Below are 144,179 nucleotides of genomic sequence, written 5' to 3'. Positions count from 1 at the left end.
AGAAAAAGGTGTCCATGAACTCGATGAGCTTGGAGAAATAGTACCACCACAGGACATTTATGATCTGAGAAGGGACACAGCAAAACAAAAAAAAAGGTTAAAGATAGAAATAAAAATAATTAATAAATATCCCTGAAGAGAAGCTTGTTGTTTACTGCATCACATATCAGGGTGAAAATCCAAAAAACACATTGTAAAAGTTCTTCTAAATTTCCCACACATACTATCTTTCACACAAGGTTATGAGCAGACATCCTCCCCAATGGCCCTTAAAAGTTCAGGATGACTCATAAAACAATTTAACTGTCACTAGCAGTGACACATTGATAAAACTTTTTGTTTAATCACCGCAGAACTGCAAAGCATTGCACATTTCACTGTGAGCCTTGTTTTCACCTCCACTGCAGAGCTCAGTTAGGACACTGAGAGTCATCATGATGACATGAGTCGGATTAAATTGACTCCCTGTCTCTGCAGCTTATCTGCTGGGATTTACAGGTACTGGCTCATAGAAATCAGAGCAGTAGATTTGACACACATTTTGCTTAATATTATATTCTGGTGTCCTACAGTAACTGGTGTTTGTATCGTTACTGTCCTGTTTATAATATGAAGAAACAGAATGTTAAATCATGTGCTTTGTAATGAAATGACATCTGATCTGATTACAGGAAGAAAAAAAATCCCTTGCAATAAAGATAAGTGTGAGTCTGACTGACTCACCTTATTATCCACTTCCTGTGCACTGTGAGTGTCCTGGCAGTAGAAGTTGTAACCACCATGCAACACAGCCGTAACAAGCTGCAGAAAAAGCCAATTAGAAGAATGATGAATGGGTTTTTCATGCAATCACTACATACACACAAACACTGCAATGCACAAATACAAAATAAAAGTGAAACTTGAAGGATACAATGTTCTAAAATGCGACTTTTGTCTCTGTACAAGTAATACACACATGCACAGATGGCAAGTCAGATAACCTGATTTTGGTATCATATCTGTTTGGTGCCAGGTTGTGGTGACCGATCTTTATCTGCTGACATCGGTGATAAAGATTTAATCTAATTAAAAGTAATAATACCATGAGCTCATCCTAATATTAACATCCATGATATGGTGCTCAGGTCATATAAAGCTTAATCTGATGATTTTTGAGCATTTGTAAGCACATGGATGACAATAACAGAGCCAAGAATAAGATTAAGAAAAGTGTGAATACAGGAAACTACAGATTACTACATGAAATACTCGGTATTTCAGTAACCATATATCTGCATACCTGGATAATGACTATGTAAACTCACCAAGCACTTTATAAGGAACATGTGACATTTTGTCCACCCTATTAACATACATGAGTGGGCAAAATATTAGGAATACTTTTCAATATAATGTACTCCAGTACACCACCACCACCTACTATAACCTCAGTAATAAACATAAAGTAGAATTATCACCTTTCTGACAATGTCAACAAAAACTGAAAATGTATAAGCTTCATAAAAGTAGAATTTAGGGCAGAGCTGTTGTATTGGATTTCATTAGATTGCACAGGTGTTCCTAATAAAGGCTCAGTGAGTGTGTGTCCCCTATACTTTTGAATACTACAGTAGTACTTCAGTGATTCAACATTGCACTAACATAAAGTTATGAGAGACTACTTTTAAAAAGAATGGTCAAATTGATGCAGCAGATATTCTGACTTTTAGTCCCTACTATCAGTCTAACTCTAAAAATACTGAATCCCACACTTCACATAGAGCAACTAAATTATTTATTCCCTTTATTTGTAAGTGGCCATGTACAATATTAAACATAAATGTTACCATCCGATGTATTGTACCAGATTTAGCTTAAAGCTAAACAATCAGGACAGAATGCATAATATAAAAATAACACAAAAGCACAGAAGTGTATGTTAGAAAAGTTAAACCTGCAGTGCAGAACTTTTATATAAATGAACCAAACAAGTTCACACAATGTTGATTAAGCGTGTCACCACCAGATAAATGTCTCTGTTTCACAGTATACCGGGTAACTCCTGGTTAGCTCTCTGCTAACTTGAATGGAAATAAAACAATTTAATCATGCAGCTCTTCTAGACTTTCCAAATGATATCAGACTGAATGGATCAAATTTTGATAGTCAAATGAGTCATTTCATGGGGGTTGTGTGATGCTCAGAACAATTTATCCACCGTTTTACAGCCGCAACACTAGCAACAGAGTATGCTACAGCGCGGCCAATGACGTAAGCAAGTCAACAGTGTTTTTGTAATTACTCTCACTGCCAGAAGGGGGAGACAAAAGTCCTACACTCCAGCTTTAAAAGTAAGGATATTAATTAAGGTTTATGTTTTAAATTTAATGTCTTTATACCCAAGCTGACATCATCAGGATTATTTTCTCAGACTTGACAAGAGCCAGAAAGACTTATTTTCATAGGCTGAGTAGTATTTCCCATGACAAGTAAATGATTTCCATGTGTTAAATCAATAGAGTGCCTCTTTAAAGAACAAATATTCAAATGCAAGTAGACACTGTAGCATAGCTTAATGCTGACTCACCAAATCAGTATAGATTCACTGTCTTTGATCTGCTGCTGTAAAAGGCTTCACTAACGAATTTGAGAGCCAAGAAACTGCCATCAGCTAAGAACCACCAGCAGAATGAAGGTAAGTCTGGTTTCTAAACATCAAGTATTTTATTATGTTTGCGTACAATCCTTGATACTTGATGCCTCCTAGAATTCAATCTATAAATACGTAAAATTATCTGCTATCTGTTTTAATCACAATCATAATGTGATTTGCCACTGCGCCCTGGAAAGTTGACAAGAACAAAACTGTCATGTACTTTGATTCATCTCATCAGGTGGCATTGATTTCGGGCTGCCAAAAGTTCACCCCGTGGCTGGGGCATTGTCACAGTACAGGGTTTAATGAATGACACAGCCAACCTCTGAGGCCTTACGCAATGCAGACGGAGAGACAAGAAGCCAGCTCTGCCAGTCTGATGGGGAGGAAGGTACAGACTCTTTAGACTGATACGTGCACAAAAACACTACGCCTGGTTCATGACATCCTGGTTTCACATGTACATAAAGCAACAGATACCATCTATGATACTACACTATGATAACTGAGATTTTAAACAGTTAATTCAGCACAGACACAGAATGTAATTCCATGTTTATTTACATCAGTGCATCTATCAATTTCAGTTATTTAGTCGGCTGTTTATAAAAAAGCACTTTTCCAGCAAACAATAGGGTGCTGTGCTGACGTCTGCAAGGGCGTATGAGGGATTTGATGGCTGAAACAATGAGCCTGTCAGCATCCAGCTGTGTCCCTCTCACTCCCTGATAGCATTGTCTCATGGTAGTTCCCAGTGAGGGAGGCCAGCAGCCACAGCCCTACGTCTAATCAGAGTCAAATGTTGTTAAAGGATAGTTTGACATTTGGGAAATATGCTTATTTGCTTTCCTGCCAAGAGTAATAAAACAGGGTCAGTACCACTTCCATGTCTGCCTGTTAATTGTGAAGCTACAGTCTCCTGGCTTTAGCTTCATATTTAAAGGAACAGATGGACATATTGGGAAATACGCTTATTCACGTTAGATTAACTGAAGATTAATACCACTCTCATATCTGTCGGGTAAATGTGTGGCTGGAGCCGCTAGTTAGCTTAGCTTAGTATACTGACTGGAAACAAGTAGAGACAGCTACCTCTAAAGCTCTAATTAACAGGTTGAATGTTTGTTTAGGTACAAGATCTTAAGTGTAGAAACACAGTTTTGTGAGGGGTTATATGTCAGACTATTTCTTAGAGGACTTCCTGGAGTCTTTGCTGGTTGCCTGGCAACTGGTTCCTGGCCAAGTTATAGTTTGACACATAACCCCTCTGTAAAACCACAGCTTGTTGTTTTTACACCTGTTTGGTTTTTGTACAGATTAAACAAATGACGTATACCTCACACACTAGAGGTTTAGTGAGTATGCGGCTTTGGTTCAGGTTGATTTCATCTTCCTTTATAATCTCTCTGCAGTGTGGCGCTGCAGCGATTGCTCTGTCCCACTTTACCACATCTTGCAGCGCCTCGCAGCCTGTTTACCTCATAGAACATGTAGAAGGACAAGAGTGTGAGGCCCAGATTGTAGAGCACCAGGAGGCCTCTGCAGGAGTACGGCTGCCTGTGTTTCATGTACTTGGGCCCCATCCACACGATCAGAAGGTACATGACTGTGAGTGCAAATGTTGGTGGGTAGTTGTCCAGCAGCAGCCATCCCCGCACCCGCTGATCTGAAATATGGAGAAAAAGACGCCAGTTTTTACCCTCTAGATCTAGAGGAGGCCGATAAGGTGGCCTTACCGGTAGCAGCAGATGAACTTGCAAAATGAAAGGCACACTGAGGAATGTTTGCTCAACACAGTAGCAGCAAGAAGGTGAAAAAGCTGAGCAGAGTTCTTGTGTACAGTATGTAAGAAACAACTTAGGTCAAAGGTTTCTAGTAATGTTTACCTTCACTATTCTGTTAACTGTTGTATTCTGCGGAGATTTTTCAGTGCAGTATTTGCAACATTTTGATAGACAAACAATAGACAAACACATTCAATACAAGAGAAATGCATTTTATAAACATATATGCATGACTTACCTCTGGGACCCATCCATGTTTCTAAGTAAGTGTTCAGTTTATAATTGAAAGTCTCCATTTGTCACCTGAAAACAGAATACACAAATAACTCACATCCGTTGGATGCTTTACATCCATTTTAAGCCTTGACAAAGCAGAAGTAATCCTTTTTTTTTTTTGGCAGAACTCCACAACAAAGTGAAAACAAAATATTGTCACCTTTTAAAGTTGATATGGTGAACATGTTAGCAAACAGTTATACATCCAGCAGACAGGAAGCAACATTAATTTGTGTTGTGTGTCTGGTGACACGGTGAATGTAAAGCCCTTTCACACTGGACAAAAAACCCCCACTAACACCCACTAACATCTGGCTTTTGTCTTCAGTGGGAAAGGGTACAATCGGCATTGATTCCCACGTCAAATGACTCCGCAGTAGTCATCCGGTATTTATTGGCTCCAGCTCTGATTGGCTGTTATGTAAACATGACACTTGGGAGGACATGCTAATTTTCACCCCTTTTCCGGCACGATGCTATGACGTGTGTTGAAGTTTTGGAAATAGCTAGGAACATTATTTATTGTTTTTTTACAGTCTTTGCAACAACATACAACGGTGACTTTGTTCTTCATATCATGCAAGATGCAACACTGGCAAGACAGCCAGGTGAGAGAGCTTCTCTTAATTCGAGGGGAAGAGGAAATGAGGAGACAGGTTTCTGGCACTGTGACAGACACTGTGATATACAACAACATATAGAAAATGCTGAGTGAAAGAGGCATTGCTCACAGCCCAAGGCAAGTAATAAACAAATTAAAGGCGCTGAAGAAAAAATATCTTGCCATTAACGACCAGAAGAACAGAAGTGGAGTGGACTGTGTGGACTGGCCGTTCTACGAGCTTTGCCAAAATATATTTGGCAACTCGGCACTAAGACTAACATCCACTCTCCTTTTAGCTCTGTTTTTGGTCTCCACCAAATCCTGATGGAAATATCTGGCTCTTAAGGAGCTAAATGCTCCACTATAGTTGCTAAGTTTGTCTGATATTCTGAGTTTAAGCAGAGCTTTTTTAGACAAATTGCAGGATGTAAAACAAAAAAAACGACTATGAGCAATGCCTTTCACATTACACATAATTATTTGACCTTTTTGTTCATATAAATATGATAAACTTAATTAGTCTGCCTGAATTAGGGCTTGATTAGTGATCATAATGACAGGCTTGAGGAAATTATGATTAAATCTAAGTGGTGTTTTGATAACGGCAATAAAGTATTGTAATTGTTGATACATGATTATCATAACCACACCAGAAACCATCTCAAATTATAATTCTTCTTCTCTGCCAACATCAGACCACTAAAACCTGTTAGTCATTTGTCTGTCTAGCATTACTGCCTCTACAAATCTGTACTTGTTTACCACTTCTGCTGCCTTGTTTCTATGTATTTGTGCACCAGCTGGTTGATCTCCTCTTTCTAAAACTTTTCGCCCTGTATCCTAATAACTGTAACTGATCCTTCACATTCCTGTGGTTTCAAACAACAGATCAAATGTGGATCTGGGTTGCAAAGTAAGAAGACAGTGGGCAGGTCTGTACAGAAAATAACCACATATTCATTGAGCTACGACTTTACAGTGATTCTCTGGCTTTCAGATTGTTAATGAGGATGTCAAAATGTGTAGATTTATTAACCCTCATGTCTCCAGGTTTAAATAATCACAGACTTCAGTCTGGCTCGTGCAGCGCTGCAACATTTACTTTGACAAAAAAACCTTTGTGCATGTTCTTTAGCCAAAGCTGTCAAATTATGGTGGTGATTCATTACTGTTTTCATCTCTTGATCACTCTGTTCTTTGTGAGTGTTTCAAACACAGGTTTGGTATGTGCAGTGCTGATTTAAACAGCTGTGTAACTGTCAAAAAGAAAGGCTTTTCTCCTTTGTTTTACCCCAGGGGTCAATTCAAGTTCCAGTGCTTTTTCCATAAACAGTATGTAATTTACAATATAATATTAGATTCCACTGCTATGCTTGTGACAGTCAGCACAACCTTGTGATATAAAGCAGAAAGCCATTCACACCACTGTATGAAAGTCTGGATGTTCACAGCGTGACTTTTTTCTTATACAAATAGGTTTTAAGTTATTATCTCAATTTTGTTTGACTTCCTACTAATTTATCTTCAGGAATATATTTGAGTGAAATCTCAACCTGGACAAACATCACAATCACGTTTTTTTAACAACGAACTTCCAAATTTCCACCTCTTCTATGGAACAACCACCACACAACATCAGTTGTTTTCCTTTAAAACTGTTCCACAGAAAGGAAAAGCAATCTGGCTTTATTCTTATAGTTGTGACAAGATTATTCACACTGCCGAGCAAAAGTTAGTACAAATCCCTGCAGCTTATTCTCCGACTGATAACCTGATAACACACTTTCTATTCATTATCACCCAGGAGGTATTTGCACAATCCTGTAGCTGTGTCACTTCAGGCTTTGTGCACAAAATGCGACCTTGCAGCCACAGTTCTTTATTTCCACTGGCGTGTTTCTGAGCTATACATTCAACTTAATCCAGTTATGTCATGAACTCCTGCACTCCTGGACAGTCTCTACACCTGCACCTACAGCTGGAAACATAACATGAAACAAAATACGGACTCAGTGTACATCCTTCTTCCTTAGTGCCTCCTTCAGACTGTGAGATATTGCAGCTCTGATACTGTATGTTAAAAAGAGTGAGGTGAACCTAAGAGGCCTGTTTCTCAAACGACATTTTTCGTACTGACAGAATATAGTAGATATATCAGATTTCTTATTTTGACTGCAGACAGCTTACAGTCTGATTTGTGCAGGTCTGAGGTCAAAGTGAAATAATGCTTTACGGGTTAACAGAATAACCTTGTACTTAACAGACAGAAATGTGAGTAGATCTATCAAATTTAGCCAAAGCATGCAGCTCCTATATAAAGTCATACGATATTGAAATATGACTGATAGAACTAAGAGGGCACACCAGTGACTTTGTTTACATCTCCTTTAAATCTGTGTAAAGAAACTCTCACTTAAATCCATTAAATACTAAAAATGTAATAATCAGAGTTGCACAATAGCACATGAGGAACAAATATGAGTAATTTCTCAAAAACGCCCTTGTAAACGTTGCGCAATATGTTCCCTAGCTTACCAAATAGGCTGTGTTATGGTAAACTGCTGCCTTTGCAGCACATGGCATATGACTTATAGTTGCATTTGTCCACAATCACTCGTCCACAGGAACAAAATATGGCTTATACTGATCAACCGCAGTACAGTAATATCCATGCTCTGATTATCAGAGATGCATTAGCTTGTACCAAAACATGATAATCTGCAAGGCCTTAATCAGAGCATGGTGAGCCACAACAGCAGCAGCCAGTGTCAGTGTGTCTTTGCTAAGTACTGTAAATGCAAACTGTGTCATTAACCACTGAAGGGCGAGGTTTTGTCTTCCCAAAACACAGATGCACTCAACCTGGACAAAAATACTGTGTGGTTTCATTACTGCAGCTGATAACTATTTATTCATAAACTGTATCATATTGTAACAGTTACAGGGTTGGAGGAAGATTGGAGATCTGGGTGTGTTAGGCCATAATGGGTGATGCTGCAAATCAATGGGCAGGACTGTTTATTGTCATATTGAATTATTATGTGATTTTTGCATCAATGTGATGGAGTACCTTCAACTGTCAGGTATTTTAAATCACTGGATTAGCTAAAAACAGCCATTCACATATGGATATTTTACCCATCAACAGTTTCTCAATAGATTCTCAATAAACTTATCAAAATATCATCATATATATCTAGATATATAACAATATTGTGATATAGAATTACATATACTGTGATTTTATACCTATAACCCACATCTGGTAAGAGTATAAAAGATTATTGGATAGATAGATAGACTCAAAGAGGAGGATAAAACAAAGCTACTACCACACTCGACCTTTAAAAATCCTTGTAATACTCTGTACATGGTTAGTGCAGATTAGTTTATACTGTATACTGTCTTGCACTAGTATTGCAAGGTGCTTCAGTGGAATTGCACATAAGAGTATTAGGAATAACTATTAAATCTACAGTATCTATACATACAGGTGTATATACAAGTATGTAATATACGGGTAAGCATACTACAGAGATCAATAATAAGATATTGGAAATAATGAAGAATAATAGTATAGTAAGGGCTCTGCACAAGTTTCCTAAAACAACTAGAGCTGCGACGATTATTGATTAATCAATTGATTAATTGGTCGATCATCAGAAAATTAATCAACAGCAATATTTAAAATTGAATAGTCATTTAAGCTATTTTTAAAAGCAAAAATGCTAAAAAATTAAATGGTTCCAGCTCCCTAAATTTGATTATTTTCTGGTTTTCATAGTCTTCTATGAAAAAAAAACAATTATGTTTGTTATTTTGGACTGTTAGCTGGACAAAACAAGACATTTTGAAAAGTAACCATGAGCTCTGGAAACTTGTGATCTGTAGATTAATCGATAGTGAAAATAAACATTCGCTGCAGCCCTAAAAGCAACATTATCACCATTCAGAAGACATGCAAAATCACAGCCAGTCCAAAGAGAGCAATAAAAGCAACATTCAAAACTTGGGGCCCCAGGCAGTAGTCAACTGCCTGGGGCCCCAAACATCTATAGATTTATTATGATTAATATAAAAATATTGAATTATATTACTATTCCAACTCATTGTACTCTGAAATAACTTACAAAAGCACCTAAAAAGTATGCATTTGTATACTACTTACTGACTATGCACTTATACTTCACAGGAAAACATTAAACCACTACATTTACCTGACTGAATGTTGCTGGTTGCAGATTATGATGTAACTCACAAAATATAACAAATAACCTATGACACATTATTATTGATTAAACTATCCAGCATTATATAAAGAATTAAGATTTAGTGACATCTAGCAGTGAGTTTGCAGATTGTAACCAGCTGAATATCCCTCCCCTCTTCCTCCCTTTCCAAGCATGTAGGAGAACCTACGGTGGCCGCGAAACTCATGAAAAACGCTAAAGGCCCTCTCTAGAGCCAATGTTTGGTTTGTCCATTCTGTGCTACTGTAGAAACATGGCGGCGCAACATGACAGCTTCCGTGGAAGAGGACCCGCTCCCTATACAGATATTAAGGGCTCATTCTAGGGTAATGAAAACACAACAATTCTTATTTTCAGGTGATTATACACTTATTAAAACATGCTTATAAATATTATATTCCATTTCTGCCAAGTCCGTTGCGCTAGATGCCAATAAATTCTACACACTTCACTCTTCAAGTAAAAATTTGAATACTTTTACTGCGCGGTATTAATGGTTTTACTGAAGAAAAAAGTTTTGAGTCCTTCTACCACTGCCAATATCAGAATTCTCAGTTAGACAAAGGGTGAAAATAAAGAAACACAGAGTTTGCTTGAGGCCCCCCAAACCACTAAATCCGCCCCTGGCTACAGTTACGCAGCAGCAGCATTGTGTCTTTATATGTCACTGTAAATATGATGGTCATGCAGTGTGACAGATGCATGTAAATAACGCGCTATATCTGCGTCCTCGCGTTCACGTACATCACAACACAATAGTAATTTTCCATCAGCGTGCGTCACACACGTGTGTAATCTAAACTGCACTTTACGCGCTGAGCTGCAGCCCGGTCTTCCTGACAAACTACAAGATGTGATGAAGGCGGTCGTCCCATTACATCATCCTCTCATTTCAGAACCGAAACTTCCAGAGAAGGACTATTAAATAAAGAAAAAAACAAACAAACAAACAAACATATCGCATCCTGTCGATCGCATCCAGGCTGCAGTAACAGTAGAGGTCACCGCTCCAGCATCATCACCCTAACTCATCGCCTGCAGACGCCATGCGCGCTGCTGCATTTTTTAACTAAATCTCTCGGCGAGCCTCACCATAAAGTCCCCCCCAGCCGTCCAGACGGGGTTTAGATAGAGAGAGAAATGTTGAGTGTGGACAAAGACATGCAGCTGTGTATCGTGGACTGCTTACCTTTTGAGACGGGCGGAGAACGCGGCTGTGTAACCTTGGCTGGCTGGCCGGTCTGAGCACAATGTGCAGCCTTGTCGCTCAGTGGAAAATAGTGGGAGGAACACGCAGACTGGCCCACTGCCCTGCAGGAGGGTTACTGCCAGGAGGTGACCCGGTGTGTTGCAACGACACACACACACCCACACACACACAGAATCAAAAGGATGACATCAAGGCTATCTGTCCTCCTGTAATTGCAGTTAAATAGGCTGTAGTGTCTGTAAAATGTTAACCTTAAGCATGTGAGGACTGTATAAGGAGGGGAGCAGAGGGTCTGTTGTAACTTTTTTTTAATATATATATATATATATATATATATATATATATATATATATTTAGCCTACACGATTAAAAAATCATATGGAGAAAGTGTAGTCAGACCCTTTACTGAAGTAAAAGTAGCAGCATCACACTGTAATACTTCATTACAAGTTATAATCCTGTAAGTATTACAAGCAAAATGTTCTATAAAAGTGAAAGTACTCAATTAAAAAAAAGCCAGTGTCATGTTGAAGTAATATTTTACTATGCAGTTAGGTAGGTTAATCTGCAAGGCACCATAATTGCATTTAATAAGACAAGAAACCCATCATACAGTATTTAATAAGACCATCATATATTTTGTTTACAAAATCTCAATCTGCAAAATACCTTGTAACTAAACCTGTCAAAACGTTGTAGTGGAGTAAAAAGTACAATATTTTCCTGCGAAATGTAGAAGGATTGAAGTATAAAATGAAATACTCAAGTAATGTTCTTCAAATATGTACTAAACTACAGTGCACACTAGATTAGTTTTTGGTGAAATAAGTATTTTAACCATTGTTTCTGGTCTTTTTCCTTCAAGTCAAGACATTTTTACCACTTACGCAAAATCTCTTCTATATGTGTCATGGAGGATACATGGGTCTTACCATGTAAGACTGGTAAATTGCAATGAGCATTACTCACTATTTTCTGACGTTTAGATTAAACTAATTATTCAAAAAAAGACAAGAGATTGAGAGATTAATTGGTAGTGAATATCAAAATTGTGTCAACATGCTTTAATGTGCTGCACTCAGGGCCGCTCCTGACGGCCTGATGGCCCTCAGCAGAAATTTTATGTTGGGCTCTCTGCTTTTCTTTCTGAGCTCATCAGAAAGTGGTAAGTGATGACCCCTGCTGTGTCATCTTATGTTGCTGTGTGATTCGCCTGTTTCTCTGCTCACTCTGCAGGTGGATCATTAGTGTGACCTGGAACACCTGAGTGTGTTTGCAGGTTATTTAAGGCCGGCTGCAGCAGACAGCTCACTCTCTCTGTCTCTCTGTGGCACTCTGTGGCAGCTCTCTTTGACCTCTTCCTGTTTGGTTTTACTATGTTGCTTTAGTTTTGTTACGTTTTACACCTTACTCACACACATCTTACACCCATGCACACCATACACCACTGATGCTACTGATATCCACACCCCATGCTTTAAATATTTAGTTAACTCTTTAATTTGGTTTAATTTAGTTTAATAAACTCATCTTTTGTTGAAACTTTAACATGGTGCGTCTCCCTTTTGTTGTGGCCACTTGAGCCAGGTCATAACACTACCTAGATTAGCTGCAAAAGTAATCTAAATAATATTATTACCATTATTTATCAATGTAAAAAGCAACCTAAGGACTGAAAAACCAACTGTCAACAACATCTTTGTAATCTTGATGCAATAATTAGTGCGAATGAGGCCAACAGGGCTCCATTTAGACTCTCACTCTCCTCTCCTCAAAGGCAAGAGGAATGAAAAAGAAAGTTTGAGAGAGAAGTTCACACCCTTCCTAAGCCTCTGCAGACCTCCTTATATCTGGATAATTGCTGGGTGAGATGGATGTGTTTCAGAAAGTTCCAAAAATGGTCAGATGTAGCCCCTACAACTCCGACACTGGAAAGTGTTTCAGACGCTGTTCAGCACCTTGTTTTAAGCATACTGAAGCTTTTAAAGTACTCAAAAGTGAGTGTTAAAAGTGTCTGATTACTGGACATACTACTTCTAGTTAAGATGCATATCTTTGTGGTGACAGATTTTCCTCTAAATTTACTCATACTCTTTGTGCTTAGAGGAATGATTAAAGGGCTCAGAACAAAAACCATTTAAGGTGGTACCACATGCCAGTTTTTAAGTGACCAATAGCAGCGGAAAAACTCGCCCACAAATTACTCACCGACAAATTCAGCACAGTCACAGATATAATCTAAGAAAAGCACATTGTTTGCTGCAATAACTGGTCACATTCAGGCAAAACCAGTTAGTTCAAATAAACCTGTAAGCTTAGCAGTCATTGACTGAGAACACAGAGTTCACAGTCACTATGGGTGCAAGGACTATTATATAATAGATATAATAATTAAACACAAAAAGTTTGCCAAACATCTGGTTGATCTATGACACTATGTGCCGTGTTAGAGAGGGCAGAGGCCATTAATAGTACAAACAGACCTACATAATAATCTTCAGTATTTAAAAAAAGAAAACAGTTTTGAGATCATCAGTAACAATAATCATCAATGCACTTTAAGAAAGTGCTATGGAGAGCTGATGCCACTATGGTGAACCAAGTGTTAACTCTAAAACATAACAAGGTAAAACTCTTAAACTCTTTGTTTTATCCCATCTTTTGATTTGTTTTTTAAATTCAGCCAAACTGTGTGGCTTTTAAAGGACTTGGATCATCTTATCTACAGTAGACCATAGTCCAGGTAAGTTTTGCTAAGAGAAATATTCTCTTCTTCAGGAGGGCTCTGATCATATTTACACAGCTGCACACTTCCACATTTACATGTTTATCCAATACAATCACAGTCTGAACTCAGAGGTGGTGATGCAAGAGGGATACTTTCCTCACTCTGGTTCATCCTGCTGCTCCGGGATTTGACCAGAAATGTTCTTGTCACAAGCCTGCTTCTTTAAGTCATCCACTGAGTCACATCTCACACCAGCCAACTCCAAATCACCCCTAGTCCAAGAATGCTGTAATACCACTGATGACCACTAATTTTGTACTGTCTCCAAAACGTCTGTCTCCAATGGAAACATCATTTAAAAATCATCAAATTCTCTCTTGAAATACAGCCAGTAGTGTTTTTCAGTAGAGTTCTATGATGATTTTGAAAAGTATTGTTCCTTTAATAAGATATTAACGTTTTTAGAAGGCATGTGTCATTGACTGGTCCCTCCCTGCTGTGCTCTCCACAGGGTGGGTCTGCACCCGCCATAATCATTAGCTGTCCAAGAGGTCAAATCGAGGCAATGCTCTTATCTGCCAGAGCAGCTAAGTATTATGTAAAGCTGTGGTTCAATGCCACCATCTTGTGGATGAAAACTGTTCAGGGTTTGGCTGATGGACATTTCAGGTATTACAGACACTCTGAAGAAGTGTGTTGAAACTAAAGACTGTATATAAAGATGGATGTAGCAAGTAATTAGGGCCTGAGCCCAAAGGGCCGAAGACCCTATTGTACTTTGTGTGTTTGTTTCTTTCCTCTTCTTCTTCTTCTTCCTCTCTTCTTCTTTCTTTATTATTACGCAACTTAAACCCTTAATTTGACCCCCTAAACATGCTCAAAAACTCACCAAATTTGGCACACACATCAGGTCTGGTGAAAAATTTGATAAAATGTAAAAATTATCCCCCAAAGTGCCAAAATGTGCTCTATAGTGCCACCTATGTATCTAATATGGCTGCCATGGCCCGTAGGAATGTCGTAGAGAGATTGAACCAAAACTCAATTATTCGTCTCATCAAGACCTACAAATCATATGCTGACACCCCTGACCTAAATCCAATAGAAAGTCCGCAATATGCCCATCAAAGTACGACTTTGTGCCAATTTTGGACCCCCAAGAAACGCTATGTCCTCCTAGGGCATTCATGGTATTGGCTTCAAACTTGAATACATGACTTATGACACTGTGCTGAACAAAAGTTGTTAAAAACTTTGTAATAACTCGAATGGTTTAGATATTGTAAGCCCTGAAAGTTGTAGTGCCACATCACACCTTACATTGTAAACCAATGGGGAGGCAATCTCTAGGCATGGACTTTGTGTCAAACAAATGGTTCTGATGTCTAAACTATAAGTCTGACCACTTTGAAACCTGTATCAACGGATTCGCAACGAAATTTCCTACAAAAAAATGTAATTTTTAATGTAGGATTTGGCCAAAGTCATGGGATTTATAAGGATATTTCACAAGAAGAGTGACGTTCTCCTCTCCAACTGAACGGGAGAGAGAATAGGAGGGGGGGGATGGGTGTGGGGGTTGAATGGAGCTCATTGAGTGAGAGTGACAGTAAAGTGATAAAGTGCTGCAGAAAAATAAAATCGAAACTAAAATTTGTAGCTCTGTACTGCAGTTTTTCCTTTATTAGGGCCCAAGCACCTAGCGGTTTGCTCACACTCTCCATTCAAATATATGAGTATTTTTCTGTGTCCAGCTGCAGTTACTTATTGTCTCTACACACCTGACAGCAGTGTTCGATGCTTACTTTTTTGTCGAGGAGTATATGTGTTCCTAAATGAAAAAAATTAGGAGAACACAGAAATTTAGGAGCACAATGAAAAATGTTCAAGTAACTGTTTATTAAAGACAACAATTTATCACATACATATTTAAATGCTTTGTGTGTGTGTGTGTGTGTATATAAATCAAATTTTATGTTCTTTTTAGGGGTGCTTGATTATGGCAAAAAGCATAATCAATTATTTTTGCTCAATATTGACATCATGGTTATTTAACACGATTACTTTTTGACTATCATTTTTGGCGATTGCCAATATATGCACATATTTTTTCCCACTTGGCTGAGGAAACTATTACACATGCAAGCATAGATTGTACTAAGTATGATCAGAAAAGACAATATATGATGGAAGAACTCAGGAAGACTAGAGTTCCAGAGCTCAGCATTAAAACTTTAATGAACCTGCCAAGTGGGTGGAGTAGCAGTTTTGGGTTTTTTTTTGAGTTTATTAGACAGACAGGATTGATGTGTAGGATTTAATGTTTGGTCTACAGTCCGAAGTGGAGGGTGGTGGTAATGTGCCTAATATGCTATAATTTAGCTATCGTTGAAGCGTGTGGCTGTGGCGTGGTGTTGAGTTTTGATGTTTCGCCATGACAGAGGAAATTGCTATAACTTAAGTGCAAATGCTCCAGTCTGCCCCAAACTTTGCATGTTTGATAAGAGTCCCGGCCTGAACACGTCCTCATGACAATATTCAGTCAATGATGCAAACTGGCTGAATAGCGCCCCCTACAAAATTGCAGTAAAGCAGCCCCAGCAGTGGGCAAAATAGTGGACAAAGGAAGTGATGTTTATCTCCTTCTTGCACTGTCTGAAAACAGCCCGGGTCTGAAGACATCTACATGCCCGTGATAGAAGCCCTTCGACTGCGCCGCGGCCTGACATGTGCAAGGGCGCGAAGGCCCGTTCAACGCTGCTTGCAGCTTTAATTATTAGGTCTGGTGAAAAATTTGATAAAATGTGAAAATTATCTCCCAAAGTGCCAAAATGTGCTCTATAGCGCCACCTATGTATCTAAAATGGCCGCCACGGCCCATAGGAATGTTGTAGAGAGATTGAACCAAAACTCAATTATTCGTCTCATCAAGACCTACAAATCATATGCTGACACCCCTGACCTAAATCCAACAGGAAGTGCGCAATATGCGCATCAAAGTACGACTTAGCGCCAATTTTGGACCCCCAAGAAACGCTATCTTCTCCTAGGGCGTTAATGGTATCAGCTTCAAACTTGAATACATGACTTATGACACTGTGCTGAACAAAAGTTGTTAAAAACTTTGTAATAACTCGAATGGTTTAGATATTATAAGACCTGAAAGTTGTAGTGCCACATCACTCCTTACAATGTAAACCAATGGGGGGGCAATCTCTAGGCATGGACTTTGTGTCAAACAAATGGTTCTGATGTCTAAACTATAAGTCTGACCACTTTGAAACCTGTATCAATGGATTCGCAACGAAATTTCCTACAAAAAATGTGATTTTTAATGTAGGATTAGGCCAAAGTCATGGGATTTCTGAGGATATTTCACAAGAAGAGTGACATTCTCCTCTCCAACTGAGAGGGAGAGAGAGAGAATAGGAGGGGGGGGGTGGGTGTGGGGGTTGAATGGAGCTCATTGAGTAAGAGTGACAGTTTAGTGATAAAGTGCTGCAGAAAAAGAAAATCAAAACTAAAATTTGTAGCTCTGTACTGCGGTTTTTCCTTTATTAGGGCCCAAGCACCTAGCGGTTCACTCACTCTCTCCATTCAAATATATGAGTATTTTTCTGTGTCCAGCTACGGTTACTTATTGTCTCTACACATCTGACAGTACACATTTCAATCAAACTCTGATCAAGTCATGTGCGTTAAAAGTCTTCCCTTTTCTAAAAATGGACTTGATGAAAATTAGGAAGTGAATTTCTTTTACACACAAACTCATCAAAAGTTTTCAAATTATTAATTGAATGCTCTAGTCTGCACCAAACTTCACGTTTGTAAAGTCAGACCTGTCAGCCCAGGTCTGGAGACATCTACATGCCCGTGACAGAAGCCCTTGGACTGCACCATGCCCCGACATGCGCAAGGGTGCGAAGGCCCATTCAACGCTGCTTGCAGCTTTAATTATATTTAAACCTGTTAATAGAATCAAATGGCACTTTTTTAACACCACAACTTATCAATTTATTATTTTTTTCCTTCTTTAAAATGACTTTTCTTCCCCCCTCTACAAGCACACGTGGATGTATGGGGACACCAGGTGCTCCTGTTTTCAGTTTTCACCAGAAGGCCAGATAATTGATGATGGTGATGATGATCTATTTTCGATGATGGCGGGGTGATCAGACTCTGGTGGAGTCCATCTCAACCAGTTTCTGCTGAGCTGCTCCCTGACCCTGACAGTGTTGAGACCGGTTACTCCCATACTCTTAAATGATGCATATATGCTGACTGCAGGCATCAATTGAAACACTGCTAATTTAGCTAATTGGAAAGATTTCAGGATTTGTTTATGGAGGCAAATCAATCAAGCTTGAGACGGCTAACACAAGGTAGGATTTAAACCCGGATTAATTTACTGTTGTACAGATTTATTTGAAGCAGCGTCACATTGTAAACAATGGTTAACCATCTCCACTTGAATGCAACACTACCCTCAAGGTCCCACTACAATGTCAGCAGAGCAAAGCAAACATTTCTCTTAAATTGAAAAAAAAAAAAAAAAGAAATCTCTACCAAAAGCAAAGAAAGCTCATATTCAGCGACAAAGGAAAAAAAATACCCATGATGTTAATGTTTCAAAGAGCAGAGGTACAGTATTTACAGAACACGGGATTAAAAGCGGACTACTGTACAACTCTTTGCTACATTTACATTCTCACACAGATAGGCTTAATTTCCAGAGAAAAATAAATACACATCTGATTTCTATTACACAACCTTTTGCATGTCTTAACCCTATTAAAATAATTTTGTAATCATAAAAATCTGATACACTATATATACATACATTTGATGCAGGTATGTTTCTTACAACACACACATGCTGTTTTGCATTCTTTTAAAATTGGACCACTTTCATTCTGAGCCATATTTGGTCTCTCTTTACATGCGTGTATGTATGATGACAAAGCATTTCTAACATTAGTGTTTCTCATTTGAATCTGTTGACGGGGTTTCCGATTAGCTCTGGGCACTGCTCTTCGCCTTTTGCAATCATGTCACACTTCAGGAACAGGTCGTAGTTGATCTTGTCGGTTATGACGCTGTCCTGCTTGTACTGCGGGTGATTTGCAACAAATTCCCTCATCCACTTGGCCATGGTCATAAGGTCACCTGTTCCAGCAAAACAGAGTTATGTTCAGAGTCAAAGCTGCATAAAGACTGATTATACTTATTGTTTATTCGGAAATTTAGTGCTAATTTACCTGAGGCCCGTTTCTTGATGAGTTTCAGATAATTCAAAATGGTGCACCTGGTGTCCACATCTACTTCCATGTTCTCCAGGTAGCAGTTAAGGATCGGGATAAGTCCTTGAAAAACTCCCTCCTGGTGATAAAAAAAAAAAAACGGAAGAGAAAACAATAATTATTAGATGACTTTAAAAAAGCCACAGGAACCAAACTAGGAACTGAAAGTCCCTTTTGTGTAACTGTGTTTGTGTTTTCATAGAATCTAAAGACCCATAAAGATTAGAAAACTGAGGAAAGAAAAAAAGAAACACAGCAGCATTTTAAAAAGCAAATTTCACAGGCGAGGAAACGACAACACAGTCATCATGTTGTTCTCATTTATTGCGTATTTGCAGTGGCGTGAGTCGGATGTAATCAGTGAATGAAAAGGAGAAATGCGGAGGAGGAAAAGCAGACTAATAACTCCAGAGCATCTGTCTACACAGTAGACCGAGCGTTTGATGGTTATTTCCGTTTTAGAAAGTAACCACCATGAAACACCGCTTTCTTCTCTCATTCATTGTCTAGCCCCCTTGACCGCCTCTCTCGTTTGCTCGTTTTCTTTCTCTCTATATCACGCTTTTTTTAAAATTGTATTTTTTTTTCTTTTTTTTAAATGTCAATAAACATCACAAGAAGTGTAGGTCTTTTGTCCTAAAATTGATATCAGAGTCACCCAGTACTTCCCTACTTTGTGATTGAAGCGATCCACAAGTTGAAGCAGTTTCAGGGACAAAAGACATTTAACCCTGCAAACTCTGACAGTCCCTAAATCTTTGGACAAGTACAACCCCAGAGCAGGGACGTTTCTACACCTGGAACTAACCTACAGGAATTAAATTTAGCCCCTAGTTCCTCCAGTCAAAATGCAGGTTTATCCTGAGTTCTTCAAAAATTTCTGTCAGTGTGACACAATAATTACTTTTCCATTGATGATGGTGTCAATGCTCATCAGTGTGTACTCCTCATTAGCTCCATCACTCTCCAGGCCATTCTGAGCAGAAGCAGCACCATCGAGGACCGGGTTGCAGCCTGTTTGTGGACAAACAAAATGTATCAGCTGCTCCACAAACAAGACCAGAAACATCAAAAGAGGAGTTGCACTTTCTGTTTTAATCACCTTTGAAGATGTCCTTTCGGAAGTAAAACATGCCCTCCTGGACAGCGTTTCTCTTCTGTGCCACCTTCATGTTTTCATCAACCTAATGAAAGACAACTGGACTTAAGTACATGATTGTTAGGACCCAAATGTCCTAATTTATTAATTAAATTCATTTTTAACACTGTATAAAATACCAGGAATGTGTGGCTGTTTTCACCTTTGACAAGGGGATTAGGAAATCCAGTTTGTAGGACAGGATCACTCTGGTGAGCAGGACGACAAACACCACATATGCAGCATTTTCAAAATCGGTTAGCTGCACCTAAAATTTGATATGACATGACACTGATTTTAAGCACAGATTCAAGCTAAAAGTCTAATTAAGTGAAGGTGCAGTTGATAATTACCTCCATGGGGCGGAACTCAACTCTCCAGCCGATATCAGAGTTTGGAGGTGGCGGTTTAAACCTCATCGTCTGCCAGTTGGTCGACTGAAGGTTCTGCAAACATAAACATAGACACATTTAAATTACACTGAAGTCAGGCCTGTGTTGTGTTTATTTTCCACTCGTGATGGGCTTTCCTCTTAAGAACAAGGCTGAGGGAAAACAGAAATCCTCACCTCAAAGTGATCAGACTCATTTTCGTCATCCAAGTGTATTTTCTCCTCAAAGACGGAGAGTGGATCTCGGATGAAGAGGTGTGCTATGTGTTGGGCCAGCAGCTTGTCAATCCCTATAAACAGAAAGCTGATTATTAGTGCATGTTAACCAAGTCGTGTACGTTTCATTTAATTCATACATTCCTGTTTCAAAATCCAGTAGAGGTTAAATGATTCTTTACTTGACGACAGCATGACTAATAGTAAATCTAAATTTTTTGACAGATAAGTTTCTCAGTTTCATTTGGGAAATTATTCTCCGAATGACTTCACCTGCACTGAGCAGCTGCTTTTTGATCTCCTCGTCTATCGTCAAATCGATGTCGTTGTACTTCTCACCGCAGCTGGACAGGTAGCTGTCGATTGAATCATATCTTGACTTGAAGATTCTGTATTTGTTGTTTTTCAAAGGCTGCAAAAGAAAAAAAGACATTTTCATACTTAAAATGATCATTTTATTATGATATGTAGGTGGTGCTTTCACAGAGGCCACTTCACACCTCTTGAGTTTGTTGGAGAAACAATTTTGGTCCATTACTGACACTTGGTGGTGGGACAGATGAGTGTTGAAAAATCAGACTCGATCAAATGACCTTGAGTACTAGATAGAAAAATGTTGAGCGACAAGAAATGCTCAAAAACCATCTCTGTCATTTGACTAAAACATATTTTTGTATTCTAAGTATCTACTGACACAGCTTTTGTTTCAGGCCGGTTTTTCAGCTCCGCCTGCTCACCTTCAGCCCGCGTTCTTCCGGTGTCCTGTCATCCACCGAGGCAGAAATAACTCCCCAGCGACAATCAATATCTGACACATAGCCTCTGTAGAAGGGTGAGGCTGCACTCAAAGCCATCTGGAAACAGCAAAAACAGTCAAATAATGGGTACAAAAAAAAATTGTGATTTTAGGAACAAAGTTATAAAATCTTTTAACTCTGATGCAATATTTATTCTGATTATTATTATTTGTTTTAGTCACTCCAGATTTGTTTTACATTAACCTTTTTATACATAAAAATCTATCTAAGTTCATAGATAATAAGTTATATATTAGTCCTACTAAAAAAAGAGGTCAGATAGATATATGGCAGCGAGCACATGCTTCATTTATCTACTCACCACTATAGGGCAGAATGTTGCTAGTTGGTCATAAAGGTACCTTGCTTCATCAATGCTGCAAGCTTGGAATGTCACCTGCAAAAATGTGATAAAACCAAGTCTGAAGTACATTTATAGATCACTTATTGAGATTGTTAAGTTGCCGATACACAAAACTCAATAAAGTTAGGATTATCGTGTATTTTACATCTCTGAAAACAAAAAAGATTGTCGGAGGCGACAGAGTTTGTCAGAGTTAGTCTTTCAGTACCTGCAGACAGCAGTTGCCCATGCCGAAGCCCATAGCGTCCATATAGATATGGTCAGGCAGAGCCGCTCTCGCTGCTTCGCCATCGTCCTCAGGAAACTCCTCCACAAATGGAGACGGAGTGCACTTGTCTTTGAAGACTGAAATAAAAAAAAAAGATATTTATTATTCATATTGATTAATTTTAACCTGTAACTACATTTACTACTGCAGTAGTCTGCACATTACTCAGCTCATCAGGGCTACAGGTATGGTTCAACAATAAGACCTGCCCGAATGCCCGGGGCAAGTAAAAGGCCACATCGGGCTACTAAATCTAGCAAAAGTAAAAAAATAATAAAATAAAAATGTTTCAATATTTTTTCGATCATCCTCATATCATAAATTATGTTCTTGTTCTTTAGCCCCCTCGCCTTTACTTAATTAAAGATTAAACATGACAATTAACTTTAGTCTTTGTTATTATTTGATAACCGCTAATAAAACAATTTGTATTGATAACCGCTAATAAAACAATGTGTATGGGGGCAAGTAAAAGTTGACAATGGGCAAGTAGATTTCTGACCCACTTGCCGAGTGAAAAAAACAAAAAAAAACCAAACAAACAAACAAACAAACAAAACAAAAAAAAATCAAAAGAACATTAATGTTGAACCCTGTAGTACAGGAGCAAATTAGTTGTCTATGTCAACAAAATCATCAACAAAAATTTTATTTTATTATTATTATATAAATCACATTTTAAGAAAATGCCATGAAATTACTTCTTTATAATACAGTTGATACCTTTTACATCATTTAAACTTACTTGGCACATTAATCACAACTTTCTCTCCTCTTCTGTGACGTATGTTTCTGGTAAGGGTGCTGAAAAAGCAAAAACACACACACACACACACACACACACACACACACACACACACACACACACACACACACACACACACACACACACACACACACACACACACACACACACACACAGAATAAATGATAGCAGAATATCCAAAGTGTAAGCTATAAAAAGAAACATGCATGTATGGTAAAAACAAGCAAAAAGTAAAATATTTGAATATTTCGTCTTTCACAGCTGCAAACCACAAACAACTGATGATATGTTTGTATTTTATACCACCGAGCTGTGGTAGATAAACTGATAGAATATATGTGAAATAACCCAAGACTAATTATGAATGAGCACATATAAAAATGTATATTTTTGGGAGGCTGTTTCTCATATTTTATATATCCTGTCATTCACAGTATGATCTATATCTAAATCACTGACATGTTAAATATGTATAGCTGCTAAATCATTTATTTATTTTTTTTTTGACAAAAGGTACTTGTGACCCCTCATCAAATTGACCAAAGAAGTCAACCATGGTAAACTTATCAATGATGCAACTACACGTGTGCTTTCATGAAGTTATAAACATGAAGTCTACCTGAATCTTGGGTGTCTGTTGATGGCTTCATCTGGGAAAAACAGCGACTTTGACACTCCCTTCTCAACAGGCGTTGGCCGGTATTCTGGTTTGGTGAAACCTGGGCAACCTAACCTGAGCAAAGGATCAAAAAATACATAAATATTATGATTATAATGTTAACACTGTAAATGTTTTAGCTGCTGATGCTGTCAAGTGCAATCGAACAAAGTTAAATTCAAATTAAATTAAATATAACATATTGCATAAAATTGCAAGACTTTAAATTAATTGAGAATGAATAAAGAAAATTTGAAATAACAGATCAATATTAATCTTGCGTACCTTGGGAATGCAGTGATGGTGCAGAGTGTTTCGTTCTGGTTCAGGACTGACGAGGCCTCTCGTCTTCTCTTCCCCATGTTTCCCTCCACAGTGTTGAACTCTGACATCGTGCCGCCATACGGCTGCCCCGGAGTTCCTTCAATCATGTAGCTGCCATACTCTGGTCTCCAGAGCGTGGGGTGACTGCAAAAATATTAAAAAAAAATATTCTACTTTATAGGTCAGCAAGGAAAAAAAGGCTGCAGTCTCGGCATCACGATGACCTTTCTGATTAAATACACCGAGCGCTCTGCCTTTATCGTATGTCAGCCATAATCTTGGCAGGGCAAGCGAACGCAACGTATTTGTGCTTCAGAGCGTGCTCTTTGGTGTGTGCGACAGAGGGGCAGTAATGAGGAATGCATCGGCTCTACTATTCCCACTGCCACTGGTATTTCCCCTGGGTGAAGTTGGCTCCACAGATTTAGACCGACGTCATGGACAGCAGGGCAAGCATAACACTCAGGAGCTTGTACAAACACATTTACACAGCCTGCAGAGAATTCCTCATTTTAAATGAAATGTTACTACAGTTTAGGCGTGCACACAGCACTCCCAGGATGACTTTTGATTGTTATCACTGACAGATGTCCTTAGGCAAAATATCTTTACAACGCCTTTACATTTAGGGAGTTTTGATCGTTTTAAAAAAAAGGTTCAACTTCAGCAAAATGTCTCCACAAAGATAGACTTGATTTATTACTCTAAATGAACTGAAAAGGGCAATTTTAAGGACTTTTATAAAAGTTCAAGTAATATCTAAACACAGTAATACCTTATTTTCATGTGTTTATACCCTTCAAACTGAACTGACACGTTCCTGAGCTCAGAGGACTGTTGTCAGAGAGAAAACCAAATACTCAAAGACCAGAGATCCTCTGCAGAGACGGTAGAAGCTGCCAGAGAGAGAAACACGTCTGCAGCCACGCCTGATAAAAAAGACAAATAACAGCCCGCCTCAAATCTGAACAATAGCACTTCATGGTTCACTCTGAGAATCAAGAAAAGGACTCTCTGGTCTTGTCCAAGAAAAACAAAAAAAAAAGGTAGTTTCGTCTGACAACGGTTGAAAATCACTGCTCAACATGTATTTACTTATCACTACAGCGAGGTGTGGTGGCAACGTTATGTAATGTCCCCTTGTATTTAAAATGATTCCATCCAAAGCTCAACTAAAACTGAAGTAGCTTAAAACACAAAGTAGCTCATAGAAATCTAAATAAGTCAGTTTCCACCACTAAACATTTGAGTAGTTTTTTGTATTCACACACTTTCACACTGTCAGGAAAAGCTCTGCTCTGATTTACAGTTACCAGGTTACTACAGTGCATGTAAACGTGCTGACTGAAAGGAGGAAATGCAGGTGTGCAAAGCTGGTAGAGACGTACTCAAGACGACTGCTTTAAATGGAGCAAAGTGATGAATAGAGGGCCTTCATGTGCTCATAAATGTGTGGGTAAAAGTGTCTCTTTATTTTTGATACATTTGCAATTACATTTTGGAAAATGCACTTAACTTTTAAAGATTTTTGTGAAAAATGTACAAAGAGAAAGTGTCTGGAAAGCTAAGCTAAAAAAGCTAAAAACATGTAACCTTGTACAAACACCAGGTATGTGAGAAGTCGTTGGCGTAACGGCTCCTCAGTGAAAGAGGCTTTATTACTGACTCACTGCCTTTGCTGGATAGAAATCCTTGACATAAGGAGAGGAATTAAAAGATTTCTGGTGATGATGCTGAATTGTACGATTTGGCAGACAGATGTTTAAATAAAAACTTGTCTCAGCGCCGTGTTTAAACGTGGTGATGGTGCGGCGTGCTCGGTTCGTGTGAGCAGACGCGTACAGGGCGTGTACGTCAGTCATCGCGTGTATACTCTGAATGATGAATGAACGGTGACTTTGAATTTCAAATTAACAGACAGCAGTGCGGGCCTGCAGGCAAATTCTGTGTATGAAAACACAGTGAGACGGAGTTTGCCTGCAGGGCAAAGCCGCCTGTCTCTGCTGTACTTTACACCCGCAGCTGCAAATGTTTTTGACATGTGACTCCTTAAAATGAATCAATATCGACTTGTGACCGCTCGTCACAGACTATGATCTCAGTGTCGGCATGAACTGTGGGAAGTTCAACCACAGACTTGACTTTTCCTCCTAATATTTTTTAATTTGGGGGATTTTTAGAGGCCTGAAGTCAGAAAAGTTTCCAATATTTTATAAGAAAAAGCAATATTAGAGAAAAGCCAGAAAAAAAACATAGTTATATAACAGAACATTTTTCTTTCTCATCCCTTTAATCATCAGTTGACCCCTCAGATTTATCCTGGTACCCCTTGGGGGGGGTCCCAACTAATTGATTGCAAACTGCCTTTCACTATAGCACATATATTGCCTTTGGTTATCGGCCTTACACACCCTTAGAGGAGCTGATATGAGGTCTTTTCAGGATTAAATTGGGAGGATTTGTGCTTTTACATGCCGATCAGTCTCCATGTAGGTGACTCATAGTGGGAGTTAGTGGCTAAAATAAAGTGCTGAAAGTAGCCCAAATGGCGGATCAAGTGATCCACAACAACTAGAAAAATCAGCAGCAAAATAAAGTCATTTTTGCTTTGTTTGTTTTACAACAACCCTTCACTGAGCAGCTACAGGACGTGTGGTGTCACCACATATCAGATTCACGTATTGACGTTTATTCAGGGAACTGTTTTGGTCCTCAGCTGTCACTGTTCATGTTTATATCTTTGAATCAGGGAGACATCAATCAAACCAGATCAATCCACTCCAGAGAAGAGGTCTCATCAGCTCAGATAACACACCTGTGCGGGTCTGGAGTGGCTTTAGTAATAACACCTGTGGAAGTCTATGTGTGATGCACACCGATTCAGCTTTTATACAAAGTTCAGCCTTGTCTCTACTCTTAGAAATAATTAAAAACCGGTCACTACAGTTTGCATTTGAGGTGTGGCTTTGACTTTGTTTAATGTCATTCAGATTAAGAATTTAATGGTTGGTCTTCCAGCGATCCAACCGAGTCAAACGATACACTGTGTTGGTGAATATGATTGATTTCCTTTTAACCGGGTGTGTTTTCGGAAAAGAAGATTTGAATCTGGAAGGAGGAAGCAAAACCAAACCCCAAGAGTAAAGTGAGGCCTTCTTCCTTAAAGATTACTCAGTACATCTTTAAATATCTGCTATATTCAGCTGAACTTTCAGTCATGTGCTGTGCAGAGTTCACTTACTTGGGATTTTTATTTTCTCCTTGGTCTTGAAGAGTTTCCAGAACATCTCCTCCATTCAGGACAATTCGAACCTTTTCATCCTTGTCATCCAGTTCCACTAACATGTACTCAACCTAAAAAGTAAACAATTAAAAGCAAACAAGACACATCGTTAAACCACAGTTGTCACTGCGTTACAGCTGCTGCTTTAGTCTTTTTAAAGTACGCTTTTAAATACTTATCAAATCTGGTTTTGAATCTGTGCACAAACTGCAGCACAAAGCCGGCGTTTTCAAGATCAGACTGGGACGCCATCACATCAATTCCAATTCATCAGTTATGTTTCCTTGACTTTGACTCTGCTACGCTGTAATCCCCTGTCTGAAAGGGGGATTAATCTATAACAACAGCATTCCACATTGTTCGAAATCAAAAAGCTGTGGCACACTGAAGTTTTGTGGACTAGCGGCAGGCAAAAAAACTAGAAATGCAAACTGGTATGAAATTCTGAATAGAAGAACAGCCAAATCCACATTTCTGAACATATGTCGGGCTTTGTGTTTGTTTACTCAACAGGGAGTGTCTGCCTGAATTAGTTGTAGTATTAAGTAACTATTTATTGTGTTTTAAGTATCTGTAAGTATATTTATTCATTCTTAAAAACAAACATTTGGCTTTTTAGACTCCTTGTAAAATAAATCTTTAGACATTGTACTAAAAACACAAAGTGATACTGTAAATACAAGAGCAAGGGCTGCAACTAATGGTTATTTTCACCATCAATTAATCTGACGATTATCTTCTCGATTAATTGATTAGTCGTTTGGCCTATAAAATGCTAGAAAATGGTGAAAAATGTTTCCAAGAGCTCAAGATGACGTCTTGAATGTCTTGTTTTGTCCACAACAGTCCAAAGATATTCAGTTTACTGTCACAAACAACTAAAGACACCAGAAGATATTCACATCTGAGAAGCTGGAATCAGAGAATTTGGACATGTTCTTCTTTAAAAAATGACTCAAAACGATTAATTGATTATCAGAATAGATGGGGATTAATTTAAGAGCAGGAAAATAACCGATTAATTGTTGCAGCTCTACTCAAAAGGTCTAATTTCACAGAGCTGTCCCTTACAACCAACTATTGTACACTAACAAAACAAATATCACTGACAGCAACGTGTGTACAATGCAAATACTAATATAATAATAACACACCAAGCTGAGCACATGCAGTTTCTCCTGCAGATCAAATTTAGTCTTCTTCATCAATAAAGGCCTGCTATTGCATCATGCACAGTGAAGAAGAGACCTCAGCATTTGCACCAACTATATTTATACAAAGTGATGTCATTTCTTTGACCATTTAATATTTATGTCATCACTCCTTGCACTCTTCACTTCTTGGCACTATTTTGTATCCTGTTTATAGTCCACAGACACGGTTTCACCTGTGATAAGTGCTCTGAAAGCCACTAAACCAGAGTCAAACTGCTTGTATGTGTACACATACTTGGCCAATAAAGAGAAGTCAGATTCACCACGTGTTTAGGTTTAGGACAGAGAGAGAAAAGACATTTTCTTACCTCATCACCCCATTTCAACACGTCTTTCTGGCGATCCTTCACCTTGTTGTAGATGTTAAGGAACTGGATGATGCCATGTTTCCTGATGTGGTCAGCATACTTCTTGGTTTCTTCCCAGTTCAGTGGAGACCCCTGTGACAGTAAACCCATCGCACACAGACACACAAAGACAAACACAGACAGACAAACACACACACACACGCACACACACAGACAGACAGACACACAATCAGACAGACAGACACACACACACAGAGAGACAGACAGACACACACACAGACACACAGGCAGTGGACAGTAGCTGTCTTGCTGGCTGCCTATGTGAACTTGCACGCTCGGTGTCGGTTAGCTGGCTGGACTAAGGAGCTGGCATGAAGTCTCGGGTCCAAACGGAGCCCTGGATCCTTCGGGTGCCGTCAGAGAGTTCACAGGCGGTGCTCAGACTGTGTAACCTTAGCTGGGCATCCAGAGGAAGAAGAAGTAGAAGAAGAAGAAGAAGAAGAAGAAGGCCCCGGTTAGCTTGGTGAAGCCCACCCCAGTGTGCTGATAACGTCGCTCCCCCCTCCCCGACAAAAAAATAAAACACCCGGGGAGTTAATCAGTGCCTGCTAGCCTCGACTCGGTGAACGACCGCGGACTGAGCCCGTCAAAGTGCAGGTCTGTGGTGGACTGACAGCGGGGTGAGCCGGTAGGGAAGGTCGTAGTTGAGTTGCAGCTCTGTTGTACATAAGAACCCCCTCCTGGTCTGAACATGTGACCAGAGAACCGACGTGACTCAGCATATCCGCTCGCTCCTCCCATCTCCTCCAATCAGTCCACGGTGCGTTCAAAAACTGTCGGGAACATACAAATCCACTTCACTGAAAACTACGGAAGCCGAGAAGGGCCGTGATTGCAATTATTTTTAGAATGCCATTATCTAGATATGAGTTAATGAGTTGATTATTCCGAGAAACTTAGCTTGTTTTGTTGAAATAACGAGATAATAATCGAAATCAATGTGTCATTTCCTCTTATCAGGCAACTCATAGAGTTTATCAGAGATCAGGAGCGTCATGATAGCATGCATAAATGAATTCTTGAAAACTGTAGCAACTGATTGTTGATTGATGTTTCCTGGATGAGAAGTACCAAACAATACCTTTCAAGCATTTTCATTTTATTAGACTTAATGAGAGAAAGGAAAGTGGGGTGGAGAGAGGGAATAAGAACCAACATATGACAGATTTGAATCCATGTCCTTAAGAGCCACCTGAAGGTTTCGTGTGCTTCATCTAAATAGTTGAGAAATCCATGTGAGGGAGACAGAGAGAAGACAGGAATTAATAAATGATAATGAGCCCCTCCTGTGATAAATGGATAAAATGGAAAAAGGGCAAATATAAAAAGGGTAGTACAAAAAATAAAATAAAAAACAAACAAACATCTAAACTTTCAATTCTAGCATTTACATGAGAGCACCTCTCTTTTCCATTTCAGGAGTTTATTCACGCTCCATTGTCTAATTGCCATTTTACAATATCCATTTGTAATTTCTGTATCCAATTTTCTTTTGTCCCAATTGTTCTGACTAATAAATTAGGATTATTATTTTCTCTTTTAATTTTAATTGTCAGTATCCACATCCCAGAGTATAAGAAATAGCCTATTTTGTGCAACCAACAGTCCAACCCCCAGTAATTCAGTTCAGGCTACCTTAATATACGACACTTGCATTTGAGAAACTGGAACCAATGAATGTTTGACATTTTTGCTCAATAAATTACTTGAACTATTTCTCAGTTATCAGATTTTTTGTACATCATTTTTTTGTTAATCGACTTATCTTTTGATCGACCATTTGTTTCAGCACTAGCTATAACTGTCCACTCTTGAGATGACATGTAAGACTAGACTGAATCTTCAATGACAAAGTAATGACACTATTGAAAATTGGACACATTTATGACATTTTTGATACCATATGTAGTCTCTCTGGAAGACAAAAACATGTAAAATAAGATGAATAAGAAGTGCTGTTGAATTTCTACAATCACCAGCACAAAGCCACAGGATTTAGTCACAGGATCATTTCCAGCCTACAGCATTAAAATGAATGAGTTGTCTTTATAACAGTGTGTGGAAATACCAGTTTATTGTGAGAACATGAATGCAGCATCATGCTAAGAAAGATGTGAATGACATGATGACATCAAATAGTTAAATGACTTCACTTATCTGAGGAGCTGTATGTACTGCACATGTGCGTAAAACAGGTTATAGGCCAATGAGCTGCACTGACATTCGCCCCAAATAAGAATGTAGTTTAAGGCCCAACACTCTGACATACACGTTATTTATTTATTTTTAGCTTTTCTGGTTTGCATTAGCCTGATTAATGACACCCAGTCTACTAGTAATCGTTCTGCTTTTGTCAAGTTCACTATCCTCCCTCTATGTTAACAAAAACCTGACCTAGTGCTATTTAAGTAATGAGGACTGAGTGTCTTGCTGGCTGCCTCTGTGAACTTGTATGCTCAGTGTCGGTTAGGTGGCTTGATTAAGGAGCTGGCATGAAGTCGTGGGTCCAAAAGGAGCCCTGGATCCTTCAGGTGCTGTCAGAGAGTTCACAGACGGAACTGAAAACAGATTTGTGTATCAGAACTTAGTTTTTTCTTCTTTCTTCCCTCATTAATCATCTCACGACCCTTCAGATTTATCTTGTGACCCTTTGAAGGGGCCAGACTCCTAGGTTGGGAACCACTGGACTAAACTAGCTAACTAAAGTAGTTCAAACTAGCTCCACCTCCAGCAGTTACAACAGTGACATGCTGCTCTAACACTGATGCTTCAGTATTAATAATCTAATGATGTCATATATGTATCAGTCACAGGGACAAAATTAATACTTTTATTTTAATACTCACATTTCATTTTGCTGATAAAACTTATGTACTTAAGGAGCAGTCTTCATGCAGAACTTTTACTTGTAATGGAATATTTTGAACATTGAACTATTTGAACATTGAACTATTTCTCAATTATCAGATTTTTTGTACATCATTTTTTTGTTGGTTGACTTAACTTTTAATCAGCTAATTGTTTCAGCACTAGCTATAACTGTCCAGACTTAAGATGACATGTAAAACTAGACTGAATCTCCAATGACAAACTGATGACACTGTTGAAAATTGGAGACATTTATGACATTTTTTATACCATGTGTACTCTCTCTGGAACACAAAAATATGTAAAATAAGATAAATAAGAAGTGCTATTGAATGGCTACAATCATCACCACAAAGCTACAGTATTTGGTTACAGGATCATTTCCAGCCTACAGCATTAAAATGAACGGGTCATTTTTATAACAGTGTTTGGAAATACCAGTTTATTGCAAGGAATGGAATGCAGCACCATACTAAGAAAGATGTGATTGTCATGATGACACAGCGAACAGTTAAATTACTTCACTTATCTGATGTAGTACTGCACATGTGTGCAAAACAGGTTATAAGCTGCACTGACATCCGCCCCAAACAATAATGTAGTTTAATGCCCAACACTCTGACATACTCTTTTTCTTTTTTTGGTTTCCATTAGCCTGATTAATGACCCCCAGTCTACTAGTAATCGTCCTGCTTTTTTCAAGTTCACTATCCTCCCTATATGTTAACAAAAACTTGACCTGGTGTTTAAGTAATGAGTAATAAAAGACGTAGCTGAGTGTGGGGTGACCTGTTGATTTTACCTTGTAAAAAAAAAAGTATGGCTGGTCCAAAACACAGCAATCAGGGGTTTGTTAATATGAGAAGTCACTACAGCCATAAACAGGGGGGCTGCAGCAGAGTAAAAACCATCATATTATATTGCTAAGGCTGTAATGGAACCACTGCCTTTGTGGCAATTTCTTACATTTCACCAACATAATCTATTTTACATTTTACATTTTACATTACATTTCAAATCTGTTTTATTGTATTTTAATTTACCAACCCCCCTGGTTATAATAGTTCTTTTATGTCTGAATTTTTTATAATCTATCATTAGGTTGGACAGAGTTATTATGATTGGTGATTTTAATATTCACGTAGATGACATTCCTTGTTACCTCCTGATGTGCCTGTTTTTCCAAATAAAGATTGTGGCAACTTTCTTTCTTTCTTTGTGGATAAGATTAGAGATGTCAGGGCTAGCAACATCTGCTCTTCTACCCCTTTTTATGCCTATCCAACTCGGCTGTCCATTTTGGGCAGCTTCTGTCCTATTTCCCTGCAAGACCTCACTGATCTGGTAGGCAGTATGAAACCTTCCTCCAGCCCTGGAGGTATTTTAACAACATCCATGATTAAAAATGTACTTGAGTCTATTGGTTCATGCCTGGTCTCTATTATAAATAGCTCCCTGCAATCTGGTTGTGTCCCAGCCTATTTTAAACATGCAGTTGTTCATCCCCTTCCTTGGCCCATCCCTGCCCAAAACCTACAGGCCTGTATCTAAGCTGCCTTTTATTTCAAAAGTCTTAGAGAAAGTTGTTGCCAAACAGCTCAATGCTGTCTTGACTGCACACAACAATTTAGATAAACTCCAACCTGGTTTTCGTCAGAAGGATTTCACTGAAACAGCTCTTCTCAGAGTCTCCAATGATATAATGATGTCTTCTGATGTGGCTGAATGCTCTGTTTTGGTGCTGCTAGATCTTAGTGCAGCTTTTGATACTGTAGATCACAGCATCCTGATTGAAAGGCAGTGGGTGGCTGTCTCTACATAATGTCTGAAACTGCTGCTCTCTCCTGTGGTGTGCCTCAGGGTTCTGTCTTAGGTCCTATACCATTTGCTCTGTATATGCTTCCCTTAAGTCATATTGTTAGCAAATTTTAAGGTATTTCTAATCACTGTTATGCTGATGACATTAATTAGTTTGTCAATTTTATTTCAAACATGTAAAAATAAAAAACAGATAAGAACAAAACAAAACAAGAACAATAAAATGACATAAACGATAAACCTATACAATAATCAGTTACCTTCAGCTGTATGTCTCTTTTAAGACTACTGAGACTGATAAAATATCTGTTTTGCACAGTTGTCCAACTGTCATAACGGCAGTCAGACTGCCGAGAAGGCTAACAACTTTTTATAACTAAACGCAGATAAGACTGAGTTCCTTATTATTGCTTCAGAGCGGAGTTTCCAAGGTTGCTCGGTGTATTGGGTCCCTTTCTTCTGCTGTATAGTCTATAAATATAACACTGAGAAATCTCAGTGTTATATTTGATCAGGCAATACACTTCGATAAACATATCGAATCATTGACCCGTTCATGTTTCTTCCATTTATGAAACATTGCCAAACTAAGGTCTGTCATATCATAACCTGAGCTAGAGATGATTATTCATGCTTTTATATCATCCCGGCTAGACTACTCAATTCCCTTTTCACCTGCCTCAGCAAGTCGTCCCTGGACTGTCTACAAATGGTCCAGAATGCTGCTGCAAGGCTGTTGAGCAGGACGACTCTCATCACACCCATCTTATCTTCTTTACATTGGCTTCCATTCATGTTTAGGATTGATTTTAAGGTTTTTGTTTTCACATATAGAGCCCTGCATGATCCGGCACTTTGTGTGTTTTTAAGGTATGTTGTTGCTCATATTTATTGTTTCTTTTATTGTATCTTATATTGCACTATTTTTATGGTCTTATTTCTTTAACAATTTTACCCTTTGTGACCTGCTCTGTGAAAGGTGCTATATTAAATAAACTTTACTTACTTACTTACCTACCTGTTTTTCCTCTTGGTGCACATTGCTGATTTTACTGGTTCGGTGGTGGAGGAAGTATACAGAGCCTTTACTTAAGTAAAAGTAGCAACACCACACTGTAAAATTACTCCATTACAAGTAAAGCCATGCATTGAAAATGTTAATTATATAAAAGTATACTCAGTGTAGAAAAATGGCTAATGTCAGCTTGTGTATTAGTGTGTAAGTAGCTGTTGTATAGTTAGTCGAGGGTGAGCCAGTTTTAACAATTTTATATGCTGTTGGGTAGTTAATTTATAAGAATGCATTATATTTTATAGGCCCTTTATTTTGTTTGAAAAATCTAAATTTAAATTAAAAGTATAAAAAGTATTTCCCTCAAAACTGTAGAGGAGTAGAAGTATAAAGAAGCATGAAATGGAAATAGCCTATAGTCAAGTAAAATACCTTAAAATTGTATAAGTATAGTTCTTGAGTAAATTCAAACACTGTGCTGTTTTAAATACATCAGTTAAAGGAGAGTGTGTTGATCCTTCATTATGTCAGCAGAAGACAGAACATATTCTGTCATCAGAAAGTACTTCTATATTTTATTTCAGTATGAGCCAATGGCTAGTTGAAAACAAACAAACAAACAAAAAAATATATATTCAGTATGAACCCTGGCCAATTATGTAATTTATGAGATAGCACATGAAACTCTTTGCACATTAAAGACAGAAGAACACCAAAATTACATATTGTGCATAATGTGATTTTTATGTATTAATTTGGCTCATGTTTCATGCCTGTAGGTGTGTTTTCTAGTGAACTCATTACATATTATGAATAATGACAATAGTTACTTAATAGTTACAAGTGGCTGCAGGGTTACCCACTCGATACCAATGATCTGCAGGGGATTTATAATTTCAGTTGATGCCTGCGTTTAAAGACTTAATCTCCTATCTCCTTGTATTTCTGTATGTAATAGAAATATATTTGTGTAAAGACATGTAAAAATATACAAATTTATGAGTCTCTGGGCTGGACATTCACAGTTTCTACCCTTTGACACCACTGATAGAGGATAGAAAGTCAAAAGCGCATACCTCGTGATTCAAATGTGGAAATGAATCCCTCACTTGTTCCTCCTGGTCCACTGCAGTGAATGCTGGGAAAATCTGTTGAAACAAAATCCTCACATTGCTGTTTTCACAGCATGGTGACACTTTTCAGGCACATTTAGTTATAGTATGTGCCAATATTTACTGCACCACACCTTTTTCAATACTCAATACTAAACAAAATGACTAAAATAGGTGAATAGATATTACCTTTGTGAAAATGGCAAAAATAATCATGTCAATCACAAAATTAGCAAAGGAATTTAAAATCTTATGATAATGACCACGTATGTTTTGAATAAATGACCACGGCTCAGGCTGACTTACACTTCATCTCTTTAATTTAAAAACAAACAAAAAGGACATGAGCAGTCAGAGAATTCATAAGTACCGACTTCCAAGAAAGCTCAGGCTGACAACGTCATTTCCAAGTTATGTTTTTCTTTTTTTTTTACAAAATAGTTTTATTACTGTCACATTTAAACCCATTCAAGCCTCATCATTCCAACATTTTCCCAGCAGAATCTGTTTTCCTTGCACCGATAGTGTTTATGACAATCACAGTATAGGACACAAGACTACTGAATACTGTACATGAAACACATGTAGAGAAACTGCAGCCTCACTGTGAAGTGTGTTAAAACACTAATGAAAACACAAATAAAACCTACACCTGGTAGGTGATGCCAACATTTATTCCAGCTCCAGCTTTTGCTGCTTCTCATTCTGTTCAAGTATCTCAGAATCACAGTAGCTAAAGTCACCTTAATTAGGACATCCCTCAATATCAATATATGTGATGTGAACAAACAACACAGTATTATTAGTTTCATGGCACTGTGTAAAAAAAGATTAATTTCAATAACAGTATTCATTCTCATTTTAATTCCTTTTATTTGAGCTTTAAAGTACATTTTATATGTTATAGAAAAAGGGCTAATGAAATTATCCCATCTGAATTGGCCCCAAGGAGAAATTTCTGTCTAAAAATTATAAAATTGTTGTGAAACACATTCATATGCTCAGTTTGTCTCTACCATAAAACATTATCCATCATTAATGATACCAAATACACTAATTAAATATACTAATTATTAAACTATACTGAATATAGATGTCCAGTAAGTTTCAAATTTCTCCTTTAACATGCCAGCTCTGGCTTCAATTTGCTTAATTTGCTTTTAATGTAATCTTTGCATTTTACTCATTTTTGCTTATCTGAGAAAGTTGATGACCATTTAAACTGATCCTCTTAGCCCTCAGAAGAGGACCATTGGTAGAGTTTAGATGTATGCAACAGACAAGCTGGAGACCTTTAGACATGTAAACTACATCATCCTTATGATCTAAACCCTTATATACTGACTGGTGCAGAGGAAACTGAACTGGCTCTAGACTCTCGTGTTTTCCTTGTGGGTATGGTGACGACACAGCATGAAATGCCGACTGTAGCTTCTGGCAATTCGTCATCCTCAGTCCATTCATTGAGGTCAGGGTTGTAAACCTGAATGCATTTCTTGTACTTCTTCTCACCCTCATTCCAGCCTCCGAGGAGATACACCTTGTTGTTCAAAATGGAAACACCGGCCGTGCTCACTCCTGTGTGAAGAGGCGCACAGTAGCTCCACTGCCCGTTCTGAGGGTTGTAAGATTCAACGGCCAGGACATCTACCCTCTCCCCACGACCTCCCAACTGACTGCCACCGATGACGTAGGCGCGGTCTCCAACCGTGGCAGCACAGTGCCAACCTCGAGGTGTGCTCAGGCTGGTCTTGTCCTGCCAGGTATCAGTGGACGGGTCATAAGAGCACACGGCTCTAGAGTAGGCATTGTTGATGTAACCTCCGGATACAAGGATCTTGCCCTCAATGACAGAGCTGGCATGACAGCAGCGGGGCACCTCCATCGGTGCCTTCATCTGCCACTGGTTGGAGGATGGCACATAGCACTCCACAGATGCCTGAACACCGTCAGCATTTCGCCCTCCGACAGCAAACAAGAGGCCATTGAAGGTGTTGATGCTGAAGTGGGTGCGCCTTTGGATCATGTTGCTCAGATGAATCCAAGTGTTGAACCGGGGGTCATACCTTAAGTATTTGAGAGGGATTTACAGTTATTTTCTAACTCCACACAAACTAATATGACAAATGATGAATTACAGATTTAAAGTGACAATTAGTTCTTACCTGCAAAAGTTGCTGACAGCGTGTTTCGCCTGGTTCCTAGCATCATTCTGGTCCTCACCACCTGCCACATACAGGAAGCCATCCAAGACTGCCACACACTGATTAAAGCTCTTAGCTGGCATTTCTGTCAACTTATTCCACACATTATCGACGTCCCTGTAGAGAACGTCTTTGCTGAGAGATTTCTCTGTCAAGGCTGGGCGTCCACCAACTGTGAGTATCACCTTGAGGCCACCGCGTACCTTTGTTCTGCGTGACTGAAGGATATTCTGTTGGTATGGCAGCAGATGGTAATTCATGGCGTCAACAAGGAGACGGTGGCACTCAGAGTCTTGCATCATTCTAGGCACACTCTGGACATGATTTACCAGGTCTTGGGCAGAGATAGTGCCAAAGCGGATGTGAGTAAGGAGATCTGCCGCATACTTCAGCCTCTTCTCATCAAAGTCCAACCATTTCATGGCAATCTGGAAGGCTGTGACCTCAGAGGGGAGCTGCAGGGAATCATCTGAGAGGAAATCACAGATCTGCTCATAGGTGAGCTTCAGGAACTGCTCCATCTCAGAGAACTCGATGAAGTTCTCCCGCATGAACTTCTGCGCTGCCACCTTGGTTTCTTTGAGGTTGTAGGCATCAGCAATATTGGCCACATACATGCAATTCTCAACGCTGAGCTCCTGCATGAGGAAATCGCTGCACATCTTCACTAAGGTGCTGATCTGCAGCAGCATGGCTGCGGCAATAGTGCTGCCGATGCTGTACAGCGACAAGGTGAGCTTTCCAGAGTATGCATATGTGATTGCTGTGGCGAGGCCGACAGGCGAGAGGTCATTCAGGTCAATCTTCTGCAGGGCTGAATCCTTCTTCAAGATGTTTCGAATGTACTCGCTGCAGGAGGCCATGACAACCTTGTGGACGTCAAATGACTTTGACTTGGTGGCAACTGTTAGATCACAGAGGAAGCTGTCTTGCCTCATGTGGCTCAAACCTTCCAGGAGATTTGGGGCATACACTGAATCTGTCACTTCAGTTGAAATGCAGTTGAAGCCGTTTCCTCCTTCTAACAGTGTGTTCAGCCCGTTGATCTTGTTGATGGGGCTGTCCTCAACCATGATGGTCATTTCATTTATGTCTCCTTTATTCTTTTTGGTCGTCTTGCTCTTTTTGGGTGCCATGGCTGTTGCAGCAGAACACAGCCCAGACCTTCTGAAAATATAAATAAAAAATGTCAGATTTTGAGGAAAATGCACTACAGTTCAATGATAATGCACAAAATGCACCATTCATCCAGATAAAGTCATGTGTCAGTGATAAAATTGTGTAAAAAATGCAAATTGTGGCAGGTAGAGTATGAATTATACTGTAAAAGAATAGGCCTAGATTTAACCTGGTTTCATCAAATGTTATCATATTGGAATAAAGAGGAGTGAAAAAAAACAAAGTCACATTCACACGACTGAACTACATTAATATATTATTAAAACTGAGATTCTGCATTAACTTCATTAATTTTGAAGTGTTGATGTCCTTGTACCATGCCCGTGTACTGTTTTCTTTTCCCTCATGTAAGCAATAATGACAAATCCCTGTAAAGGAGGAGGGTTGCCTTACTTTTTGGAGTGAGTAAAATGTATCTAGGCACTACTAGACACTGATACCTTTGAAAACATGTGTGGTACCAGGTGATGCTGGAGGGAGTGAGTGCGTCAACATGCCCCTCTTTGCATCTGTCACAATTTATCAGCAGTATGTCCAGGAATAGCAACGCTGGACAGCCCAACCATGACGTTCCTTTTATAGACTTTGAGACATGAGCAGCAGGCCTCATGTCCTCTGGCAGTATAAGTTCAAATTAGGGCAAATATTTATTTATTTATTTCTATTTTCTTTCTTTTATTTAATAATTGTACGCTTGTCCTGAGTCACTCTGCAATCAACACATTCTACAAGATAAAATATTTGAATAAGAAGCCACTTTTCACACTATTTACTTACCACACTTAAGTACAAAAAGTGTATTGTCATCCGGATTATGTGTTTAAACCCTTTTTACTAAAAGGGAAACAGCTTCAGGCAATTTATTCACCCTTTGGAGCCCAAATAAGTGAGAAAATTGCAGATTTTCCATTTTACAAAGACTGACAAACAGCATGCATTAACTGCCAACGCTGCCTTTTCATGGCTAAATTGCAAAGATTCAAGCAATGGATAGCACAACTTACCTGAGAAATGAAGTGAGGCTGGTGAAGAAGGAACTTGTGCCTCCAGTTACTGGAGAAGGAGAGAGAGACCAACAGTTACCCCTGCTGAAAGAGACATGCAGCAAACTCCTCCTCTAGGGGAGTGAGTGCCAATCAAGTATTGTGCAAGGCATGTGGCTGAGGGCAGGGACCATACACCCCCAACCCCAACATACAGTGTCCCACAATAGCCTCCAATCAGTTGATGTCAACATACTGCATGCATGAGCACGATGTATGTCCTCAACTGGACATCATATGAAGAGTGTCATGTGGCCATCCATTGTTGGGGAAATTATCATGAACCCTCACTGGTGCAAAGAGCAACTTCCCTTAGAATACAATTTTCTGGTATCTCATTTGTGAAAAGGTACAAGAACAAATTATGTTAAAATTTAAAATGATTAAAACGGCTACGTTGTTGGCTGTGCTCTAATAGAAGACATAAATAGAGGATGGCAAAGTTTAATTGACAAGCACCGATTTATCACACACATATTTAATAATCTCCTAAAATGCAGATTCCTACAGCTCACTGTGAAGAGGATATACAAACGTCTGAGAAGAGAGAAAAAGCATAAGAATGACACAAATACATGTCCAAGTAAGATTATAGGAATGGTTTCTCGGCTGATGGGTTGGTTGTTGAAAGCTGAAATATGTAAAGAGTGAAGGTGTAATTGTGACTCCCTGTATATCAACAAGTTTGTAAAATAAATGTATTTTCCCAAAATATATTTGATCAACACTGCTTTAAGAGTCATGATCATTTAAGGCATCTCATTGGGCAAGCTCCCTCTACGTTATAGACGAAAGAAAAACGCATCATGCCATTCATAATGATTTTCAAAACTGTTTCTGATAAAAGGGAGACATCTGTCTGTGAATATGTCCCTTCAAAGGACCAATTGCTCCCAGAGAGGCCCCTGTAGATAAAGGTTTGGGGGAAGTGTACTTTCTTTATTCAGATTATGTTCTCTACAGCAGCAATATGTTCACACATAATGATGGATACGTCATTTATTCACAATCACACGTCACATCAGTTATCTCGTATGTTTTCAGTCATTGCTTCCGCCCTTTATAATGGTGTCATCAGTGGGCACGCGCTGCCCGGTGTGTGTAGACGGCTGCACGTGAGTCACCGTGATGGCCCGCAGCTCCGATGTGCTGAAGAAAGTCCTGCGGTTCAAACTTCAGCTCACAGACACAGCAGAGTCTGCTACGGTAGCTACAATGTTTTATTCCTGCACAGGCCACAGCTGAAGGACATGACATGACGCCACACTTATGTGCGCAGCTTTGATTCATCTCTCTGATTTATATTGCTTACCATGACACAGCCAATGATTGATGATTTTTCCCTTTGAGTTTCCTCCCTTCTGCTTTAATTGGCTAAACTCCACCGCTTTTCATTAATGGTTTTGTCTCGACACCATTTGTGTTGTCGCAGTGTTATTTTTAGAGACAAATAAAATGCTACCGGTGGACAAGTTTAAGGCTAAATTGCTCCCATGTACGACCAAATTTCACATCTGCTATGCTTACCAAGACGGATAGCAAAGATCCATTCATTTACTATCTGGTTAATATTGTAAATATTAGTCTACTACCACCTGCTGTCATATTGGACGCTATAAAAACGTGAACTGAAGAATAGAAACAGGGCAGTCTGTCAGAAATCTTTAGGGTATGATATTTTCCCCTCTTATACTCATTAGCTATCATTGACTGTGTGTGGAGAGGGGCTGATTGAGTGCTGTTTCAGTCAATGACATGTGTGCTTCTGCCTCGCAGCACTTTAGTAGGGGTCAGGCTGTATAAATGGGAGGTGCTTTGCTGCTAAAATTGGCAACTCCTGCAGTTGTTCAACTTATGGCTGCTGTCCATCAGCAAGTGAAGGTTGTGACGCTCTGCATACTTCTGTAAGTCAGTTCTACTTGTAGGTGTACTAATAAATTGGCCAATGTTAATATATTTAAATCAACTTCCAAATGCTCAGCTTTAAATCACTCTGTTCAGTTATATAGAGAGGGTCTATATATCAGGCGACAGTAGCGTTATCCATTTATAGTTCACAGTAAAAGGAGCAGCCCTAAGTGGGCGTGTGAGGTTCCCATACATAGCTTCTGCTCTGAATGCACAGTCAGCCACTGTGGCGATCCAAAACCAGGACTGCCATATTTGGTGTGTCAGGTTTTGTTCAATTTACCAGCAACTTTTGAAACCACGTTCAAGCACACGAGACATTTGCCCAAATACGTTTGTTATAAAATACACAAAAGCGTGGTAACGTAATCAGACATGTCTTTATTCATCTCCTTTCAGGTTCTAAAAACCTTACAGAAACTCAAGGATCTGGATATCACATTAGACATTCTTGCTGTAAGTCTCTGTTTCAAAGAATAGATAGTGTGGTGATATGTTGGCATGTGAATTTTGGATCTTCATTACTGCACTGACTGGTGTCTACGTGTAAATTAGGAAACTGGGATTGGCAAAACTGTTAACTCCCTACGCAGACATGAAGAAGCTGGAGAATTTGCCAAGTCGCTGGTTAGAGGATGGAAAAAACTGGTCCCTAAGAAGCCTGTCAGGTGAAGTGAATTTAACTGCTTACTTTTACTAACAATATACGGTATAATACAATTGATTGATTGTTGTGTATTTGTTTGACGTCTTTATCTTGAATTTCTCCTCAATTCAGCCTCACAGAAGATGGGGACGTGTCAGACAGCATGTCTGTTAAAGACAAACTGGATGACCAAAATTGTCCAAATGATGGAGGTTTGACAACAGAGGATTTAAACAATAATTGCTTAACATCACATTGCAAAAGTCAGGAAACTTCAAATGAACCTTTATTTAAAATGGGCAAAAGAAAAGCTGATGCGGAGAAACAGTGTGAAGAGCAGAAAAGAAAAAAAAGCCAGAATGAAAACCAGAATATCTTGGAAAATGATGAAATCTTGAGCAAAAAAATTGAAATCCATGATCATTCCAAGGAGAAGAAAAATGATGACGATGACCGTGATAGTGTGCTTGGAAACAAAAACTCAGGGGACACTCATCAGACATTCAGGCCTGACTCCAAGGAAAAACTGGAAAGCGGTTCTGATTGTGGAGGTTTTGCGTCAGAAAAAGAGTCAAATAAGAAATCAAAGCCATCAAAAGAATCGCCAAATGATGGCAAAGAATATTTTTCATATGAGTCCACTGTCAAATACAAAAAAAAGTTGTTCAAACTGACCAACGTTGAAGAGGACAGATCTTCAGGAATATCAAGTAGCTCAGAGGCCCAAAACAGAAAAAGGAAGAAAACAGAAAAAGAGAAGCATGTTGGTCTTAAAGAGTCTGAATATAAAGCACATTCAAAACCCCAAAACAAAAAAGCCAGAAGAAAGCACAAAGACAAGGAAAGTGACATCAAGGAGCCCTCTATGTCTTTTGAATCTTACTTGAACTATGACGAGAATGTTTCCAAGAGGAGGGAACGATCAGGAGCAAAGACACCTGCCAAAAAAATCAAGACTGTAGTAAAAGAGGATCCTGGCCTGAAACCTGTCAAGTCACCAGTGACGTCTGTAAATGTTCTCTCTCCAAAAAAGGTATTCACTGATCTAAAAGTAAAGCTTTTAGAGAGCAGATCATGATTGATTAATATTGACTAATAATCCCTCATATTTTAGAAGTTTAAGGAGTCCGTAATGGACTTGGTCAACATCCCTTTACCTGCAGTTCTGCCTGAATGTGAAAACCCATCCACTGTTGAGTACTTTGAGAGGAAAGGTACATTATGAATAACACACAGCTGTATATTCACAACGATTACTCGGTTCTTGACACTTCTCCATTTGTCTTAAAGTCGAGAAGGAGTCTGATTTCTGTAACGTCTCTGAGGAGTCCGCAGTCTTCACCGGTCAGCGTCTTAACAGGAAGATGCAAGTCTACTCCGGCGCCAAGACCATCTTCCTCCCAGCCATGATGAGCTTGTACCAACAGTGTATCCGCACACTGCAGAACAATATTAACTGTAAGTACAAAGCACAAAGGAACCTTGTGATGCGTTTAATGTCTGTCAGGTTGTTGGATTCATATTTAGGTCCAGGGATCTTTTCTCAGTGCTTCATGAAACTGGTGGAGTCCCTTTTGAAATCCTTGAGCCGGTGCTGGAGAGGTGTACCCCAGAGCAGCTGCTGCGCGTTGAAGAATGCAACCCAGTAAGAATGTGAAGTATAAATACATTTAGTGCAGACGTACACTTAGTGGCCACTTTATTAGATACACCTGCATAGCAGTAGGGAAGCCCCGCTAATGCCTGAAATTTACACTCAACAGAATGCTGAAATAATGATTTTGAGGTTTTGAGTTAATGTTGACTTGAAAGCTTCATGCAAGTAAGATTTAACAAGTTGTCTTTCTGCACATCACTGTTGTACTGAGCTGTTAATTGCCTACTTATGGCCATGATGCAACCATATCTGGCAAGAAAAATCCTACCACATTTATAATATGTATTGCATAGAATACTACTTGACATCCTGACCTCATAATAATAATAATAATAATAATAATAATAATAATAAGCTTTAACAATTAAGCAGTAAAATCAGACAATTACAATAAAATAAAACAGAAAAATCTACCCCATTATAAGATTTAAAATAATAATAAATAAAAACAATAAAACAACAGTAGTAATAAAACAGATAAGACGTTGGATATAAAACAGTGTGGTAACAATTAGATAAAGGCCTTTTTAAAAAGATAAGTTTTGAGAAGTTATTTAAAAGAAGTGTCCTGCTTTATATGCTAAAATGATTTGAAGGAGCAGGTTTACCTACAGCAGCCACTGAGCATATGTCAGTTTATTCTGAATTTACATTTCCAGGTTTTGTAAACTTTGTGGACTTTGGGTTGAGCTGAGAACATGGTAGACATATAGCAAAAGTTGTGAATAGAAAGAGAGACTTAGTTCAAGTGTACAGGTATTTTTTAGTTGTTTGCATTGTATTTATTTGTTTGTTTCCACAGATCTACATCGGAGTGACAGACCACTTGTGGGGGAAACACTGCCAGAGGGACTTCAAGGACTCCAAACTTCAGGAGTATGAGTCGTGGAAAGAGATGTACATCAGACTGTCTGAGGAGAGGGAGAGGAAACTCCAAAGGCTGACAAAAAGCATCGTCTCAGCTCATTCTAATAAACCCAAAGGTGTGTACTGAACTCGACTGTAAAACTTGTTACAAATGACTGTATCAGAAGGTTGGCAGGTGATCCAAAACACAGTCATAATCAAACATTTTGTCAAACAATCCTAAATACATCCACTCTGATATAAAATTAAAATATTAAAATGTGAAAAGGCACTTTACAGGCACCGTATACTGTAGAAAAACATTACTTAGTCCTTATGACGTTCTGTGCACTGTGACACTTTTTTTTTCAGGTCGGCAGGTGAAGATGGCATTTATTCACACTGTTGCCAAGCCACCGAGAGATGTGCGAATTCAGCAAGAAATTCATGGAACTGCTGTTCAGCAGCCTCATCAGCTCAGGTGCAGGTGGGTCTCAGCATCCTAAATACAGAGAAATTTCTACTCTGTTTTTATTAGCTTGTGATTTGTTTCTTGCCTTTATTTTTTTTTCATTTATTCATTTAATCTAGGTTGTTTTCCTAATTGTAATGTTAATAAACAAATCAAAATCTGTATGGGAGAATTGTTGTAGATTTATCTTTGGTCAAATGTGAACACCTGGTTAAGCCTTGTGCTTAAACTGCTCCTCTTCCACATAAAAGCCCCTCAACTACAGAATGATCACTCAACAACAGCAGCTTAGGAGGGTCATAACCTGTCGGAGACTCATGTGATAACAGTGGGTGAAAAGCTTTTGCCGTGAGCTTAGCCAAACACAGGAATTGGAGCAATGTGCTGGATAAACTGGTTTTATGCTGGTTAGAGACGGCCTTGTGGCCTTTGTTGTCAACTGTTGCTACATAGGATGTTATGCTCACTAGTTGTAGTGTAACACTGACATACCTAATGTTGTAGTAAATTTAAAAAAAACCCTAAAGCTGGAGCAAGTATTTTAAAATAAGTAGTTAGAGTAATTTTTGTGCATCATGTTTGTTTTTGCAAACTTCTTTTGACAAAATCATGTGTTGTGCTATTTATTATTTCCTCAATTTACAGCGTCAAGGTTCAGGACAACAGATCAAAGCTAATTACTGAGCCCACCAGGTCCAGCAGCACCAGTTCAGGACCAAACAGTACACAAGACCCTCGCAAAAAAACCCGTGAGCCAACAAGAATATTGTAGATGCAATGTTGTTGTTCTGATGCAACTTCCCAAACCTGTCAAACAGGCCTGTTTAGATATTTATGTCAGTCTTTTGTTTTGTTTTTTTTCATCCTGTCATTGGATTCAAAAGTCAGGCTAAAAGCTATACAAATAGATTCAACCCATGTAATCATTATAATTGACATTTTATTTGACCTTACTCATGTTAATCGAGATTTTTTTTCATTGTTGTTCCCACAGGAGTTGCTCCAATGATGGCAAAGTCCTTAAAGGCATTTAAGAAACAGCTGGGACGCAGATAAATGCTCTTCTATAATCTGGCTGTTTACAGTTTGTGGATGTGGGAAAAGTGCACTCTATCATTCATTAACTCTGGACAATAGTCAGCCTTTGTTCACCTTAAATTACTCTCTGTTTGCCAAACTATATAGGCAGTCACCATGTTTTTTTTCTCTCAAAATTTGAATAAGCTTCACTATTAAATAGACGACCAAAAATGCAAAATCATGTGATTTGATATTTTGTTTTTCAGCCTGTTTGAGCTAAACAAGGTCAAGCTTGTTGGTTATTAAAAGGGGTGTGGCTCCCTCTAGAGGATGTATAGAGAAGTGGTGTACTTTCTGTATTTCTCATTTCATCACATACAATTTGAGATGATCTCAATAAATGACACTATTTTGATATGAATGCATTTTTGATATTTCTCTCACCTCTTCTAACACTAAACCAGTCAAAGGGAACTTCAGAGTGGTGTTACAAATGTTACAACTGATTATGACAATAATACAATAATACAATACAGTAATTTCATATCTTGTATATTTGAACAGGATTTTAATGTTTATGGTCAAAGGGTTTGTATAAATAGATGAACTGTACTTTCACTTCACGCTGTTTGTGTGTTTAGAAAACTGGAATCTATAAAAAAAAACACATGGACAGATATCGAAGGCGCATCTGTTGATCCATGTTCTTGTTTTGTCAGGTCCAAATTTGTTCTCACTCACCTGGTTTTCAGTCAGACAATTTTGAAAAACCAAATACTTCTACAAAATGTAAAGAAAGTTCCATGTCAGCCAATTATAATCCTTTTGTTGTCATCTTTTATGGGAAAGGCATCTGCTGGCTGCCACTTCTCAAGGACCTTTCCTGTCTGTTTTTGTTTTTCTGGATATGTTTGAACAACTGTTTTGAGATATTAGGAGGAAGGCCCTGAAACTGCTGCAGCCTTCAGCACCACCTGTGGCAGCCTGCTGAGACTGCATCGTTAATCCTTGCTCATGTTTAATTTATAGGTTTGAAAAAAATGCCAAACTTCTAAAATGTAGATTCCCTTTGAGGCCTCTCGAAGCACAAGGCAGAAGGTAAGGATTTGAAGATTGTGAAAAAGCAACCTGTTTATAATCGTACATAAAGGTGAACATATTGCAACCTAATAGTGACCTTTTGGTAATTGCTAAAAATCAGAATGTCCAGTAGAAATAAAGAGCTACTGGCTTACATCAGAGCAGGAGCCTAACTAACCTTGAAGAGGGTGTAACATGACCTGAGGTGAATGAGGCTGTCGTCCCACAAGGGGACCCTGGCACAAAAGGCTGGAGCTGAGCCTGACCTCTGACCTGGAAGTAAGCAACATAAAAAGAAAGAAAAGGGATCAATAAAGGATGACATGAGGATGGTTTAAATTAGAAATTGAAATCAGTGCAACAGGTCTGTACAACTCCATCATGGGGGCTCTGTGCAGGACATGACAAATTATTGGACAATTAGTGGACACATTCCCAGTTGACGTGGTAACTCTTGAACACTACTGAAGCTACTGTTTTAAAAAGTAAACGGGCATCGCTGAGAAAAGATATGGAGACACATTAGCAGGCCTGCTAACATTAAACGCAAACAACAGCCAGATGCCCCAAAAGCTTTTTAGCTTTTAATCTGCGGTTGGTGTATGGTACTGTGTATATAATTAATTGTAACTTTGTTAGGGAATAAAGTAAAGCTCTGTATTAACTGGCATGATAACAGCAGTAATGTGAAGCTGCTTTAGTATCTTATCTTGTGGTTCTGTCTTCAAGAGGGTCCCTGCATGTGCTGAAATCTAGTTTTGAGACCTACATTATTTCAGCTGCTTGTCCTTACATGGTGCATATTCTGGTGTTTAATCATATTACCCCAACAGCAAACTTGACACATGTCAGTGTAGTTTACTATACAAAATATACATAGTATATGAGGAATGGTTTGTTAATGAGAGCTGAGCAGCTCACTTTTGTATTTAGGTTACCCTAACAGGTTAATCTGGCTTTGTTTTTTTGTTTTTTCATGGCATACTATTTCATAATGTACCAACTGACTGATTACAATTACCCGCTGAACAGGTCTATAATAATTCAAACACATTCAGGTTTCCAGTGGTGAAAGAAATAGTGAGATCTTTCATGTAAAAGAAATAGCACAATGTAGAAATAAGTATTATTAGTAAAATGTACTTAAAGTATGGAAAGTAAAAGTACTCATTATATAGTGGAATGACCCCTGTCAGTATTATATTGCTAGCTAATTGTTAATACTGATGCATTAGTCGACTGTGTAAGCAGCATTTTGATGTTGTTTGACATTGCAGCAACTGAGGTGGAGCTAATATCATGATCACTGCTGGACTGCACTGTATTTTATGAAGCATGTATGTCATGGTGGACTATTGCTACCCATTGCTTCTCTTTCTTTCTTAGTGTGTATGTTTCTTTCTTTCTTCCTTTTTCATGTATGTTTTTTTTTTATTGCGTATGTAAATTTTTATGCAAACACTGCAACCCAGTTTCCCACTGGGATTATAATTACTTTAGGCTGTATACTGGGTAGGTGGGTAGTTTAATAAATAACAAAACACCATAAAATACGTAACATTGGTTTTGAATAATGATATACAAAAAATTATAAAATGATATTAATTTTTGAATGTAAAATCTTTATAGCTGTCAGATTTTATAGCTGTAAACTCAACATAATGTAAATAAAGTATCATTACCCCTGAAATGTGGTGGTAGAAATATATAGTAGAATACAATAGAATATTAAAGAAGGCTATAGCAGTGTTTCTCAATTTTTTTCACATCAAGGACCCCTAAGTGACACAAATAACACCACAGACCCCCATCTAATAAGATTTTTGCTTTTAGATGTTTTATTACAGAAAGTGTATGAAAACAATGACCCAAATAGTCACACATTCTGTCACTGTGTTACTTATTGATGGAATAATAGTGCAAATAAATTATTCCTTTTTGCAGGGGACCTCCTGAAACCCCCTCAGGGCCCCCTGGGGGTCCCCGGACCCCACTTTGAGAACCACTGGGCTACAGTACTGTAGGGTAACTTATGCTCCATGATTGGGTACATCTATTAGTCCACATTATGTGCTTTAGCTCGCTTTTTCTAGTCATATTTTTAATATACTTTACTACAATTAAATATTTTTAAATTCGCGCTCCAGGTCCAGAGTTTTATGCTCGGTGTCCTCCGTCAACCAGGGGTCCCCGGGCAGCTGTCAGTCCTCTCTGCCCGGTCATGGCGGACCTGCACGGGACGGGGGACGGGACCATCCAGAGGAGGGACCGGAGACCGGAGGGAGGAGCAGCCTGGGATGATGACGTAGGATCGGAATGAGGGAGTGAATGTTCCGGGTCAGAAACTGGACGGGAGAGGAAATAAACTCCGGGACGACACGAAAAAAACCGACAATGCTACCCTCCTCTTTACACTGAGATGTAGTCTGTCTTTTTTACGATAAAAAAGAGGGATTTTAAAACCGGCGGGGGGCGAGTGGAGAGAAAAAAAAATTAAACAGGTGCCTACAAACTAACCAAAGTGAGACAACGACGGAGAGTAATTCCCATGTTCGTCGCGACCTAACTGACGTTAGCTCGGTAACGTTATTTACGGTTTGAGTTGACGGCGCTTTGCTTGCCTGTTTTGAGTTTACGCTTTGCTTGTGTTTGACGGTGAATTTATTTCCAGAGCTGTCCCGCCGTAGCAATCTGTTGCATCCCCTCCTCCTCCTTCTCCCTGCTGTTTGTTTATCGCCCGGGTACGAGATTTATCGCCAGCTCCTCCGTGATGTTCCACTGTATACCCCTGTGGCGGTGCAACCGTCATGTTGAGATGATCGATAAACGTCACTGCTCCCTGCTGTATGTGCCCGATGAGATTTATCGCTACGGACGGAGTTTGGAGGAGCTGTTGCTGGATGCCAACCAACTCCGAGACTTGCCCAAGGTAAGAAAACACCCCCTCAAAAAAAAAAAAAAAAGAAAGAATCAGCTTCCGCTCACTAGCTAATGTTAATGGCTGGTTCAGACACGGGGCACCTTTTTAGCTTGTTTGGTCACATGAAGTAGTTAAAGCGGTTCTGACACAGAGCTGCTAACTGAGCTGATCAGCATCCCGTGAGAATCTGGTGGGACCTGGGGACAATAATTACGCAAGATCAGCAAGGCAGGCACCCTGTGTAGGTGGAAAATTTCCCCTCAACTACACCTCCCACAACAGGTTAACCAAATGCATGTGCAACAGTCTGGGTTTTGCTCATAAAACATTATGTTGTTGTTGTTGCAGTCACAGGTGTCTCAAGCTGGCCCGGATTAACACTGTGTGGTGCCTTAGGGTGACCACTCTTTACACGTAAAGCAGTGAAATTTACTACGAGTATAAAGATTGCTAAAGTACAGGCTCAACATATACAACAGAAAAATGTATGACACAATCAAAACACCTTATACCATAGATAGCCATGGGCCTACAAATGCAACACGTCATGCTACATATCCGTATTTACATCAGCCTGTCTGAGGCCTACATGCAAAACCATTACAGAGTATGTGTCACACACCAAATAAGGCAAGCCCACAACGAATGTTGCAAGAAACCATTTCAACAGCTGAGTGATCAGAGAGCGCCAGGTGTGGTGATGTGAAGGTATAAGGAGCAGCGCATTTAGAAAATGTTTTGCATTGCATAGGCTATTAGAAATTATGGTTGTTTTGTTGATCTGTTGTTTTCAGAGATAGATATTAAAGGAATGAAAACAGAGTAATGATTTGAGTTTCATTTCAAAATCCACAAATGAAAAGGTATTTTTCATTTTCTTGGTGAGACACAACAGATATGACATTTATAAAGGACTTGATTTTCCTTCTCGCCTTTCAAAAATAGAAAATAAAATAGTTAACTCATGTATGAACCGCAGCACTCAGGAATACAAAGGTGCAGCCTACTTGTTCCACACAGAAAGTGGATTAGTAAAATTGTCTTTGAACATATTTCTTTTAGCAATGAAGTGTAGGCCTACTACTATTATTACTGAAATAAACAGCGTCTCTCTCCACGCCTCCATGGTGCTGAAAGATGCACGGCAGGGGCTACTTTTCAACTGTTTTCTTATTCTTATCATTCTTATTAATACGAATAATGATGAATAAAAGCTAAATCAAGTGCTCTGCTGTTTCTGACCACGAAAACTTTTAACGTTTTTCATTTTTTTTTCACGCCCCAGCAGGGCACATTAGCTGGTGGCCCTGGGCACTTGCCCAATGCCATATATGGATAATCCAGCCCAGGTCCCAAGCATTCATCGCACCCCTAAAACCCAGGGTTGGGATCATATCGAGGCTTTGAGTTACAGATCGGCAGCAAAAAAGAAAATAAAAGGAAGACAACTTTGCTTTCCATTTATTCTATGAAACATTTAAAGCAAGGAACTTTTGCCCATGTTCTTAAATGAAAACAACATTCAAGACGTCCATTGTTTAAATAAAATCTAAAATATATAAAATATTCAATACTCAATTGTTAAAGTTAAGTGCAATATGAGGCATGATACTTTCTTCCTTTAAACGTGGTAGTGAAGGAAACGACAGCTTGTGTCCATGTCATGAAAACTTGATGAAAACTTACAAACATGTACACGTCTTGTCCTGCAGCTTGTTGAATGAGCCACCATACAAACATTCACCAGGGATCGCTAATGTCAGTTAGCAGCTAGGTAGCTAAACAGCACATAAACATATCTGCAGATGTCACTTCAGACCTGTTTGATTCTGATTTGGTTCTTATTGTTTAAAATCCCTGTAAGCGACATGCTGTCTGTCCAACAGCAGTTTGTTTACTTTGTCTCCAATAAGACATTAAATTTTGCAATTAATCTGCGGTTCACATGTGTGCCAAACCAATGGGAGGCAAGCCATATGAATCACGGATCAACTATGTTCTGTTACACTAGTACTGCAAAGTCCTGACTTTGTGTTTGATACTGTTTGTCCAACCTGTTGGGGCAGGTGATCCCATGCTGACGTCAGATACACTCATGACCTTTTGTCCCTAAACACTGATGCTTTCTGGATGACAGAGAGCATTAAATACTTACATTTTCAGAGAGAAAAGAGTTGGACAATATTACTAAAACCAGATATAGGGCTGCAACTAACGATTATTTTCATGAAAAATAATCTGCAGGCTTTTTTCTTGATTTATTGATTAATTGTTTGGTCTATAAAATGTCAGAAAAGAGCCCAAATTGATGTCAACAGTCTAATACTTAAAGATATTAATTTACCATCAGAGCAGACCAAGAAAACCAGCAAATATTTATATTTGAGAACTTGGAACCAACACATTTTTTTGGCATTTTTGCTTTAAAAAAAATGACATAATTGGTTAATCAATTGTAAAAATTGTTAGTGAGTAATTTCTGTCGCTCCACTAATTGATTAATCAACCAGTGATTTCAGCTTTAATCAAATGTCACAATATTTTTTGACTCAGTGGCTTCATATGGTCAAAAGGGCTTGACTAATTGTGCCTTAGAGCAATATTTATTCAGAGTTAAGATGATATCAAATAAGAGAAACATCATGTGGATTCGACTGCCAAGCAGGTAGAGGCGTTCACTGTTCCAAATAAGTGAAGATATTTGTTTTTCTGGTGTATAATGTAAAGCTTCAAGGTGCATTATTGACCTTGGACATGGTTGCAAGAAAAAAAGCAAAAAAACACTCCATCCTCTGATGAAGGCCATGAGATGTGGTGGAAAGCTCCTGAAAATTTCCAATACCTATAATGTAGCTTGTGATATGACCAGGAAAATACACCATATAAATGAAAAATCTCTATTTTGATATGATCTCTAGTCGCATGTCACAAAATTGAGATGTATGTTTGCAACTAATAATTAATCTGTCAAATATATTTCTAATCAATTGTTTGGTCAACTAAATGTCAGAAAAGAGTGAAAAATGGACTTTAAACTTTCCCTGAGTCTAAGATTAGATCTAATCAACAGTCTAAAACACAAAGATATCCACCTAATTGCCATATAAAACAGAGAAAAGTAGCAAAAAAATAAAGTGGATTGGTACATTTGATTCATGAGATGATCGAATACCACAGTCATCATCACAGTGTCTCTATTTTTGTTTAACAGCAAACGCGTAGGGGGACTGGTGTGAATTACGGACCGGTTCGGTGAGGTGGGGATACTCAAGCTCAGCCTTCTTACTTGTGACCTTAGTGCTCTGGATTAAGTGGGATACTAAGGATTTGCATGTTATTTCCCATGGGCTGGGGTGGTTCATTCAGCATTTCTCTCTGTCAGGGCTTGAAACTGAGGATCCCAGAGTCCTGACCTGTGCTGTCTTTCTGACATGTACCCTAGAGCTGCTGAAGTCAGTTAAAGGATGACTGACTTTGTGGTTTCGCAGCATATTCCCTTTAACCTCAGCAGCCAAACCGGTTTTGTCGTAGAAGGCGCTCCGAGTTAAGCCGGAGAAAATTAGGTATTCTCACTGTAATCTTCAAAAGCAAGGAGGACATTTGGTAATGTATTTGGTTTACAGCTGTGCCTGACAATTGGATGGAGTACGGTATAAAGCTTAGACCAAATGAGAAGCTCCCCTGACCTCATATAACTGAAGGCACAGAGGGTCACATGTAAAGCTGATTGTCTTGAAGGACTATTTTGTGCCTTTGCTGACATTTCTTTCTTTTGCTCACAAATGTGTAATTTTACGAAAGCAATCCCTCAACCATGAATACAACTAACTTTGGTATTTGTCTCAGTAGAATTTACAGTATACAGTTTATAGAAGTTCATGGATGGGGAAAAAAAATAATATTTTTGGGCTCAGCATGTCCATAGAAATTTGATGGAAAAGAGATTATGTGAGCAACCTCCCATGGCTGTCTGTGTGACACTGCTTACTTTGTCCGTTGCAGAAAAGCTCAGGAACAGGTATTCTGACTGAAAACAAAGACAGCATTATGCGTGTTGTTGTCGGCTCACTCATGCCATTGTATGTGCTAGTGTATTCTAATGAAGTCATAATGAATCGTTGACCTGAATTCGGGAAATACAGACCTCATAAAACAGTAAACCGACAGACATAGCAGGCATTACACCTGATAAACTAGCTCTTTTTTTTCCATAGTCTGTGCCTGTGAGGATGTGTGTAGCAGCAGGTGTATTCTCATTGTGACAACACTCTGAGGAACAACTGAGTGACGATGTTATAATCTCTGCGCTCAGTTCAGAAATATTCTAAGTATGTTTAGAAGATAGAAGAGGAACTGTGTATTATGCTCTTTGGCTTGTCACCAATGTCATCAATGCTTGCTGAGTGAACCCAAGAAACGTCCAACTGGATCAAACTTTGTATCAGTCCAGCTCACTGTGTGGCTTTACCACATTTACCTCAGAGGTGGCTAACTGGATAAACACTGACCACTTATTTTATTATTGTATTGACAGTGATGCAACAATGATGAGACACAGTAACATATCTTAAGTCAATCATTTCAACCAGCAGACATATAAAAACACGCACAAGGCAGTCTTAACTGCGAGATGAAACGGCAAAGGTGTGTTTTTACTGTAACAAGATGAGGCAGGTTGAACTGGAGCAGATAGTTTCATGTGTTTTACAGAGAAAAATCTGCTGACCAAGTCGAGCAGATATGAAGCTTGCACTAGTTTGTTTAATGGCTATGATTTATGTCTCTTTTGTTTGTGAGACTGTTTTATTTCTTATTTGTGCTGAGGCAGAAGAGTGAATTAACAAACGGTAGCTTGTATCTCTTCTGTTTATTCAAAGTTTCCCTTAAGCATGTGGCCCTCACGGTATGTACCATCAGACTGATTTGTAAATAGGAGTTGTTAGCTCACTAAACAGCAGTCAAAGTGACGAACCATCTCAAGCAGCAGGCTGTTGAAATGCTCGTGCCTGTTTGCCCAGTTTAAAAATTAATGCATTTTCTACCGAACTCAGCTCTACTGAGACTGTAAGACAGAGAGATGTTGCTGCTTGTGGCAAAGAGCCTTGAATGATTGGGTTTTCATCTGTGTTAAGCTGTTGAAGTGAAAACAACTCTTACATTTTCAATATAGCAGACGTATGCACTTCTGTATAATAAAATAATTTGATATTTTGTAATCGATGAATCAATTTCCTTGCATTTAATGTAGTTAGAATATTTTTAATTGTTCAGCATGCAGTTTATAAATGGTGGCAAGGCTAAAGCTGAAATGATAAGTCAGTTAATCAATTAAAGGAAAGTAGTCTAATTGGTAGCAATTGTTTAATCATATAAGTCCTTTTTTTAAATAAAAATGCCAAACATTCCAGCCACTCAAATGTACATACTGTATTTGCTGGTTTTCTTAAACATCTCTGATATTATACTGAATATCTCTGGGTTTTCGGCTGTTGGTTGGACAAAACAAGCTATTTAAATATGTCATCTTGGGGTCTTTTTTTTAAAACGTACACGCACAGTGAGAGCAGCAATGGAAGAGAAGAAGCAATATCCTGTCTGAGACAGGAAGCTGCAGGGTTTATAAAGTGTGTGAAGTGGTAAAGAAAGTGGCCGTATGAATCCCAGAGCAGGAAACTGGTTGAACTGACTCACTAACTCTCAAGTGATCTGCAAGAAGAAGTTCTTGCAAAAAAGACCCGTCATAAAAGTAGTGCAGTGGTTGTGTTTAAGACCATTTTATCTCCGGCCTACACTGTGATATAAAGTATAATCCAGTTTGAACATGTAACATATACATAACCTTATTGTGAACCTTTTAATTTGACTCCACTAAGCAGTCAACACTGATGTCTTTTATTTTGGCTCTTTATGGCTGTCATCAACATAAGATTTTGTTGATCATGTATGTTTGTGGGTTTTTATTTACCAGAAATATAAAAGCACAACAGCCTAGAAGTTATTGGCACGGCCATGTAATCATTTTGGTTTCTAAACCACAAGCTCACATCTTCTTTATATTGTGTGATAAATACATCTATTCAGCTGGGCTTTTGTGAATGATTTTATTTTGTAACCCTCTTTTCACAAACCACCACCGGTCTCCTGCTTGTTCTCCGACAACCAGTGCTGAAGGTGAAACTGAAGATTCAAACATTTACTCGGGAGTTAAGAGATTGGTTAATGTATTCTTCACTCAGCCTGTTTTGAGCTTTGTGTGTTACACGGCTGATTGTTTGGGGTGTGGCGATGACACTAACAGGAGGAACAGGTTCTCTGTCAGTATGCTGATAAAAGACTCAGAAATTTGTGAGAAGACTGATAATACATAAGAATCAGATGTGTTGCTCTTTGATCTTTTGATTGTCTTCACCGTTATAAAGAGGATTAGAATGGGACAAAAGCATGTGGATGAAACTTCCTTTGTTTTCTTGAGTTTTGAGTCTGTGATACTGAAGGTTTCATAGTACCTGTGTTTGCTTCCTGCTGTGTCATAAGGGAGTGGCAATGTTTGTAGAAGTAGGAAGTCTGAGAGCAGCACCATGTTAGTATAATCAACCCTAAAACTGATCTTATGTTATTTCCTAGTCTGTTACACTTCAGGCTACATTTCTGGAAATGAACAAGTCTGTACAAGCCAAGACTTCCTTGATGATATCATCAAAAGACAGATCTTTTAGCTCTGCACTTGTGATTGGGACTTGGGACACTGACATAGCAGATCGAGTCTGCACCTGAGAGATGTTTTTCTAAGTGAACTGTGAAAGTGAAATTAGTGTGACTAGGATGCTCAGAAAAACATTCATAACTGAGTGCAGGTTTGTTTCCTTGATGAGATGATGGATTAAACGTTGTTTGAACTGTCTTAACATGTACATTGTGTTTTAGGGTGGAGTTTGACTTTTGGACTCTCAGGCTTTATTGTGCACACATTATTGAAATGTCTTGCATATCTGGATTAGTTCTGCAGATATGATCAGCCATTATAAGTCTGTATTATGTGCTCCATATGATTATAGCTTTTTTCCCTCCCAGCCTGCATTATACACCAGGGTTTCTAGTTTAAAGGCAGTATAGTAAAATATTATTGGTAGTGGCACAAGTTCATCATAGTCTTGCTGAGATCCAACAGCCTCCAGACAAAACATTAGGGCACTACCCAAATTAGTCGAGTGTATTTTAATTTGTCATGTTCTTGTGGTTCCTGCTTTTTCTTTTCTATAAATACTCAACATTATTACTGATGTTTTTGACAACCAACATTTCAAGTCTGACATTTGACCTGTAACAGTCCTGTTGTAATGCCTTTGTTCATCAGCTTCACACAGTCAAACAAACAAAGTGTACGTCCTCGTCATAGTTCACTAACAATATTCTAGTTTCATGCATGGCAGTTAAAAGCAGTGTCAGCTGAAGAGTCAGTTACACTGGACTGCAGTTTTCACTTTAGCAGACATTTTAGCTTGTCTTAGCTTGGAAATGATACTATTAACAATGGCTCAGATCCATCATGCACTATACTTAAACAGAATGGGATTCAAATGTAATTAATGTTATTAATTACTTAATTAATTCCTTTACTTTGCAACGTGTCAAAACATCTGCTGTGGAAAAAAAAGTCTGTACATGAGGTTTTGTCAGCATCTGGTTCAAAAGTAGTTTAGCAGTCTTCAGTCTTCATCACCCTTCTCTATTTCCATCACAGATAGTTTTGTAGTTTGTTAAAAAAAAAAGACTGTAAAAGTTTGTAGCCTGCTATGCTGTTTTCTTGCATTGCAACTGATTGGCGTTTAAGGGGAACTCATCAACAAATCACTGTGCACTTACCTGAGCATACAGCTGTAGGACAGTAAGGTAGTACAAAGGGGAACTAAAGGGTAAAACTGGTTCAGTTTCATCCTAAAAGTTAAGACACGTTTTCTCGCAACCTGAAAAGTTTGACCTTTGAATGAAGTGTTACTTTACAAGTTTTGAAAACCATACACCACCCAAAACCCTCTGAGTATGAAACAGGTGGCTGTAAAAAGCTGTTGCAGCTTGAATTCATGTCATTTACAAGTGTTTCTGATAGCGACAAAAGAAATGTAGGAAAGTCTGCTTGGAATACGCAGCCAGTGTTTGGTTCCTCGGCTTGTGCTTGTGAATAGTTGTGTATTTAGCCATATTTAGACAAAAATATGTGTTTGCAACATACTGCATGAGCACACAGATGTAGAAAGCACTCAGCATGACAGCAAATATTTGAAAAACAACTTAAGCGACTGATGGATTGAATAGTAAATGTAAGGTTTTAGTATGGTAATAGCAGTGAAAATACAAAGGTCAGAGGAGAAATGGTTTCACTGTTCATGCCAAAACATTAAGGGAACCTGAGGCGGTATTGTTCACTACCTGCTTCACCACCAAACAGGCAAGGTTCTGCCCGCTCTTGTTATGGGTGTCAAGTATGTGCATGTGATAATTGGTTTTTTTTAAAGCGTGCCAGCTGGATCTTTCATTCTCAGAAATTGACAACAACGACGGATCTCTGTAGCTATCTGTGATCATGTCCACTCCACATGAATGTATAAGTTACTTATATATATTATATCTGCTGATCTGAGGGCTGATATTCAATCTCATAGCGTCAGAAAAGCACAGTAGAGGAGAGACAGACACAACTAGGAGTGTGTTGGGAGAATTGTTGAATATCTTTAAATAAAAGTCAAAATATCTCACATTAAGGACGTTTGTTGTTTTAATTGCAGCTTATTTATAGTAGAGGGCTGAGGGTGGATGTGCAAACATTCATTATTTTGTCTGCAAATTCAATTGGTCAACTTACATTTTTTTGTTATGATTTAAGGGTGCAGAAATGGAGCAAAGACTTAAAAGTAAATGGGAGAGAAAACATTGTTTTAATGTAACTTAAGACGAAAAACAATTTGAAGTCATTAATCTATAATATATAACCAAAGGATCCACAAGAGTTACACAGTCAAAGATAACAAAAAGATTTCCAACTTAGGCAGTCCTGTCCACAACTTGTCAGAAAGAAATAAAAAAACTAAAAAAACTAGTAGCTGGCTAACAATAATAAAAGAAAGCATGTTGAGGCCACACACTGGCCTTCATCATTGGATTCATGTTCTCATGCTAAACCCTTTTGACAAGAAGAATGCCTTAAACTGCTGTCATTTTCTTGCTTTTTTTTGTTCCAGAAATCCTCTTAAGTCATCTACAGTCATTTTGTCAAGTTCTTTCTTGCTGTCCAAATACATTACAAGTTAAAGTTGCCACATCACAACTGATAATAAGTCTACTCAGCTGTAAAGAGCAGCCATGCAGTTATCATGATGTAACTGGTGTAATGTTATACAAGACAAACAGAGAGACTAAAGAAAGAAGTACTGATTGTTTCTATTGAGGATATATGAGAATAATAACCATTAAAGGTCTCTGCATAGTCGTGGTTCACCTTCACGTATTTGACTGATTAAACCTTTTATCTTTTTTACTAAATATGTTTCTTTTCACTTTTCAGCCATTTTTCCAGCTGGTGAAACTAAGAAAACTTGGGCTGAGTGACAATGAGATCCAGAGAATTCCACCAGAAATCGCCAACTTCATGCAGCTGGTAGAACTGGATGTCTCTCGAAATGGTAAGACAGGAAAACACCGATACACCACAGCATTTAACATTGATAATGTATAGTTTTTTGCGAAGATTATCATAACACATACCCATTTGTTACATATTTTATTTTTAAATATTGTGTATGCAGCATTTATAATATTAATTTCTCCATATTTTCTTCATATCTGTGAGAATATGTTTGTACAATTGAGTAAGACAGCACTTAATTCAACTAATGAATCACATTGACAGATTTACTCCTCATCAGTGAACCTGATGCAATAGACGAGCATAATAAAAATATGGTTTTCATAAGCCAGAAACTCTAAAGTTGTTTGTATAGGCCTTGGACATATTAGTTAAGATACACTGGTGGAGTTTCTTCTGCAACAGAGCAGCTGTTCAGAATTGTGACTGTAAAATGAAACCAAATTCAGAAGGCTTATTAAGTTAAAAGAAAGGGCAAACAGTCATGCACACACACAGTTTTGTTTGTGTCAAGTCATAATAAAGTGGTAGTGCTTGAAATGACAAATCTTTTTTTTTTTATGTATGTTTAATTGATTATATCAGGGAGTGAAAGCTGGGTAACATAACTAATTAATAATAAGAGGTTTATCCCATATTAGATTACCACAAAATGTCATGCAGATCTGCACTGTTGCATTGTTAAACTGCTGCTTCGATTGTTTCATATTTTGATATGAGATGTTTGATATGAGTGAGAACACCTTTTAAGTCTTGAATCGAGTGAGTGTCCTAACATTTTTCTTTTCTCTTTTTCAGATATTATGGAAATTCCAGAGAGCATTTCATACTGCAAAGCCCTCCAAGTGGCAGATTTCAGTGGAAATCCATTAACAAGGTAGTCTGTTTTACACATTATGTTTGTTTGTATTTTAAAATGGAAAACACATTAATTACTTTCATATTGTTCTATTATAAAACATTCAGCTGCCAACGTTTGCTTAAACCATTTATTTCACATTTGTTGATATACACTTGATACTTATTGATCGCCCTCTAAATAAACAGCCCTATTATTCTAGATGGAATGGATGTTGGGATAACAAAAGCAAGGAGTACATAATAAATGATTCATACAGTATCTAAGATCACCTGTTGTTGTTCCTGCTATTATGAACATTCATACAGCCTCCTTGACAGATTGATCACTGTATGCTTCTCATTGTGTTGGTGGGACTAAGTCTAATTTGCACCTCAGCAGGGCCAAAACCACATTGCTGTGCAGTACAGAGTTTAGGAGGCAACAATGAATAGTATTACAAAGGGATTGGTGTTCAATACTTTTAAAGTGCACACAAGCTTTTACACACACGCTCTTTTTCCACAGTAGTAACCTAATTTTCCACATCAGTCCTGTTTTAACAGCTTAATAGTAAAGGTCTAGTTACAGCTATGGTTTAGCAGGAATGTGATACCACTGTGTTGTAAATCATAAAATTGAGTTGTGTTAAAGGGCTCATCTGTATTTCTCAAGCATATAAATTACATATATGTTCTACATATAACTCTAAGCATTTTGTGTGTTGGGTGACTTTTTCCTATGTTTAAAAAACCTTTGATGGCTGGTCAGTTATTAACACTTGCTAATAGTTTGCTTGATAAATATATAAAACCCTGTAACGCAGTTGTGTATTAAATAGAATCTTTACTTTACATACATCAAATAGAGTTACGAAGTGGGAGGAACTTCATTTTTCCATTAATTTTTCCCACAGACAACATTGCTTACAGTTCGAGCACTTCTGCGGCTTGGATCGGCATGAAACTCTCCTGGTTAAATCATCAGTACAAAAGCTGAAGAACTGTGTTAGAAAATATCTGGTTCTTTTGTAAAAAGTTGAAGATACAAGATTGCGTTCATAAAAATTTCAGGGTAGAATCTAACTACAACTCACAAGGTGCATTTCAGCAATAAATAGCCAATCATCAAGCTTAAAATTTGGTCACGTGTGCCGCTAAAGGCGGACAGAAGCTAAAGATTATGGTGTGTAGAAAACTGATTTTACAATCTACGGAGTCAATCAATTCACTTTTAATTTCTGGGTCACTTTTGAGTGAATTCAGCATTTATTTATATTTGTTTACAACTTCACTGACAAAGCATTTGAATTCATTATGCTCTGATTCATGCCCATGGCATCTTCTCCATAGCAGCGGCATATGGGGCTCATGGGTATTGTACTATTCTCAGCCATACACCGTTGCCAGAATTAGGACAAAACATGATTTCTCAGACACAAAGTTGAACTAACTGAAACTGGTGGTCACAATATAAACTAGGGTTGTTACATTATTAGGGAGAGTCCTGAGTATCTATTTTCAGTAATATTGAGGAGATCGTTTGAAGAAATATTTGAAATGGGAATACAGAATGGGGAAAAACACTTTCAGAACCAGCTGTCCCTCCCACTTAGCAACTCGATAATATATTTGAAATGAAATGAGTGGCACAGGCAGCATTTTTCTTCTCACACGGCCACATTTAGGATGCTGAAAGACAAAGTGGAGCAGTCAAAGGATGCAAGATTCATTATATTGTTGTTGTTCTGGAACAAAGTGTGACTGCATCTGTTATCTAAGTAGTCTCAGCTGGCCAGTCCACAATGTAATATAATATAAGAGGATAATGGTTTTTAAAACAAAACTTGACAAAAGAAAGTATGCAGTTTGTCTGTTTTGAACAAGCAGATGATATGTTGATTTAGAAAAGAAGAACATGGGTACATAACGTCCTATCAGCAGGCCAGAACACAGGGACTTTTATTGACTTGTTCTAGATACTAGATGTATTGTTAGCTGTTGGTATAGCTGGTGCATTCTTGGAGGAGACGTACTGTACGTCTGCTGTAACTAATGCATTGCAAATAACTGGAAAATGTCCAGGAGCACTCAGCAAATGGTCCTGTGCAATCACAACTTAAATTCCATTAAGCAATTTGATAAAAACTGCAAGACAGGGGGCAAAGAGCGATTGCTACGAGGCCAGATATGCTACATGGACTCATCAAGTTTATGGCTCAAGTGTTGCCAAACTCTTGCTCAGGATTACTTACAGTTGCACCAGAAACATTGTAATATGGGCATCTAAAAATCTAAAAAATATTGAATGATTATTCTGTGTGTACTCCTTTTGCATTGGCATTTTACATCGTACACTCTCTCTTATTTCTACAGGTTACCTGAAAGCTTTCCAGAGCTGCGGAATTTAACATGCCTTTCCATCAATGATATTTCATTGCAAGTTCTCCCAGATAACATTGGAAAGTAAGTGTACACATTGTTTCATCATATCTGCTCTGACATAATGAGTGCATCTAGTCTTGGCAAGTAAAACATTTCCACAGAACTCTCTAGCAATACCAAAAATGAAAATGTTTACCCGACTCTGAGATGACTAATACCTGGTAGATTGTGTTTAGGGTGTCTGTAATTTGTAGAATTTTACATCTTTTCAAGACTAAAAACGCAGTGTTTTTTTGCATCTTGATGAACCAGAAGGTTGAGGTGCATACAGTCTTTCACATAACGTCCCCCCATCTATCTGAATTCTGTTGTCTTTGTGGTCTTGCTAGGATAATTATTAATTTTACCTGTAAATTAATTGAATTAAATAAAATGTTGTGTTAATGTCAGCTGTTTTAATGCCACCCTCATGTGGCATCTGTTTACAGATATTTAACAGTCTAGTGTGTAAAAAAACAGATATTACTTGAGCAGTTACATTTTTACTTGTGTTTATTCTATGTGAATGACTTTAAACTGGTGGCAAATTGGTCGGGTTGTCCATTGCTTCTGCTTTTATATAATTATTGAACACACTGGAGTCCACCTACAGTACACAGCCAACTAACATATGGTGACACTTTTCCTTTTAGCTTAAAAGATGCTTGTTAAGTTCTTGCATTTTTATTTCTGCCCTTTTACCCATTCTTACTATTTTCTTGTGAAATCTCACTGCAGACAAATGCTGTTTTTTTCCCCCTCAAGTTGAAAACATACCAATCATGTTACTCCCTACAGTCAGTGTCCTTTCTTTGGCTGCTTCGTCTTTGTTCATAAAAGGCAAAAAGCTTGTTGTGAGATGGCATATAATCCACAGTCTGCCAACATTATTATTGCTATGAAGTCCCCTTCATTGTTGAGTTCAATTATAACTGGATTTAATAACACAACTATGTGCTTTTAGGTCAAATTGCCACGAGGGATGTTTTTAGTAGAACTTTGGAATTTAAGGGAAGCTGATTTGAAACTCTTACAAAGTGGATTTAAAGACAAAATATGAGGATAGAATGACTGTAGATGTGCACTTTTTTCAGAAATGTTTGTAATATCCTAATGTTTAAATGGTTTTCTCAGGAGCTCTCATCTGCTACTGCTACATCATTTTACCTCTTTATAAAGCACTTTTTAACACATAAAATCATGTTAATGAAATCTGTTGCTAAAAACAGAATTAGAAAAATAGATGTCAATATAGAGTGTTTTGTAAAGTTGCTTTTTCTGATGTTGAAACTTCCACTAGTGTTGACGATCCACTAACGATTATTGGTGGTGGTGTTGGGGGCAAATTTTAACTGTTAGATGAAACAACTAAACTAAGCAGACATTTGTCTTGGCTTGTTATGGTGCCATAAAACAAAGATTATTGCTGAATGCCTCACGGATAATGGGTGGTTGGTGAATGAGATCTTGACTCTTTAATTCAAGAAATGGTTCGTTTGGCTCCTTTATTGCTCATAGGTCAGCACTGTAGACTTCGAAATAATACTGCAAGCCTAATGAAAAACTTAAACAAGATTTCACACAAAAGACACTAAAGATTAAAAAGACTTCAAATAAGCTTCCAACTGAAACCAAAAATCAATCAGTTGCTTTAACCTGAATGTAGCATTAGAAATGTTAATATTTTATACTTCTGATCTGTGATCTGCCCTCCTTCAAACCGTGAGCCTGTGGTAGTAATGTAGTAATGTTGCAGTGTTTTCATATACAGAATTTATTTTGAAGCCCTCTTTAAAAAAATACTGGCACAAAGTCTCTCGGGGTTACGTCTATGACATATACCATTTCCCACCGACAAAGTCAGCTTAAGGTCAAGAGGTCTCCCCACACCCTTTTCCTCATGGTACGGCATGTGCCCCACATATGTCCCATATCTATCTTGCATAACGCAGTGTGAAAAGGCCTGCTCGCTGTCAGGGAGAAGAAGGTAATGAAAACCATAACACACTTGGAACAACATGGTGTGGCTCGTCAGAAGTGGATAAGATGAATGCTCTGGGGGTTAAATGACATCAGTGGTTTATCTCCTCAGATGGGAGTGTTGGCTGACACAAAAATCGCTTTCACATAAACTTGAGACACTCGGTTTTCATCATTTAGCTGATGGCTAAAATCAGAGTTCAGATTCTATCTGTCTTGTAATCTGTGGCTCGGTGATCTGCTGAAAAAAATTTACAACAAAGCAAGATAAAAAAGTAGCAGTTGTATGCCGTGTTGCACAGTTTGTCATTCAAGAGAGGTTTATGAAGATTAAATTAAGAACCAGTTCAAACATGACTACCAGATTCTGTTAAACCTGTGGGCTCAGTCTCACAGGGTTACATTTATTTGCTTATATTATGAATGTAAACTGTAAAAACCACTGTAAAAGAATGTCTCAGCTAATTGAATTGTAATCTTTGTTTGGTTGGTACTTAAAACCTGATAATGTTAAAATAATCTGGCATTGTTTAGTCAGTGTTCTTAGCAACAAGACAGACTTTGCACTGTTGTCATAAAATCCTCCATTAATTGGGTACATGTGCAGTACTGTGGCTTACAGTTGACCCTGTACTTTGGTCTTTGACGGCCATTTAGGCATTTTGCTCTTCATTTAAGTATGCAGTGGTTGTTTATGCTGCTGTGATTTTATGGCTGCGATAAGACTGACATACCTCCAAAGTACTTCCTGTTCCCAGATATCTGATTGCAAGGAGGTCTTTTACGACCATTTTTAGCTCTCGTTTAAAAAACCCTTTTTTCCCATGTTTTTGAAACCCTCAGGACATCATGGATAATATTATCTATACTGTGGAAACAGTATAGAGTACGGTTTATGTTTTCACTGCATTTTCAGAAACGTATAATCATCTTCCCTTTCCCTTGTCATTACAGCCTTTCCAATTTGGTATCACTAGAACTCAGAGAAAATCTGCTGACATTCCTACCAGAGTAAGTATCCATATAAATGTTGTTTGATGTTGTGTTTCAAAAGTAAACTTCTATTTCAGAGCAATATTTCAAAGACCAACTTTACCCTGTTAACAGATTAATGAGCAGAAAGTCTCTGTACTTTTATTTTGACTGTATATTCATTTAATCTTTCCTTGCATTTGTCGTCAACAGCTCACTATCACTGCTTCACAGACTTGAAGAACTCGACCTAGGCAATAATGAGCTATACAGTTTGGTAAGTTTCTCTAGGTGCTGGGAAAGTTGTTTATTCTGCAGAACGCCACATGGGCACTCACAAAATGAGCAGAACCAAACTTTTTTCCCATTTCCTTGTTCTCATCATGCCCAAGTAGATTAGCATCCCTCGAGAACAGCTTTCACCTCTTATCACGCAGATGGGAGGATGACCATCTGCTTTGAGCTTTGGTTTTAAGTTGTAATCTTTTGTGAGCGGTCTAACTCTGAGGGTGAATGATTTACTGACAAATCAGCCAAAGTCAGGCTGCAGTGACATTGCTGTTCATGTGTTGGATTTTGTTCATAATTTATTCCACAGTTGTATATACAGTTATTTACATTGTTGAATATTGTCTGATTTTTTTCTTCTCTCAGTTTTGATAATTAATATTAAGTACAGTTAAAAAATGATACTGTTTTCCAGGCTGTTGCAACAGCTCTGTTACATTTAATACATTTAATGAGCAATCTTAAATATATAGAATCGCTCTACAAGTTGTGTTGTTTGATATGTCATTGTTAAATTTATGTTTGGCCCATTACAAGTAGCTGTGATGTTAAAAAGCAGTGGAATAGTTACAGTATGCTCCTGAGTGAAGCAGTGTAGCCTAAAATATTTGGAGGAATAGACCAGGTGTATGATAGAACATTGCTTTAAAGTGACTTTCAGTGCTTATGTCTTGCTGTGTGATCATTATGAATTTGAAAAAAAAAAAATCTAACTAAGTCATTTACTTATATGTTTCTGCGTTGTTGTCTCTTTTGCTCCTACTTTCTTCGTTCTTTCTCTTCCAATTCCTACATTTCTTCCTCCCACCCAGCCGGAGACAATAGGCTGTCTTGTCAGTTTAAAGGACTTGTGGCTGGATGGAAACCAGTTGGCTGAAATACCTGCAGTAAGCTTATCATGCCATTTATTTCTTGTATTTGACATTCTGTTATTGTCTCTCTATTAATAATAACACCACTGTTTCATGTAGTTATTTTAATGCACTAGTGCATATATGGCTTTGAACAAAATGAGTGTTAAAATATAATCAGTAAAATAAAATGTTGTATATTCTTACTGAAGTGATTAATTCATATACTTCACATACTGTATGACATCTCTCTGATATGTTGTCCCCAAACAGAAAACATTATACAAACCCTGCAAGGCAAGAATAGCTTTAACAGCCCTTAATTAACTCTAACAAAATCTACACAAGACCAGACATACCCTGTTTTTCATAGCACTCTCTCTTCACAAGCTTCTCACAGTGATTTTTAGGAGTCATGTTAATTATGTGGCCTACAAATTGTATACATGCTTTTCTCTCAAAGAGGACCTATTATGCTCATTTCAGCTCTAAATTTGTATTTTTGGACTCCAGTAGAGTAGCTTGGCATGATTCACAGTTCAAAAAACCCCTTATTTATCTTATACTGGCCCTTAAAGCAGCCCTTCAATATACACAGTTTCTTTTACACTCCGTTTTAGCTCCTGTCTCTTTAAGGCCCCCCTCCCGATGAGCCAACTCTGTTCTGATTGGTCAGCTTTAGGTATCAGAGTTGTGTAACTTTACCATCAATGCAAACCAAAAATTTCCTGCTTTAATGCTTCAAATTAAAAGCTTATCAATGACTAACTAACAGGAGACTTTTATTATTAAGAATTTAGAGGAAGTAAAAACATGTTCCTCACTGACTTAGCGGAGCTTCGTTAGTGGCACTAAAAACTGATCATAGAGCTATTTGTTCAGCGGCTCAGTCACAAACTGACATCAGCTCAGCCCGAAAGACCAAAAAAAACCATTGGAAACCGAGCGTTCAGAGCAGCGTGAAGCTGCTGCTTTTTGCACACAGGGATTACTACTACATACGTTTACCTCGTTATTTGACACGTCGGCCACTTTTAACATGAATATCCGACATTGTGACCTCATATTTATATATGTCTGAAAATAAGGAAAAAGCACAATACGTCCCCTTTAATATAGTGCAGCTATTCATTTGAATATTAATTTATAAAGGAAAGTAAGAAATTAATTGGAGCCAGAAATGTCTTGTTTAATGGCTGACACTTACACACCTCATCACTGCTTTAAGGAGATGTACATAACATTGTATTTTAAAAGTTACATGTTTGCTCACCACAATTCTCTGCTTTATAACTTCAGGAAATGGGCAGTATGAAAAGCCTATTGTGTCTGGATGTATCAGAAAACAAACTGGAGCGGCTTCCAGGGGAGTTAGGAGGCCTGGTGTCGCTCACTGACCTGCTGGTGTCTCAGAACTTCATTGATGCTCTACCAGAAAGCATCGGTAAACACATGATTCCTCCTAGTTCTTCAGTAGCAGGATTATGCTATCTTATTAACCTCTTTAACTCATGGAACATACGCAGCAGTGGCTAGCCAGTGTGCCAGTTTACATTTTCCATGATATCACAGTAACAGCTTCATCAGCCAGTGAATCGATTTCTAAACAAGGTTCATTATGATTAATATATATTTTGTTCTCTTTCTGCAGGAAAACTACGTAAGCTATCTATATTGAAAGCTGATCAGAATCGGCTGACTTATCTTCCAGAGAGCATTGGGAACTGTGAAAGTCTTACTGAACTTGTGCTCACAGAGAACCAGATACAGGTATGTTTGTAACTGGATTACTGTCTAGTTTAATGAAAACATTACATGACATTAGAGTTTGGCCTTAACTGGCTCATAGAGACAAACCGGAAAAAAAAACTGTTTCCAAGACCAGTGTGTGGTATTGTAAAGTACATATAATAAATTCAACAACATTGCAAAAAAAAAGTTTACTAAAATATCTGTAGAGTTCATTTAGATTGTCACTCACAGTCCGTATGAGAGAAGCAGATCATTACAAGTTGATTAAGACTTTAGCCCTTTTAAGCTCACACCATCCACATGATATCAAATCATTATTGATCTGGAAATCAGTCTGTGCCTCTTAACAAGCTGCATCACCAACACACCCATGATTAAGAATGCATTATTGTAAAAAAAATTAAAACATGAACCTGAAAAAGACACAGTAAGCGGCCCTGTATGCAATTCTGTGCTTTTGAATTGATTGAAAACATTAGCTCTGAGCTGTGTGCACTGTTTTGTTTGTTAATAAATGAACAGACTGAGAGAACAACACCCTCCCCTCTGTATCTCTGTCAGAGACTACAGTTGACTACAGTATACTTGGGAAATATGCAGGATTTTGCTGTCTTTATTGTCTTCATTTTATAGATGAATCAACCAATGAACCAATCTGTTGAATAAGTTGTAAACACCAGCTAAGGAAAAGTCAAGGAAAGACTATTCTGTAAGACAATTTCTGTAAAAAATAGGCAACTCTGTAATGTTTTTTAATAGTTGTTTTTGATTTATTTATTTTTACAGAGTATGCCAAGAAGTATTGGGAAATTGAAGCGACTTTCCAACTTCAACTGTGACAGAAACCAGCTAACATCATTACCTAAGGAGGTACGCTTTTCAACTACCATCGTTACACTATCTGTGTTGATCATTGCAACATCATTACATTATATGTGTTGATCATTACAACATCATTACACAATATGTGTTGGAACGCTCTCAAAGTGAAAAGTTGTAAGTGCATATAGGTGTATTTTTACTAGAATAATGTAAGAAGTAAGAACAAGTCCAGTACAGGCTGAATGTAACTTTTGAAGAATGCGTAAATTAATTGTTTATTTTCCTTAAAAGACTTCTTAACCTCAAGCCTCTTAATTGTCTGTAGAATCAAAGGCTTTTCATATTAATAATCACTAAAAGATATGTGAAAGATTTCAGTAACAATCAGATTTATAGTTGAAATATTCAGCATCAAAATTCAGATATTAGTCAGCCCACATTGCTGTCTCATAGGAGCTCTCTCCATTCCTCACCAAAGCAACCCAGAAGACAAAAGAGACATGATGACACTCAGAGCATTATACACTTGGTTTTCCTTCCAGTATTCAACAGAAAATATGCTTCAGTAAACAGAACATGTACATTTTGCAGGTTTAAAAGATATAGAAATGTCAAAAAAACACAAATTCACAAAACGGGAGCTGAAACAGTCATTGCCTGTAGGTGGCATCTGTCATAATTGTAGAAGTTATTACTTTCTTTGCCTGTAGATGGCGCACATCAACATGCTCGTCTTCAGGTCTCAACTGCTGCTGTTACTTTTCTTACCAACAGGTGGCGTATGTTGAACTTCGGTTCAGTAACATTAAAATGATTACAAACTTGAATTTTTCTGCTATAAAATAAAACTGTCTTGAATTCATTGATGACTGACGTTAATGCAGTTGTTTTGAGTGAGTTTAAGGTTTTGTTCTGTCTAAAGTTAATTCATGTTTGGCTCAACAATGCTCCTCTTATTTCACTTTTACTGTTCAGTCCTCTGGTTTGTTCAGCTCCATTGTGTTTGTGTGTGACAGCACTTTGCTAACCTCTTGTCTGTTTAAGTAAAGGCATGCTTGGTTTTAAGTTTAATCTAAAAGGCTTCTTTAGACGCTCTACAATGCCCCTGTGTCTTAATGATGCAAAGACTGCACTGTTTGCAGAAAAATACCAGTTCAGCACACTTTGTCTAGACAATGAATCCGTGGTGTCACTGTTTTCTCAAGCCAGCATTGCATGACATCTCTAACAATCACAGTGTAACCCTGCCCCAAGTATTGATTTGTGCTTTGCTGAGCTACTTGACCGTAAGCCCAGTTTTATAGATTCTATTGCTCATAACACTTTTTCCCTGGCAGAGTTTTGACTGAGCTTTCATGGAAGCAGTGATAAATCATTTATCAGAATTGTTGTGGAAAATGATGATTTGAGGCCTTTTGAGACTCTATTCTGCCTTGTGGATGAAAGTTGCACTTATCATATTTACTCGTGTCAATGATGAGCTTCATCTGCTCCTTTTAACATGATTAATCCAGTGGTGTTGATAGATACGCATCCTGTGGCTCTGATGCGTTAAAATCCAAAAGGACGCAGTAAACTCACTATCGATGCGCCCAGGCTACGCACCCTATTTTTTCCCTGATAATGCTACATTTTGAACATCAAATCTGTGTTGAAATCATACAAATAAACAAAAAAAATTGTCAAAAACAATTTTCTTACCGTCTGCGCATCTCTCCAGCACCAAATGGGAAGCAGCAAACCAGGTAGTTAGTGAGGTAACGGCCGAAAAACTCTTCAAATACACACAATATACGGTGATTTAACAGTGTTATGAGTCGATGTTTAATTCTGCGTGTATCTGATCCACCGACCAGCACTTCTTTTAGTGAAAAATCTTGATTTTTGAAACGGTTCGTCACTCATTCCCACAGTCGTCTCCCACTAAAATAGCACAGCTAACCAATGGAGGCTGGGAGTGAGTTGAGGCAACAAAACCCAAAATGTTAAGTTTGTACAGAAATACAGTTTATCTTTATGGATTATATTGATGCTGAATTAACAAGAAGACTGTTGACATATGACGCATTTTATCTTGAGTTTCTAGAGTTATGTGTTTTTGCGGACATGTAAGGAACCGTTAATGTCATATTTCTTAAAGGGAGTTTTGTGTAATATCTTCCCTGGGGAGCACAGGGAGCTTCAGTTTAATTCAAACTGCTAATATGTATATTTTTCAATGTTTGGTCACCACTACAGAAACACCAGGTAACTGCTAAAGTATGATAAGGTTGTCTGATGTTGACTGCTGTTAGTTTTGGGTTTGATTAACGGTTTAATAATGTGTGTTTGTATTGATTACTGATGGTGGCTGATCAGGCTAATTGTCAGCTAATCGTACTCAGTTTCTAACAGCAGTGTGCAGTAAATGGTTGCCCTTTGTGTGCATCAACTACTTTCCTAATTAAACATGATGTGTTTGTGGGTGTTATTAATGAGTCTTGATGAAACTTGAAAGCTCAACATTCTTGTTGCCCTTTTTTTTAACAGTATCCTGCTCAGGTTTGAGCAGATTAATAGATTACATCTGCAGTTCAGCTGGGCCATCACGTCTCTGCTTTGTCCTAATTGCTCCTAATTTTAGGTTCTCTCTGCCACATCACATTGACATCTAACTGGTCTAACACTGAGATCACAAATCCTGGGACTAAGTGCCCAAATGCACTAAATTTACTCTGTTTTTTGTCTTTTCTGGCATTGTTAAAGTCTGATTTATACACACACGCATATATAATGCATTATTCCCAGTCTACAATCTAGGAAGTCTCTGCCTACAGTGTGTTTATATGCTTCACAGTACGCCTGTATTTGCTGACATGTATGTCTAATCATGTTGTCTCTTCTGTCATCCAGATCGGCGGCTGCAGTGGTCTTAATGTCTTCTGTGTACGAGAGAACAGACTGACAAGGATACCGTCAGAGCTGTCACAAGCCACAGAGCTGCATGTGTTTGACGTTTCTGGAAATAGGTGTGTTCAATAACACATTCACATCTTCTTTTCACTCATCTCTTGGTTGAAGTCATCTGCTCAAGTAATTTTAAGACTTCAAATAGTAATGGTAAATGAAATATGACCTAAAAGTTATTATTATACTTTATAGATACTTGATGCTAGTCGCTTGTTTTCTACTTTCTGATCCTAAAGATCATAAAGATGATTATCTTGATATTTTGACCATATTAGTCACCGTTAGCTGGAGGTTGTTTTGGCTTTGTTTCTCTGACTGTACCTGTTTTTGGTCTGGGCTTTGTCTTCAGAGAAAGCTGCAGCGATATCTGCTACTTGAGTCACACTCAAACATGTTCACCTCTGTGTCTGGAGAATGTTGCTCCTCCTCCACATTGTCAAAACAACTGCCAAGTTCGTCATCCTAACCTGACACAGGCACTAACCCTAAATAACACAAGAGTGTGTATGTTTTGAAAATAAGATACCTGCAGGTATCTTGTGGTTTCTTTAAATCCTGTGTGATATGAGCCAGTTGTGCAGGAGTTTATTTTCTTGTTTGGTTTCAGGCTCATCAACTTACCGTTGTCACTGACCACACTACGACTGAAGGCCTTATGGTTGTCAGAAAACCAGTCACAGCCCCTCCTCACCTTTCAGACCGATGAGGATCCCGACTCAGGCGAGAAGGTGCTCACCTGTGTGCTGCTGCCTCAACAGCCATGTGAATCTAACAATAAAGGTAACATTTTTATCAAGTTGTCATGCTATTTTGTTATGCCAAGTTTTGCATGTCTACTACATATATATATATATATATATATATATATATATATATATATATATATATATATATATATATATATATATATATATATATATATATATATGTATGTATGTATGTATGTATATATGTATGTATGTATGTGTGTATACATATACATACATACATATATACATACATACATATATATATATATATATATATATATATATATATATATATATATATATATATATATATATATATATATATATATATATATATATGTATGTATGTATGTGTGTATACATATACATATACATATATACATATATACATACATACATACATACATACATACACATATATATATATATATGTTTATTTATATGTTTATTTATTTGTATTCATGTACTGATCTAAAATCAGCGTCTCCATGCCCCTAACGTGTAGGGTTCATTCCAGAGTGACTCGACTCGGTGCCAAGGCTGTGACATTTGAGTAATATTCCTCATCAGATCTCGCATCGTATTTAGTGCCCTGCGGTTTTCATGACATTATCACATGACCTGCTCGGGGAAGCACAGGGTGTTCTGCGCCCTCTGATCCTTCCCTGCAGTATCTGTCGATTATAAGGTCCTGTAAGGGATCACAGCGCCTATAACAGATCAGGGCCTCTGCTGTCCCTTGAGGCCCTCCTTGGTTATGTTTTTCAGAAATGCAGTGGATTGGACAGCTAAAGAGGCTTAGCAGCAGCTGGCCTCCTGCCATTAAAAGCTCACCCACTGGGTATAGAGATGCGGCTGAGGGCTGGCTCTATCACTGCTCGATACAACAGTTTGTTGTAATTTTTTTTTCTTTGCTGTCACCCACAGCCTTGCGCCTCAGTCTGTGGAGTATTTGTGATTCACTGCAACATGCTTGCTCCTTCCTTGTCACTGTATTTTGCATTTAAAACGGTGCTCGTTTATCCCTCAGAAAGAAACGGCACATTTATTCATTCATTTTTGTGGCGCTCCCTCTTTCTCTCTGTTGCGGAAGAGATGCAGATATAAGACTGGTGGAGGTCAGACGAGAGAGGCTGAAGCTGAGGTTGGGGGCAGGGAAGATTGTGTTGCTGTAAGCCTGTGACTAAGCTGGGATTTGAAACTGTGATCTGACAGTTTCAGGCTCTCTCTTATGAGCACTACATTATGTGACGGCTTTCATTTCTTGAGTTGGCAGATTGCAGAAAAGCAGTCATAACAACCATATTGATTTTAATCTGCTGAAATATTCACTTCAGCTTGAACTCTAATTCTATCTGAGCAGTTTTATGTGCATGTGAATCTCAGTGATGCATATTATGTTGTCTTTTTCACAAAAAAACAGGCTCTGATAATCTTGCCCGCTGTGGAGCCCTGGAGAGCCTGGTGAATGACATGGCAGACGACACGTGGGACAACAAAGCCATGAACAGGATCAGTGCAATTCACTTCCTGGATGATGATGATGAGGAGGATGATGACAAGGTGAGACCAACAAGCTCGAGGGCATAATATGGCATATGGTGATAGAAAATCAAAAATGAAAAGTAACCAATGTTTTACATTTTTCTTGCCCAAACCAAAAATGAATTGATTACACTAACAAGCCTGATATATCTTAATCCTCTGTGTCAAAGACCCCCATTGTTGTCCAAAAACTATTAAAACACATCATGAGCCACACTGTTCCTTCATCATGATGAACATGAGCACTGTGGTTTGTAATTTGAATCAATCCTATGTACACTGTAAACTGAAAACTATAATTCCCAGCTGTTTTAGGAAACACTGTAAGAAAATGAAACTATATATTTGTTTCTCGTTTTTAAACATTTACAAGCTGGGGAAGTCTGAAATTATGGATTTATTTTGGTCTTTTCATGGGATTGGTCGACAATAACAAAAATACAGACTAATGCCATTGTTAGAGCCATATATACACACATATACAACAGATAAAGACTGTATTTGTAAATAATTTGTATTTTGCTGTATTTAATTTGCTCATGATAAGATCATCTGTAGTTTCCTTGCAGTGCACTCGAGTAGGACCAATAATGACTGCAGTCATCCTGGCTTGTGATTTATTAAAATGTTTAACAAGCCGCCTGTGCTTGTTAGTTAACTCAGTTGAAGCCCTGGAGCCTGGAGAGCACACTAGTATTTGACCGTACTTAACGTGCAGCTTATTGTGCTTTTTGTAGAATGTTTTTATGTGTTTTTGCTACCATGTTTCATTTTTATATTAGGAGAAAAGAGTTTTTCAGTAAACGGTTTGAACGAAGAACATCGAATACAGAGTTTTATTAAAGCCATTATAGATAAAACTGAAAATCAGTTCTGTTTTTCAACTAAACTGCCACTTTTATATTAACAGTCGATCACATGACTACTTGCATGTGAATGGAGTCAGTCTAGTGATAAACCTTCAGACCCAGATGATCACCCGGCTCTGCAGTTCCCCTCAGCACCACAGATGTATTTTCTAGTTGACATTGTGGGTGTATGTGCTATTGTGTGTAGCTTTGTATTTTGTATAATGTGTCCTGTGTGTTTTCTGCTTTGTACTGTTTGTTATTGTGCTGTTATATGTTTTATTTGTAAGGGACTGCAGATGAAATTAGCTTTAAAGCTAACTCTGGTGCCGTACATCAAATGTTAACATTTATGTTTAAAACTGTACATTGTCCCAATGTAAATACAAAAAACAAACTAACGTGAATCCGTTTCTGTCACACAGGGAACACTACTTCGACGGGCCACGCCTCACCCAGGCGAGCTGAAAACGATGAAGAAAGCAGCTGAGAACCTCCGCAACGACCTGAACGCTGCCAAAGGCCTGGACTCCAACAAAAACGAGGTCAATAACGCTGCAGACAGAGTGACCACGTCTGTGTGACCTTTTTACCTCAGAAATGTTTCTTACCTCCTGTGTCTCGCCATGTCGTCCTGCACAACCCCGCAGCCCTTTTTTTTTCTTTTACCTACAAACCCTCGGTGTGGCCTGCCCCTCCTCTGATTAAACCCTGGGACGCCTGTAACCTTACTGTGTAAAACGTTTGTGAGTCGGTCTACCAGGGCTGCTGTGCCTTCCTGTTTTTAATTCATGTCCACAGCAATAATCTGCACAGAGATGCTCCTTTTTAAAAGATATTTTAAAGATTTATTACTTTTTTAAATGCCTCTTTTAAAAAAACATACATTAGATAGTTGCACTATTATAAGTCTTTATAATATGGTCAAACCTTCTTAAATGTATTATATATATATATATATATTTGTTCGATATCTATTTTTAAAACACTGGGTGAATATTTCTTTCTACGTTTTGGGCAAACATAAAAGCAGGAGTTTTTGGACCTACTGATTAAGGATTATTGTATAGTCTCTTGTGAATATTGATACTTTTATACTTTTTTGGCAGCTCAGATGTAAATAAAAATGTATAGCAAATTTCTTAATCAGTTGCAGATTTTTAAGCTTTTCTTTTTTCTTTTTTTGAACTTGGTACCTTTTTTTAAAATCAAAGCAATGAACAAAACACAGTCACTAATGTCTTATTCAATTCATATGCTTATCATTGGGTGAGTTGGATGGCCTTGAGTCCTTATTTTCTGTAAAACATCTTGGCAAACTTTAGACTTACTTTTGATAATAAATAGATTTGATCAACGAAAGTTTGGATTTTAAGTACTGCACATCAAACATTTAATTACCCATCTGCAATATAAATATGCAGAAATAACAATGCTGTCTTATTTATATGTGCTGTGCTTCACTGCTTTGTAATGTTTTTCAAATAGATGCCAAAAACAGCTGTATTTTTCCCTTTAACAAAGAGTACTGTACAGAATAATCATCGGACGTTTGGTGAGAATGAGGTTCGTACCACAAGGATGGCATCCTTTCAAAAAGGCAGTTGTTAGAAGTTCTACTTTAATGCACTTCTCAGCGTTTTCTCAAATCGTTTTCTTTTATATGGTACATAATAAATTGTATTATTTTGTTTTTAAATTGATTTAAAAAAAGCAGACCAGAGAAAGAAACTGGTTCAAGTGTTTGGTTTTATGTTTTTAATTATTTTCTGATCAAACTGCACAAAACTGATCTCAAATAGGCAATGGGCCTTGAGATTTGAATGAGTTTTAACCACTGATCAATAAAATGAGTGCAACACTAAACATGTTTGTTATTCCTTTAACTTTACCAGTCGCTCTGTTGAGTTTAGACAGCGTATCAATATCACAAGAGTTGAGTTGAACTTAATATGTAGCTGCTCTCACTTTTGAATGACAAATTAAAAAAAAACAAGATAGATTTTATTTGGACTTTCACTCATAACTCCAAAAATAGTACATTTACAATTAAGTTTCGACTAAAACTGTCATTCTTTGAGGCGATAAAACAGATGTATCACTTCCTGACCCCTCCATCGCTTGTTTTGTCTGTCCAGCAGTGCATGATGTTTCTGTAAAGCTCTGCCAGCATGTGCCATATTTGACTTGTCTGTCCTGCACGTGCTGCATGTTGTACTGACGCTGGCATGCTTTCAGTATATTAGGAGAATGAATGTACAGTATATATTACTTTGTCCTCATCACATTCAAAACACAAACTAGATGTACAAATATAAGGGAAAACATGGCAAGTGCACCTTTTAATTTGGATCTTTTTGTACGGTTTTTGATTAGTTATTTCATCCTTGGTGTTGAAATAAAACAACTTCAAATACTTTCCAGTGAATTATTAGCTAGGTCAAAAAGAAAGCTGATAATACACTGGAGAGTATGGGCTAGTCCAGCATTTTAAGAGTCAGTTATGGCAGTCAGGTATTTTTAGGAGCTGTTTTACGGGTGTTCAGTTTCAGGTGACTGACCTGTAAACCTACTTACTGATATTCTTAACAAATGCAGTGGTGATTTAGGTTTAGGAAGCATGTCACCATCCTTCTCTCTCTTTTTCTGCCTCTTTTTTCAAGATGCATCAGAAGGCAAAACTTGGATAAGACAGAGAAAGAGACACAAGATGCAAAGAAATTAACCTTCACTGTGACACTACCAGCTTCTATCTTGGCTGCTGTTTAAGTTTTCCAAACAAAAAGGGCTGTTTTGGTGCCACCTGGTGCACAAAATAAGCATGCATTATGAATAGTTGAACAGGATTTTATCAGTGTGTCTTCAACTGTCAGCTGATCTATTAGTCAGCATGAGATTCCTCGCAGGATCAGCTTTGAGAAAACATGTTGCTCCTACTTAATGTTTTTGCTTTGACAGCTGATGAATTCACACTTGCATCCAAAATGAGGGACATTGAATTATTCCGAAATGTAGTTTCACATTCAGCCCCACTGATCCATCACTGTCACCAGTTATTTCCTTCAGGATATTACAATGAAATTAACTTTTCAGCAACTGGTGGTGTCTTCTGACTATGTCCAGGAGTGTAGAAATCCTCATACTAACCCGTCCCCCAGGACCGGTTGCCAAAACTGGGCCATCCCAGGCTTCAGCTGGGTGGCAAACAAAGAGTGTCTGCAGGGGGCACCTCGACTGTTCTCAGCCAGCGACGGTGTGTGTGGTCACTGCTCCAGCGCAGAGAAGGACGCAGAGGAAATTGAGCAGCCTGAGGAGGTCTGTTTTCCAGTTTTGGTATCAGTTCATCTTGATATGGGGATTTTTACTAGCCTCCTTCTCGGCAGATAAGCATCAAGTGTTGTCCAGCTGTAGGTTTCCACTTTGTGATTGTACATCATGTGCTTGCTGTTTTGATGTCACTTGACAGTCTCTACTCTGCTAATATCTTGTGAGTGAGCTCAAAGTGAAATATTGAGCCCCATTGATGACAGTAAAAGCATTGAATTGATTTCTAATCACCAGGACGGTGCAGGCCAGCAGTCAGAGAGCGATGCCTTGCCACGTCGGTTTCGCCATCAGAGAGGTGAAACTCGAGAGGGCAGGAAATTTCAGCAACACAGAGCTCTTAATGCGGGGTCCAGTCTCCATGGAGACCCTGTCCACAATATAAAGGTCTCCTCCATCACAGGGCATCTGAAACCTTCTTTGCTCACAGAGAAGACCCCTCCTCAGGAATCATTCATCTCCCAAGTGCCATTAAGAGTAACTGCACGCTCTCTTTCTTTTAATGAAAAATAATGTCTGTGGGGTTGCACTAGGCACTGCAGGAAAGCATATTGATGGTGGCAAATAATTGCTAATTTACTTTTTGTTTGTTAGCTCTAGGCTGACTTGCACCACTCAGACCTCAATTGCATATAAATCCTACACTTTTATTTGTCATTAAACAATTTCCTCTTAGTTACAGATCAAAGTGTCTGGCCAGAGGGGTAGTTTGGGGATCAGCATCGCCGGTGGGAAGGGCTCTCTGCCTTACAAAGACCATGATGAGGTAAGTACTGGTTCGCACCAGTACAAGAACCAGAACTGTTCAGTCTCATATTCACTCTCGTATTTGCTCATTTAGCTGTCTGAATGAAGATGATGAGCCGCATTAGCAGCCTAAAGTGACTGATGGCTACCTTGATTTTCCCCATACTCCTACTTACCCATCCACATTCAACCTGAACAAATTTACCTATGAGAAAGAGAGAGCACCTTTTTATTACAATTTTTATTCAGGCTAATATGTTTATTTCCTTTCAGGGCATTTTTATTTCCAGAGTAACTAAAGGGGGGCCCTCAGAAAAGGCAGGAGTCCATGTTGGAGACAGATTGCTGGAGGTAGGAGGGGAATCATTTATATATTTTTCATTTGAGAACGGGCTCACAATTTTTCAAGTGGGTCTTAAAACAACTGTCAGGTGCCAAAAAGGAACAGGTTTTGCTTGCTGTAATCATTCCTCCTGTTCATACTGACCATTAAATGATCTCTTCCAAATGTGCTTACACTGTACATGATGGTGGCCAAAATCCACAGTCCTCGTTTTGAGCGAAAATGTGTCTAAAGTTTTTCTGAAGATAATGAGGATTCATCAGTCTGAGTTAATCAAATAAAGTGGATATCTTCCACAGTTACAGATTTTTTTAGTCAAGGTTAGGCAAGGCAAGTTTATTTGTATAGCACATTTCAACAACAAGGCAATTCAAAGTGCTTTACATAGAGCATAAAAGGCATCAAGACAGTGCCAAATTCCCACTTTGTGTCTCAATAGTGTTTTCCTATTCAACTGCAGTGGAAGTATAGTAACAAAAAGAGGGAATATGGCACAACATTGAAAGATATTGAATTGATTTGACTAATTATGGCAAGAAAAAAAATATGTCAATGTTTATTTGGGCACCTGACTATTGTTTTATGGCAGACTTGAAAAATTGTGAACCCGTCCTTTAAGTGATGATTCAATTGTTAAATATACAAGGCCGTGTGGGAGATATTGTTGGCCCAATGTAAATGACATACATGTACTTTATATTGGCTGCAGTTAAAACACAAGTAGTCCTTGTTGATGTTCCTCTAGTGACCAACAGAGGGCATCATAAGACAAGCAGAGGATACTCAGCTGCAACTTCCTTCACTGATAAAACCAACATGAGACTGAAATTGCTTCACTCACAGACAGACAACATAAACAGAAATTGAAAATTAATCTTTAAACTATATAGCAGATTAGAAATCCTTATCCATGCCTGTAGTGGGAATAGATATGCTATTTTCAGAGAACCTATGTTGTGCATTCACCCCCCCCCCGACTCCTGCTCCTACTTTCATCGGCCCTAAAAGTGTAATGTCACCATGGTCCATCCAGGTCAACGGCCTCAACATGCAGGGGGTGACCCACCTCGAGGCGGTCAGCGCCCTCAGGAATGCTGGGAGCTGCATCAAGATGAAAGTCCTCAGGGATAGGTTGCTTCCCAGAGAGGTCAGTGTTCCCAACGAACCTCAGGATCCTTCAGACGTAACGAGCCGACAGCCATGCAGCCAGGACGGCGGAGGCCAGAGGAGCAAACAGCTGAAGACGGAGAGCACAGAAGACTGTTTGTCCAAGAAGATTGAGGCAGTTGTCTGCAACGGCAATGGCATTGTGGGTGGTTTACTGAAATCACAGCAAAACAGAATACACTTTCAAATCTCACCATTGTTACACCTTCAAAACAACTACTTTCAGTCATTCTTATACACGTTCTTGTCTCCCTCTGTCTTGTGTCTTGTATCTTTTTATGTGTGTTTCAGTCTGATTTGGAGAGTGACCTGAATCGGACCTTGTCTGAGCTGGAAGTGGAGGCCTTGACGAAAAACGACTCACTTCAAGTGGGCAAACATACAATGACAGTAAGCAGATTTCTCATCCCTTAGAAATCACCTCATTTTAAGCTTTTCCTGAACTAAAAAATCCTGGAAGAATGAACATATGACAGTTATATGACAGTCTTTCTTAGTGGACACATCATATCACACGAGCACCTGCTTATTTTTCCCTCCCAAACCTGTTTCCTTCTCTGGCAATAACCTGACAGATCCCGCGGATCATCCTCACTCATCCTTCTACCTCAGATGAAGATGTGGAGCTCTTGACACAGAGCCCCAGCAGAGAACTGCTACATGAATTTGACATTCCTGACAGACACGCACACTCTGACTGTTTCGACAGTGCTTTCTATCCACCTTGAACACAGCCAAGAACCTCGCACATGACGGACACCGACTGTTATTACCCAGCTCTTGGTTTTTTTTAGGCACTGAAGCATTTTCAGTGACGTTACTGTAAAGGTTTAGTGTAAAACAAAGCATTGGAATGTGTTTTTTTTACTGTCACTGCAAAGCTTTTTTTTGTCTGTCAGATTGAATTGCTGCTAATAGTATCTGGTGATATTAAAGTCATTTGCAAGGATGGACACCTTTAATAATTCAGACTTTATTTTTATTACTAAAAACACAAAGTTTTGCCTGTGCAGCTACAAGTGCTAAGCAAGAACAGACTGTTCTCTAATGTCACATATACAGTCAATTAAACAATGAACGCTGCTGGCTACCTCTACTTCACACCACTGTGCTGTATGTTAAGGATGTCCTGGTAAATAGTGTCTCCGCCTGTGACAATGTGAAGCCCTTAAACTTTTTATAGTCTGTACCGAGATAAAATGCCACATGGCGGCACACAGTGCTCAGCGGGGAGTCTGAGTCGTGCAGAGTCCTGAGACAGATTGCACTCTGCTTCACATCTCTGCACACCTTCTTTACGAGCTAAATTAAGATGTGTGAGATTATGCAGAAATGTTTCTGTAAAGGAAAAAAGACCAGACATCACACTGGAGGAACGTATAACCTCGCTTCCAGAGCTAGAATGTATAATTGTAGATGTCAATACCTGCCTTGTGTTATTCCACAAATTCTCACAGTAAAGGCTCGTTGTTCAGTGTTCACTTTTTCAATAAAGTATTGTTCCAAGAATCTTTTCCTTTCTGTTTTTTTGAGCTGAACAAAAGATAAATGCATAATGATGTCAAAGCCCTGGAAAAGATACTAACCTCCATCGATTTTCGTCAACAAATCCCCTGTATGTTTGCTCCTGGCCTCATAAAAACTAACAGGACTACTTTTTTATCAGTGACGACTGTCTGCTGGGTGATAATCTTCCGGGGGCACATCTTCTTGGATAGCACATCCAGTGTGTGAGATTCAATTCAGAGTCAATTACTGGCAGGTCAGGCTCATATTGTGAGTCTTCGTCTATCTTGAGGCATTCATGTAAAGTCAGTGGGGGGATCTGAGGAGGATTTGGATGACTAAATAATAAAACTGGGACTTTGGGAACATATGGTTATGTAACCAGACTGTATGTTTAGCAAATGTGACAAATAATGTTTTTATTTATGTTTTAATGTTTTACATTTATCATCTCCACCAGACACAAGAAATTTAAAATTTAAATTTTTAAATTGAGAAGTTTTTATTTATTGTCCTGTTAATTGTTTCCTTATTAAAGTTATATAATTAGGCGATCCCAGGACGCTCGGTTACAATACCATTACATTATTCTATGCATCTTAAAGAAAACTGAGACTACACACTAAAAAAACGGTGCTGAATAGCACTAAAAGTGGTTCTTTGGCTCATAATCATAGGGGAACCGTTTTTGGTGCTATATAGCTCCTATCTTGAAATGGGTCAATTTAGTCAGATTCTGTATCGGCCGAAAAATGAGTAACACGAGTAAGGGCCGGGGGTTACCTAAAAAATGGTGAAAATGAAGAGAGCGTCGGATCTTCCCAAAAAAACTGGTAAAATGAATACGAGGTGGGTGTTCATGGAGAAACGGATAAAATTAGTAAGAATGAGTGTCGGCCGAAAAATGGGTAAAACGAGCAATGGCCTGGGGTTACCTGAAAAACGGCCGAAGAAGGGCAAAAATGAAGAGAGCGTTGGATCTTTGCGAAAAACTGATGAGATGAATATGAGGTGGGTGATCATGAAGAAAAGTGAAAAATTGGTACAATTAGGTGTCGGCTGAAAAATGGATAAAACGAGTAAGGGCCAGGGGTTACTCAAAAAATGGTGAAAATAAAAAGAGCGTTGGATCTTCCCGAAAATCTGATAAAATATATACCGAGTGGTTATTCATGAAAAAATAGGTAAAATTAGTAAGACTGGGTGTTGGCCGAAAAATGGGTTAAACGAGTGAGGGCCGGGGGTTAGGTGAAAAACGGTGAAAATGAAAAGAGTATCGGATCTTCCCGAAAACGTGATCAAATGAATATGGGGTGGGTGTTTATGAGGAAATGGGTAAAATTAGTAAGATTGGGTGTCGGCTGAAAAATGGATAAAACGAATAAGCGCCAGGGGTTACCGGAAAAATGGCCAAAAATGGGCGAAAATGAAAAGAGCATCGGATGTTCCCGAAAACATGATAAAATGAATACGGGATGAGTGTTTATGGAGAAATAGTTAAAATGAGTAAGATTAGGTGTCGGCCGAAAAATGGGTAAAACGAGTGAGGGCCGGGGGTTACCCGAAAATGGCCAAAAAATGGGTTGAACCAGTAAGGGCTGGGGGTTAGGTGAAAAACGGGGAAAATGAAAAGAGTGTCAGATCGTCCCGAAAGCGTGATAAAATGAATACGGGGCGTGTTCTCATGGAGAAACGGGTAAAATTAGTAAGACTGGGTGTCAGCCGAAAAACGGATACAACAAGTAAGGGCCGGGGATTAGGCGAAAAGCGGCAAAAATGAAAAGAGCGTTGGATCTTCCTGAAAACATGATAAAATGAATATGGGGTGGGTGTTTATGAGGAAATGGTTAAAATAAGTAAGATTGGGCGTTGGCCGAAAAATGGATAAAACGAATTAGGTCCGGGGGTTACCGGAAAAATGGCCAAAAATGGGCGAAAATGAAAAGAGCATCGGATGTTCCCGAAAACATGATAAAATGAATACGGGATGGGTGTTTATGAGGAAATGGGTAAAATTAGTAAAATTGGGTGTTGGCCGAAAAATAGATAAAACGGGTAAGGGCCAGGGGTTACCGGAAAAGTGGTAAAAAAAGGGCGAAAATGAAAAGAGCATCAGATCTTCCTGAAAACCTTATAAAATGAATACGGGGTGCGTGTTCATGGAGAAATGGGTTACCCGAAAAATGGCCGAAAAATGGGTTAAACCTTTAACCGGCGAAAATGAAAAGAGCGTCGGATGTTCCCGAAAACATGATAAAATGAATACGGGGTGGGTGTTTATGGAGAAATGCAAAAAATGAGTAAGATTGGGTGTCGGCTGAAAAATGGGTAAAACGAGTGAGGGCCGGGGGTTACCCGAAAATGGCCAAAAAATGGGTTGAACCAGTAAGGGCCGGGGGTTAGGTGAAAAACGGGGAAAATGAAAAGAGTGTCAGATCGTCCCGAAAGCGTGATAAAATGAATACGGGGCGTGTTCTCATGGAGAAACGGGTAAAATTAGTAAGATTGGGTGTCAGCCGAAAAACGGATACAACAAGTAAGGGCCGGGGCCTACATGAAAATTTGCCGAAAAATGGATTAAACAAATAAGGGCCGGGGATTAGGCGAAAAGCGGCAAAAATGAAAAGAGCGTTGGATCTTCCTGAAAACATGATAAAATGAATACGGGGTGGGTGTTTATGAGGAAATGGTTAAAATAAGTAAGATTGGGCGTTGGCCTTTTTTTTTTTTTCCAGAGTAATGTTGAATATGATATGTAGGCTATTAATAAGCTACTCACAGGAGGACTTCCTGTTTGGCCATGAGGAGATAGGTCGCACAAGGTAGAGCTCCCTGGCCAACTTTTCAATTTATCCTTTAAAAACGCCACTAATGCCACTCTTAGTCATTAATGGCTAACTTATGCTGCAAACACCGCTTTTAAATTGAGAACATAAGGGATATCAAGCAACAACATGAGCAAATATAGAACTTCAGCAACACCAAGAACTATTGCTAACAAAGTTGCCACCATGGCTAGCAATGCCTGCAGTGAAGACGAAAGCTCGGATGGAGTTTCCATGAGTCAACTAAAAAAGCGTTAATCTTAGGATACTAAATGTTCCAGAGGACAGCAAGACAGGTCAATCTACAGTGAAGTTTGTTTCAAACTTGCTAATGGAAGTGATGCCTGACGTCTTTGACAAAACCTGAGCAAGAACGAGCACATCGCTCACTTGGCCAAAAACCTTTCAAAGGAAAGCCGCCACAGCCCTTTGTGGTTTGCTTTCACAAGTTTCAAGAGAAGGAAAAGGCATTACAATGGGCCCGGACGCATGATCTGAAACTGGATGAAATTACACTGCGGATGTACCCCAATATGACAGCCGCCCTGGCGAAAAAACGTGCAGCATTCAAAGAAGTCAAGCAGCTGATATACGAGAAGAATGTGCGATTCAGCTTGCTTTACTGAGAGAGTTCTGGCCATCAATATTTGACATTTTGAATGAGGCCTTTAGCTTAAATTTTACAAAACCTGGGATCCTTTGCTGACTTATTTCGATAGGCTAACAACACTTCCTTGTTAGTAATAGATTGCATAAAGCTTAAATTAATAACCACGAGCATATGCATAATATGAACATTTCCTTATTTATTTATTTATTTATTTTCTTCCCTCTGGTTTGTTTTGTGATGTTTCCCTTGGCATAGGGGTTTATGAGGGTGGGATGGGAGTTATAAAGGCTACTGAGAATGTAATATTCTTGTTGCATTATACAATGTCATAATGCCTCTTTAAAACAATAAAATACATGTTTTAAAAAAGCTACTTATGATGATCTGAAAATGGTTTAGGTGTGGATTTGATCAGTAGGCCTACACTGATAGAATTTGTGTGTATTATATATGCCTGTTGTGTTTTAATTTGAAATTTGGACAGGCCTCATATATTATTTAAACTATTATTAGCTTAAATATTGTATTTTGCTCAGTGATGAGAATGTTGTAGTTGCTGAGGATATTAAGAACACTTTTGATGATGAATTCTATAATATTTTTATGGTGTATGGATTTGTACCTATGTCCTGAATGTGACATTGAAGGCCACATTGGAAATAAGTAGTTAATATTTGAATGCAGCGCTCAACAAGGAAGGTCAAGGCTCACAAGGGCACCTCAGGGACCAACCAGGACGGCCTTGAGATGATAGTAAATTATTGAAAACTTTACTTACAGAATGCTTTAATCACAAAACATCAAGACATAAGTAACCTAACCATTTGACTACATAAATAACTCATAACAGTTAATACATGAATACAATGATAGCCTTTGTATTGAAGTTTGTGACATAATTTTGGGGAGAAGAGCTTGAGTATTCAACTGACTTCCTAAACACCTCCTACTGTCCAGCCTCCTATCAGCTTACATTTATTCATGGACTACAGTCTTACCTTTATCTCATCCTCCAATTGTATCCCTCCTCTCACAGAATTTAAACTGCAACTGACAGCTCTCAGCATCCAAGCTGTCTTGTTGCATCCCACCACCACAGATTTTATATTGGGTTAGGTTACTGGTAAATAAACAGAGTATAAAGAGCGTCTCCTTTGATGGCCCTGGAATATTTCCTTAGACATAAGGGGGCCTTGGGGGCAAAAAGGTTGACAGCCACTTCTTTAATGTGTTATCCTCAGGAAATACTCTGTATTTTAATGTTTTTCTTTATTCTTTCCCCAACTAAACTAAACTAAGCTGAAGAACCTCTAAAGAACCTCCAAAGAACTATACAGGGGCTTAACAGGTTCTTTGTACAGCAGCGGTGCCGTATAACACCTCAACCACCCCAAAGAACCGCTGAAAAACCACCATATTTTCTTGTGTGTACATTCCCCCAGACACACGTGGTGGAGATCTGCACTCTACCGAGCGCACTCTTTGAGTTGATAATGAAGATGAAAAAGTGGAACTGTAAGCAAATGAATGCACCCTAGCTTAATATACTGGGGTTTTATTGTTACAGCCATTCTTGGTCTGGTATGACCATTAGCTTATGGTGGCTACAGTTAGCTAATCTTAGCAAGCTTTAGATAGATATTGCCAACATTACTGAACCAGTTTCCTGACTATGACTTTTATCTGATTGACCTTTTCACTGAACTCCTCTAAACAATGATTGTCCAATCATAGCTTAGCAGTACATGCAATACAAACTTTTTTTTGCCTTTCCGACCAGACCACAAGAGCAAAAGTGTAAGAAATGAAATAAACAGTTTATCTGCTCTGTAAGCCGCAATTGAAAGCATTTCTGGCTAATTAGCTTACTACCTACAATAGTAGTTGATACTTTCAAGGCAAAGGAGAACATTAACTACTTACATCACTTTGTGGTTTTGCAGAATACAATGCTGAAAAATCCATTTAATTACTAGCACACCCACTGTGTAATATTTCTGTGTTTAGGTAACGTTAGCAGGTCTGACCGGCTCTATATTGGATTTGGCAAGGTTTAACGTTACACCACAACAACTCAGCTGCCAACTTAACAAAACAGCTTTCTGTTTGTCAAACACATCAGTTAGTCCTCTTCCTAAAAGTTGGAAAACGTAATATATTGTAAGCAGCCACAACAATAACAATCTGATCTTATATTTTTCCTTATTATATTTCTCGACACTGCAACACAAGAACAAAATGCGGCTCCTTTATTTCCACATCTTCTACATTGATCATCAACTGGTGAGGATGCTGATGTTTTGCCTGATTTCTCTTGCTCAGTATGTAGCCAATTGAGTCCATCAGGATTCTCATTTTAAAAAGAGTCAACATTGTTGATAGCTATAGTGCTCACGGTTATCATTATAAACTGCCATACGTAAATAAATTTGACAGGCGTAGTAATGGTTTAGCAAATGGTCAATTCAGTACACTCACAGGTTTTAGCGCTACAGCTTTTCTTCATCTGGTTATGCTAACGTTTACACCACCAGTAGCTTATGCTAGCTAATGATAGCTTATGTTTGGAAACCTTAGATGGGAATTGCTTCGTAAGCTAACTGATGTTACTGAGTCAGCCTGCTGACTTTATGATTTTTCTAACTACTGTTATTCTATATTATGGCATTTACCATTAATTAACCCTTGCTACAATGCTGCTTGGAAAAAATTACAAGGTTCTTTACTGAAATCAGCTGACACATTTTCATCCCCATTACTTCTCTCTTTCATAAAATTGAAAACCATCTCTTCATCTTCTGGAATATCATAGTTTGCAAAGACTGGAGAAAAGCTACAAGAAAACAGCTTTGCAGGTTGGCACCGACACTCTTAGAACTGATTTAAAAAAAATGTTGATATAACATTAAATGAGATATTAAGATATTGACATTAAGTTAACTGATATCTTGGTTCAAATCAATAGTTCTGTTTGATGTTGTAGAAGAGTCACATGTTCATGACTGTTTATCTGTGTCTCTGGAAACATTTTGTCCGAGGATGTGCAGCTATTTGTAGCAGTTTAAAATCACTTTTCCCAAACTTGTATGTAATGAGTTTATTTCTCTGTGGGAGGATTCCTTCTGAACATTACATAATGATAAATACTGCATATTTGGACTCTAGCAGTTCAAACCAAATAAATAATAATCAAGGCTATATTTATTTAACCGTAGATAGTAGTCATAATTAGTGATGCACTCTGCCAGTGTTCTCTAATGGGATGATACCAGAATACATTTAGGTTTCCTTGAGGCTAAAAGTTAATCTTGTGTCCCATGTTACATGCCAGCAATCCACACATTTTCCTTTTCCACACATAGTGAATATTAATCAAGGGGAAGCAGGATTATATGACAATCATTAAATGGCCAAGGCGCCTTAGGTGGGTTAAAATTTGATACTATTTAAATATTTATATTTCAGGCACCTTTATCTTGAGATGCTCTCCACGAATACAAAATAACAATATTCTTACAACATTAGAGGTAAAAGAGGAGCATGTGATGGTGTTGGTGTTTAGTTTGTCTTATTGTGATTTTCTCTGTGTGCTGCTACCACAGACAGACAGATAGACAGACAGACAGGGGGAGGGAGACAGCAGGGTGGAAACAGACAAGAACAGCTGTGACAGGAATGAAGAATGTAGTGTACTTAAAGGATTAGCATCCACTTCAGAGGTCTGCTTTCACTCACTGATAAGGGAACAGTGAAGTGTATGTAGTAGCAAACAAGCAAATACATGAATTTGTTTCAAACTGCCTGATAACTCATTATTAGGAACACGCTTAGATGCCTTTGTCACATCAGTCTGCAGGCTGGCAGGCTACATGAAAATCTTATATTATTAATACATGTTTAAAAATAGTGTTATTTATTTATCCTCTGCTTTGGATACAATTCAAAATCTTTTTAAAACTGAATTTTCTAATGCTGCCCCTCACACTGAGCACTCAGCTCTGCAGCTGCAGGTCGTCTGTTCAGCTGTCAGACATGTCAAGACCAGAGAGAGATGCCTTTATTAAGTTTTTCATTCACACCAGCCCTTCACAACAGACCTGTGTTTAAAAAATGCTTTCATGAATGTTTCATATGATGACCATAATGAAATTTCTGTCAGAGTACCCAGCAGAGAAAAATAAGACACAAATGTTTGACTCAAAATTGTTTATTATCCATGGCAGCACTTTCTTTCTTTTTCCACTGTCCAATAAATACAATCATCCCCAGCTCTCAGTCAGTGAAGACATTTGTCATGTTTTCTGCATGATGTCTGTCACATTGTAACATGAAAGGCCCATGCTTGGGAGGAATACACAACACAGAGCCATCTGAGATAAAAGCAGTGAGTGTTTGTTTGGGTTTCTGCAGAAAAAATTGTGTTTGAAATTGAACAATAAATGATAGAATTCTTTGCGGGGACATACACAGAGCCGTGTTGCTTGTGGCTCTCAGCGTGAACATTGTTACTGGTGCCCAGCAGGCTGACTGCTGTCTGCAAGCTATTTGTGGCTATTATGTGTCTATAAAAGGAAGTCTGCATGGCGATACACACATCAACAGTAATACACATTGAACTTGAATGAGACAAGCTGAAAAGCGGGCACCTTGCTTTCCGGATCTGCTTTGATCAACACACTAAGTCTGGAGAGAAGTTTCCTGAAGCTTGTAAAACGAGCAACACTTCTAGATGGAGAGGGATTTGAAGCAGAAATGGAGAGTTTGAATAAGAGTCTGGGGAAGGTAAGAGGGTTTGGAAATAGAAGTGATTTTTTAAATTTTGAAAACGTGTACCAGATGGAAAAGCTCTTACTGGGTATTTGCTGTAGGGCTGGAGTAGTATCACTAACCTACCTTTACTTTTTGGTTCTGACTTGAAATTCTGGCGTGAAAAAAAGATTTTACATCAAAGCTAAATCCTACAGGAAAAATGAAACCAGCTAAATCCATCAACACTATTGTGCCCTCTTTCACCTGCAGCCACCTTCCAGGCTTACACACATAAGCACCGTATATACTCAGACACAGCTACTTGATACTTCTTGTCGCACCAGCATGAATAACAGTTACTAAACTGCTATGGATTGAATTTAAATGTACAGAAAAACTATGAGATATGAGAATTATGTAAATATTTTATAAAAAGTGCATGTACCTTAACTTTTCTGGCATTTTGTAACTTCTTATCGCTGCACTGTAAGGGAATATAGATCCTATTATGATGCATTATTTATATATTCATAATATATAAATAAATAATTCTGAGGTGATAAGCCATGCTGTAACTTGTAAAACAATCATAAGTCTAATTTAATTTCATTGGAATTTCCCCTGAAGATGTTTCTACTAAAAGTTACATTCATTGATTGAAATATGTGCATATTTTTTTGTTTTAAACTTTGTATATGAGTCTCATAACATTTGTTTGTAGTCTGGAGAGATAACTCAATGTGCTCAGTAGCTGTGTTCCTATCAGAGCAGCTGGCAGTGGGCTATATTTGCACATCCTATCTACTCTGGAGGGAGGGGCTCTGTTTGTCTGTAATTAAACTCTTTACTTAGTGGCACGCCCAACTGTTTATGCTTTTACTGTGGCACAACTTGAACCGCTGAGATACAGATTTCAATATCCAGGGATCTGAGGATTCATAGCAATCATTGTGTTCTCAAGAAGAGCTCATGCGCTTAATATACAACTTCTTATAAATAAATATGTGAATTGATGTAGAACTTGCTATCTAAAGTTAAAACTTAAGTTTTTTACAACTGCTGCTACAAAAGAAGCATTAATGAACACAAGGAACTGAGCAAGATCACTGCAAATTGCATAATATTTTCTATATAACAAAAAATATCATTTGCTGTTTACCCTCTTCTGCCTTTGTTTCCTTAAAGCATATTTTTCACTTTCCGGTTGGTCACTGTTTATGAGTGTCTCTTTAAAGATCAACGTAGAGGGTGGTCTGCTTCAGGAAATGATTTAGTACTGCTTGTATTCAGTCTTTGGGACGGGTCCGACATGCCACAAGAAATAACTGCGTGAGTAAGAGCATGCACACAGTGAGGTGACATGTGGCACAGTGAACCAGTGGTGGTGGAAATGTGAGCTATGGGGACGGCGTGACCTCGGCAACACTCAGCGCAATTAAACATTCAAGAGGGCTCCATCGGGCAAGTAGGAAATACTCACTTTAACCTTTTGCGGTGTAAACTTACTCTGCTATGACTACAGAGGACATGCAAACAAGGGGGTTACATGAGACACGAAAACAAGTTTATAAGATATTTTTGCCACTGCATTTGTTTCTCAGTCTTTATCTGCAGCTGATTATAGATACATTGGTATCTCTCAGATGAATATTTGGGTCCTCAAAAGTATAACTGAACCTCTTGGCAGCTCGACAAGTAGGTGTCATGTCACAGAGTACATAGATGACACGGCTCAAAGGATAGGTTCACAGTTTTTCAAGTCTGTTTTAAAACTGCACTCAGGTACCCAAATGAACATCGAAACAGGTTTCGTAATGCGCTTACAATGTAAGTGATGGGATCTAAAATCCACAGCCTTCCTTCTTCACAAAATGTATAAATAGCATTTAAAAGTTTATTTCATGCTTATATGGGGCTTAAGCCATCCAAATTAGTCAAATCAAGTCACAACATCAAAGAACCTGTTAAGCCCCTGTATAGTTCCTTAAAGGTTCTTTAGAGGTTCTTCAGCTTAGTTTATCTTAGTTGGGGAAAGAATAAAGAAATACATTAAAATACAGAGTATTTCCTGAGGATAACACATTAAAGCAGTGGTTGTCAACCTTTTTAGTGCCAGATTCCCTCTTTTTGTTACGATCCTTCCACTGCAGCTGAACAGGAAGACACTGTCCGTTGGGACACATAGAGGGAATTTTTCACTAAAAAGACTATAACTGTGGAAGATATCTACCTAATTTTTGTGTTTTAACTTTTAAATACATTTTTGCTCAAAATGAGGGATTGTGGATTTTGTCTCCCATCATTGTAAGCACATTTGGAGAGGATCTTTTAATGGCCAGTATGAACAGGAGGAATGATTATAATGAGAAAAACCTATTTCAATGTTCATATGCAGCGCCTGACTATCGTTTTGAGGCAGATTTGAAAAATTGTAAACAATATCCTTTAAGGGTTAAAATCTGGATGCATGATCTATTTCTATTTCTCTGTCTTACACTTCTCTGGTATATATAGGAATGAGGAAGGCCGTAGAAAAAGTTCTAAAAATCCAGATGAAGCCACATGTATGCTATGAATAACTTGCATATTTTCTGCAATGACATGATGACCTCAAAGCAATAAAAACATCTACAGCTGCAGTTATTTTATGACTAACTGGACAGACCACTTACTACAAATGTGATGGCAGACAAGACCTTAATTTGAATGTGAGAATCTAGATGTTTTTTCTCTGTTGTATGTCTCTAGTTTATATTTGCTGGTTCCCAAACATGTGGATGTGTTGATGTTGGAGGCCTTTGATGGTTTTTGAATGATCTCCCTGCCTGTGGACTCTACATGTTCATGCTGATTGCCCTCTGAACTGATGTGAAACACCTTTCGTGTACGCTGTTGTATATAAGTCAGTCAGATGAATCCTGGCTTTTATCCTCAAAGCAGCAAGACGTACGGAAACCCTCATCTAAAGAATTTATAATAAAAAAGGTTGCATCAGAATTAGGAGTGTGCAACTTTCCACTCCTGTCTTTGATGTCTACCTGCAAGCCAGCACCTTGTTACAATAAGTGTGTTTTTTCCTTCAGTTCTCCTGCAGATAAGACTTCAATATCATGTTACTTTTTTGTTACATATTCATGAATCATTTTCTACCAGTTCCCTAGCTGGTAGTTTCACTATATCTCAACAGCAAACCACAAACATTGGCATATTTAAAAAACAAAATTTCAGCATCAGTTAATAAGCATTTAGAAGTGGTTTCACTTTTATATCCGAGGAGTCCCAGGCTGTGACAAAATGAGTAAGGAAGGAAAGTATAGCAGCAGTGCTGTTCCACCTGTTGAATGCAGGCTTCTAAGCTTCCAACAGACATAATTTTTCTCCAGTATTTAAAAGTATAATACAGTACTTGTGGGTGGCCCACTCTTATGGTTTATAAAATAATACAATGGCCATTTCAAAGAAAAACTACAACAGACATACAATCAGATTCAAAAGCTTTTGGCAGAACTGGATGTTCTGGCAGCAGTTTCTCTGAAAGCTTATTTATGACAAAAAAAGAATTTTAATTACATCCAGCAGGTTGCTGCTACTTTGTGTGTGCCAGCGTGGACCACTACAAAGGAAATCATGTAGAAATATCCTTTCCTCAGATGAACTTCTACTCCTACTTGAGTTGAGAATAACTTGGCACATGGTTGAGACTGAAGTCATCTTCAAGTGCAGTCAATTTATTCTTGAAGGCCAGCATGTGATTATTTTGAATGATTCACAAAGTAAAAACACAAACAAAAAAAAAGGTTTGAAACTTCTTTGAGACACAATATGTCACTCAAATATTTTGAGGTGAACTTCTGAGAATTCTTGATAATGTAAACATCTCGTTAATCATTTTGATTTGAAGCTTCCTTTTATCTTCCTCCCATATTTAACCTGCCACACACTATAACTAGAACCAGGCCAGCTGGCTGAAGTTGTGTCTGTGCTGAAATTGTGAGATGAAAGGTGAAGCAGAATCTAATATGCTAATTCTCTGACTGTGTCTACATCAATGAGCGGGGGATGTGCGATCCATTTTTAATAGAGTCTTAAGTATCTGCTACAATAACCCTCTCTGATTAGTGAAAGAAATTTCAGTGCTCTTACCCTCCAGTTTGCAATTTGCAGACCCAACAACACTGTGGCGAGAAGAAGCATGATTAGTAGTCAGCAGAAGTGCTTTTGATGGGTGTGTGCTTTGATTGCTGCCGTGGGAATAAACAGAAAATGTTTTCACACATCCAGACCATGAAATGCCATTGAACCCACATTGCGATTGAAACTGTGTCGCTACCTTAACAAATTGAAGCCCTTGTCTTGCTCACATTTATGGACAACATAGAGAGGCTTAACACGTTTCACTGGAGAGAAGCTATATTTTTCCAATTTAACGTAAAGATTGTTGGAAACATATTGCTGTTCCCCTCAAATGTGAACTTTGTCAGCTCTAATTCCTTCAAGATAATAATCACTGAGAAATGTGGCTGTCGTTTTTATAGACATGGAAGCTTTTACCTACCACAATTCACACCTCTTCATACATTTTCAGCATGGATGGCCTCGGTGAGAATCAACCCATTAACACTGATAGTGTGAACGCTTTGCTGTACCCATTGAGCAATAATGGCTCAGGGAGAGCTGGATGTACTGTACCAGGTCACCTCTGCAGCACAGCACAGAGGATTCACAGTATGAGCCTGCTTGTCCCAGGGGCTGTTTTATGTTAACACTAAAGAAAGGAGAAATCTTACATAAGCCCCTAACCTTTCAGTTTTACAGAGGACACAATGTCTGGCAACAACAGTGGCCTACTAATTTTGAATAACTTGGATAATATGTTTCATGGGAACAGTTTAGATTACAAATTGTGTATTGTAATTGCATAGCCTGTATTTTGTTTTCCCTCACATTCATCGAGCTGTTAGGAGTTGCTGTAGCTTAACCAGATGCAATAAAAATGCAAATCTCCCAGCAATGTATATTGTATTTTGTTTACATGCCAGTGGTCTCACAAGTTTCCCTGTAAAGTGTTGTGATCCCTTGGAAATGGGCAAAGGCCAGCCATGAAGCAAACAAAGCTACCAAGGCTTTTTCTGAGTAGCTGCAGCACAGAAGTTGTAATTCTACATTAATATCAGTAACCAGACGTGAACAGTGGGATAGCAAAGAACCAGTGCACAATCTACATTTATACCTGCTAACAGACAGACGCTAAAACAAAATAGTGAGCTTTAAAGGTGGTGGTAGGCTGATTGTTTTAACCCTCCGACGGAGCCTGAATTCCCTGTTTCTATGCTAAGCTAAGCTAACCGGCTACTGGCTAAAGCTTCATATTTGTTGTATGGACATGAGAGTGCTATAGATATACTCATCAAACTCTCCAACCAAAGCAAACCATATTTCCTAAAATGTTAAACTTTTTCTTTTAGCAAAACACACATATTGAATATTCAGAATTAGAATATTGCCAGTATTTTTGGAACAAAATACATTTTTATATACAGCCTCATGTCAATGGAACAAAGTGCGTATCTCGCTCAAGCTAATCCCAGTTGAGAGGTGTTTTAAATCAGATCTCAAGAAATGATTGTTAAATAATTTGTAGATGTACAAATACTTGATGTTTTACTCTGTTTGCTTTTTTTTTTAAGGCTAATGTCATTTTTGCTTGACACTTTCTTTCAATCTGCCATCTTGTACTGCAATAGAGGACCACAATGGAAATAAGCCCTAGGGCTTTTTTGTGTATTTTAATCCTTGACAATTTAAAAAATCTTATATGGAGTCTGTCTTTGTGATCAGTCTATCATGTATGTTTTAAATTACTAATCATCTTATCTATCTAGTCATCTATAACAGCCTTTCAGTGCTTAGCTAACATTAACATGTCCTACTTTATACTGCTGTGTTTCGTTGGCAAAAGAGCTGTTGCATTGATAACATACTGTAATACCAACAGCCTCTTTATCTATTGCAAATGTATGCACCTACTATAGAAGTTGTGGCAAACAATGTTCTGCCAGACGTTGAGAAGTTTTGTCAAACACCTTCTCGCTTATTACTACGGAGTCCAGCTCCCTCTGAATGGCCTCCTCTCCTCAAATACCTATGAGGGCCTGGATAATGTTGTTGGTCCTACAAGTCATTGGTCTCCATTGTTCTTCATTTAAAAAAATATAGACACAGAAGTAAAACAGTGGTCACTGCTGTATTCTTGTGTATAGTCGTCCTTTGTTGTGATGTGATGACACATCAGCTGGACCAGTCACAATCGACAGTACTGCCTGTAGGCCAGAAAAGGTATCTGGAACCTGCATTCAGTATCAGATTAAGTGCTTCTAAAGAGGCTTAGAGTTAAACTGTCCTTGTTGTGTAATGGGGTTTGGGTCACTTAATCCCTGTGCCCTCCTGTGTGTCAGCTAAATGAGGGAGCTCTCACTGCTTCATGCCCTTGTCTTGGCTTTTCCTCTCTGTCCTGGCGAGGATATGAAGGACTGTCTGGTTGAAGTCATCTGGTTGGTTGGCAAAAACGTAATGGCCTGGCCTCTGATCACTGTGATTTCCACATCTGACCTGGTTTTCTTACAGGTGTATCCAGAGTCACTGTCAGTACTGGAGTGGGATCCATAAATTAAATAAATGGGAATGTTGGCTTGGACCTGGCCTATCCTCTCCAGCAAGGGCCACTTGGCTCAACTGTAGGAAATGGTCATGTTCTTAGAAGGTGTTTCTCCACTTGGAGTCTGGGCATTCAGGTGGTAGATGTAGTCAGATACAGTGTTATTGTTAAACACAGACGAGTATTTCCGTTTGAAGTCTGACTTTATTGTCTGGACTAGCATTGGACCTAGAAGCCCAGCAAGTCTGAGTCCAGCCAGCGGGTTGAAGGGGCTCATGACGGCTCCCATGGCTCCAATCCACACAGGGATGGAGCTGTGGTTGGGGTTTTCTGGACGAGCTGGGAACTAGCAGCAGATGTTTTACCCTGTGTGGGTATTTGAGTGTGTGTCAGCAGACAGGTATCCTTTGAGGTTCTGGCCCTGCAGCATCATCTCCTCCAGTCCCACCTTCTCCCTCAACTCCTACAGAGCTGCCACAAACTGCTGCTCAGCCCCTGTGGGGTCAGTGCTGAACTGGGGATTGTTGCTTCAGATGAAGCTCAGCAGGTCTAGAGTGTAGACCGTTCCACTGTTGTAGAGAGAGTCAAGGTTTTGAGCCCAGAGGGCAAGTCTGCCACCAGAGCCATGCAGCAGAAACCAGCGGAGGTGTGGGTTGGGCCTGGAGCTGGGGGTCAGAGGGGGAGCATGGTTGCAACTGAGTGGAAAAAGCTAAGGTCCACAGACAGTTGTCACTGGATATCCAGACATGCTGCCTGGAGAAAGGCTGCTATACACTCTCTCAGCTGAGAGGGAGAAGTGGGGCACCGAGAGGGAAGCCAACTTAATATCCAGGAGCTCTGCTCCTTGGCAGGTTGTATCTCTGCCACCATCCTTCTCATGGTGTATCGCAACTCATTACTCCTCACTGAGTCTGGGTGTGCCAAGGCTTTGAGCTGCAGGGTGCTAAATTGCCTAATCTGTGTGTGCATGTGATGATAGATCATTAGTGGCTGGGTATGGTTACACATCCCTGTGAAGCAGAAAGACATATGATATTCTGAAATTTAGTGTATTCAGCTTTGAGAAGAAGACATGTTGAGGGTGACTCATCTCTAAACACATTTGTTTTTACCAAGCCTTTGTGCTTGACAGGGAAACTACAACCAAGAGCCTGTAACATGTGGACAATTTGTTCCTCTCTTTGATTCACAGGTTTCAATAGAAGTGCCAAGTCTCCTATCTTCACGTTTGTGCCTGTGGTGCAGAAATTACCAATTAAATGTATTATTACTGAGGAGGAGAGATCTGGAGCTCTGACAGGAAAACCAAATCAGGTATAGAACCCAGAAGATTAAAAAGTGATATTATCGCCTATTTGTAACACGATTACTTCTTTTATTACAAGGTTTTTATCAAAGTGTATGTTGTTCATTTAACTAATTGACTTTTCTTTGTATTGTTATTGTGCTCTCTGCATGTATATTATGTTATTTTGTATCACTCTCTTTTTGCACTGGGTATAGACAAAGTTTCTCATATTTTGCATTTTGGGGAATATTAACTCACTGAAAATGATCCTATCTGCCAGTCTGACTCCTCACTAATCAAAACTTTCTTCAGTTTATCCCAAAAGCTGAAAGCTGTTTTTCAGCCTGCAGACTCAAAATGTTAAAAATTACCAGTTGGAATGCAGTCAGTCTGTTAACAATGACAACAGCATATGAATATGACCATTTTCTAATTATATTTGATGTGACAGAATGAATGAAAATGACATTTATCATTTTTATCAAACTCATGAGCCTTGATTTATAATATTCTTGCAGCAAAGAATTTATTTAAGTGTGACTTTGAATCATATGTATCTGAACACTTCCTACAGTAGAAATACACGTGTTAGTGTGTAAGGTCATAGACAGTAGGTGACAATGTGTGAGGTTTCTTTGAATTGTAACTTCTTTTGAATGTAAAGTGTAACTAAAAGAGGTCCATGAGCCAAAAAACTTTTAGGCCTTTTCAAATGACTTTAGTTTCAAGTGATTAATAACGTCAGTGGCTTTATGACACACACCTGAGGACACACCTTAGCTTCTGGGCAGTGTGCAAAATTAACTTTTTTGTCCACCAGCCAAATGGCTAGTGAATGCACAAATTTTACTGACCAATCAATAGATTACCATTGTTTTTTTGGCTGGTGAGTGAAGCAAAATCTACCAACCACTTGCATATTTTACCAGCATTTGGCTGGTGACCAGTTCTAATTTTGTGCCCTGCTTCGTGGGAAGAATCAGTCTCTTTCTTACCTGCAGCATTTTAGCAATTACATCCACGACTTCTTCCTCAGACAGCAGAACAGCCATCAGTGTGACTCATCTTCAGGGGGAAATATGCTAAATACTGTCATTTACCTTATCATTAAAGCAAGAATAATTTCTTGATATGTGAATATAAATCAGTAAACATTAAAAAAAAATGTGTTAAATGCTTGGAACTGTTAATACATCTTGTTCTATAATTCCTCCTGTATGGTTTCCACATGGGGTTTTACGCTGTAGTGGGAATGAGCATCATTGATTGATATGATTTGACATCATCCATTTATCTTCTGTATTCCAGGAATCTGGCTCCCACAGCACACGTCAGTACATCATGTTTCAATATGTATATATCAATATCAAACATATTCCTGAACAACCTCAGGGATGTTCTTGGCTTTGAAGATTTCATATATGTAATTTTCAGCTGGTGATATCAGATACTAAATACAAGTTATTCTGCTGTCAGTCAGATTTATCAGCTCATCTTCAGAGGTGGGCAATATGAATTAAAATCATTTACACTTGGTTGAAACAAAGGAGGAAAAAATAGAATAAACTATTTAGAGGCAAATATCAGCAGAAATGGATCCTCATTTTGAATGTTTTAAACATTTTGTCCACAGCAGGCTATATTTATTCTTGTGACAGACAGAAGCTTTTTTAATGTTTCATGACTTTGGACACAACTTTGTGTAGGAATTACAATACAGTGCAAAGGTTTTAGGCACTAAAAGTAAAGTGAGGATGCTTTCAACAATATTACCACGAATAGTTTTTATTTATCAATGAACTTCATGTTCAGTAAACTGAAGAAACCTAAATCAATGCCTTTAAAACAGCACCAGTCCTCCTCGTTACACCTGCACACAGTTTTATCAAGGTACTCGGCAGGTCGGTTGTTCCTGCATCTGGGAGAAGTTGCCACAGTTCTTTGTGGATTTAGGTGTCCCAGCTGCTTCTGCCTCTTCATGTAATCCCAGACTGATTCAATGATGAGGACTCTGTGGGGGCCAAACCATCTGTTGCAGGACTCCTTGTGCTTCATGTTGCTGAAGATAGTTCTTTATGACTCTGGCTGTATGTTTGGGGTCGTTGTCATGCTGCAGAATAAATTTGGGACCGATCAGTCTCATCTCTGATTGTATTGCATTATGGATAAGAATCTAAATATCCAAAGTTCCTAAAACTTTTGCACAGTACTGTACTTTAATCGAGACAAACTACAAAGGTTCAACCGCTATTGAAAGCAACCGTCCCGGGGGCTGACGTGGCCCCCCCAGCTGTGACAATAGCTGAGGGGGTTAATGCGCAATTAGATGTTAAATATCACAGCAGCACCACAGCTCTGGGTGCCTCTGGATAGCTGACTGCCTCTGCTGCTTGAAGTCAGCTTGCTGGCTGCCTGCTTGAGACTTCAAAGGTCCTCTCACTGGGGGGTGGTTGCACCATTCGTCTCCTAGCTTCCCCTACTGTTATTACCTTAAGGAGTGGCAGCCTTCATGTTATTAACTGACAACATATGACTACACAGCTGCAAAACTCTAACCCTGTGTTTTAGCATACATAGAGGGTATTATCTATTCATACATGCACAATATTGGGTTGTGTCTAATGTATTTGAATACATCTTCGCTATGCATGGCTTTGTGCTCATTTTCTCTCTGCCATGTATTCATCTGAACTCCATTTCCACTTTGTTAGTTGCTTATTTGACTATAACTTAGATTCTGCATCTCTCCGTCTTTTGCTCATAGTGTTGTGCTGACAGGTTTAGTTTTTTTTTTAAAATAACAAAGCAGTGCCGTATATTTCAAAAGCCAGTGTTGGTTTTGGTTACACACTTTGTTGCTTTAATTAGCAGTGGTGGAAGAAGAAAATTAATATCTTATTATAGGCAGGCTAGCTGTTTCCCACTGATTCTAAGCTAAGCTAATCAGCTACTGCATCTAGCTTTAGCATTCAGACATGATATCAATTGTCTTGTTTAACTGTTGTCAATAAAGTGTTAAAAAAACCCCTGTATTTGTTAAAATACCTAACTATTCCAGCACACTATTAATCTTTAAACCTTATATAGCAATTCCCAGATCTCTCCCTGTATAAAAGTGCATTCATAGCCACTAGATGTGAGAACTTCTGGCTATTTTTTATTGGTTCGAATTTTGCCCCACAGCGAAGTATGTTGATTAAGCTACTGTAAATCCTTTCAGAATCACAACGCTACAGAAATATCCCATTATTTTACAGACTATTATTACGTCTCAACTTTGTAAGAGCTAAGTTGCCATAAACAGAGCAGCCTGATGTTCAGCTGACACTACTGTCAGTCAAGCCAGGTGATAACATACATTTAGTCTATTGATACAGCACTTTGCAGAATCTGTGAAAAAAAATCTTTTTAGTAAAACTACACAGTTACCCTTCTTCTCCTTTGATGCACTTATGTGGAGCAGAGTTATGGCACAAGGTCAAATTTCTGCTTTCTCACACCATTTCTTACTCTGCACACAAACTCTCACATGTTGTCAGGTAGGATCCTGTTAAATATTTGTAGGGAGAGCAAAAAATTGGCTTGACAGTAATCCAAAATATTGAATGAACAGCTGTTTGCAGTTTTGAGAATTTACACATCACAGATTAGTAATACTCCCTGTGGTCAGACAGTTTCTATATTGAGACGCCAATGGGCAGAATGTAAAAAATTACCTGTGAAAACTAATGAATCCACCACTATGTTAAAAAAAGCAGCAGTTCCTCTCAAAAGAAATTGCAGATGTGCCCCTTTGCAGTATTGCAAATCAATGAGTGTAACCTGTGTTACTAATAATAATACTAATAATACTAATGAGTGTTCATTATCAGTTTGTATTCTCAGTGGCCACAATTGATTCAAAATATGAGATAATACAACACAACCCTCAGAGCTTTCCTGCCTAATTATCATCTCTTCAAATGAGAGGGTTTATTGTCTAAATTAGCTGAGGTGATCGCAGTTGAGTAGATATGTTCTTTCCGAAACACTCACTACAATTATTCTAAGAAATGTGGTCCAGTTCTGTTCCACAGGGAGGCAGACTTCATTAAATAAAGCAATAAGACACCAAATGTGATAAATTAAAGTACAAATATTGAATTTATAGCATAACAGCTGTGAATTATGACATTTATTTGCCTTTGAATTATTGTAATAGCAAGTATTTTTATGGCAAAAAAAAAAAATTGTAAAACTCTGATTCCAGCGAGTCGTCCCAGCTAGTGCAGTACAGAATCATAATATTTAAGTTTCAAGACATGTCAGTTGGTTTACATGTGGCAAACTCATTGACTTGTCCTGTGCTTCGTTTAAGTTCTAAATATATCTACTCTGACACACAGTATGTGATGATATTATTGGCATAAGGTGCCATTTGTGTTCATTACAGTCCCAGAAATAAAACCATTACGTACGAACCATTACGAGTTATTCTGGCAGCCTTTCATTTGTTTGATTGCTGCTTATGTACAATCACCTAAAAGAACAGAACCAAGAGATTTAATTGCTTTGGAAAACTGAAGGCTATCATTATAAGATGGTGTCATACACACACACACACACACATATATATATATAGGATCACAATTATCATAAATGTGGGAGTTCGTGTCAGTAATGATGCACGTCATAACCCTTTTTAGCTCCACTTAAATGTCACACATATTTTAAAAAAATATTCCTTTAAATCCAGTTCATTATTTCAGATTCACATCAGAATTTGATGGCCTTATGGTAATAATAGTACAAATTTCTGTTTTTGTCAAAAATTGGAGTCGTGCATATTGAGATAAGTCTTAATTCCTGGATATTATTTATCTGGGGGGCAATCTGAATAAAGTTTATGCCAAACAGAGAAAGTGGAGTGAAAGTAAGTTGTGAGAAATTGTGCTCAGCATGCAAAATCCGTGTTATCCCATGCTACTCCAGTATTTCATTTCATTCAGTTTACATACTGTGAATGCATCACATGTGCTCAGGCATCAAGGTTGAGTTTTCACCTTTATCCCCTTGTGTTTATTGGTTTTGGAGCAAGTGAAACGACACATAACATTTAATTGATATTTTTAATGGCTCTGAAGGAGCAAGGGTCCAATTAGTGTGTATGACTCAGCTGGGAAGATTCCTATTAAGAAAAATGGCATGCAACATACTTGAATAATTTTTGCATTTAATTTCATGCTCTAATTAGACTGTCCTCACCAGAAAAAGGAGAATAAAAGATTGGGGTTTTACGCACGACTTATGTTTTCCTGACAGGTTGTGGTCATGTGAAGAATGTATTCAAGAAGCAAAGGTGGAAGACGCTCAACGTTATTATAGCCTCTTACAAGTAACCTTAAATTGAGAGTTTACAACAATCAATGTTGGTTTATTTAAATCCTGACCACAATCTTAACCTAACTTTAACCAATTAGTTCTTGTTGGATGACTTTTCGGCTCTAGGAACATTTCACTAATAAAATCCTCCTGTGTCTAAGATTTGAAAATGTTGGTGACTTTTACTGGTATCATCAAAAAGAGACGTGTTTATAGTACTTTCTGTCATTTAAAAATACTTCAAAGTTGTGTGCACACAGACCATTCAGTTAAGCACATGAAGGACATAGTCAGCAGGACATGTGCATGTACATGTGAATTATATGTGTAGGGCATGTGGTGTGGTGAAACCAAGCACACCCCTGAGCTTAGGGGGCTTGCTGAAGTTCGTCTTGGGTTTTCTCGAGTTTCACTTTGCTCAGTTCCTCCTGAACGTTTGCTTCATCTTCTCCTGTCAGATTTTAGCTGTGTCCCATGAGAAGACCATGTCGGACCAGGATATTTTCAAAGTTGAGAGAGTGGTTATTAAGGACTCAGTGGAGAGAGGAACAGGAAACATGATCCAAGGGGAGACAAAGCATGAAGTAAGTACAACAGCAGGAGTTCTTTCCATGTCATGTGGAGACTGTGACAGAAAGATTTGTTCTGGACATATTACATTATACCAGATACCTGTGTATTGTAAGTATGTGTGTGAAATATAACCATGTATCTGCAGTGTGTTTAATTTAAAACATACACTTGTCAAGTTGAGATAAAAAATTGATCAGTTAAAAAACAATGTGACCGTGACTGAAGTGGAAATTTATTGGCTCTCAAACTTGACAGTTTAATTATAACCTAACAATAAGTTAATAAGCAATTGGTTCAAAAAGTTTAAAAGTATCTACTGGTCTACCAATTTATTAAGTGTAAGACAGCGGCTTCATTAAAGTACTTTCTCCTCTGGACAAACTAGGTGTAATTGGCGGAACCTAGTCCAACATTTTTTAGAATTTGAAGTGAAAGACAATTTTCAGTAAAGCAGGGGATTTTCAGATAATCCCCAGACAACAAACAAATCACATTAGTTGTAGCCAATTAATAAAAATGAGAAACTCTTTTGCTTTCCTTTTTTTTCAGCTGAAGCATCCGCTGGATCACGTGAGCCTCTTGCAAACGTTCCCTTCAGTCAGTGCTCAGTCTGAAAATACACCCAAACACGTCGCTACTGGGACGACCTCCATGGAAACAGCTGTTGATAAACACGGGGGCATTTCCCAGCAGCAGTGTCACGGTACCTCCGGACGTGTTGAGGTTAGCTCAGGTTTCTTTGCTAACAGGGCGTCTGAGTCAGAAGACAGAACAAGCCCCACAAACTCTGCAGACCTCTTCCCCACCCCTGCTTCATCTAGAGAGTCCATCCTCTCTGAGGGCTGGGACAAAGACAAGAGCTGGTCTGCTGCTTCCCGCTGCTCCTCTGTCCGCTCTGGCGTCTTCTCCCCTGCTGTGATTCAGATCAAACAGCACTTTCTCGCTCCCGGCTCTAGTCTGGTTCACATCCCTCAAACCTGTTTCTCATCGTGTGAGAGCCTGTCCTCCTCTGTCTGTCCCCAGTCCCCTCCTCCCCGGCACCGGCCTCCTCTTACCAGACTCTCCCTCCTCACAGCCATCCTGAGAAAAGGTCGCCTTCCCATTCTGTCCCCTTCTCTGCAGAGGCCTTACACCCCCTGCTGGCCTGTTAACCCTGTGACCCTGTCTTTCTGTAACGCCTGCTCAGCAGCCTCCAGTGTGGCCTCGATTCCCCTGGAGTTTTCCTCCAGGTTCTCCTCGTCAGGGTCTATAGATAGTCAGAACCATGTTCACAAGCAGCCTCATAGATGCATCACTGCTCCTCCACCTGTGTGGCCAAATGAGTACAGTAGAGCATGTCCTCAAACTCCAGTGAAAAGATGCTCAGAGCAGATTCACTCAAGCAGTCCGTCGAGATCGGAGCAAGTTATTTCACCCCCGCCGGTGAAGAGCTACGTGCTACCCCGAGCTCCACCTCTGCCTCTGTTTTGCTCAAAATCAGTTTCTTCACCAAAAAATGAAGAAAAGATATCTGATTGTGCAACTTCCAAAAAACTGCAACACTCTTATGTGTCAGTTCCCAAGTCAGAGTCTCCTGAGCTGAAGCCCAGCAACTCTCACATGTACCTCAAGGGCAATGCGGATAATAACTTTAAAAACCTGATCTCGTCATCCCCTAAACCGATTAATGAGGAAGACACCTCTGTGCCCCAGAAACGGAGTCGCCCGCCAAATTCATCTCTCTCAAAGCTTCACTGGCTTTCTCAACAGCTGCGATCACCCTCTCCCTGCTCTCCTCTGCTTCAGCCTTCTCAATCACGCTCACCCACGCCACATGCCACAGTTTTCCGCACGCACACAACATCACCTCTCCCTCCTTTACAAAACACCATGAGCAGGTGTGAGTCAGAGAGGAGATGCCATGATTCCCAGAAAAGTGACACAACATCATCACAGGCTTCTCACAAAGGTCACTGTTTGTCCCCTTCCCGCTACACACACATCACTTTTCCTGGATGGCCATCGCCTACCGCCTCCCCCACGCCTACGCCCTCTCCTGCTCCACCAATCAGAGACTTCACCCCGTCCCCTTGTTTCTCCCTGCGCTCCACGCCCTCTCCAAGGCCGGGGAGTGGAATATCAGACTGCAGTGACAGGGAGGGTAAAAAAAGAAAGGTAGCCACTCTGCTTGCCATGTATGCATGACTTGTTTAAAGTCAGGATATTATTTAATATGTTCTGTGACATGCTGTTCTTTGAGTCGCCCATGCTATGTAGTTAAAAACAGATTTCACTCACTTGATATGTGGATATCAAGTGCTGTCCTCTGTGTGGAGCTGTTTTTAGATTTCTGTTTATCTGTTTGTCTTTGCCACATCATTCATTGATAGATCTTTACTCTGCAGATTAACTACACATTGCAGGATTTTAATGAGCGACCTATCTAAAATGTAATATGTCAAATCAAAGAGGGAACACATTATTGGAAAAATCTACACAGCAGCTTTTTCAAACTAAATTTTCCAAGCCAGATTTGAACATCAGAAATTCAGCTTGAAGTTAAGTAACACAGCACAAAACTTTGAGCATCAACCACCAAGAATCCAATTTATTTAGTGCAAGCAGGGTAGATACAATCATCCTGTTTTCTCACCTGTCAGTGTGATAAAGATGGCTGCAACTGGACTTTTTGGTGACATTTGCAGTCAGCTGCAACAAGGTGATGTGGTTTCCAGCACTGTAAGGGAGACAAACACACTTCAATATTGTTCTTGCTATCAGGCAACTGGAGTGTGGCTGACTGTTTTGCATGAGGATGATTAGTAGCCTGCAGTAGAGTGAAAGTCTCTCTAAAGAAATGTAAAACACATATTATTATTATTATATTGCACAAGACATTGTACAAACTCTATCTTTAGTAAAAATGCCGATATTTAAATGGAAAATTAATTTATATTCATTGTCTGTTCTTCTCGGTCTGTAAATTTTAGCCACACAAGATTAAGTCAAGCTACAAATCACTCGCTGCAATTCCCACCAACACCCTTCTGTTGGATCAGCAGGTGAGTTCACTTATATGACTCTAATCCCACTAATCCTGTTGAATACCCACCCATATGAAGTCCTGATGGGAGTTTTATGTGGGCACTTGTTAGTATGTGGAGCACCATGTAAGGAATGTAAAATGGGAATAAACGTCTAAGCTATGCATAAAAAAGATAAATCTTAATTCTCCACTCATCAGGCCTTATAGAGATTTACATTTTTATTTCTAAATGTAAAATGTATTGTGCAAAAATGACATAAAACTCATTTCATAAGGATTTATGATCTATAGATAAAGCAACATTCATGTATGAACGATACATTCAGAGGAGGAGGAGATGTCTATGAAGAACACAGAGTGGAAGAATGTGAATTGTCTTGAGGAGATGTTGCAATGTTGTCTAAGGCTACTGTATAATCACTCACAGAGAGCAACAATCCTGGCAGGGAGCTGAATCTGTCCGCCCTCCTTTGCGTTCACAGGCAATAGATGAGCAGGTGGAGAGAGAAGAGAGTCCATTCAACACGCTGGACAGGGGTTTTGCAGACACCCACGCTGAGGTATTACTGCACACATCACTGCTGGTTTTCACTGCACAATTCACACGACAGACCGCTAACATCAATTATTCTTGCTTTCTACAGATGTGCTCACCCGCTCAGCTCCGGCAACAGTCAGAAGAACTTTATGCAACTATTGATGAGATATTGGCAAATTCCATTCCAGAAGTGAGTTCAATTTATCAGATCAATATCATGCAGAATTAAACATGTAAGATCCTGGTTTGTATTATTAAAAATAACTGAATGGATTTATTTTTGCAACATTTAAGAGCAAATCATCCCGGTCACCTCAGACTTTCAGGACATCTAGGACTCCTAACGTAGGTGTGAAGGTAAAGTTTGTTCCCTCATTTCTTGTCATCTCTCTGTTGTCTTTAAAATGTAGATGAAAACTCTGTGACAGTATGACATTATTATACATTAACCTAAGATTCTGACATATTTGGTATCTTTGGAAACTTTAGGATCCTCACCAGAATTTAACATGAAGTTTGACCAACTTTTATTAGCACAAAATTAGTTTGTGATGATGAAACCACTGGTTGGCACATCAGAGCTTCAGGGTAACAAAATGTATCATCATAAAAGTACAATCTAGTATTTAAAAAATCTTGAGAAAAATCACCATCATCATCATTTTTAGATTTAGATGGAAAAGCATTAACCATAGCCTGTATGTTCTTTGGTCAAAAAGAAAAACATAGTCTGTCCAATGCCACAAGTCTAAATACTAAAAGTACACGAAAAGCTAAATATTACTAATAATTAATATAGTCAAACTTCATTAGTTCAGAAGCTGGCTTAAGGCTGAAAAACATACCTTTTTTGATAAAATTATTATTATTACCATGATTTTGACTCTGTTATGGGTTTTGTTTGACATTACAGTAAAACTGACACATTGTGGTTGGATTTAATGTCCTTCTGGCTGAAGATGTAAAGAAAGTCCCTCACGCTGCCTCTTCCTGCCAGCTAAAGCAAGACCTGCAAAAGCTACAAGCAGTATCAGTAGCTAGAAGTCTTCCTTTTCAAAAAGTGATTTAGAAATTAATGATGTCCGTTCATGGTAGCAGTTTCCTTGACCTGGAGGTCTGCCAGCTCCACCTAGCTAATTTTGCATATTGAGATCTTATTACAATGCGGGCACAATTAAGAAAATGAGAACCCATTTTGATACCAGGTGTAAATGCAATGACCTATGGATCGGATGTAATTATCCAGATAATGTATCCAGATTCAAGTCACATGTTAATACCAGGTGTATATGGGGCCTTTAAGTGACGTAAATGTAGGTGACATTGTTTAATCCCATGCTGCTTTAGTGTGTAATTCCATTGCTTTAATAAATAACAAATAAACAAAGATGTTTTCTGTTCAGTCAAGCACAGTTTCTTTCTTTCAGACAGCTGTTTGCACACAACATGAGACAACGTCATAAGTGTGACTTTGGAAGTTCTGCCATTTTGTACTTTCTACAACAGCATACAGAAAGTTATGGATTCCAGCTTCCAGCTATGATAAAATTATAACAGAAACACTTAATCATTAAAGTAAGATAAAATAGAAAACAGGAAATGTAAAACTGTAATAAGCTCCGGGCAATGGGAACAAGTGCTTTCTGCTGTGTTACAGTGAAACACAAACTGGAAGGGAGATAAAAGTGAATTCTGACTGCATAATCATCAACACGCAGAATGAAAAGTCATCTGTTCATTATTCATCAAAGGAGAAAGCTTCTCGCGAGTTTCCAGAGAAAACGTATGTGTGAGTGTGTGTGTATGCGGTCTGTCATAGGCTATTTTTGGGGATAAATTTCAGTCTTAGGACCAGTTAATTGGGGATGGCTTGTTCAATGGAGGACAAAAGCTGTGTCCCCAATTGGGAAAAAGCTGATTTTTGGGTCAGTAGTTAAGGTTAGGGTTAGGGTAAGTCTCCAGGAAATTGATGTAAGTATATATAATGTGACAATGTGTGTGTAAAGTGGCCATCATCTGATATGTGTGTGTGTGTGTGTGTGTGTGTGTGTGTGTGTGAGAGAGAAAAGGAATATGTGCACGCCTACATCCATGAGATGTCAGTGTGGTGTGAATTAAGATGCTTGTCCAAGATCAAGAGTAGAGTGCAGATAATTATGAATTTCTATCACTGACGAAGAAAAGAGAAAGCAGAGCACTACTACGAGAAGAGAGAAGTTAAACTTAAGAATCAGTGAATAGGAAACGTGTTGTTAATGGGTCTGTTTATTAACATAACGAAAACACTGGGTGAAGATAGAAAGAAACAAAATATTGCTTTAGATTCACCACTCACTATCTCTAATGTTTAGATCCACCAAGGATTTCTTTCCATCTTCTTCCTCTCAGTCATTTTGCAGGAGAGAGTGTCACATATAATGAAATACTGGATGAGTAATTTTCTGATAAAACTTTTCCATTTTCCCACCAGATGAAGCTTGTGTTTTGTTTCACTTTGTTCTTTCTTCCTTTCTTTTTGCAGAACAACTCATCATTTCCGAGATCCTTGGGGCGTGAAACCAAATATGTGAGTAAGAGGCGGGTAGTTTTGTCTCTTCAGAAAAAAGCCCTCAGGTGTTTACCCCTACAGGACCAAAGTGCCAAACGCTTCACTGACAATAAGTTTATGTTTTCATGTTGAGTTTCAAACTTTCAATTACAGGCCCAAATTCACATGACTGAGCTGTTGTGACAATGACACATTTTATGATTTATAAACTTGTATTGTTAGTTACAGAGCGTCCTCAAACCTATGAAGAAATTACTTTCCACATGGAATTTTACTGATTCAAAAATCTGTATGCACACAGAGTTTATTCAGGCTTGAGCAAATACCAGATGGCAAGTAATCAACTTTTTGACCTCTCTCAACTTCTGTCACCAACAGCAACAACACAAATAAACAGTTTCCTGTTATGAAATGAGCACAAACTTTGAATTGCAAATTTATAATGTTCCCCCAAAAGGCGGACACAAAGTTTGTCACATGAAAATAATGGCTAACAGATACATTTAGTCAAGTAAAACCATCTTTGTTATGCATGAAAGTTCATTCTTCACTCTAACAGACAACTTTTGTTAGTATGTATGTTATTTCCAGTGTCAAAGATCATCTTTCATGCCTAAGTTTATGCCAACATGGACAAAAAGTCCTAAAAGTGCTATTAATGAAGTAATAACAGCTACTGAGCTTGCATGTCAAAAGATCTCCATGACGATCTTAATCTGCTGATGACGACTGTGTGATACGGTTAAAATCTCCAGCAAAAAAAAATTGGAATGAGGACCTTGAGTTGGGGTTGTTTTGTGTGTGTGTTTTGGCCATATTTAAATAAGAAAATGTTTATGGTTATATTTATGTCATTGGATAAGCTAACTGAATGTGGACTCGTTAGAACAGAGGGCAGATGTTTATGGACATCTGGCACAATAAAACTCACTGTTTATTTCTAGGTTTTATTGTTAGCTGACAAAACATATTTCTCTCACTTTTCAAGCACTAATTGTGTATTGTATTTTATGATTTGATGCTTCAGTGATTCTATTTTTCTTTGAGATGAGGCTCATTTCATACCCTTGCTTGCTGTTAATGGAAAACCTACAGGACTTTGAGTTTGTGTTAATGTTTCTCTTTCACGTTGTTTAAACAGGCATCTTTAAGCAGCTTGCACTCATCTGCCAGTCTTGACAGAAAGCTGATGGATCCTAAAAAAGTAGGACATTCAATTATTTTTTTTAATCAATTTTAGGATCATAGTGCAATCTTATCATGTAAAATGTCTTAGAAAGAAACTCAAACACTGTCAAACACCAAATCCTTCTGTCCAGACGAAGCCCGGAGTTATTCGCCCGATGACAGCCATTCCAAGAATGAGAGTGGAAGATGAAGAACAGTTTCATCCCAACCCCTTCAGACAGTTTGTCGTCAAACAGACCTTAACTGACAACAAAAAGGTAGGCTGGTGTCACCAGTTCATATTATAATGCAGTGATCTCAACATGGAAGAGATAAGAGACGAGAAGATTTGTGTCATTAAATCTTTTCAAATCTAAATAGTAGAAGTTTTAGTTTTGGTTAAAAGTTAAACTTTGCCCAAAATCTGTCTTGACATGTTGACAGATTTTCAAGGCAGAAAAAAAGTTCGAAGTGTCCAAAAAACTTGTCAAACTATAATCTACTTCCCTGATGTCAACCATATGCACTGTGTGTTACAAACGACAACATATGGCTAAATATATGTTTACAACATGCACATTGTATGCAGCTAACTTGTTTGTAACAGAACATAGACTTTTATATTTACCACACAGTGAAATAGATTTAAAGGATAAGGCTGTCAATTTTCTTTAGTTTTCTTATTTTCAACAAAAAGCATGTGCAGAGCCAAATCAACAATGAATTGATCCTACTTAAAAGTATTGTGAATCCAAAGTCTGATATATTGTATTCCTCTGTGCTGTAGATCTCCGTCCAAAAACTTTTTTTAAAAACACATCAATGAGCCACACCTCTGCACTGGGTGACATGTTCCTCCACCACAAAGATTACGGTCATGTTAGTTTGTTTAGAAACAACTTCAAAGACTAATAACAGTGATCATGTTTTCAGTCTCTGGAGAGCAGTTCCTTGTAAGGCAGAAACCACTGCGTATGCGTGGGAACACTGTCACGTTTACAGAGCTTCGCCAGCTTGTTGTGTTATATATCACAACCTCTTGACTTCAAAATCAAGAGGTGACGAATGTGACCTAAATCTTTGTGCAGAAGGAACATGTCACCAAGTGCAAACGGCTTCAAAAGCACACACAATACTTGATTTGATGACAAAAACAAAAATATAGAAAATTGCCAAATCCTTTAAAGAATGTTTAACTTTTGACCACATCCCTTGGCCTTCTTCAGCAAAGGCCCATTTGTAATAAAGTTGTGATATGGTCAAAAGCTCTGCAAAAAGCTGGTAAGTGAACGATGACTTTAGAATATTTTAGCACATATAAAATAAAGTAAGTTGCTGCAAAGCAGGGTTGCAACTAACTAATTATTTTTATTATTAAATAATTCACAGATTATCTTCTCAATTTATTGATTAATCGTTTGGTCTCTAAAACTTCAGAAAACTGTGGAAATATTCCCATCCAGTCTCCGTGAGCCCAAGGTCCGATCAGCAATCTAAAACCCAAAGATATGCAGTTTACTATAATTTAAGGAAAGGAAATGCAGCAAATTATAACATTTGAGAAGCTGGAACCGTCATTTTTACTTGACAATGGACTCAAACGAAAATAGTTGCTATTTCTTCTGATCAATTTGTGGTAATGTAGTGCAGCTCTGCCACAAAGTACAAAAACACTTGATGGAGGATTAAAGTTTGAGTTTGAGCTTTCAGCACCATATTTTACAATCAATTTTCCCCATCCCACCTTCTTCATAAACCTTTTTCCCTGATATTCTGCTCTGTATTTTTCAAAATAGCTACAATTGTCTGTGGCTAAAAATCTGACCCAAATGTGAAAGAACAGTAAAACTAAGGCCTCTGAGGTGGGAAGGTTTCTTGGAGTGAACAGGACAAAGATGCTTTGATTTTTAAAGAAACCACTTCCACTCCTGGCAAAATCCAAAATCTATCCAACTCCATGAACCGCTCACACTTAGTGCTGGTCACTTGTGGGATTGTGAGCCTTCTTGTGCATTTTGTGTGTGTGTTACAGTGTTAAAGACACAATCTGAGATCCATAGGAAAGCAAATGTTTTGTTTTGCTTTGTTTTATGTTTTATACTTTACACTTTGTATTTTATTGTGCTATGGACCCTCCATGAGTTGTCCTTAATAAAAATGTGAATATTAGTTCCATAGCTTGAGTTCAAAATGCAGTACAGAACCCTACTTTCACTCCCAAATTGATAGACAAGTCTTAAAGGATATAGCTGGCGATTTTCTATATTTCTCTTTGGAGCCGTTTCAAAACCATAGACCATAAATATTTGTGATGAAGGAACATGTCACCCAGTGCTACGGTGTGGCCTACTGATGTGTTTTATAGTTTATAGACAACAACAGAGGTCTATGACACAGAGGAATAAGATATGTCAAGCTTTGAATACACACACAATACTTGTAACTAGGATCAATTCATTGTTGATTTGGCTCAGCATATGAGATTTGTTGACAAGAAAAATATAGAATATCGCCAGCTTTATCCTTTAAATTATATATTATATTTTTAATACAATGACTACATTTTTAAAAACTGTTATTAAATAGTATCTTACTTTTTGTATTTCCATTTCCACTTTGTGTTCCATTTTCCATAAAAAGTTGTCTTTGTTATTCTATTTTTTTGAGTTTATTACACAGTACATAATATTGCAGTTTAGTAATATGCTTTAGATCTGTTAACCATTAACATTATTAACTTCAGCTTTATTAAATAATAATGACCAAGAGGTCAATTCCAATTTTAAAGCCTCTATGTGTTGAATATTTTTATTAGTATGAATTATTGTGATGACATACATTTTTGTTTGCAATAAGTCAAATGAGACAATCTCAGTGTCTCAGAGTATGAGACGGATTCATAGGGGAGGTGGATATCAGCAAAGATGGCTGTTTCCTGTTGTGTGTTTTTATGAGGTCAAGGTTTGAAATTTAAAAAAAAAAATTACACTTCAATAACAGTTTGAACTCCACCAGTAAATTCTAAATTTGACAATACATGTAGTGTCATGTAGTTTACACAAAGACAAAGTTTACACAAAGAATAATATCCATTGTCTGTTAAGATTACTCTAAATATCTATTGGGTATACCAAATAAAGTCCTCAATAATATGATTAATGCGATGTTATGAAAATGTGGACAGCCTCCATCCAACCTTTCAATCAAAGTCACAAAATCAGTGGGATGTTTATCTTAAAGCTGCTACCACTGTGTTATTTCAGGGGGAACAGACCGTTTTCATTATAAGTAAAAGACTTAGGATACCTTATAAATTATGCTTTGCTTTTGAGACTGCAGTTGTCTTAACTTATTCCCATTGGTTTTGGTGCAGATTTAGTCAATGCCAGTCCAAATCTTTAGGGTTCAGCCCTTACGCGTTTGGCGTTAATGCAGCTGGAAGTTTTACCCTCTGTTCTCCTCTTGTTGAATTTTTCACCACATCACCTGTCTTGTTGAATCCTCTGAGAAGAGGATTATCTTTTCTTCACAAGCTGCTGAGGTTCTAGTGTCCTTACAGACCTCTTCTGGTCAAATAATCTCAACTGGAGTACTTGGGAAAGTTTCTGCTTAGTTTACCATCTTGGAGTAGAAACTGTTCCTTAATCTGGCAGTGATGCACCTATAGCGCCACCTGGAGGGCAGGAGAGTGAAGAGATGGTGGCAGGGTTGTGGCGGGTCATTGCAGATGGTGGTGGCTCAATGGAGACAGTGGGAGCTGTAGGTAGCTTTGAGAGATGGCAACTTGGCTCCGATGACTCGCTGGGTGCAGAGCTTGTCTCTTTGCAATGGTGCAGCTGGTACACCATGTCGAGATTCCATACGTGAGGATGCTTTCAATGCTGCAGTGGCAGAAGGTAATGAGCAGATTTTTTTTTTTCAGCAGAGATTACATTATATAAAAACAAGAAAACAGAATATGACAACCCACTCCTTGCGTTAAGAACTTTTCATTCAGCTGTAGAGCCACAGAGAAACTCAGTAATAGCTCAAATTTTCCTGCTGATGAGGGAAAACAAGTTTGGAGGGCTGTCAGGAAAATTGATGAGAGTGTGGCAATTTATCAGCCAAACCTACTGTCATAAACAGCGATGTGAGAGATGGTAAAATTTGCATCTTTAGAGTGCAGGAAAAAGAAATACACAGAATTCCTGTGTGGACTGCACAAAAGGGAATCATGTTTTAAACCAGGTGCAATAACCACAGAATAAATGAGAGCCTGTGGTGCAAGAGTTGTATTTTCTTTCTAGCTGCATTTGTTTTATTGAGTTTAGACAAAGGTCATTGTTTGCTTAGTAAAAGTTAAGATTGCCAACCTGCCAGAAAACACACCAGTTTTCACTTCCCAGTTTTTCACACGTTGACAGGGGATCCTTAAGAGTTTGCAAATCATGCAAAGATATTCCAGTAGAGCCCCAGATTAAAAATATTAACCTGTAGATATGCAGAATATGTCCCCTTCAAATACCAAAAAAAAAAAAAAAATGGAAATCATTACCACAGCTATGAAATCACCATCAAGTCTTTACTAAAAGCTACCACAGAGTAAAGAATTCACAAGGTCAAGCTCCTTGTGTGATACTGAGCTGTGTACAAAATTGTAGTCCGCATCTTGTTCATTTGTTGAATATGTGACAGTGAAATGTCTCACCCCACTGATTAAATGTCAAAGTAGGCACGATAATTGCCAGTTGAGGAAAAGATTTCCAAATATACAAAGAAATGATGAGACTTGTGTGAATCGTGCCACTGAAAGCACGCTTTCAACAATCTTCCACAGCAGAGAGGTTTCTAACACGTCAATGTTCTTGACATGATTTTGACGCTAAACACTGTTTTCCCTCTCAAAGTCAGCCGTTTACCTCCTGAGAGACAAACAATAGCACCATTTCTAATGCAGAAACCATTGGTAGCTTATTCCCAAGGCTATCTTGCCCTGCAGAGTGTTGAGTATGTGGAGCAGAACTGTGACCTCCAACGTTTATCTTCACTTTGTGATGAAATGTGCTCCTTACCTTGGCACAGTCGGTTATACATGGATTATCTTGCTGTTGACATTTAACCCTCAGATCTTTGATTCATTACAGGTGACATTATGCAGTGAGGTAATCATTAATTAATTTCAGCTCATGTTAATCAAATTCATGGTCATGGAATTTTAATTTGCGTGCTGTTGATACAAATCTTTGTTCAGAATCTCAAAATCTCTGTTCTCTTATTACATGCTTTATCCATATTTCAAAAGTAAAGTTGGGTTTGAGATTTGAGTCTGTGAGCATTAAAGGAATAGTTCAACATTTTGGGAAAACCGCTTATTTGTTTTGTTGCTAAGAGTAAGATGAGAAGCAGTTTTTGACAATGACTGTAGAACGCCCTGTTCAGTTGACTCAATTATATCCACATTTAACGCTATTTTTGTTGCTATTTTTCTTGCTATTTTTCTGCCTCTGTTTCTTAATTCTGCCTGCAAAGCTCTGATTACCAGCTGGTTGTTGTTTCCAACAGCTATTAATGAGCACACCACCAGAGTGATTTGAATTGCTGATAAGATCTGAGCAGCCAGACAAGTGAATATCAAGAATGAGAAGCATTACCTCAACTTGTACTTGTAAATAAATCAGCAAAGGCATAATATTCAGTCACATTTTCATTTATCCCTAACACTTTGTATTTTTTTCTGCAAACATAATCTATTTCCTCCCCAAACATAATTGGCAAAACAAATAAAAGTAATTTTTAGGAGAAAGGGTTAGCCTGATGGAGCACTTCAAAATCTTTTCTTTATTATAGTCTTTTGTGTAGCTTTAGAGTTACTGGATAATTACTTGCTGGTTCTTATTCTTGTAATTATCACATAATAATGTTGTCTCTGTTTAGAATCCAGACATGTTTTATCACAGCAAGTGACTGAAATACAACAACCCTGCAAGGAAATGAACTAATTTTATTTCACTGCTGGGTTTCTTTTCTGTTTTCTTGGTGGTATTAAATTATATGGCAATAAAGAACATACAGGACATGGAAATAACCATCTATGGATAATTGTGAACTAATGCTGTCCTCATGAGCACAAATCTATTAAAATTTAAGATGAATATCAAGAAACATGGGCATTGGTTGTGTGTATAAGAAATCTGAGAATGAATCTGTAAATGGCTGCTTTTAGGAATTAAACAAAGCTGCGAATCTTTCACCAGAAAATCTTGTTCGCTATAAGAAAATACAAGATGTGAAGGAATAATCATGTGAGCAGAAATGTTACTCATCTGTCAAATCTTCAATTAACTTGCATTGATGTTGCAGACCTATTTGACCTGAACAGTTTTGTTATTTCCTTCAGCATCTTCAAAACTCAAACAAGTTAGTCATTATTTAACATGTTTTAGTGTCTGCCTTCTATAAATGTATTAAGGCAATATGTTTTCCACTAATTTGTTCATAAATGCAGCTTGAGTTGTCCTGTAGGAAGTGTTGATCTCATTGCTCTCGCACTGAATTTTAGCAATTAACCCCTTAACATCCACCCTTTTTATAGAATTTTCGCCTATTTGGCATATACAAATGGAAAAGCATATAACAGAAGAACTGTAAGGCCATGATGCATGTATTAGGCTTCATTTGACGAGTGAAATCTTCTTGTTTTTGGAAATGTGCTTGTTTATCACGTGGCTAAAACACAAACAAAACTACATCAGTTCAAATAAGGCTCAAAAGAGTGTTTTTGGTCCTCGTCTATAATGAGTCATATTTGAATAACAATAATTACAACATGCTTTATGCCAGAACTATGCAGAACACCATATACCTCCTACATCTTGTCAACCTGTATAAAATTCTAGACCTCTAGGCCTAACCTTATGGGGGCTAGGGAGTTTTTAGTTTGTGGTGTCACTGGTGTCCCCAAATCTCTCCAATCATCTCAAATTGGCCAAATCGTGCCAATTGCTTTTACTCATTACTGTGTGATGCTACTGCTTACAACTGGCTTAAGCGGGTTGCCAGCAACCCAGTGGATGTTAAAAGGTTAAAACATTAGAAAATTCCCTGTCCTAGTAGGGCTGCAACTAATCATTATTTTCATTATCAATTTATCTATTGATTCTTTTCTCATTGATTGATAAGTTGTTTGGTCTATAAAATGTCAGAAAATGGTGAAAAATGTTCATCACTGTTTCCTAAAGCCCAAGGTGCAGCCTAAAATGACACTTAGAATGTCTTGTTTTGTTCCATCCAACAGATGATAACCCAAAGATATTCAGTTTACTGTCATTTAGGAGTAAAGAAACCAGAAAATATTTACATTTAAGAAGCTGGAATGAGAATTTTTTTGTATTTTTTCTTTAAAAATTACTCAAAACGATTACTCAATAATCAAATAGTTGGCGATTCATTTTCTGTCAATCAACTAATTGCTTAATTGACTAATGGCTGCAGCTCATCTTTGCTGCATTGTGCCATCCTTCACCACTACAAAATACACATATTTTTGGCAATTGTTATAATATTTACAGCCTTTTCCTGTAAATACTTATGTAACTCCTTTGATTTTAAAAATCCAGACCAGGATCTGTAAGGATCAGTTTAGAAAATGCAGCATGATGTCGGTCGCATCATAAGGTTTAAATAATGCAGGCAAGAAGCTGATCAGTGTCAGCTGACCCGTATAATCACAACCCCATTCTAACAAGCCATTGAAAGAATCTGTGCAATCTGCACAATCTGATAGCTGTTCATTCAGACCTTTTGCTGCCTTCACTGGTTATGCTGATTTCACTTTCCAGCTCTCGTTCCTTTTTCCTGCTTTGAACTCTTTCCTAATCTTAATTGTACCAGCAACCCTGGCCTTACTTCAGCTTCACTGTGTGTGTATTTAATATCTAAGTGATATGGGTCCTCTGAGTTAAGTTTTTTTCCAGTGGAGTTGCTTTCTTACACTCCCTGCATACTCTTTGCAGCTTTGATTTAATTGTGGTGCACCGCAAGAACAAAATACAACAATATAAGCTTCTGTTGCAGAAAATGGTCTAGTATAAGTGTTTCTGCCTGATTTGTTTAGTAATTCCCTGAAGCCATCACAACTCAACAAGTCTGCATTACAGCATAACATTTACATTTTAATGGCTTAACTGCAATGAGATTAACTTCAGAGCAACAGTCTTAGATCACCATCATCACAAGTGGCAGATATAATATAATATCTCTCTGTGGATATTTATATGTAATGTGTCCCTTCAGAATATCTTTCAATTATAGAGGAGTTATAGATTTAGGAGTCATGGTGAGGATTATTTAGTGAGGGATCTGTTGCAGGCAGAAATGGAAAACAGATGCAATGTCAAAAAGGTCAGTCAATGAATTTGTGAGAGAAAGAGAATTTAAAAAAAGCTCCTGACAACATTTCTCCTACAGAGATAATCTAATACAAATTTTAATTAGGAATAAAATACCTTAAAGGAATTCTGCAACTTTTACCAGCACCTGATTTGCTTTGTATTTCCATTGTTAGTAACAGGCAAGGCAAGGCAAGTTTATTTGTGTAGCACATTTCAACAACAAGGCAATTTAAAGTGCTTTACATAGAGCATAAAAGGCAACAAGACTGAATCTAAAAGCAACACAAGGCAATGTAAAAAGACATTTAAATACAATTAAAATGTGTTAAATCTGGAAATAAAAAGAAGCTAAAATAGAATAAGACAGATAAAACAGGAGAATAAAAGTTACAGTGCAGTGTGAGATATTAACCCTCAAATTTGGTTCACCTGTCTTTGATCAGGGGCCATTTGATAGACATTTAGACAAAATAAAAGGGCCTATAAGTGGATGCGTTGGAGTGGTTTAATGTGGGAATGTGGGATACATGGAATAACAAAACAATGGAATGACAAAACCACAAAACAAAACTCCCCTCCATTTGTATAAAATTACATCTTCGCTTTCATTTGACTAATTTTACCACCAAGACATGCAGCCTGCTGACAAATCATAGTGTGATGCGTAACTAAGATAAGCATATAAAATATGAATTCAGAATCGGTATGCTCTCACAGGCAATATAGCAGGGTTGCAACCAAATACCTGCTAAAAACCTCTTGAAACCACTCCTCTTGAAAATGCTCATTTCACTGTCAATAAAATCCTGAACAATTACTTTCATACTAATTATTTTAATTGAAAAGTGTATTTATGATGGCGGTATGCATCATTGTTAGTACATAATTGTTCAGTATTTATAGATAGAGACAAATACTTGAAGGAATCTTGTGGCTTTTTAGACCACTAGTAGTGCTATGGAGCAGTATTTTTAAGAGTAGGTCCCTGTTTTGTTTGTTCTCAAGCACGCGCACAAGAACATACATGCACATGCATGAAAATTTTCAACAAATACTTTCATACTAGTCCACTGATCTACAGGTGACAATAATGCACCAAGAAACGCCAACAGTGAGTGAAGAAGAGGCATTGAAGAATAAGACTGCTAGCAAGTAAACGCCAATGTAAACAATGCAGAATTTGAAAAAAAATCTGCTTTAAGTGTTTTATGAGGAGGGAAATGCATTCAACATGTTTGTTAGACCTCAAGCATTCACACAATGAGTTTTGGTGAGAAAGACAATGTAAACAGTAACAGTAAATAGTTTGTTTACATGAAAACTCCACAAGGCACCTTTATGTCGTATTACACAGTGATAATGTCTGCACTCTCTACTCAGTGTACAAATGCTAACATTAAAAAATTAAAGACAGTCAGGTTTGTGTTTGTTCAAATGTGCTGGCTCTACCTGCCTTGGCAGAGAAAATGTGAACCGTTATGTTGAGCCTGAAAACAAAACAAAACAAAAGAAGAGGAACATTACACTGTGTTTGATCAAGGCGATTATGTTTGACAACAGTGTCCTGATCCACCTCTATGCTGTTTCTCAGTGTGCTGGGTTGCCCTGTGAAATACTAACCAGTTGCATCTAATGTACGAATAATACACAATAAACACATAAAGATGTTTTTAACTTGAAAACAACTTCTTCTGCTGCCTTTTTTGTTTGTAACTGAACTAGAACAGTTTTTCTGTATTGTAAAGTTTTTCACAAAACACACATATGACCAAACAAATATCCTGGATGCTTTTCCTACCTGTAAATATCTGTAATTGTTTTATTTAATGATTCATTTTGAACAGATACCATGATGTACTATGCCAGCTAGGCATAGCACATCTTGGATTTGCATTGAGGACACAATAATGAAATACATATTGATCTTTTCATCCAACGTCTGTTAGACTGCAAGAGTATTTCCAAAGATGTGGGAGTATTCTTTTAAGACAGCGAATGAATACTTTTTTCAAAGTGTTCTGTCTGCAGAAAAAACTAAACAACAACAATCTGAAGAAAGTCTGACAATTTAATTAGGTTCTGTCTCAGTCTCTCATACCTGAGCAAAATTATGTTGATAAGACATCCCACAGATGCTTTCACTCAAAATTGGTGAAGAATGAGTCATTTTATACAGATAAATAGTAGTTTTTAACAAGGTGAAAATGGTAGTAATAAATGCTGCTAAACATTATGTGGTAATGCAATGTTGAAACACCTTATGTTTAGACATTAAAAAGGGCTCAAAACTCTGAATGTAATGTAACTTGTCAGTTGTTAGTTTTAGTACAAATTTACACATAAATACAGAGCAGGTGATCGTAGTCACCATCCAATCCAGGAAGATAATGAGATTATTATCAATTATAATCAAATACAAAATGAATACTCATTCCAGTGCAGCCTCAGGGAGAACTAATTTAAAGCAATTTCACTCTGGGCTGAAATTAGTTTAAATGGGAAGTCTAAATGGAAACTAGCCACTAGAAACTGCTGAATCATGATTGCTGCTCTCTTATAAAAGCATTAACGTCAAAACAATTGTGTGTCCTTTTCTGTTTCAGGTGGAAAATGTGGGTCTTCAAGAGACAGGGGAAGATTGTTACACAAATTCAAAAGGCCAAACATCAAGAGAGGAGATGAAGCCTGAAAGAGGAACTACATTCTCAGTATGTGACCTGCAGATTAGAGAGCCTGAAGACCTGATCAGTCACCCTGGGAAAGATGTTTCAACATCTTTCAGTCCCACTGAGGGGCGGATGGAAGCTTTTGAGACTCATATTTAAAACATAAACACTAAGTATTAACCTTTTATTGTATATATCATAAAAACTTCAGTTATTTTCTTTCAAATGGAGAATATTTGTGCATATACATTCAGTATGCAAGACCATTACCCACCTAAGTGAGGAATGGCAAGTTCATTGCACCATACCTGAATAAGTGAATAAATGCATCTCAATATACAGCAGTTGACTGCAAGGATTTAATATGCCTTACAGAGATGATAGAAATGCATGCAATTGACCGTTAACTAAGCTCCACTCATCTTAGTTACTGTTGCTGCACCTGTCGAACTTTCCGTTCAGCATATATGCAGTTTACAATGAAAACAGTGGAAGATTATCATCTTAAAGTTCATAGTAATTTTTTAAATGATAGGTGAAAAAAGCCAGCTCCTCATTCCTTGCCAAATGACTGTCACTGTTGTATTTTATCAGATGCAGCTAGCTAATTAAGTTAATGTTAGCTACATGAGTTGATGGATTGGCTGACTTTTTAATCTTCTCAGCTGTTTTGCTTTAAAATGAGAATTTCAATGGCTACATACATGATGTTGTGCTAAAATACTGAAGCTAAAGATGCATGTTGTCACCAGTTGATGGTCCATGTAGAAGACATGGAAATAAAGAAACAGAATTGTTCTTGTATTGCATTGTAGTTTAATGTTACACTTATGCTTATAAGACTTTTAGGATGAGAACAATGTGTCTGGCAAATGCAACGGTACCTTGGATAAGTTTGGCTATAAGGTTGCTGGGATGTAAACGTCCCCAAATCCAACAACTGGACAGAGCTGCTAACGTCTCCTTTTCGCTCTTACTTTAGCCCTGTACACTTCAGCATGTGAGAAAGTAAGAAAGAAGTTTGACAGGCCTAATTACAGTTGCTAAGCTATGGTTGTCCAATCGTGGCTAAGGAAGTTTATGGAAAGCAGTGAATTGCAAAGTGCAAAACATCCTGTAGCAAAGAGAGAAAGTTAAACTGTGATATTCTTTTCCAATCAAAAACTTGGAAAGAAAAAAGAAAAAAATACGGTGTGTAATGTGTCTTACAGGCTGTTAAACTGACAAATAATGACGTAACCTATATAAAATGCAAATAATGTGAGTCATTCATCTCTAAAGAAAGTAATATTCCAATGTTATCAACTAATTTGAAGGAAAACTGTAAAATGTAATAAAAGACTTCCCTATCCGTAGCTCTGAGTTCTACATCCCTCTGTTGCTACATTTCCATATCAATAAAGAAAACTACTTGAAATTGAAGATTAATGACTTGACGGTGTGATTGAGAAAAAGTATAAATAATACAGCAGGGAAAAAATGCCATCTTTTTCATGGGTAGGACCTATCAAAGAGAATATAGGAAGTGTTTTAATTTGCAGAGCAGGAGAGTTATATCATCTGATCTCATCTCTTGGATATTCCTACACCCGATTAGAAATCCTCAAAAAGCCTACTCAACCTGAAAGGGGTTCTTGGAGAAACAGGAGTTAAAATGGTGCAGGTGATTGCTGCACTCACAGAGTCCTCTACCTTCTGTGGACCTCACAGTGATACAGTTGTTCAACAGCAAATATATATACCCATGATCAAAGTCAAGACTGTTGAATCAGTGGTATGAAAATATCTTGAACAGCACCTAATGACATGACCTTGAACTCAACAGCTTAGAGAATTTTGTTGTGGGACATTTATAAGTTTCATTTACAAAAAAAGGCAATATTTTTGTTGTTGTTGTTGTTGTTTTGCCACATTTAAACATGGATCATTTTGGTCTAAGGTTTTGGTCTCCTTCTGAGGAAAAAATATTCATTTTCAGACTGACAAAAGAATGGGGGGTTGAATCTCTAGAGATTTCATTTTTTGTATTTTTGATCAGTTCTGGCTATATTAGGGACAGTTTGACTCCAGTGTAAAAATATAGGATCATTATTTTGTGCATCTCTGTGATTTCAACTGTAAACTGGAAATAATAATACTCTATACAAGCTCTTCTTCTAACCTCCTCACCTAAAATGCTACTCTTAAGTATGCAGATCCATTCACCAACTTTCAGCATTATTGGGATGGTGGTATTCATGACAACAAGGAAGTCAATCACTTTTCACTCCTTTCATGCTTTCTCCCACCCTTGTACCCTTGGAAACACATGTGCATACATCCACTTTGAGCAGCACAGTTAGCATCACCAAGTGCATAAATCACAGTCAACAGTCATATCCACATTGAGCAACTCTGTCTCAGTTTTTTGTAAATCAAAGAAAAGGGCAGCTTCTGTGAAGTGGTGGTGGGGGAGAGTTGGGGGGAGTGGGGGAGTGGGGGAGTGGAGGAGTGGGAGACAGAGGAGGACGGGTGCCTGCTGTCATCCGCATGGCGGGATCTCTTACATCAATTTAATGTACTTCATTTTTTTCATGCTAATCTATGATTGGCCAAGACACATAAAATGATGCTCCAAGGGAGGACATCCTCCCTAACCAATCAATGCAATATTGATATTGCGTTGGTCCATTGATAGTTTCCAGATTTCATTTTCAATTCTCACCACTGTAAGGTAGAGTAGCAACAGTTGATAAGAGCAGTAGATAGCTGCTTGACAGCAGTTAGCTGTCAACAGTTAGCTTCTTGTAGCAGCCCTGAAGGACTCTTTATACATCCATAGAAGGACTGTTAAGGACTGTTGTAAAACTCACGGGAGAATGGATTTGGACTGTGCGGCGCAGCAGCGGCAGGACGCTGCCGGGGAGACTGGCGAGAGAAGCAACCGGAGAAACTACTTTGAGAGTTAGCTTGTTTGTCATTGTTGCTAATGATATCAGACTGGTTAACCAGCAGCCATTAAGGTCTGTTAACTAAAACAAGATGACCAAAAGCCACAAATGGACGTTATGACATGAATGCTTAATCTCCATGAAAGAAAGAAGAATACGTCAGATAACGTGAGTCAGATACAGCTTCTCTCTCTCTGTCTCTGTTAAGGCTAGGCTAATGAACCCACGAGCAGGACATCGAGGCAAGAGGCAGCGAGTAGAGTTGGAAAAGGATTTATTTTGCAAGGCGGTAAAACTGGGAGGCTGGGGCCAAGGTCTGGACCGGTAGCTGGGGAACCTGGGGGCTTGGGCTGGGTGTGAGGCTGGGTATATGGGATGGAGCAGGGAGCCAGGTAAAGGGATAGGCTGGGCAGACGGAATGGAGCGGGGAACCAGGCAGAGGGATGGGCTGAGCCGGTGAGGCAGGAGGACTGGAGACAGGGCCGGGGAGGTTGCACCCAATATTTAGGCAGACCTCCTGATGAATGGCAGCTGTTTGCCCGACTCCCACACACCTGTCTCCACTCCTGCGATTTGAACACAGACACGAGAGAGAGAGAGACACATGCAGACACACACCCACTAGGAGGAGGCAAAAGTGGAGGGCATGACAGTCTCTTTTGTTGTTAATTTCATCTCTGATGGTTAAATGTTTCTGTGGCTGTTGTGTGACTTTATCTCCTTAACAAGAATGCAGCAGAGATCATATAATGTGCTGTAGGTAGTTTGCTTGTTGAAGTAACAGTGAGCTCTCTGGACTCACTCATTCATTTGGAATTGATCCAGTTTTCAATTGAGTAGTTGTTCAGTCACCTGTTGATGTTGTGTGATTAGTGAATGAGTGTGCAGGAGGTCTGGCTGCCTGTTCTGACAGTTTCTTCAGTTGGTTTTTAAGCTGAGTCTTATATTGAGTAATAGCTTAAAGTAACTAGAATAACAAGTGTTAACATGTCAGCTTTGTAGACTATATTTTGTATGTTGTGTATATAGATAAGAGTGTGTAAGTCATGTATTTGATACATGCATTAATACTTTTTGTGAACCTACACTTTTAGATCTGTGAATGTTTTCTAGTGTTCAATTCAGGACTGATCTGTTCCTTTTTTGATGAGAACATAAATCTTTTGTCACAATAGAACAATACTGTAAATCTGAATTTCACTTTGTTGGTAAAATGACACATTCAGAACCACTCCGCGGCTAAATTGAGCACTTCTTTGTTTAGAAACAATATGTATGTGTTAAATGTCTTTAAAGAAGCAGCCTTTTCACCACTCAGGGGTTTTTGTTTTTGAAAGCAAATTGTTTCATCGGGTGGGGGATGGTGATACAGTATTATGCGACTTGTTGTAAGATTCCATGTTGGTTTTCCTCCTGTCCTCCCCAATTTTTTGAGTCACCAGCCGCCACTGGTGGTTAGCGTACCTCAGTCCCACCGGTGTCTCCATTCAACCTCCGCCAATGAGATCTCTCCAACTTCGACCTCAGAGTCCCGCAGATCTCAGGCCTCCTCTCCTCCTTCAGCGAGGGCTGGATGCCACGGGCATTGTCGTAGGAGCAGCTCCAACTCTCTCCTCATCAGCAGCTATCCCCATCGCGCTGGCTTCTAGCTCCCCACTCTCCACCACGGCGCACTCGTGGTGCGCCCTCATCTGTGAGTCGGCAGTCTCTGCGTCCACAAACTGAGCCCAATATCAGAGACTGGACCGTTGCTCGCCTCCAATTTTTCCTGCGAGGTAAAGGCATCCCATTTCACTGCGACACACACAAAGCCGAACTTTTCAGATTGTATTCAGCCTCCACCAATGCAGCAACAGACTCCGTTTCTCCCTCTGGTGGGGGCCAGGTTGTATGTCCCCCTGTGCCTGCTCCCTTTGTTTCTGATTTCTCTCAGATGATTTCAGCTTTCTTTTCATCCTTGTCTTCACAGGCTTCACAAAATCCCTGTGCACATGCATCCTTTCATCCCATCATCCCTTCCTCTACCCTTCCTTCAGCCGTTCTCAGCAACACGGCTTCTGCTCCTCATTTTTCTTCCATAGCTAACACAGCAGTAGGAGGGCCCCATTCATCAACTCAAGGGGTCCCATCACAGGCTAACCAAGTTAGTGTTCCTCAGCCTCCTCCTTCACTTCGAACTTGTCTATCCTTTCTCCCTCTCCTTCCCATCCCCACCCTGTTCCTTCCCCAACACCCAAATGTTTTTTTCTCATTGTGCTACCAATTTCACCCTGGCCACAGCAGTGCCACCCGTCCAGCCATACACTCACAAACGCTTTCTCTGAACTCGGTGTCCCTCTTTCCAAGGAGAAAACATCAGGGCCTTGCACTTACATTGAGTTCCTAGGCATCACCCTGGTTTTCAAAGCATCTCTGCCCTTGGAGAAATACAGCGCATCTCTCTGCTCCTGTCAAATTACCTCCTGGCAGATTCACCAAACGCCAGCTATTAGCCCTCCTTTGCCATCTTAATTATGCTGTCCACATAATTCCTCAAGCAAATCTCCTTGTCCATCCTTTTGTCTAAGGCTGCTGCCATTCCCTCTCTCCATGATAGGGTCGTTATGGACGACGTCTTGTTGGAATGGCATTTCCTTCTTCTACAACAACTTCATCACCCAGCCTGAAGACATTAAATTTTACACACATGCGGCTCCCTCCACAGGTTTCGTCAGCTACTATGGAGGGAGATGGTTTGCCTCTGCTTGTCCCCCAGTGTTCGAATCCCTCAGCTCAGAGTACCACTCTCCTTCATCTGTGCTTTACGAGCCTTACCCCTTCTTAATAGCTGCCGTTCTCTGGGGGTATGAGTGGTCTAGAAAATCATTACTACCCACTCCGATAACACCACAGTCGTAGTGATCTTAAACAAAGGTTGATCTTGTTCTCTAGCCATCATGCAGTTCCTGCACAGACTCACCTTATTCTCAGCTCAACACCAGTTCATCCTCTGGGCAGCCCATATTCCTGGTTTCGCTGTCTCGCTTCTCATTCCAGAAATTCAGACACTTGGCCCCTGAATCGGATCTTCACCCGGCGCTTATCCATTTTCAGCCACTATATTCAGCTAGCTCCACAGCTGGCAAACCTCTTCACACCTCACACTTCACAAGAACTCATCCTTAACAGTGTCATCCCAAGCACACTCTCAGCCTACCTAACTGGCTGGAATTGCTTCAAGGCATTTCACTTCACCTGCCAGCTCCCTTTTCCTTTTCTGGACATCATGTCCATCTGCAAATTCTTACCCATGCTCATTCCATCCAAATTCTGGTCCTCCACCATCCAGACCTACTTAGCAGGAATCAACTCCTTCATCAAACTAGTCACTGGCTTCCATTGTCCTTCAACCTCCCATTCTCATGTTACCAGGTCAATAAAAGGCTTGCATAAACAGGAACCGGCTCTCCTAGCTAAACACTTGCCATTATCTTCTTACCTTCTCAGGGTCTGCGCCCGCTCCCTATGTTCAGGCTACATATTCTCTATGGTTGACTTAACCCTAGAATCCATGTTCTGGTGGCTTTTTGGATCCTGAGGTGCTCCAAATTTGTCCCATCTTCATCGGTCTATAATTCTTCTCATCACCCCAGTCTATCTGACATAACCATCCACATTGCTGACTCACTCATATTCATGCTCCAAAGGAGCAAAACAGATCAGCCAGAAGTTTATGAAATATGCCTGAGATGGAACCCCCACTCTGAGTCTCCCTCCGCCTGGTTTTCAGTACATCCTCCCAGACTGGCCTAACAGACGACATCTTCCGTCTGCCTTCACCCACATTCATGCACCTATCCTCAACATTCATACCTTCTGAATTCCATTAAATCTTTAAAAGGCATATTTTTGTGGCATGGTTCTTGCTAGTGAACCTGTACATAAAAACTCACAATCAATAAATACATTACTGCTGCAATTTGAAAACTTCATAATTACAATTTTGGTTATACTTTTGTTTTCACCTCCACTTTTGGATGACATGTAATTATTTGATATTTTACATTTCCATGCTTAGTTGATTAAATGACGTCCACCAGATTAAATGAATATGACAGTTGCACTAATCAGCACTAAAGCAGAACAGTAGAACAAAGGACACATCTGACCAGTTGCCCTAGGCAACTGTTATGTCATGTTCACGTCATATATAAAATTACTGTATTATCATTTTCTAAATTGCAAATACCATTCACATCGAATTGGTAACAACTTTGTGGTGATAAAAAGGATGGCAATCTTGTATTTTTCTTACAGTTCCACTTGATGCTAAATAATGCAGAAAGGTCTAAAAAAAGCAATCACTCAAATGTACCTCATGTCAGCCAAAGTCTTTAATGAAAGTTAAAAGCCAATTTACTGAATGACATGCCTTAATGACCACACTCACATTTTTTCTTTTACTGCCACTTAATGAACTCTGCCTATCAGTATTGAAAAGACACCCATTGTTGGAAGACTAACAGTGATCCAGTGTGTTGTGTCACCTTTGATGTACTTTTAGAACTTGCAGCTGATATTTGTATCTCCCTTTCTATTTTGGGTAGTGTTTGTTGATGCCCGTATTGGCCCTATTTTGGGGCTGAAATAAATCAAATACACTTGGTCAGTTTGTGTGTAGTAGAGGGAGGAATGACAGCTAAAGATCACAGCTCATGATGAAATTGAAAATTATCATTTGTCACACACTGATACCCATGTACCCTGAGATTCAAATAAATGTTTTAAGCTTGATATGTGACAGAACATATCAGTAAGGGTGTGGAAGTTTACTTAGCGGTCTTATCAGTCAACACGAGGCTTTATGAGCAGGGGAGTGACAGGGAGATTCAGGCTGAGGAAAGTAACAATGAACCATCCTGAGCCCCAGCAGTCCACCAGTGGAGTCAGTCTGACACCCACTTTGCCCCCTTGTGATGTGTTCACAGGAGAGATGACTCTCTGCCTGAAATCATGCTGCTGCATTTGGAGTCAGACCGAGGTGACCTACCAAAATCCTGAGTGATGAGCTGAACAGAGAAATCAAGATAGCAGGGAGAGAGGAAAAAGTTTTTGTGATTGGACGTTGCAGTTAGATTGTCACTCACTTCTGGCAGCAGTTCCAAGGAAATTAATAAAACTTGAAGGTGCATTAAAGAAAGTGGAGAATCCTTTCAGATTTCAACTCCTTAATGAGATGAATAAGCTTCCTTGTGGCCACTGTGATATAATATTCCCTGTCCTGCCTGCAGCTGATGAAGACAAGATCAGGCGGTTTGAAGTACCAGGGGCACATGTGAACCCATTGGAATTTAGAGCTGCCGTGGTTGATTTTTCCTCACCGCACAAATTAGTGAGGCCCCTCAAACTGTTGCAGTAACCACCATAAAAAAAAAAAAAGTTATAAAATAATTGGTTCCTAAACTCAGTATTGGACCAAATTTAAGGTTTTTGGAAAAACACTTTTTGAATATAACTTACATCATAGTATAGTTACATACTCGCACACTCTCCTGCCAGGCTCTTGGAAGCGGTCAAAAATTATTTTCTTCGGCAGTTAGCATTTATAAGACTGCTTGTTTGACTTTTTGAGCTCCTTATCATCTGTGACAGTGGTATTTGGCAGCTTGACATATTCCGTTTCTGCAGGAGAGAGACGTTAGAAGACACTTTGGACTCATTTTCACACTCACTTCACAGAATTTATTTCTGTCGTGGCAGAAAAACACATTACACAAGCCTTCAGAAACTCCTGCAGGTTAACCTGGACTAACCAAACACTTTTAGTGCTGACTGACTCTAACACACTCACTATGAACAGACTTTAAGACACTCGCTAGCCTAGCAACATTAATGCTACAAACAACTCATGATGCAACACTCCGTGTAGGAGTCGGTTTTTCACCGCTACTTCATCCATTCAAAAAGAATTTCTGATTTTGTCAGCACATAATTGTCTAGTAGAGGTGGATCCAAATCCGAATACGGTATTCTGAAAAGTACAAATAGTGGGTTTTTATGAATATTTATTTCGTACAAATATTTTAAAAATTATTTGTTTTGAGGAAGAAAAAAAAACACGTCAAATAACAGCATGCAGGTTGGGACTCGTAGCATTGCAAGGTTAAATCACTGTCTCTGTGTCATGAATGTATAAATAGCTGTAGATCTCTCTCTCTGGCAGAGCTGAGCTGTGGCTGACTGGTCAGCACTGTCTGTGGTCTGGGAGACTTGGGTTTGAGACCCAGTGCAGGAACACACCTTTGAAATAAAGTTTATTGAAGAATGCTTACTTTAAAACTTTAATATCCTAAAATTTTGAGTGTAATGAAACAAATACAACTAATTTTGATGCCTCAACAAATACAAATACTGTCCTGTCTGTACATCCCTATTGTCTGGACCCTGAATATAAGGTGACCCCACTTTTTCAGATGTATTTCGAGGAAAAAAAAACCCTGTCTTATATTTGGAACAATACAGTTAACTTTTTGAATGCCTGCAGTAGTCTATTCTTTATAGACTCTATAGTCTAAATGTCTATCTCAGTTTGACTCTAGGGTGAGTGTGATGTCATTGCATTACTGCGGTAATGCTGTAGCCATGGCAGCTTTACCGGCATCTCCAGCTCCCTCCCACAGCCAAGATATTCCAGCTGTGCCAGCCAGCTGCCCTTGCAGGCGTAAATGATGGGTCACAGTCAGCAAACCACAATTCCAATTTGTCAGAAAAAAAAACAAGAGGAAGAAGGAGATCCTCTCTCAGATGGCCTTAAGCCAAAAACCTTTTGAGAAACTGATGACAATTTTTTTTCTTTTATTTACAAAATATTATTAATATACAAGTTTTCTCTTGTCATTTACAAGTGAAAGGGTTTCAGAAAGACAAGCAATTCTTGTTTTAGGGTTTCAGAAAATGGTTAAAATGGTTTAATTCTTAAAAGGAGGAATAAATGTTTGTTATTGATTTAGAGCAATTACCGTAAACTCCAGAATATGTGTGTCTGTCTTCAGAACATCCCACACGGTGTTAAAGTGAAACCTTGATGTATTTTTATTTGTTGTTCTGAATGTGGGTGGGTAATGTTTTTGTGGTGATAGTGTTTTTACAAACAGAGCACGAACATAGAAAAATTCACTCTGATTGTGGGTTCTGAAAAAGGCAACACAGTAGATTTCTGTAATGCATTGACACAATAAAGGGATGAGGGTATAACTTTTAGACTGAACTTTACTTCTTATGAAATGGCTTCCATATGTTTTTAAAACACTGAAACAGTTCAGAGAGTCTTTAAACATTTGATCTTCTCAAGGTGACTTTGGGACTCAAATATCTTTGTACCAAAAAACAAGCCATCGTTAATGTTATCAGTTAAACCTGCCCTTTTGCTGCTTTGACAAGTCAAAATATCTACCACGAAAAGGGTCTAGTACAGGCTCATAGAGCCACTAGCATGGCTGTAGATTCTTATGTTTGTGTGTTTGAACAGAACGTGAAGTGAATTTTAGCTGCTTCATGATTGTGTACAAAGTCAATTTGCTGGAGGCATAACAAATTAACATGAAGACTTGTCTGCATGAGTTGAAAATGTATCAACGTGAGTGAAAAATCCATGCCTATCCCACCGCTTTAGAAATCTGCCTCTTAACATACAAAGACGAGAGGGAAAAGGAAGATGTTTTTATGGTGAGTTATCATTTCAGTCAGAGTCAGAGCTGACCACAAACACACAAATAAAACTTTGAGCAGGTGATGATGGTAGACGAAAAGACAGGAGATCAAAGTTACTACAATTCATCCTGTGGGGAACATGAATGTTTGCTCCATATCTTTTAGCAATCCATCCAGTGGCTGACATGACGCCACCAGTGTGTGAATGTTAAAATTTAGAGGGACATCCATACTGTATGTGTAGATACAACATCTATTCCTTAAATAGACATGCACACAGTTTGAGTGATATGAAAGAAGAGAAGCAGTAAAAGGCAAAAATCCAGACACCACCTACCCATGAGTCCAGGTGACAGGAAGAGATTGTTAAGAATAAATCTTAGATAGCAGTAGAGGAATAGACAGCAAGACAGAAAGGTATCGGTGTCCTGTCAACACACATGACAAAAATAGTGGTCGGCAGCTTTTGAAAGAGCAGAAAATCTTGTGGAAACAGAAGAACAAAAAAACAAGCTAGGAGAGCGCTCTATGTTTATACTGTAAAGCCATTTAAATGTGAATGCAAAAGCTTCACTGGCCTCAAGGCCTCATTTAAATGTCTGCTGCTTGTATGAAAACAAACCAGTTGTATTAAGAGCAAGGAGAACTCCTGCATTTCAGATATTCGTGAGTTTCAGCTTACTGGCCTCCTTATGCAGAAATAAAAATTGGCTTTAGTGGTGCAGAGAAACCAATTTAAAGTCTGAAGCCAACAATTTAATGTCAAACTCACTCTATCTTGCACACAGGAGATACTGTTCAAAAGAAATACAATGAAACTGTGCAATAAAGTGATCTCTCTGCTTCTCTATAAGCCCATCCATCATGATTACGTAACTAGTACACTGACAGTAAATACTGACCAATAGGGTAAAGTTATGATACATATAAGGAATTATAAGACCACAAGATAGCAGTGTGGAGTCTCTTCCTAACAACCTAAATTCCCAAATTTTAAGATGACAATAGTACAGTTCAAAAGCTTGAATCTCTTTCCATTCAGCAAGAATGATGTTGTGACAATCTTTAAATGGACACAAGGTAACAAATGGCACCATTTGCGGACACACTCTAAAGTATTGTGCTGAGCATTTGGGTGGAGTTTTTCAATTAGTATTGTGCCAGATGTTTGGAAACACTACAATTTTTAAAATCTCCCCAAAAAGCAGCCCAAAGTTAAACCCACTGCTGTTTGCATATAGAGAAGGGAGGGAAAGGGGTTGAGGATGCCAAACTATTCATCCTGGACTCTGTCCATAGTCACCTTGAGAAACCTGTGAACTTTTCCTCTGCCTATAACACTCTTCTGCTCCACATCCTGGCTCACACGCTTCTGAACTCTTTTCATTTGGCTCATCAGTCAGTCACACTGTCTGGCTTATGGATTTTTCATCAACAGGTCATAAATTGTACTAGTCAATAACATTTTTTCAGATCCACTGGTTCCCCACAAGGATGTGTCCTCTCACTGCCGCTGGATTGTCTCCACACAGATGACTGCAGATCCTCACATCCCAACCATCAGTTGAGGAAGCCAAACTTATTTAAGGTTAGTCCACACATCATGCTAACATTTTACAGCATTTTCAGTGATTTGGTACCAGTCTCTTACTGTCCAAAATAAGAAGAGTCTGCAGTGTTGTCAGTACATGCTCTAAGATCAGTGGGTTTCCCTCTAAGGTCTCTGGTCACCACAAGCAACGCACTGTGCATTTTGTATCAGGCATTCAACTGACTCCCTTCTGGCTGATTTCTGTGCTTCCCCTGGTGTAGAACCAATAGGAGAGGGACAACCTTCATACCTGAGGCCATTTGTAATTCAACTCTCCCTCCTTGCATTTTATATTTTTAGCATTTATTTTTATTTTATCCTATGTGTTTTATTGAGATATATGTGTTTGTGTGTTCTCTGCTGAACATACTTTTTAATTGACCCATTTGGGGGAATGAGGCTCCATGAACTGAAATGAAGTGAATAGAGCTTTCACCAAGCATCACACAAATACAAATGAAATCCTTAAACCCTTCACTCATACCTTAGCACACCCTAAACAATGCAAACCAGACAAACCAGCAAACTTAACAACAAATCTGACTGTCCAGTTTATCTTGGTGTGAGAAAAATACAATGACAAATAGCTAAATTTTCCCCAAATAGTCACCTCAACAAAGGTTCTGCCCTGCATAATTTTACCTTTACATTTTTTATTTAGGGCTGTCAATCAATAAAAAAATAACTAATTCATTGCACAATTTGCTGTAATTAATCACGATTAACTGTTTTTTTCATCTTAATATTGAAGTTTGAATAATGGATATTAAAATGTCAAATCATGGAATTAATATAGAATCAACACCAAGGAAGTAAATTCAAATACTACAGATTATCTCCTGTGAACTACAGATTTCCAATAAAATCATCAAGGCCAATGACTCTCAGCTTGAAAGGCATAATTCTTATATATACTAGAAATAATAACAAAACCTAGGCCTTTAAAGTGCCAGTTGAATTTCAAAACCATCAAGTCCATTGAAATTAGACATTAGCTTAGAAGGCAATAAAACAAAACAGCAAAAAAATGTGCTCATAAATAGAAACATCCATGCATACACACACATACATACATACAAACATATATACTGTGCAAAAATGGTGTGTTCATTTAAGAAAATGCTTGACTGAAAAGGAGGGTCTTTAGTTTGGTTTTGAAAGAACACAGTGTTGGAACAAACTCTTCAAATCTTTAGGTGCACAAATGCTGAATGCCATCTCACCAGACTTTGAAAATGGCACATGGAGGAGATTTTCACCTTGTGACCTGACAGATCTGCTGGGATTGTAAACTGACATCATGTCTGAAATGTAGTGTTGAGCCAGACCACTACGTGCTTTGTAAACCAAGAAGAGGATTTTGAATTGCATCCTGAAAACAACAGGTAGCCAGTGAAGGTTTCGCAGGACTGGAGTTATATGGTCTATTTTATTTGTCCTGGTTAGAACTCGTGCGGCTGAGTTGTTTTGGATTGTTGGATTGTTTTGTTTGGATCATCAGTCAGTCCTGAATGGATGTTTAAATGTTGCCAGATATTTAATTTTCCTGACATGTGTGTTTGACGGTGGGAAAGTAACTTTGTACTAAAAGCCTGAAGGCACATAAATGCCTCATCCAGGTCTGCCTGATCAAAAACAGAAGAGCTTCAAAGAAGATTCTGGCTGGCTGTGGCTAGATTTGTAAAACATCTTTATAAATGAAACACAGCTCTTCAGAAAGTATCACTTCATGTTGTTTCTCCTCTCTTAAGGCTTTGGCAGTCTGTTGAAGCTTCTGTCTAAATTCTTGATGAAACTGCTGTGTTCAATCTGTGCAGGTGATTGCACAATACATTTTTATAGTTGTGTTTTCTAAAAATATTCTATTGCTGTATTACTACAATTGTAAAACTGAATATCATATATAATAGTAACATTTTAGGACTTTAGGTCCCAGTATGTGCACAAAAATGGTTCCAAACATTAAATATGTCAACACACTCAGGCACTGTTTGGCTAAGGCCCATTTGCAGATATTTTAAACGGAGGCTTTGAATGGATGTTGAGAAAAATCTAAACCAGCTCTTAACTTACCTGAAAAGGTAAAGTCTACACAATGAATCTCAGTTTGGGAGTAATTCAAGCCATGAACAAGAACATTTATCTTTAGTGAAGAGGTGTGATACACCCTTTTGCAAGCACCATCACTGGTCAATCAATAACTTACAGTATTAAAGGTGCAGTGTGTAGAATTTAGTGGCATCTAGCAGAACAGACTTGGCAGAAATGGAATATGATATTCATAAGTATGTTTTAATTAGTGTATAATCACTTGAAAATAATTGTATTTGTGCTACTTTAGAATGAACCTTTAATGTCTACATAGGGAGCAGGACCTCTTCCATGGAGCCTGCCATGTTGCACCGCCATGTTTCTACAGTAGCCCAGAACTGACAAACCAAACACTCACTCTAGAAAGGGTTTTTGTGTTTTTTGCAAGTTTTGTGACCACCGTAGGTTCTCCTACACGCTTGGAAGTTATTCAGTTTGTTGCAATCTGCAACCTCACTGCTAGATGCGACTAATTCCTACATACTGCACCTTTAACTCGCCTCTTTCAGAATTTTAAAGTGCACACCCAAGGAAACAAATTATTGTTAGTGTGGTTTCCCAATAAAGTCAAAAAGTGTTTAAAAATAGTCTCTCTGCTTTAAATATTGATACAGTCCCTACAGGACTGTGATGTCTGTATTTTATGACTTCTCGATTTCAATCAATTCAGGACGCTGAGAATTGCTCAAGACTGACTCATTGACACTATCTTCTTCAAACAGATAGTGATACAGGGTTTCATTCATCAGACCACTGAGCGATTACTCAGTCCTTGAAAGTATGATATTTTACTGAGGAAGTACAGAAAGTTCAGGACAACTTTATACCTTCAATAACTTTTATTGTGCCAATGAGACTCAGAGTCCAGTCTTCTTGGCAGACATCTGTTGAACAAGAGTAAACAATGTCAGTGACCTCGGATATATTATATGTCCCTTCAATGACAACACCAGGATCATCTGATATATCCATTAACGCTATTGGCTTGCAATGTGCAGATCCAGTGTGAGCAAATTGCATTGAGAACATAATAGCAATAATTCAGTGAGCGAGAAATTTCAACATGGTCAAGCTCAACCACCAACCAATAATTTCCACACAATCTGATGCACTTTTTGCTTCATGGAGCCATATTCTTGTCATGTTAAAATAGAATTATGATTATATCTTAATTCTATGGTGAATTCCTGAGAAAATGTCAAGAATTATGTTAGAACCAGCTCTTACCACTGGAGAGCTTTATGAGTACAACCACAGGCTGTTCTGGGTGCTCAGAGCCCATAAAACATCAAATCAAATCAGCAAAACAGAAGAAAACAGGTCTCCATGTGGTGTTGTAACACCCACTAATGTGTTTGGTTTTGTGCCACATGGCTGTGAGATGGAGGAGCTCCAGCCATCATAAAGACCCTGGTGTGGGCACAATATCATTGCATTCAGATGTACTTTACAACAGTGTAGTTTACTCCAGCACGCAGCATCTGGCCGTCATCAAGGAGAGTGAGAAGTCAAGTAAAAGAGTCTCTTTTTCCTGAATTTGTTTTTCAGAAATACAGACACAGCCAATCAAACTGTTCGAGCTGAAAATTTAGGTCAGAAATCATCTTTATTTAAACCTGCAATAATAGATTTTTTTGCCACTTGGGGGCAGCAGAAACAATCTAAAAACACTACACTGACATGTCACCATTTAAGTTGATATGGTGAACTTGTTAGCAAATAGGTGCATATTTCCACATCCAGAGACACTGAAATGCTCCATAGAGCTGAGGGGAACTCAAACATCTGTGATAATTATCTGTGGGATCATCACAAGTGAGCCCTTTCAGATTCAAGTAGTCTTATCATTCCCTGTGGGTGCTAAAGGTTTGTCCATCTCAGCATTATGTATGTACAACCTCTGCATGACACCCTAATTCAGACAGTGATGGCTGTATCTGAAATAGCATGAGATTTTGTTTTGTTAGACCTACTATAAATTGTGAAGCACATTTGTGCCTTTGTCATGGTGGATTACATGTTTGTTTTTCCTTCATTTTTTCAGTCAAAGGATTTTGTCATCCCAATCATGACTGTTGTGCTGTTGCATGTGTGAAATAGCAGTGAAGAATGTCTCATTAATAATTTCCCAAAGCCTTGATACCAAATGGAAAAGGAAGAGTCCCGTTTGTCCCTGACAAAATGTGAATATACTGTATGAAATATTAAATTACACATCATTCTAAAGAGCATCCTGACAGCCTCAACTTTTACATCATGGTCGAGTCCACAATGTCTGCACTGCAGTTATAGTGCATAAGGTTGAAATGTGCAAGATTCAAATGCAAAGCATTGCACAGGCTGCAGCAATCATGGATTGTGTGTTAAACATGCAAGCAATGAAAAACAGCACTCTAACAGTTGATAAATATCATCTCAGTTCATTTTGTATATAAATAACTAATCTTACTTGGAATAACAAAAGGAAAAGGGTCAATCTTAAAACATTAATAAAATCTAAAGAACAGGGTGGATTAGCACTCATACCACACAAATACAGATCATAATGAAATGGACTAATGATAACACAAAAGTTAAGTGGTTTATGATAGAAAAAGAACTAGTTCCACTTTAAATAAAGACATATCAAATAGATTTGATGAAGCCCAGTCAAATTTTTAAAAATACTTACAACTTAGAAGAGAAGGGAATCAAGAGAAGCACCCCTTAACACAATTTATGATTTAAAAAAAACTATAATATAGAAACCAAGAATATTCTTTCTAAAATATGTAACACTACAGGATAATATTGAAACACAAGATACAATCAGATCAAAGTGGAACTAAGAACTAGGTGAGCAGGTAAAAGAGGAAGACTGGGAAAACATGTGCTCATATGTGCTCTATTTCTGCCCATTACTAAAAACATTCTGGCAACTTATTATAACATCTATCATGAAAATGTTACAAATTTAACAGGCACTTGAACCAAAATATATTATTTTAGGTATATCACCGTCTGAACATACACCAGAAATAGACAGATACCTATACAGGATACTTACAATTTCAGCTGTGAAACAGATAACAAGGAACTGGTTGCTGGTTAACAACTGGAAGGCAAACATAAACAGTATCTTGGAAATCGAAAGAATAACTTATAAAATCAGAAATCAAGAAAAGGAATATTTGAAACGGTGGAAAAAATGGATTAAATATGTGGATCACAATCAAACAATATTGAAGGACTGCGCTGACTACTGAGCTAAAACTTTACTCATTGCCTCATTGCAAACAGACCTCTACCTATTTATACATCCATAACTTCATCTTGCCTATTTTTTACAAACTAACTTTGTGGAAAGGAGAAGGGGAACAACAGGTAATGGAGAGTCCCTTGGGAGCACTTTGTGTGTGTCAGTAGCTCAACCTTATCTCTGGGGAACACCCCCAACACCGGGAGTGAGGTCCAAATTAGGAAATGTGCGTCATGTAGCAGGGGGATGTGACTCCCCTCATTGAGACCTGCTGATAGACGTAACAGCAGAGCAGAGGAGAGAGACTGAGATAGCGATGTAACCGATATGCATGCTGGTATTTGACATGTTTTGTTTGTTTGTTTTCCCCTGAAAACAAATAATTTTCAAAATATTTGTATGAAACAAATATTCACACAAAAAAACACTATTTGTGCTTTGCCGAATAATGTATTGTGTGTATATATATATGTGCACCATACTAGCCTACTTTATTTCATTTTTTTCTCATTCTTCCTTTTCTTCTTCATTATTATTATTATTATTATTATTATTATTAATAATAATAATAATAATTTTATTTTATTTTATTTTATTTTTTACTTTACTATTATTATTTTTCACTACAAAATATATAAATGTTGTAGGAACGATGTAGGTATGAAAAATATCATATGTATAACTCTTGATCTCCTGCAATAAAGTACAAAAAAAACAAACCTCAGTTAATTTTAGTTACATGTTAATTGTTTAATAGCCAACATAGGACAATTATAATTTACATCTAATCCATATGAATCTTTTATATTGAACATTACAGATGCCTAACAGCCTGCACAGGTAGTAACATCAATTCAGCATTTTAATAGCCAATGGAGAAGGGATAAGGAATGAGCAGTACACCAAAGAAGTGAGTTTTTACCTGAGCTTTGGTTGTCTTACCTCCTGCTGTGCATTTTGAATATCTCCAAAAGCCAGATATGACTAGATCAACAAATGTTGTTCTGCTAGCTCTCTCATGGTAGGCAAATGATGAAGCTTAAGAGGTCATTTGAATAGAACCTTTTTCATGATTGAAAGACTATTTACCTCCCCCAGAGTCTCCAGCTCTTCCCTAATATTGCTGCAACCTCTAAAAAAAATAATGCATGAGCAGAGAAGGCGTTCTTATCTTCAGCTTTTATAATGTTCCAATTACAAATATTTTCTCACAGGCAGCAGCAATTATTGGTTTATTCCAAAATTTTCTTTAAGCAACCTTCTTGCTTCCTTGTAGCCTCTCTCTCTGAATGCTGACAGCTGCTAACCAGTTCCCTTGCTTGACCTACGGTGAACTGTTCATGGAGGAATAGTTGTCCCAATAGTGTAATGTTCTGGGTTCTGTGGTATGTGCGAATAAATGAGAGACTGCAGAGGATCACCTCTTAATAGTCGAATCCCACAAGATGGAAATAAAGACTGTCGTTCTGTGATTATTGGTTCTGTAATTTCATTTTGTTTTTCAGTTATTTTAGGCTGTCCCTCTGTTTTTTTTATGAAATATAATCATCATTATCTTCATTACTGAGACTTTCCAGTTCCTTTATTGAAACTTTAAACAAAAGAAAATCCTTTTCCAAGGTTTCAGTGTTTGCAGAAGCAGCAGTTTTTTCTTTTTATGCTTTCAGTTCAATTTTAATTTCAGCCTCTTCATTTTCCAAAGCAACTAATTAAGAGTGCAGCTCTGCTTCAGCTTTTCTACGGGCAGATGATCTCACTGAAAATCTACTGCAATTAGAGCTTCTACTTTTACTTGTTGACTAATCATGCCTGTTGAGGCTGTGGACTTCATGTCATCTTGTATTATTTGTTACAACCTCCACATTCTGCAAACATTGAGATGCCTGAACAAGCCATTTAAAAAATGGAATCCAGAAACTCTCTCACTGAAGAAGTTATGAAAGAATATAAAGTGTTGAAGGGATGTGTTGCTAATTTGGAGAATGTAACAATGACCTTCAAATGCCAAACTCAGAAAGACTTTGGTGGATCTCCAGAGTAGAATTATGATGACCTATTGATAATCGGAATAGAGGAAAGAGAGAAGCAAACATACAAAGCGTCAGAGACCCTTGTGAGGAAGTTAATGCAGGAGCAACCTCAAAGAAGACTGCTTGTTGTGAAATGTATTAGCTCCAAGTGTAAAGATCGAGTCCTGACATTGAAAGGTACAAGTTTCTTTATGCACAATCAGTATAAAAAGCATTCCAATATTCCAATACTGAACAACCTTAAACAGAAAGGAAATTAAGTTTATCTTGTGGTTATTAAACTATGAAAAGCAAAAACATTGTGAATTATGGGAGAAGTTTATTGTAGCTGAGAGTAAGAAGTTCGCTCCTGATTATTAATACATTTGCTTATGTAAGTTAATTTCCAATAATGTCATTACTTTGTATGTGAAAAACAGGATTTCACATTCTTTTTATGCCCTGTTTATGAACTTGTGTTGTCATGCCTGGTGATTAATGAGATATGTTTGTTCATATGTGGCCTAATATGTTTAATTTTATGTTTGTCTGGTTTTGTGCGATTTTTCGTAGCTGTTTGTTTTCTTTATATGTTTGTCTGTAGTTACTTTTATTGTGCATTTGTCTCTCAATAAAAAATTAAATGGCCCTAAAACTATTGTTCAAGTGCCTCACTGTGTACAGCAGTTTCTATGAAAAACCTGGAAATGCTGCGAAGATGCAAGTCATTTTCACACAAAAATTGAGTTTTAATCATTATATGGTAAAGGGTAGATGTATAGCCTTAGGAAACCCACTGGAAAAAAGCCTTTAGGATTCTCAACGTCTCTGCTAAGAAAGGCAATTTCACTTAATCTGGAAGATTACCATTTTCTCTAAACCAGTTTTTCATCTCTCCTTCGACAAGAGGAGCATGACAAAAAGATCTACTACACCCCAGTCTTTCTTTTTGTTTCTTGAGCACCTCCCACTGACACACCTGTTGCTTCTTCCTCAATTGGCACCTACTACTAATCCACCTGAGCTCCTGGATTCCCACACTCAACGCATTAGCAACATTTTAAACAGTATAGAGATATACTCTCTTTTATCTGTGAGACAGAAATCATTTTGGCCATGAGAATAAAAGATTTATCTTCTATGTTTAT

At 38.4% G+C, this 144,179-nt stretch overlaps 7 protein-coding genes and 1 pseudogene across 11 annotated transcripts in view; 4 read left to right on the top strand and 4 right to left on the bottom strand.

Moving 5' to 3' along the window:
• Positions 1–10,891, bottom strand: part of elovl5 (ELOVL fatty acid elongase 5) — a 16,783-nt gene extending 5,892 nt beyond the window's left edge. The window contains exons 1-5 of the mRNA XM_067609938.1: positions 10,742–10,891; positions 4,661–4,725; positions 4,117–4,304; positions 724–801; positions 1–64 (exon numbers count right to left, since the gene is read on the bottom strand). The exon at positions 1–64 is cut by the window's left edge and continues 108 nt beyond it. Coding sequence (XP_067466039.1) covers positions 1–64; positions 724–801; positions 4,117–4,304; positions 4,661–4,718 — 388 coding nt within the window. The 5' untranslated portion in view covers positions 4,719–4,725; positions 10,742–10,891. The remainder of the gene's footprint in view (positions 65–723; positions 802–4,116; positions 4,305–4,660; positions 4,726–10,741) is intronic.
• Positions 10,892–17,890: 6,999 nt separating this feature from the next.
• Positions 17,891–29,288, bottom strand: gclc (glutamate-cysteine ligase, catalytic subunit). The gene is made up of 16 exons (XM_067609937.1): positions 28,518–29,288; positions 26,954–27,066; positions 23,674–23,856; positions 23,350–23,463; positions 22,710–22,768; positions 21,905–22,041; positions 21,655–21,729; positions 21,273–21,389; positions 20,809–20,947; positions 20,497–20,609; positions 20,282–20,374; positions 20,092–20,196; positions 19,893–19,974; positions 19,695–19,804; positions 18,749–18,869; positions 17,891–18,656 (listed from the first exon to the last, which is right to left on the bottom strand). Exons 1-16 carry the CDS (start codon positions 28,665–28,667, stop codon positions 18,475–18,477), a joined length of 1,893 nt encoding a protein of 630 aa, XP_067466038.1. The 5' UTR covers positions 28,668–29,288; the 3' UTR covers positions 17,891–18,474.
• Positions 29,289–35,689: 6,401 nt separating this feature from the next.
• Positions 35,690–39,930, bottom strand: klhl31 (kelch-like family member 31). Of its 3 annotated transcripts, none has more exons than XM_067609933.1 (3): positions 39,775–39,930; positions 37,553–38,758; positions 35,690–37,453 (listed from the first exon to the last, which is right to left on the bottom strand). In XM_067609933.1, exons 2-3 carry the CDS (start codon positions 38,725–38,727, stop codon positions 36,721–36,723), a joined length of 1,908 nt encoding a protein of 635 aa, XP_067466034.1. In that variant the 5' UTR covers positions 38,728–38,758; positions 39,775–39,930; the 3' UTR covers positions 35,690–36,720. The 3 variants fall into 3 exon arrangements, with proteins under 3 accessions (XP_067466034.1, XP_067466036.1, XP_067466035.1); XM_067609935.1 differs by having other exon boundaries at positions 37,553–38,755; positions 39,775–39,878; XM_067609934.1 differs by having other exon boundaries at positions 37,553–38,755; positions 39,771–39,850.
• A 953-nt stretch (positions 39,931–40,883) lies between these two features.
• Positions 40,884–46,777, top strand: eloal (elongin A, like). 2 transcript variants are annotated; one of them, XM_067609932.1, is made up of 11 exons: positions 40,884–41,019; positions 42,121–42,177; positions 42,277–42,389; positions 42,500–43,400; positions 43,485–43,581; positions 43,658–43,825; positions 43,915–44,012; positions 44,827–45,007; positions 45,243–45,357; positions 45,988–46,091; positions 46,337–46,777. In XM_067609932.1, exons 1-11 carry the CDS (start codon positions 40,942–40,944, stop codon positions 46,396–46,398), a joined length of 1,974 nt encoding a protein of 657 aa, XP_067466033.1. In that variant the 5' UTR covers positions 40,884–40,941; the 3' UTR covers positions 46,399–46,777. The 2 variants fall into 2 exon arrangements, with proteins under 2 accessions (XP_067466033.1, XP_067466032.1); XM_067609931.1 differs by having other exon boundaries at positions 40,885–41,019; positions 43,482–43,581.
• Positions 46,778–49,774: 2,997 nt separating this feature from the next.
• On the top strand, positions 49,775–77,885 carry lrrc1 (leucine rich repeat containing 1). Its single transcript, XM_067609929.1, has 15 exons — positions 49,775–50,022; positions 50,114–50,371; positions 59,922–60,039; positions 60,801–60,879; positions 63,216–63,305; positions 66,198–66,254; positions 66,429–66,492; positions 67,316–67,390; positions 68,654–68,798; positions 69,006–69,124; positions 69,893–69,976; positions 72,821–72,936; positions 73,485–73,657; positions 75,050–75,189; positions 76,445–77,885. Exons 2-15 carry the CDS (start codon positions 50,213–50,215, stop codon positions 76,601–76,603), a joined length of 1,578 nt encoding a protein of 525 aa, XP_067466030.1. The 5' UTR covers positions 49,775–50,022; positions 50,114–50,212; the 3' UTR covers positions 76,604–77,885.
• A 133-nt stretch (positions 77,886–78,018) lies between these two features.
• LOC137196936 (protein scribble homolog) lies at positions 78,019–83,109 on the top strand. The gene is made up of 7 exons (XM_067609930.1): positions 78,019–79,334; positions 79,581–79,820; positions 80,020–80,109; positions 80,364–80,441; positions 81,467–81,742; positions 81,892–81,990; positions 82,176–83,109. The coding sequence occupies exons 1-7, from the start codon at positions 79,095–79,097 to the stop codon at positions 82,326–82,328; spliced, it is 1,176 nt and encodes a 391-aa protein (XP_067466031.1). The 5' UTR covers positions 78,019–79,094; the 3' UTR covers positions 82,329–83,109.
• Positions 83,110–91,129: 8,020 nt separating this feature from the next.
• Positions 91,130–124,905, top strand: mlip (muscular LMNA-interacting protein). Of its 2 annotated transcripts, XM_067609927.1 has the most exons (12): positions 91,130–91,323; positions 99,138–99,259; positions 105,053–105,178; positions 105,717–107,321; positions 108,137–108,208; positions 108,675–108,752; positions 108,837–108,920; positions 109,025–109,087; positions 111,252–111,296; positions 112,420–112,482; positions 112,598–112,723; positions 123,421–124,905. In XM_067609927.1, the coding sequence occupies exons 3-12, from the start codon at positions 105,080–105,082 to the stop codon at positions 123,640–123,642; spliced, it is 2,457 nt and encodes an 818-aa protein (XP_067466028.1). In that variant the 5' UTR covers positions 91,130–91,323; positions 99,138–99,259; positions 105,053–105,079; the 3' UTR covers positions 123,643–124,905. The 2 variants fall into 2 exon arrangements, with proteins under 2 accessions (XP_067466028.1, XP_067466027.1); XM_067609926.1 differs by lacking the exon at positions 99,138–99,259.
• LOC137196934 (1-acylglycerol-3-phosphate O-acyltransferase ABHD5 pseudogene) lies at positions 93,408–99,131 on the bottom strand (annotated as a pseudogene).
• Positions 124,906–144,179: the final 19,274 nt, after the last annotated feature.

Source organism: Thunnus thynnus, chromosome 14 (genome assembly GCF_963924715.1).
Source record: "Thunnus thynnus chromosome 14, fThuThy2.1, whole genome shotgun sequence".
Taxonomy (NCBI): domain Eukaryota; kingdom Metazoa; phylum Chordata; class Actinopteri; order Scombriformes; family Scombridae; genus Thunnus; species Thunnus thynnus.
The sequence above is the reverse complement of the archived record's forward strand: the minus strand, read 5'-3'. Positions and strand labels throughout refer to the sequence as shown.

Coding starts and splice junctions, on each gene's coding strand:
- gclc (XM_067609937.1), bottom strand. CDS start 28,667: ATGGGTTTACTGTCACAGGGGTCTCCACTGAACTGGGAAGAAACCAAG. Junction 27,067..28,517: donor TGTTGAAATGGGGTGATGAG/GTAAGAAAATGT, acceptor TTTACTTTTTAG/GTTGAGTACATGTTAGTGGA. Junction 19,975..20,091: donor TCCTAATCCCCTTGTCAAAG/GTGAAAACAGCC, acceptor GTCTTTCATTAG/GTTGATGAAAACATGAAGGT.
- klhl31 (XM_067609933.1), bottom strand. CDS start 38,727: ATGGCACCCAAAAAGAGCAAGACGACCAAAAAGAATAAAGGAGACATA. Junction 37,454..37,552: donor GCTGTCAGCAACTTTTGCAG/GTAAGAACTAAT, acceptor CAAATACTTAAG/GTATGACCCCCGGTTCAACA.
- eloal (XM_067609931.1), top strand. CDS start 40,942: ATGGCCCGCAGCTCCGATGTGCTGAAGAAAGTCCTGCGGTTCAAACTT. Junction 44,013..44,826: donor GCGTTGAAGAATGCAACCCA/GTAAGAATGTGA, acceptor TTGTTTCCACAG/ATCTACATCGGAGTGACAGA. Junction 45,358..45,987: donor CCTCATCAGCTCAGGTGCAG/GTGGGTCTCAGC, acceptor CTCAATTTACAG/CGTCAAGGTTCAGGACAACA.
- lrrc1 (XM_067609929.1), top strand. CDS start 50,213: ATGTTCCACTGTATACCCCTGTGGCGGTGCAACCGTCATGTTGAGATG. Junction 50,372..59,921: donor AACTCCGAGACTTGCCCAAG/GTAAGAAAACAC, acceptor TTCACTTTTCAG/CCATTTTTCCAGCTGGTGAA. Junction 69,977..72,820: donor TAACATCATTACCTAAGGAG/GTACGCTTTTCA, acceptor TCTGTCATCCAG/ATCGGCGGCTGCAGTGGTCT.
- LOC137196936 (XM_067609930.1), top strand. CDS start 79,095: ATGAAATTAACTTTTCAGCAACTGGTGGTGTCTTCTGACTATGTCCAG. Junction 80,442..81,466: donor TTGGAGACAGATTGCTGGAG/GTAGGAGGGGAA, acceptor TGGTCCATCCAG/GTCAACGGCCTCAACATGCA. Junction 81,991..82,175: donor TGGGCAAACATACAATGACA/GTAAGCAGATTT, acceptor ATAACCTGACAG/ATCCCGCGGATCATCCTCAC.
- mlip (XM_067609926.1), top strand. CDS start 91,294: ATGGAGAGTTTGAATAAGAGTCTGGGGAAG. Junction 107,322..108,136: donor GGGAGGGTAAAAAAAGAAAG/GTAGCCACTCTG, acceptor TGTAAATTTTAG/CCACACAAGATTAAGTCAAG. Junction 108,753..108,836: donor TTGCAGACACCCACGCTGAG/GTATTACTGCAC, acceptor TGCTTTCTACAG/ATGTGCTCACCCGCTCAGCT.